Genomic DNA, 121,937 nt, shown 5'->3' with positions numbered 1-121,937 from the left:
GTAAAGGTTTATCAGCTATGTAACTTCTAAGCAAGTTTCATCTTGCTGTAATGCTTGAGCACTATGCAAATAGTGCTGAAATGCTGAGCAGGATGGTTTTGATCTTAAGAGCTACACAAAAAGCAAATAAGCTGCTGCAGGAAGGCAAGATAGGATAGTGTTGCTTTAAGCTAAAGTTGGTTGAAAACCAATTCACAGCTTATTCCTCAGTTTAGTGTTTGGAAACACTAGGGGGGGAATTTTGTCTTGCACTAGGGATGTCATATATTTAAGCAAATAAGGAGGCTCCCTCACTGACCTGAAGTGTTTCTACTCTCATTCAAAAGCTCAGCTAGATTCTCCCATGGTAGAAAAGGGTGGGAAGAAAATCATGATAGTTACACAGGGATCAAGTCTACATAGACAGTGCTCTAATAAAGCTCACCATTCATCTGTACTTTAGTAAGTTTATTAATAAAGACTAATGCATCACCAAGATGTTTTGGTTGGTTTTGCTATTACACTGAAGCTTTTCTTTCTGCAAAGTAAAGCTGCAGTAGTTATATGCTCTTCCAGGAGGCTAAGCTGCCCACCCGCATACAACTGAATGCACTAATAGGATGTTACATTGACTCAGCTTGGCCATTTAAATGCATCTGAGCCGAGAACTGATTTACTCCATTAACCAGCTCTGGCCTGTAGAAAGTTAGGATTGTTTCATAAGAGTGATTATAGGTAAGTCCAGTATAAGGCATTCAAGATGACTATATGGTATAAACCAGAACACCAGACCTTGTCAGCCAAAAGAACAGTTGTAGCAGTTCAACATTAAAATGAATACCTGGAATAACTTCAGAACAAAGAAGAAAAGTTGTCATGCCCAATTGATGTTATATCCCTAGTTTTCTTTGTGGCTTGTAAAGGATAGCTTGCAGAGGGGCAGCTGTCTCTACAGGAGAAGATACTTTCTTGACAAGGTTTCCACCTCACAATGCATTATCTAGTTATGCATTTTATTACAAGTAGAATCATTACACAACAAAGTAACGCATATTGGAAAAATACATTTTTACAATTACTCCAGACAAACATTGCAGATAAAATGCCATTGTTCTAAGACTTCCTTTTCTATTTCACAGAGGGTATTAGAAGGTTCAGAGTTATTTTTGTCACTCATAAAAGCTTTGATTTTTCTAGAGACGAGTTTGCTGCAGTACCCGACTCTGCTGGTTACAGGAAAAAAGAGGACTTGCCTATTAACATTTGATCTACAGGAAAATCCAGCCTTGGCCTTCCAGATTGTTACATGTTAATCTATAAGCACTATATGAGAAGTTGTACAAGCCATTGATCTCCAGCACAGGAAGTCATTAAGGCATCTGTCAGCTTTTAGCCAGCAACTTGCTACACTCTGTTAGTACCTTCAACACTAACATTCTCACTCCACTTAGTGGTGTGAAACAGTGACTACACCTTTTTCAGATAGACAAAACTTAAGCCATACCACATTTTGTGCTTGTATAAGAGTGCTGGATGACTGCAATCAAAAGGAATCCAGTCTAAGAACAAAAAAGCAACAGCATGAACCACCACAGACTTCCCATGCAGCCCTGAAGTGCCTGAAGCCTGGTTTGACAGCATCACTTCCCAGGGACAGAAGTTAGGTTTTTTTCCATTTACCCTTTTGTTCAATGCTTGGCAGACATGAGCCTCAAGTTAACAGATACCACTTGAAGACAGCAGGGGTAAGAGGGGTGGGGTTTTTGGTCACAACTGTAGTATGCTACAACAAGGAAGAGCAGTTGTTTATGGAGTTAGAAATGTGTTGACCACTACTACATTACCAAGTGCCTCCGTTCACGTTTGTACCTTGTGGTGGAGCATTGCCAGCAAAACTCCCCCCAAAAAAGTCTGAGGTCTGAGAGTTCAGACCGATGCTAGGCAGAGTGCATAAAGGACTGAGCCCCACCAGTTGTTTGGTAGGGTCAACCTCTTTAGTTGAAGAACTAGAAGAGAACTAACTTGGGTTTTGTTTCAAGTTGTAAGCTTTTCCTCTTTAACTCTGGCAGAAAGCTATTTAGAGTGGGCTGGAAGGAAACTACCTCAAAGGCACTTTAAAATGATCAAATTTGCTGAATTTAGTTGCACTTCAGGCTGTACATTAGTTTATCAATAATCTTAACTCACTGAAGTCTGAAAGGAAAAAGAAAGCTGGTACAGTATTGGCTGTAAAAAGCAAACTAGGAGCATTACATATGGTTTCCCAGATCTTTCCCAGGATTTCAGGCAGTTATAATTAATATTCTACTTTTTAAAAGAGCAACTAGCCAGCCTTAAACTTGCCATTCAGTTAAGCTGAATTTTCACAAGATGTACATTTTTCATCATTTAAAAGGTTGCTTATTCCATTAGAACTGAGCTCCCTGTTGCCTTGCCTCTTCCATCAGAGAAGTCACTGAAAAAGCAATGTTTAAATGCTTTAGCAATTATATGTTGTGCAGTTTTCCAGTTAAGTTGAAGTCTGTAGGCTGTGGCCTTGGAAGAACGCTCTTCTACCACTATCTTTCAGTATTCTGAGCACACACCACTCCACAGCACTGCAGCTCCAAACCAAGAAGGAAGTCAACATGTTAATGGGGTACACTATAGTCAAGACTTCTTTCACCAAATGCACTTAATCTCCATCATTGTTATCTGTCACTGCTAGAGACTTGCAACCAATGATATTCTGAAACATCAGAAAGCAATGGACTAGAAGTACAATGCTTTCCATCATCTATTTCACTCAAAAAACCAAACTGTAGCTTGCAGTTAAATGCTTCAGACACCATTATTTTACACCTCATTCACCTAGAATATTATGCCAGAGATGCACCATTTGTATTAGTAACTGTGTTACAAAGACCAGTTGTGCTACCCAGGGCATTCTGTTGGAACATGACAGCAGCAGACATTAAACAGGGAGGCAAATTCATATTATCATCCATTATTCTTCTCTAGTGTTACAAGGGTGAGATTCCAGTTATAATATATGCATATTGGAAGATCAAAGTGCAGATCAAGTGAGATTTGATGTGAAATTCATTGTGCAAATGTCAGCAATTACACCCTCTCCCATCCTTCTCTTGTACAAGTTTGAGAAAAAAACCTCGAGCAAGTCTTCCATAAAAGCAGCAGTCTGGTTTATAGTCTCATCTTACTCTTTACGACTGCCCTGTCTGGACTAGTGACTTGTCAATGTGTCACCAACTTGTCCATATGGTACACTGGAGATAACAGTCATTAAATAAATGCACACCAGTTCATGGAGTAGAGATGAGGAATGCTGAGTTGAGTCTAAAGTAGGTTCATCTCTTGGGATGAAAACAGCCTTAACATGGCATGTAGTTTTGCTTAAGTACAGATTTTTTTCCTGACTGAAGCCTTTGCCCACCAAATCATAACCTTGACTATCAGCAAAGTACTTCCTTGTTTACCTAGACAATGTGGAGTTGGATTTTTACAGATTCAGCATGTTTAATAGAGCATGACCAGCCTAGATTAAAATACTGCAGCTTAATCTAAATGCCTGGCACTGCACTACCAATTCAGAATCCCTCCTTCAAGGCCAGAGGCTTAACGTTAATAGGAAACCTCCAAATACACTCCCACTCACCAGCGATCCTGCTGAAAATGGACCCAAATTTAATGTCTAGAGGTGCAGCACTTTCTACACTGGTAGGGTTACTGACTCTCCTGCAGCAGTTAACCAGGGTCTTTAAACCAAAGGAAAGTGCTACTCTCCCTCATGGGATTCATAATGCACTTCAGCATTTATTGCTGTATTGAGAGTTAGACTACTTAACCAGTTTTAGTGTTTCTCTGTTTAGCATCTGCTTAGGCCTTTCAGCGCACATATGTTCATTTGTACAAGTTTCATGAAGTGGAAGGACTAGCAACGTAAATATGAAAGTGCAACAAAGTAGACTGACAGCTCTAGCAGGTATGAGCAAGAGTATTTACTGGCTAAAACAATCTTGCACTTCTCTTGAACATGCTAAAGCTAATGAGACATTTACCAAGGAGGTATCAAGATGTGGATCTGCAATTCTGACTGCTTTGCATCAGATGTTGTAAAGCTTTCTGTTGTAAGGCCACAATTCTTGAGCTATGCTTAGAACTACCCCATTTTTGAAGAGTTTCTTGAAATGAACAGTGGTTGCAATGCTCAGTCTAGCTTCACAAGAAGTCTTCTCTAGAGAAAGGGAACATTTAAGACAAAGCAAAGAAAGATACCTGGTTACCCTGAAACTTAATGCCATCTCTACTAAGCAGCCTGAAAGCCACAGGACTTAATAGAGTTGCTCAGTGCAAAGCACCATGTCAAGGACAGACCTGTTTTATGTCAATTCAAACATCAGCCTAACAATTTTAGCTTCCATACCCCACTGCAACTAGAAGAGGGTCTAAATTCTTTTGTCACTTGGTTTCAGCAATCCACTCGAATTCCTAGTGAAGTCTATCGCAGCCCAATACATTTACAGTCATACAAAGTCACTTATACCAGAATATATCATAACAGGGTCCTTAATTAGTTCAGTCTATTGCAGAAGACATGTATAGGCCTCCTCTTCCCTACCCAGAGGGCTTGTAAGCAGAGCTGCTGTCAGGAGCACTGACTAGGAATCCCTTTACTTCCACAGCATACTAGGAGACTCCTCCCAGAGTCAGGACATCAAAGCAGATGTTGCAAACTCGAACTGGCTTGTTCAGATCAAATTTTATGATAGGAATCTCCTTTGTTGAGCACTTATGGCAGAGCAGGCGTCCACAGTGTCGGCTGTTGGTAGAAGAGGGGTGGGAGAAAAGTTAATTCACTCATAGTGAACACCAGGGTTTTACTGTTTGATATTCTTTATCAATGATAGTATCACTAAAAAGGTACAGTAGCGATTGAAATGCTACCTTTCTTGTATCTTCTGATCTCTGTCATGTAACAGTTGAACACTAATGCCAAAACCACATGCTGCTTCTATACTAGTCAGTCACCTAGTACTACTTCACCTGATGCATGTGTAGTTTCTCTGGAACACTGGGCTAAGAGAAAAAAAAAAAATCTTAGCTTAACACCCATCTAACCCAGCATATTCTGCAGAAGTTCAGACTTGTTAAGGAAAGGCAACTCATACCTACACAAGAGCAACTCATGTCAGCGTCTTCAGTCATTTCCACATTACAAACAGCACCCCTAACCTAAGCTGGCAGTGGCTACCCAAATCTGTCACCTGTTTCAGAGCAAGTCAGCCCCCCTACTGAAAGCGGGCATCTAAATCCTTGTTTTACTACTGGAACTTTGACATGATTTCTCATTTCCAACAAATCAGAATATTAATTAAGTGCACAAACAGCTTAAGATAGGATTTTAGTCAGACCACAAGTTACTGATCTAGGACAGGGTGGAACATTTCAGCTGGATTACTGGTTCTACACCTACATTAACATAGAGGTTTCCTAAACCACCAGAAGGAACAAGCCTAGCTACATTTGGAAGAGGAATCTGTTTCCTTGTAAGCACAGCAAGATGTGTCATATTACCAGTGATGCTTTCTTGTCGTGACTCCAAATTTGGCAGTGCATTCATAGCAGTTGGAGCCATCACACCAGGGAGGTTCTTTTGTCAGCATATCTGTTAGAGGCAAAAATGTAAAGGCAAAATGGGCTCAGGCACCTCTTGAGTACACTGCAATATTAAGGAGGCTTTTTCCAGTTTTAGAAAAAAAAGTTTTTTCCAGTATAACTGATTGAACTACTCTTGCAATAGCTGCAGTCTTGTTTGTAGACCGTGTATAGCTGCTTTCATCAACATCACATTATCCACAGCAACTATACAGCACAAGTTAAAAAGCAATATCTAGGTTTTAAGATACATTAGACTACAACACCAGCCAGGAGTCTCCATGTCTATCCTTCCAGAAAAAGTAATATTTAAGTTTGACAGGTCTGCATTGTGCAGCTTTTCAGCTGATCATGAGAAAAATTAGTATTTCTACCCCCCATTTAAAGCAGTAGAATATTCAGAAGTTCCGCCCCTGTGGAATTACTGTCATCTAAGTTAGATGTCCACAGTTCTTTCCTCCACCAAAGTATCTCAGAAGCACAAGCTAAAACCACTTTCCGACTGCAGCAAGTAGTACTTACCCAGCAGTCTAAAGAGAAGCTGTTTTGTAGCAACTTGGTAGTTGAAGATATTGACTCCTTGATTATTGTTAACTCCAAGACGAGCCCCAGCTCTCACTATTGCACGACACAAGTTAGCATTTCCCTTCATGTAAGCCAACAGGAGGACTGCAAGATAAAAGCCAGACAGTTCCCTGCTAACAGAGTGGTAGGTCTTGTGTTACACTCAGAAGAACTAACAATCCTACTCTGGACTAAGTTTCCATGTAATGTTTGCACCTTACTGTATTTAACATACTACTGCCAATTATTCCAGCTTTAAAAGTGACATACCATTAATACAACTTGAGTGACTTTCAAGTTTAATACCTCTTGAATCTCACCTACCTGTGTTTCCTTCAGCATCGGGTTTGTCTAGAGGGTATTCTGGCATACACTCCAAGAAGAGGTCACAGATGGCTGCTGCATTATCTTTCCCATATTGTCCCAAAATATGCATTGGTGACTGGCCTCTGGGAAAAAAAAAAAAAGCATTTGTTATCCTGATCAAAGTCTGCTTGCTACTACAGTTACTCATCCAACTCTTTGTTTTCAAGTCTGGTTCAGACTTAAACAATGCTACACCTAAGTAACTCAGTACATCATACACAACTGCCTACTTTACCTTCCTTTTCCTGGTATGCATAATTTCCACACAATTTAGACACAGCATGCTCGGCACACTTCACTGTAAAACTAGTGTAGAAATACTATAATCCAAGCTAAATCTCTGGATATTTTTATCTAGTCATACCAGCACATATTTTAAATTACATTGTGGTTCTTTTAGTCTGTTAAGACTACACTAATTACCTAATATTAAAGGCTTCTGCATCTACATTGCACTCTGTGAGGAGGACCCGGATATTGTTTAGGCGGCCATGCATCACTGCCAGATGAAGAGCTGAAAAGTAAGAGAGAAGCTTCAAGAATCTGAAGTAGTTAATATCAGCAATAATTACAGCCTGATAAAATTAAGCACTCCCTTTCCACTTCCTCCACCTTCCCTCTCCAAAACTCCTTCCACCAGCTTTGATTTCTTGGACTTTCATTCTTTTTCACCTTTGAAGAGTGAGCCCATTCAGTGGGCTATCTCTGCAACCAGGAGATATCATTAGCAGACCTACTGAAGTGTTTACATCTACTTGTAGAACTTCAGAAGTTTACCATTATTTCCATTTTCATCTACAGCTGCAAAGTCTACTCCATTCTCCAGAAGGACTGAACAAATTGTGGGCAAATCTTGCTGGGCTGCTAAGTGAAGAGCAGTCTGACGATGCTTAGTCAGTTCATTCACCTGGGCACCTGCAAGCAGCTGTCAAGATGCAAGAAGGAATATGTTCAAAGGTGTTTTCAGGGCTATTAGCCAACAGTTTATTTCTGTGAATGAAGCACACAAGACTCCACTGTGCAGAGATACTTCTAGGCCTCTAGCATATATAAAATGCTATCATTACTGAGCTGCTGCAACTTGTCTTCACGTTTAAATCTGCAGAAAGTGCAAGGTAAGGTTCTTCCTTTAAAGTGAGCCACACTACCTAATGATTGCTGCAAATCAAACATGCTCATACAAAGGCTACTGATGCAGCTCAGCTAACAGTACAAGCTAAGGGAACTTTATGCAAGTCTGAGTTCTGTTTCAGAAAAAGTGGTGTCACCTTCAGCTGACTTCTCCAGCCTACAGGTAGTGTGCACTACAACAGAACGTGCACTTTTAAGTAGAGGAAAAAATGACTCTCCAGTACATACCAGATTACGCACAATGATCTCCGAGCCAGCTTGTACAGCCAGGTGGAGAGGCGTTAGTTTGGAGGCATCCTGGACCCGAGAGTTTACATTAGCCTGTACACTTATCAGGAACAGCACGCTCTCAATGTCTGAGTTCTGAACAGCTACATGTAGGAAATTCCGACCTTTATTATCAACCTGTGGCAGAAAGGGCATGTGAAATGAAATGCATTATTTCTGTAGAACAGCAAATTGTTATGTAGTAGGACATACTTTCACCAAGAGATACTTGCTCCCTCCACTTGAGATGAACTGTAGAGCCTTGTTCCTTTCAGTGCTTGACAGGAGACTTATTTGATAGATGTGACCATCAAATAAACTGAACTGAGAAATTATCAGCTGCAATTCCTCACTCTAGTCTGCTTCAGACTACTTTACTTCTACTTTATAACCTTGTCATTTCTTGACCACACACTGGAGAGTATTATGACAGACAAAAGGTTAACAGCTGTTGTAGTAAGTACTGAGCAGCAGTTAATGATAAACTCAGTTAAATGAAACAAACTTGAGTCAATCTGGCAGTTAACACCTGAGAAGGAAGCAGCATGCAATCCTGCCACACTGATGCAGAGTGTATTTGTCTTTTGGCTTAATACCAAGTGCATGATGTTGTTCATCTTTGCCTTGAAGCTGATGTTAAAGCATATTTAGAACTGGCTGTATTTGTAAAGACGTTTTAGATATATTACAAGAGTTCACTAAGCACTCAAATACTTTACTAGTAATTAAACTTACATAGGGTAGGAAGAAACTCCTGAACAGCTGCCTGAAGTGTCACACCAGAAGCCTGAAGATACAGTTGGAGGTTTTATAGTTCAGCAGTGCAGCATAATATCTATTATTCAGTTATTTTAGGTCAGGGTTTCTATTTTGGATAGCTTTAGGAAAGCTAGGTAATGGATTATTTTCTGTACTAGTCCAGCACAAAACAAAAGTAGAGTTAGAACTTTCTCCTTATATATACACATATGCCTGTTTCTCAATTTAGTACTGACAAAATGAGATAAGGTTTGATGAGACACTAACCCTTCATGTTCTTACTCACACATAGCACGTACACACCTACAGTTTCCTAATAAATCCTGCTACAGAAAACTGGCATCTGGCAAATGTTATTGCATATAAAGCCACAAAAGGATAAAGCAGAATTTGCTTGTGGAACACCTGTTACCATGGACTAGTGCAGGAAGACCACCAGCATGCTTAGAATACTCCCAGCTTACCTGTTCAGCAGCTCCTGGTTCCCTCTTCAAAATTGCTTCAGCTGCTTTGTTATTTTTATACGTCATAGCACATGCAAAGGGAGTCATTCCTTGCCTGTCACGTACATTTAGCTTAATATCTGGATGTGAAATCATAAGCTGAATGATAACATTATGTTGGTTGCTAATGGCAACATGGATTGGAGTTCTTCCTTCTGCATCCTAGAAGGAAACCAGGAAGTTTGTTATATGAAAATTCAGGAATACACAAATCCTTTCCTAACTCCGAAAAGTAGAGGAAGCTTACTAGTTTAGTTCTGTGACATACCCAGCTGCCTTCAGCTGGGACACCAAACAGTTGCAGTGGGAGCTCAAATCCACAGTGTAAGTGAAGCAAATTGGTATTTGTTTCTCCAAATAGGTTGACCTCAATCTTGTGCTATATAACCATTTAAGTAGCTCAGAGTAACATTTCCCATGTAGTCAGACATTTTGGGGACAGAGATGAGCATTCAAGACCATAGCCAAGCATTCCAAGAGAACGCTTTCAAACTAATATCAGTTTGGGGTATTTAATGTTAATACTTTATAGTAATAGCAATTTGTAGAATTCAATTTTTATCTGAAAGAATGATGTACAGACTACAGTATACAAACCTGAAGTATCATTTCCATAGATTCAGCACTACAGATATTTCCCTAGCTTGACTCTCAGGGACGAGTGCTAAGTTTTCTAGAAGCTAAACACTTGGAAGTTCCCTCATTGAAAATATAACAGCATCAGGCATGTCTGTTATGCAAACAGTATATTAAAGTCTAGCAAATTCAAATAAGGTGTTTAATCACTTGTCTGTATCAAGCAGCAGTTTACAGCCACGGCTGCTTTGCGACTATGTGTTCTGTCATTCATTTTGATGTCATTTCTAGGTCCTGATGCTGTTGAAGATGTTCTGCATTCATTTCTTTTGTTGCTATTTGTCAAAAGCTTCTGTTTAAGAATTACTGTGTAATCAAAAATGAAGTGTAACTCATAGTTACATCACCTCAGTTTACTCAGTAACAGAAGACACTTCCCAAACATACTAACAAAGTAGAGTATTCTGTAGTTTTACACTATAGCTGATCTAATGATCAATTGCAGCAGAATACAGCCCTGCTCCTGCCTTCAATTCACACTAGGGACAGAAGAGTTGAATTCTAATCATTACATCAGAAAACTAACACTGCAAGAAGTTTTCTGTATCATTATTTTCCTTCAGTATAGCTTCCTGAATTAACCCATCATATGGGCAGATGGGCACTAGATCTGGTAACAAGGGACAGGAGAGAAGGCAGAGCTGCAGCCACTCATCGCATTGGCTCAGCTGTAACAGAAGGATGTTCTTTTTCCTGTCAAGCAAAATACACAGTGAGAGGGAAGTTTGTTTTCACTACATTAGAGGCAAAGAATCAACTTCAAAGAAACCGTGCACAATTTCTCTACAAACCTGAGCATTGACATTGGCACCAAACTCCAAAAGGCACTGGATCACCTCTTCTAGTCCCCAGCAGGCTGCCAAGTGTAGGGGTGTCTGTCCATCATGAGCTTCCTCTTCTCCTTCTCCATTTGGGCCTGGCTTTCTGGGACTATTCACATCACAACCACTAAAACAAACACAATATAGTCAACTTATTATGTTTAATCCAGATTAAACTGTTCCAAACAAGGGTCAGAAAAAAGTTTGCAAGAGCTGATCCAGCAACTGCCGACACATTCTACGTAAGCACAAGTTCCTGGTTTTAATTTGACTCTTGTCATCAAGAAGATGATGCTAATATAGGTAACAGAATGTGTCTTTAAGATCAGTCAGAATTCCATAAGTGCCATCCACCCACCAAAAAATCTAATGAAGCACATACCTGTTACTGGCTCAAAATAGCATTCAGTTAATTTATGCCAGGAAAATATGTACATGCACATTAGAAGGTTTGTATTTTAGAAGGGGGTCTGACCTGCGAATAAGAAAGCATGCTATTTGTTCACTGTTTTCATCAATAGCTCTATGAAGAAGAGTTTGTAAGCAGCCACTTGGTCCTGACCCCCAACAGGTTGAATCACAGCCATGTCTAACCTGGAAGGAGAAGCACAATGAGGCAGTGAAGTTTTATGTCTCCAGCAGGCTCCTACTATATAGTCCTTGACTAATGCTTCTGAAACATTATCCCTTAGAGATAGAATTTGAGATGCCTTATCTATTCTTGTGACAGTCACTGAATTTCAGGAAGCTACTTTAACGTCTTCCAGACCAATATTTTATTGGTCTACTATGTAATTCTTAATTAGGTAGTGTTTACTAACAATTCAGGTGTTCACTCATATACTCTGAATAGACAGGTCTTAAGCCAGTTTGGGTCACAGTTACCTCACTTTCTGCAGTGACAAGCACCTAAAGCGAGTCAAGTAGCATCAGCAGACATTGCCTTTGAAGGTCTGGTCCATTTACTCGCTTTCCTATAAATTCAGCTATACAGAAATAGTTTTTTCCAGGAACTCTATTTCTAGTATTCGTATTCTTCTACTACAGAACTACTTACTTGAACAATGTGGCACTTCAGACTTGTTCCACCCCACTTTACAAACTATTTACAAGGTTTATACATGAGTAGTTTCAGTGCTGACTCCACAAAGATTCTTATTCAATACCAGCACAAATGGTCAAGTACAATTACAAGATGTATTTCTCAGCTCATCAGCACAGCTTTTAAATAGTTGTCTCTAGCACACAATAACTGGGTATCAGAGACAAAGCTTTCAGGTAACTTCCTTATAAAGGAGACATATGGAGGTCTACTTAAGTCTCCTAAGAAGTCTCCTGCTGGATCACCTGTGCCTGAAAGTAAATAGTCTTAGAAGTAAATATAAGCCTTCAAAGACATTCTTGATGGAACTTTAAGATCCGATAAAACCAGCACATACTCTAAAGCATACATATGGGTGTTCAGTTTCATTCAGGAAGCCTATCATTATACAAGCCTGGTATGCTACAGACTGATGTTTTTAGTAGATCCTTACTCTTTCCAGAATCAGGAATCCCAATGGCATATTCTATACTATTGCACCATTACATATATATATCACATACTGTTACAACATTACATCTATACATTGCACCATTACAGTGGCTGCAAGATATTTGGCTATGTAATGGCCACAGTGTTGATAAAGATTTCCCAAGAAAAAGGAACTTCCGTGAAGAAAAGCCTCTAGAAGTTAGATAGTGGTATAGGACTACTCTGTTCTTTTCATGCATTGAGTTTGGTTTTGCTGATGAGCCCTTTGTTGCTAGCAAGATGCACAGAAGTGAGACTAAATTAAGTCAACTGACAGTCTTACCAGAGTTGATGCAATATCTTCCAGGTTATTTTCTAAGGCAAGCCATAAAGGAGGATTTCCTTTCTCATCTGGCACAGACATGTCTGCTCCCCTGGTACAAATAGCATCAACCACAAGAGGGAGCTGGTTTTTTATAGCCAGCTGCAAAGCAGTCTCTCCATCCTGTGTTCTGCAATAGGTACAGTTTGAAGTGTGTTACTACTGCATTATAAAGTTAGGCCTCGTGTTATGGTAGTTTATTGGCAAAGCCAAGAATTATCTCCCCATGCATGTATTTTTGCTGTAGTAAGACTGTATCTCTACATCCAAACAAACACACCATATTAGTTTTTCATCACAGCTGTGCAGTTTACCTTTCTTTTCCCCCTCACTTTAGTAGCAAGTGATTGATTTCTGAAATTTGAAGAGCATGTTAAGTGTTCTTAGCTGACACACTGTCATTTCCTTAAGTGCAGCCACTATTTGAACAGAGTTCCTTCAGAGAAAGCCTACTGCCACAGAAGCGAACAGCTTTGTCTGCACTGTGGTAACACTTTGAGTAACAGTCAGAAATACCAACTGTTAAATAACTGAAGTTAGAACAGCAGTATTAGGCAGCTTGTACCCATTACATCCATTACAGTGTAGCTCAAATTTCAAAGACAGCCTGTCAGTAATTTAAGCAGATAAATGTTTTGTTCAGTCTAATAACAACTTGTCTAGGAGATGCTCAGGAGGCAAGTTCTACTGGAATCTTGTTGCTGGAGCTACCAGTTTCTACCATCTAGTTTAGATGTAGCTCCATGTTTTCTACCGTCTAATTAAGAAAACATGCAGCTCCAACAAGCTGGCAAATAGATGAGACTACAGAAGTTCAGTACCATGTCTCTAGGACTTGAGAGTCTGTTACAGAGGATTCTGTTCTACCTTGACTTAAATGGCACCTCCCTCTGCAGCCTCAAGAGGAGGCACTGACCAATGGAGCTATATGTAGGTCCAAGTTCACATACGTAATCCCTCAGCCATAACTACTGCCATAAGAAGTACTAAAATGCAGAACTATGCGCAAATCATGATTTGAAGCCAACTTCAAGCCATTCTATAAAAGCAGTCATCACTACCCGCTCTTAAATACATATTCAGTTGAGTGTTGTATCAGTTAAGATCTTACCTGACATTTATATCTGCCTGATGTTCCAGCAGGAAGAGTGCACTCTTACTGTCTTGTCTCTGTATTGCTGTATGTAGTAGAGTCTGTCCGTCTGACATTGTGTCATTGATGGACGCCCCAGATCCAAGCAGCTGAGCTGCTATTGTGTGCATCCCTAAAGAGTTAAAGCTCATTAGCATTCTACCTTCAGTTCTATAAAACAGACACACTGGAGATTAATAAATAAAGCTTCAAGCTTTCAATTTTCAGCAGCTACAGTAAGAGATGCACTGAATCAATGCTAGAGCCTATTAAAATTGATATACATGAGCTAAACCAACTCATTACTCTACCCAGCTTGAATATTCATTTACAGACTTACTGAATATTGATTACTGAGCCCTTTTGGTTTTGCTTAAAGACACAAGATATGGTCTGGTATATAGCAGAGCTTTCTCATTAATCCTGGCAACTTAAATGTAGTAGAGTCCTCCTTAACCATACCTAGCCTAATCCTTCATATCACTTCAGACTTTTGTCCAACAAACATTTTAACTTTAGTATTACATTCATAAGCGATTCCCTTGAATATTACTGTACTAGATGTTTAGCTTAATTCTTCCTCCTTTATCTCAGAAGCAGAGAAGGGCAATGGTAGGGAGAAAGCTACATTTTGGTTTCCTTTCATTGGAAAGGAAAGTGAAAAGCCTGGACAGTAAAGATGTTTGTTACATATGGATGACATCTAGCACTCCTGTACAGAGCAACATCACTAAGTGTTCTGCCTCATCTCTTAAGTCCAGAGTACGAGTAGTCATCCCCCATACAGCTGCTGTTTCCAGTGTATTAGGACCATACTTAAATTGATTCGGTAGCAACCGCACCACCTTTTTCTTTTGAAAGTGTCCTGATACTGTTGAAAAGTCACTTGGCTGCAAACAAAAATATCTAGTTTTCCCCAAACCATTCCCCTCCACATTTCAGACAAGAAAGCATCTTCTGAATCAGTATTTCAAGATCCATTCCCCTTAATAGCTACTTAAAGTAGCTCACCATCCCTTTGTAAAGGTCAGCATTACTGTATTAACCAGTGTCTAGAACAGAGTTAACCATGAACAGAAACATGTTGATCTGATACAAAAACTACCAGGGAGTTCACAGTGGAACAATTCCACCCAACTGCAAGTACAGTTGTGGGCAAGAGGCTCCAGGCTACCTGCTAGTGAACAAGGGAAGCTGTAGCGCTAGAAATCTATCAGTAAGTCAGATGTGAACATTCAGTATTAGAAGCTGAAGAATCATCTAAAGCTCTCCTTGACAGCTTCTCACTAGCAGCACAAGCCAGGACATGAACACATACGTGCCGTTTTGTCTTAAAAATCTTATCCACATCATAGCTTCCACGTCTTCGTAAATTCTCATCTTGTTTTGAAGGCACATACCTGTCCAAAGAGCCAATCCCAGCACAGTCTGGTCTCTCGAGTCCTTTAGACTAAAGTCAGGAATAATTTGCAAGTTGTTGGTAGCATGAAGAGCATTAGCTAGAAAAAAGCATAAGGAGTTAGAGCACTCTTGTACTTCACCTGCAGTTGCACATTGAAAACTGCAGGAGTAGCAACGTCACATTTTGAAGTAGGCTGTTCCTTTGGCAGTCAGTTTGAAAGATCTGAGCAAGATACCTTCAGTTTCCCAGATGCAATACTACTTAGGATTCAGGCAGTATTGCCACTACTGCCTAATCTTAATACTTATACTAAAAAAAATTTCAACTTTCTAGCTAAGAGACTTAACCTGTCGCCTTTCTACCTCCATTTCCAAATAGAGTGGTGTACACAAAGTTCTGAGAATTAAGAAGGGAGGCTGTACTGCAAGACAGCAGCAGCATCCTTCTCAGCTCCCTGGGATGGAGGATATTCTCTTCCATTCACCTACTCCCTCTAAATCCCACTTATAGTAGGAGACAAAATAGGCCTTGCTTCAGCTGTCAAACTACCTTCCTACTGCTAGAAAGAAGCTGAAGTAGTGGCATTTAATAAACTGTCATCTGCTAGTATTTCAGTACTCAAGTCTCAACTCTACTACAATACTAGCATTACTCTGTACAAAATCCTCTTACTGAACGAGCTGAAGGAGGCAGAAGTCTCACTGCAGAAAGATGCCTTTATCCATATTTGATTCCAGCATTTACCTGAACCACATGCTTTGATGGGGAGAGAAAAGGGATCTCAGTTGTACAGCTAGAATACAACCTGGGGCTACGTGTTCAAGTCCATTATCTACAGTAGAGAATTTAGAAAGATTTATGGGCAAATTAATTTTCTAGTCTTAACAAGCAGATGGTTTGAGTTTAAGACTATGTTTAGCCAGTCTTAATTGCTCTACTTAAACACCATTTACAGGAAGACATGCTTTGTCAGTAGTTTGTCAAAACACAGTTTAGATGCCATCTTGACGCACCAATCCACTACAGCATCGATACAGTCTGCACCAGACAAAACCTACCTTTTTGTTCCAGGATGACTGACACCACATCTGGGTGATTGTAAGCAATAGCCATGTGAAGGGGAGTTTGCAGATAGACATTCTCTGCTGTTGGAGAAGATGCATCCTTCTGACCAAGCATTGCTTCTGCTGTCTGGATGTTTGGATTGGCTCCTTGTTGTAGAAGTTCTGCTGTCAGGTTTGCTAGGCCGTGCCTACAGGCTGTATGCAGTGGTGTTTCTCCCTTTAATAAACCAAGTACTAGGTTAACAGCTTAAGACATGAAACCCAGAGAAGTAGCTTTCAAAACTACTATGCCCACAAGAATTGGTGTGAAGATTAGTGTGAAGTCCTAGTAGTTGAAGCTCCTTAGGACTTTCAAACTACATGAGTTAGCTTATATTAAGGACTTTATTACAACAGGCACTGAGGGAAGTGTTAAAAGCATGTTGACAACTGGTGATGCTGCAAGAACAGTGCCATAAGAATGCAACAGTTGTCTGATCACTAGTAAATATCTGAAAACATGCAAAAGGCTCAGCAGGTGTTCCAACTTGCTTTAAGCTATGGTTAGCAACAAGAGCGCTCTGCTATCTTGTTTCTAAAGAGAAATAAGAAAACTTTCAGACTATAGTCTGTAGGTTTCTGCTTTTACCCATTTGTTTTGGTGGTTAACTTTTGCTCCATGAGTTGCTAGGAAGAGAGAAGCTGCCTCATTTCCTGCACCAGCTGCCCTCTGAAGCAAGCAGTTTCCTAAAGAAAAACCATGAACACTGTTAGAGTGCTATTCCAACCACACTTTGATACCAAGAAGTGTGATAGCACCTTCACCTCTACCTTACAACGCTAAAGTTTGAAGCCAACGAGGAAAATCCTACCTACTCGTAGTCCCCTTGCAATGCTGGACTGTCATGTGCACCACCATTTCGCAATTACACATTTTGAAACTGTAAAGAGGATGTTAGGACCCAGCAAGGAGTCCAGATTTTCTGTCACTTCCTGCAAGTCAAGCTCAGCTTGGGACTTGTCAGTGTTCCAGCTCTGGTTAAAGCTACTACCATCTACCATTTATTACACAGCAAATGCTGTTGAAACCTCATTCAGCTCCTCAGAGTGCAGTTAGCATTAAGCAGTTACCTTACAAGCACAAGCTTTCCACCTGCACACAAATACAAACCTCTGTTTTACCTGTTACTGTGTCTGGAGCATCTGTATTGCTGCCTCGTTGGATCAGCCTTGCTGCAAAACTGTTCTCATCAAATGAGGTTCCATTTACAACAGGGGCATCCTCAAAAGGGTTTACAGACTGATCAGACGATACAGTGATATACTGAACTGCAAGCCACAGAGCTGTGCTTCCTTCATGATCCTTCAGCTCCAAGTCTAGTCTAAAAATAAGAGTTAATGTTCCCCAATTTATACCTTAAAAAGTGGTCCCCAATGCAGCTTAGGTTTCAAGTGTCTGAACAGCTGTACTAGCTTATCTAATACCTCACTGACAACTTTTGCTTGCCAAGAAGCCTACTATAGCTCCAGTTACTTCAGAGAATTTGTGAATGCTCTGAAACAAGCAAGACACCTTTTAGTGACTACTAGATTTAAGCTCTTTGCTCCTAGGAGAGGCATGGCCCTCCCAGATTTGGGCTCCCACTAAATGTAACAAAGAGACAAATCCTCTTGTATTTGCATAAATTGTGTACAAGAACTGCAAATTCAACTACAAGGAAACCGAGTCAAATGAAGTATTCTGCTTCATCACCCTAAAGTCACCCGTATTAGCTTTAACCAGAACCCAAGCTGAACTCAAGAACGTATTCAGACATTTTAAGAGTCTTATTACTCCGTTCAGCTCCACTACAAGTGAAGTTATTGCTACATTATTTCACCTAGTCCTCTTTGAAAAACACTGAGATACAGTTTGCTTCCTCTTTACAGTAGGGCAAAAACTTACTTGGCTTCTGGCATTATTCTGGCACCTTAAGTTATGCAAAGCCTTTACACTTTTGCATCCCAAGCCTATTGCTAGCCTTATTATAAGGCAAAAAGGCACAGAAGAGTTGTTAAACCAGGTTTTCCTATCTTCACTGTACAAGGTAACCTCAATATATTTTACATTTAAGTGAGACTTACTGTTTGCACTGAAGAAGCTGACTGAATACAGGTTCATTCCTGACCACAATTGACACATGTAATGGGGTCCTGCAATTGGAGCAAAGTACAGGTACATTAGTAATAAGTGAGACACTTAAGATTTTGTCCATGGTCACCAACATGCCCCTACAGATTTATGAGGTTAACTTTTGTCTCTGCTTCCAGCAGAAGGGCACAAGCACATCTTGAAAGAAAGAGCAATCTACCCTTTTAGTGGGCATGATTCCAATTAATTTAGTAGTAAGCAACTCTTTACACTAGTGTAAGAGCTAACCTTCAAGAAAAAAGTACAAGAGCTCGACCTATCAGAATTGAGTAGCTGATATACTCCAAGCTTCTATATCATTTTATGTACTTGTTTGCCAGCCCAACCTAACCTGTAGAGCAGTTTACAGGCCCTACACTTCAGATAAACACGCTGCAGATACTGGCTCTTTGAGATAATTTCAATTTCATTGACAGGTTCAAAGAGAAGTACCTTTCAGGAATACTATTGGTCATCTTAGTTCACTTGCTTTATTGTTCAGTGATTCAATAAAGGCAAATTAATTGTGTGCCATGTGTTCCAACACAATCAACTCATCCCAGCTTTCTATAGCTGGGCTATGCTTAGTCATGACAGGGTACCATTCAGCCTGCACAGCTTTCTCCTTTGACTGCTACCCACAGGTCTCAAACTGGATTAATGAATTCACCCTTCCTGCTTCCAGTATCACCTGTGCTTTGCTGGCAGACCTGAGCAGGTTCTCAGTGGGCTGCATCTAATCACTACAGTATTACCTGTTGAACTGGTAGCAGACTTTACATCACCCAGTATTTACCTTCCTCTGTTGTCTTGCATATTTGGATTGGCTCCCGCCTGTAAGAGGGACTCTGCTATCTGTGCCATCTCTGCCATGACATCTGGCAGATGCTTCTTGGGGCTGTACGATGCCACAAGGTGCAGAGGAGTCTCCTGGTCTCCCAGTGTAGCAGCATTCACACGGGCACCGTTTTTAATGAGAAAGTTCGCAGCAAATTTATCTCCTTTTGTGAAACAAAATAAGGTTATTTATGGATACACTGGAATCCTATACACTTTATACAAGTCCAGAAAATGGATACATGTGATTTCCCTCTATACTATATAATCATTCCAATATAAGTGTCTGCTCTTAGAATGTCTTAGCAATAGGTAACTTCAAGAACACTTCACTGCAAAGTCAGGATTAAAGTACTTTATAACAACCTCTTGGAAAAAGTGTTTTGCCCAGAGGTTACATGTGACAAGTTCACACACTAGTTTATCTGTTATGGTGATACTGAGTTTTCTAGTTCCTCTATCAAGAAAAATCCACTGCTGCTTTAATGCACAATTGGACAAATTGTGAGACTAAACATACAAGCAGTTTTTGAACAAAAGGTACTATTCCAGGGTATCAGTCAAAAGTGTGTAGCTGAAGTTAGTCACCATCTGTTCAGTACTGCTACCTAAACAAGCAATAACACAGCCTTAGCTCTTGAAAGTTTAGGCCCCATTATACATAGGGTAAAGGCTTCAACAGTTAGGACCCACCACACACAGCATTCCTAAGAACCCCCTCTTGAGAACTTCTCAGAAGTCAGAGCTTAGGCCCACTTCAGTACATGAAACCTTGGACTTGAAACACCCAAGATGCAGAGGATGACTTGAGGATAGTACTAATTCCCCTTACTCCAAAGACTACTTTGAATAGACATATTCACAAGTTGCTTGTCCTAAATGCAAGGCTGGAGAACAAAGACGACTGTTTGCCTGTATAAGCAATATAGATTGCTGTATTATCTCTGCCAGCAAAAACCAAAATCCCATTTTCTGATTTCCCTATCTGACACTCCCCCCCTTTCCAGTGATCATAAGAAATAAGAATCATGTGGCAAGTTCAGACAATTTGCTTTAGCTTCATTTCCAAAACATGTGATTGTTAACAGTGATTAATTCACTGAAGCTTTGGTTACTGAAAAGCAAGCATTCATTTTCAGGGCTCTAGCTCAGACTGAAAGCAGACATTAGAACTGGAGGACAAATGCTAGTATTAAGAGCAGCCTGCTGCAATCTTTCTAGTGCTTTATAGGGCTGCAGCCATCACAACACTGACCTATGCCTAGAAGGTCTCCTACTCCTGCTGCTGAAGTTTAATTCACAGGATCAGACACCAGCATTACCCTGTTTAGATATGTAGGAGATTAAAGGAAGAAGTTGGGAGCTGTATTTTGAGCTCACAAAACTGAAACTACTTATAAGAGTCCAAAAGAACTTGCTGTTAAAAATAAACTTACACTTTTAATTTGTAGCACTACAATACCCATGAGGTCCAGTCACAGGTAAGGTTCCTGTTGTGCTTGGCCTTCTGGAACAGAGCTGCCAAAGGTCTCATTGCAGGCAACTAGTAGCACAAGGCATTCACTACAGACTTTTACCAGACTTTGGCCATAGGCCAAGATGCTGCTGCTGCTCCAAAGCCTTCAGAGTACTGTGGCCATGGTGACCAGGTCCTACCATGCTCCAGTTCTCATAAGATACATTTTCCACTCTAAGGTGGAGAACAGCTCAAGATAATAATGTAGTTGTACTCAGACTCCACTCTGATAACTATGCTACTATTCACTGGAACTTTGAAGATATTCAGGCTGTCATAGAAGCACCTCCACCTGCTCTTCATCATCTTCCAGACAGTTTTGACTCCCCTAAAACTGCTGTCCAGTAGCAAGGACCCTTGCTGTTAACCACAATCACAAAGAAGCATATGCTGCATTCAACCCAGATCTAGAAAAAGGCTTCATCTTTATTTGTGATTAGACTGTCATGCTTGATTCAACCATTTGTCAGAAAGACATCATGTTGTCAAATTAGACTATTCTCAGTATCTCCCTACATTTCTTCCTTTAGCAGACAATATTCTACTAGATTGCTTCTGGATGTTACGTAGTATAAGTTTACTTCGCCAGCCAGCAGGCTAGCTTTCAGGTCCCAAATAAGAGTGAGTTTGTTTTTAAGTTTAAAAAAAAAGAAATAGGACAAAGTTCATCGTTGATTACAATTTTCTAACTGAAGTGTCAACTACAAAGTGACACAGGAATAGACTTCGGAATATATATTCCCCACCAGGAACAGCTCCAAGTTAACAAGGCTTCATATCCTATTTACTCACCTCTTTGGATGGCTTTATGTAATAGACTCCAGCCTCTCTTGTCTGCTCTATCGACATCAGCCTTGTAGTTGACCAGTGTAGTTGCGATACTCTCCAGTCTTTGGGCAAGGGCTAGATCCAAAGCAAGGTCTCCATTGTGATCCAATTCATTGAGCTTCCCAGGAAGCTACAACACAAATTCAGTTAATTGACATTAGTCAGGGGTGCGCTCACCAGCCCAATGTTTTAACAGCCTGTTCCAAATACCACAATGTTAGACCTTCAGCTCTAATGGAAAAATGCTAGTGTTGCATTAGGTAAGTGCATCTTACACAGGAAAACAATCACAAGACTAGCATCACCGCATGCAAGTCTACCCAGAGGGCTATTCAATAAGAAAAACAAGGCTTGCAAACAGAACTCCTGTTAACTCACACGAAGCAAGACTAGTACTCTCTTAAAAGATGCTGCCTTTTATGTACAGGCACATTCAACATAGTACTAGGAAGAATTATTCAATTATTCCTTTAAGATACCTCAAATCCCAATTGGATTAGCACCTAAGGGTGCTAAGTACTGCTACTACAGTCCCAGCTTCCAATTAGGATTTGAGGCATCTTAAAGGACTAATTGAATAATTCTTGATAATTAATACTGGAATAATTCTTCCTTCCCCTTGTTGAGGGACAACTTATTTGCTAGTTGTTTAGAGTGTTCATCCAAACAGTACAAATACCTGTTACTTCAAATATTCAATGGAAGAGGGAAAGTTTTTGTTCAAAGAAACGATGCTTACTGACCTGCCATGAAGCAGCAAAGTTGGCTATTATACCATTCAATTTTAAATGTGCATAGCAATATCAAGTACTGGATTTTATTAGATACAATCTGTTGCATGCAAGATTTTCAGAATTTGACTCATAACACTTAATTATGTCTTTATGGAGCCTTTACTGCTAGACCTCCATTACATATACAGTAGCAGCTATGGCAGTGATAAACATGCAAATAAGAACTAGTAACAAAAAAATCAATAACCAGTTTCTAACTACTAGTCTGAACCTTGTTATTTGAAACACCAAATTCTAGAAGACAGATCAAGTCAGTCTCACTATACCTGTGAATCCATTTCAATAAGATACAAAAAGACTACATCTTCTCTCTCAACTTTAATAGCCTTATGCAACGGATATTCTGTCTTTGACTTGAACATTTTATACAATAACTGAGCACTCATGCTACTGAAGTCTTCTTTACGCAAGTCATCCTAGAAGCAATAAAAAAAAAAGAAAAGCATAAGCAACACTCCTATTTTATTTATAAACAAGGCATTGCACAATGTAATTATGAAGTCCACAAAACAAGTTCAGTTAAAAGCTCATTTTGATAACATCACAACAAGCAGGCACAATTCAAGATAGCCTTTTAAGATTAGGAAGAAACACTCAGGAAGTTTTACATCTTACGTCTTAGTTTCAAGATCAGTTAGTGAAATTTCTTTCCTTTTGTCTACAGACATGGAAAACTAGCGTTTTACCAGACATTACAGTAGATTAACATCTAGTCTCTAAACTAATTCTCTATCTGGACTTAAATCACAGATTAGAGTTTTCTGACAAAGATACCCATAACTATTGAAGACTGACAACTCCACAGAACTTTGAAAAATACTCTGAATAAAAGTAAACAGAAACTTAGAAGTATAAAGACCTTATGTTTGAGTTAGCGCTCATTTGACTAAACACAAACAACCTCATTTCCAGATAGAATACAACATCAAAAGTTAGGAGCCAGAAGCAGGAAAAAGGTTAAAATGGCTGACCTGCAGGTTCAGATACAATAATGGTTTTTTATATATTCACATATCAAAGCACTCCCCTCTGCTTTGGCATTAGCCAAACAGAGAAACATCCACATCTGGATGATGCACTTTAGATTTAGAATAACCCAAATCCTCACACACTAGCCTGCTGTTGACAAGTCTTATTTTAAAGGCTAATCCATTGCACAGTTAATCAAACTTTCCTCAGAATAACAGATCAGAGCAAATGAAACTTCCAAGTCAGTTGCAAGACTCCTTGCCACTCCCTCCATTACAGAAGATAATGTCTTCCCTGGCTTCCCTGGATTATTTTTAGAAGTAAAAGCAGGCCTGAGATCTGTATAGACAGGGACCAACTACGGATGAACTTCTAAACAGTTCAGAGTCCAGATTTGATAAACAATCCTCTTGCTAATTAGAATACAGTCCCTTTGGTTTGGCTCATGTTTAGGAAGGTAAGATGCTTTTTACAGTGAAGTATTTCCAATGAACAGAACAACTCCTCAGGCTATAAGCTAATTCCCGCCAGACAAAGCATTCACACCAAGATAGGCAACAAACATAACCTCTGAAGACAACAACAACAAAAAATCTTAGAGAACTAGCCATTTAATGTGCTTTGGTTCAAATGTAACTATGAATTAGCATTGTAGAGAATACCAAATCACACACAGCATCAAAAGCACATATTATAAAGATAACCAAGACAGATGGGAAGGGAAGAGTCACTCCTGCCTCAGAAGAAGCCTCTTCACTCACACCAGGGAGCAGGGCAGGCAGATTCGACAGCTTTTTATCAACACTGTTGCTCCTTACAAACATATAAGGCTTAGCATAATAGGTCACCTCAGTCACTGAAAGTCATCAGGAATCCATGTAATCCCCATCCCAACTGGAATGCTTGAATGCTAGCATACCAAGAGATACTACTGAGGTTAGACAGTACAGTAAGTTAAGCAAAATTCTACTGATTAAGTTCCTATACTCTGCAAACATTTTTCCTCTTGCTTCCTTCTGACAATACTTACCCAGTGACTAGCAATTATCTCAGCACAATAGTTCAGAAGAGTGCCAGCATTCAGCTCCTCAGCAGTCTGATAGAAACGAATGCAGTTCCTGACATTAACTAGTGACATAACTCCTTTTTCACATCTGTCAAAATAGGAAAGCCAGTGTTCAGTAGTCAGGAAAGAGCTTTACTGTAATCACTCTCCCATGCTGTAGCAGGGTCCTGTATACTCCTTTTCCTAGATGCCAGTAGAAAATGGCTTGGCCTTACTTTACTATACAGCTAAGCAGCATAAACATACTTTAATGAAAAGCCCTGTAAGACAGTTTCCATAAGAGCAGACTCTTAGAGTCCCTCTAAGCTAAGGTCCCGTGATAACCCCACACACTGCAGGAGCCTGCAAGTAGAGACAGACATGCTAGTTCTCCCAAGGGAACAAACTGCAGTTCATTCACAGTTATGAAGTGGGGAAGATGTCTATCTTTAAAAAGTACTACAGTGATCACAAGCAGCTTTTGTGTCAAAGCTAGAAAAAGGCACGCCAAATACAGCTATTTGTTTAATAAAGAGAAGGGATAAGCTTTAACAGCAGATCCACCTAATCTTTATGGGTGTGAAACTATTAGTTTGAGTTTATGGGAAGAAAATCCAAGTACCTCAAAATGAAGAAGTTAAACATGCCAGTGATCGCCAAGAAGATATTAAGACCAAAAAATGGAAATACTTGTCTCCAGGTGCAGACACCTACCAAGACATCTAATAATTACTAGTAGCTTACTGTACATGGACTTGTCACTAGACTACCATGACCAGACAACAGCTGAGGAATGTTTAGGCAGTACAACATGAAGACAGTTTCAGGCTGGTACAAAGCTTGAAGGCAGTTTTCGCATTAGCCTTACAGATGTCAACTTTTGGTCAGAAGAACTGACAGCAATTTAGTTTGCTTCACATTGAGTCACACTTAAATCATAGATTATGAGTGCCATATACCACTACAGTCCCAGACACCCCTTGGGCAAAAGATTATTATATCAAAGGGTATTTTATCTTTGACTAAATTCAAGGCTTCGAAGTTCTACAAAACTTTAAGAGGTTTCAATTTGTACATTCAGGCTTCTCACTAACTCTGCATGGTTATTTAGAGCACTCTATACATTCAAGGTAACAACCTGGCCCCTACTACAATGGTGTAATCAATCTCAAAATGACAAAGTATTGTACTGTTACATTAGCCTTCATTATGAAGAAAAGTTGCTACCAAGATGCACAGAAAAACAGCTACTTAAGTTAAAAATTTTTCACCTGTAGTATACTGCAAACTACTTGCCATTGACTCTTCCTAGCATTCTCTTTAACAATTCCTTTCTTGCAACTCTCCAGACCTTGTTACTAATATACTGATCTCTACTTCCTCTTAATGCCAAATTAAGGTTATTAGTTTGACTGGGAGAGGAACTGGAAAGTAAACATAAAAGCTATGAGAAAAACTGCTACAGTTAAACTGTAGTGCAAGGCTTCATTTCCTGTGATCAACTGAATGTCATGCTGTATTACTGAAAACCTCAAGACTTTGAAAAAGCAAAATTTTATACAATTGCCAGCAGCTATCATCTTATTTCTATTCAAACAAGGTTGAAGAGTTCAAGAAGATTCACTGTATTTACCAAGACTCACCTTTCCCTAAGCAGCTGGAGCTGAAATTTATTAGCTAGTTTCATGAGCTCTGTCAAGAAGATATCATCTTCTCTTAGCTCAAGTTCATCTGTGTAGATCCACCGCAGCATTGCCATGGTTACCTCTGGGTCAGCATCTGGTACAGGGAGCAACAGGGATTAATAAAATACCCAAAGAACAATCGCCTATTCAAGTAGTTGCTATTCCTCTGACTGTTAAAGTCACAGCTACCATGAAAAAAGATAGCCTCATTGAAACTGTACTGCTTTAGTTCAATCAAAGTGTCAAAACAGAGGCAAAACTGGTAACAATGTTGGCACCAAGCAGGAAAACCTTTTTTCCACTGGAACACTGCAGAATGCAGGGAGTCCTGTAACATCTCCTGCCTGCTACACAAGTATTGCACATTCAGAGGCCAATGATGCCCCTTTAAAGTCTTTGGTCCCTCACGTATTGCTAAATCCACATCTACATTTGACAAGCACAAACACCCTTTTCGATTTAAGAATACTTGCTCTTTTATATCATGGCCATATGTTATGAATTGTTGCATTCCAATAAAGGTACTTAAACCTTAGTAATGACTACAAAGTACTTAAACTGACTCTTTTGCACCTTTCCTAGAAATGGTTCCCACCAGTTTTAAGAAGCTGGTTAGATTTCAGGTGTTTACAACACTGATCACAAGCCTCATGTTTTTACACAGCAAGAAGACTAGAAGCCTACACCACAGGACTCGAAATACAGAAACCCAGTGGCCAGGGACCTTTGTCACCTAGTCAGAAGTATAGTGACAATCCTACTTACAAGGATGTAGATGAGAATTACTCCACAACGTATGATCAGACCAATTACAACAAAAAATACCATTCATTTAGAAAAGTAACATTAGTCCCTTAAGCTGTTTTGTCTTTAAAACAAAAACACACGTTTAAGACACTGAAATATCCATCCTAAAACTTCTCCTGTACATGGAGGGTTGCCCTAGATTATCTGCAGAGTAACAGACAGTACTTGGCATAGGAGGCAGTCTGCCTCCTAAGAAACAGCAGGTTTCAGTAAGGCAGGTATCTTTTGCCAAACTTGAAGTAATCAGAAAACCTACTTGAGCTGTAATATCAGCTCTGCCTTGGTAGAGATCAGAGTTCATTTTCCCCCTCCCAACAAGAGAGCCTGTGTTAGTCTGTCTACTCTTTTTAAAGAGCAGAAAATTCTGCAGATTACATGAACTCTAAAAACACTCAATTTTAAATGCTGCCTGTATTTTGAAGTTAGGATTCAGGCAATCTTAGCTTACAAGTTCTTAAGAGAACCTCTTAAGAAAACCCTGACAGTTTTTAGGGAACAGCTTGTTGCTTGGTACAACTATTCCATAACCTAATCCTTGTGCCATTTATCAAATTTTATAAAAAATTCAATTTTACACAGCGGAAAGTATCATTTACTAGCACTTACTTTAAGCATCATTCTATAATAGGAAGTGTTTGCATTGTTAAACATGCAAGACTACAGTAACATTTTTTATTCTCAGACTACCTTAAATGTGGAGCTAGAAACGCTATGGACTGCCACTTGCAACAAAACTACAATTAATATAAGAGCTTTTTGGTAATAATCTTCTGTTAGCATAGCACTCAATTTAAAAAATCCTTGGCATCCATTTTCTTGTGGTGGCAGAAAGATCCATAAATCTTTTTGCAAGAAAGCCTATGCTGTCTCATAAAACTAGCTTGCTGTGACTTGCTTCTTTCCAGTTTGTCTGCACTTAGGATTCATGATAAGATTAAGTGCAGAAAGTGAAGCCAATGCTTAATATTCAACATGCCAGCCAGCAAACCTGCTTAACTTCATGCCTGTTTTTATTGCTCACAAATTATTTGTGTAAGACTCTTCTACTATATGTTAAGTACAGAAGAAAAGCCTGTCAAGAGGTTCAATCTGCAGAAACACTGCCCAGTGTAAGTACATGCAAGAAACAGCTACAGCAGAACAAAATACTGTCTTGTAGAAGACTGTCTTTTAGAAAACTTCTCTTCCTCACCTATTTTTGCAAAGGTATCGAAGTGCCAAAGCAAATAACTTTTTAATAACACATCAGTATTTGTATTCATTTCCCACACACACTATGTTAACAAGAAGCAAGGTATTTCCATGACACACTTCAGAGAAATTATGCACACTACCTCAAAAAGCCCTGTCCTTAGAAAGGAAGAAGTCAAGCTCCTCCATATAGATTTGTTTTTCATTATGTTTAGTTGACTTTAGAAAAGACAAACAGGCCATCATTCTCAACCCCTGTTCATTAAAGAGAAAGAAGGTAGGTTATTGATTTAACTAGCACTAGCACCAAGTTCACAAGCGTACTACCATGTTTCAGAGACAGAGCTCCATAACTAATGGACTAAGCACCACTTTTTGCAGACAGTAGCAGTCTGAAAGGCACATAAGGAACTTTTTCCCAACAGGCTCTTTCATGAGTCATCCTAAAGACAATCTAAGCATCATACTACTAAGCAATGACTGACCTGACAGATCCAGCTCCTCTGTTGAGGCAAGGTTGGCAAGACTCCAAGTATCACTGCGTGCCGCCAAGACAAATTTGTGAGCACTGATGTGCTTGTCCCCAACCTTTATTTTCAGATCACTGATAAGAGAAAAAAAGCATATACATGTATAATGCAGGCTTCCCCTCTGCTTAGATACATATGGATTCAGCATCTCCATAGTATCTATGTCCTGGTATCCACATTTAGACTCGAGTTGTTTGAGACAAAATACATTTAATTGGTTAAGTAGAACATGTTGCCAAATGACAGAATTCTTATTTTTCTAGGGAGAAATGCAGTGAGGTATTAATATTTAAAGTGTTTGGGGTTTTTTTGTTAACCATTTTGGAATAAACTGCAAGGGAACTATTGTAGAAGATAGGAAAATCCAGCAATCTCGAGGTTAAATATTCACATTGCAGTGTCCATATTAATACTGTCAGCTAAGCACCAATGGTTTCAGGCAAGACCAGCAAGAGAACAAACAATGTTTGACAATAGTCTGAGTACAAGGCAGACTCCAAGAATCCTCTCGTTCCCAGGCGACCAGCTGTCAAGAACATTTTGATTCCATTCTGACCCCTTTAACACCAGGTTATCCTTTGTCGTTAGAAAGTACCTGCCTTGTTATTTTAAAATCCCATAGCTTGTAAATGTTCTGACTGCGTAGGTGTATTTTCCAGATCCTTTTCTAAATCAAAGCACTGCTATAAACTAAAGTGCAAAACACAGATGTTACTTAACAAAACTTGCATTAGGACTTGATTCTTTTTTCCTTTTATAACTAGACAACTACTCTACGCCTTTAAAACTCAAAAGCTGAACAGAATTGCAGTGATCCAGCTCTTCTGACATATGCTACCTAACAAATCTTTTACCCAGCATGCTATAAGTTGCCAGGCACAGAGCCTTTTCTCAGGGAGGCTCATGAAGAGTTGTTAGGGGAAGGAAATCTTAGTGAAAACTATACATTTTCCCCTTACACGACTGAACTCCTTTACTCTATTGGCATTGCTTTCAGTAATAGCAAAGAAATTGATAAGTGTCATTGCACTTTTGGAACTAAATCAGTTAAGGGATCTAGAGTTTTGAAGGTGATCCTTAATGTGCCTATGGAAAAGAAACCATTAAACCTAATTTTGTGTTGAGATTCAAAGATACAATATCATTTATATCATTAAGGCACATATATCACTGTCTAAGACCTCTTACATCATACAACCAGACAAGCCAATTTAATCAGGTTTCATTACAGACAACAGGAGTACAGAACTGGTTTCAAGGACATACCCTTTCAAGAAAGGAGAGCTTTCCAGTTGGTAGAAGACACATCGTGTAATTAATCCATCAACTAGGTATAGATCAAAATACAGTTTAAAGTTACTTCTGTTCAAAGGGAGCTTTGCTGTTGACAGTGAAGATGGTCAGTCTTCTTTAAACTTGTCTTAAATGTCAGTCTCAGAGATGAACTTCTACTTAGAGCTCTTGATTCAAGAACTGGATTCAGTACGCTACCTGATCTTAGTGTGCTCTTCCAACTGCAATTGCAACTGAGGACTCTATTCATACGAGGCAGTAGAGAAAGAATTTTCCTTGTCTAAGACTAGCACCTACTGCAGTCAATAAAGTCAAAGGTTCCTGTAATGACCCTTTCCCCAAAAGGGGATTTCTTACCTGTACTGCTCCTGCTGATAGAGTTCAGCTACAATGGCAAGAAGTCGACTGATGAAGGTGTCACTGGCATTGTCTTGGTTAGCCTGGGCAGCCAGAAGATTGCATCTCCTTTCTGTATCAGCTAGTTTCTTCTGCAGCTTTACATACTCCTGGCGAAGAAGCATCAGGTGCTTTTCCAGCTTGGCCACCTCCTCTGCAGAGGCACACAGTGTTGCTACAAGGTTGAAACACGCGCACCTTTGCACATGTGAGGGTAACTTAACCCTACAAGCACATTACACATCTAGTTTAACTATGGAACACTCCAGTAAGAGTGTCTCCTCTTCCACACTACTTGAGCATCTCACCCCCAATCCTAAACCTTTTATTTTATATCATTGCTAGCCATAAACACATCAAAAATCATCAGAACACAGTGCTAGAAGTCACAAAGAAAGTTCCCAAATCCTGTCCAGTCAGGAATACCATAAGCTTTCTAAAATCATGGGAGTCCATGACTGTGGGAATTATATGGTGGGGTAGAGGACTAACTCTTTGGTTCTTACCCATTTTTTCAGTTTAGTTAAGATGCTGTGACTTTACAGCTGAGACACCAACCACAAGTGAGCATTAGAACAGTTGCTGATGTACCATATCTACCTCAGAGTACTTAAAAGACCTGTTTAGAACTCCTCACACTCTCAGCTAAGAAACTCCTTAAGAAATGGCCAGAGTAGAAAACAGATTCTCCCCAGAATCTATGTTTTAAAGGCCAGTCAAAAATATATAAAACTCTACTTACTACTGGCACACACACATTCCTCCACTGGAGGCACTGCACTGACAAGGCATCACAACGCAGTCGGGTCCATGGTGGCTATTTCGATTCAGGAGTAGCACAGGAACAGCACCTGGGAATCTGATCCCTGACCAAGTATTTCCATCCCATTGCAGAAGCCACTTTTCCACCACACTTAAATGGTCACTCCACAACATGTTGCGGTAAGTTAGTTCACTGAACTCAACCCAGGCCACCCGTATTAAAAACCTCTACTTCACTGCTGGAAGGAAACATCTGTACAGGTGCTTAAAAACAGTCCATCTTATGAATACTTTTTTATGGATTAGTTGCACAAACTACATGTACCTATCGATCGTTGTGCTTAATTGATTATCTCCCCCCATCATTAAGTTGATTTTCCAAATACGGTACAAATCCAAAACCAGTCCTAAAATGAGAGGGGGCAGGGAGGAGAAATTTGGAAGCTAGTCAATGATTTCAAGTGGGAAAGTTCCTACAAGATTACTCCCTACCAGCCAGGAATTCATTGTTCAACAATTTTTCTCAAATATTTACTAAATGTAAGTCACTATTACAAACAATGAGAAACTGAGCTCTATTGACCAGTGTTTTTGTCTTGCTTCTGTAGAAAAGTTCAACAGCACCACTGACCTTGGCCTTGCTCCAGCACAGGTCCCCAGGGCAGAGCATCCTTCTCTAGCTGAGCTGCAGACAGAATGCCTTATTTAGTCTTTCCTCTATGGACTGCTGCAGCAAATGCTCCCTCATAAGTCTTTTAACTTAACAACTACTGTAACGGATAAACAGAAGGTAATTTACCCTATTTTACTCTTCAGTTAATACTACTTAAGCAGGTTTGGCAGCATACTTCCTTCAACAGCCTTTTATTTAGCTTCATCCTTTAAAAGTTAATAGATAGCATCTCCTTTGGGATACTTCCCTTATTCTATTGAAATATACTCTGATTTCAGAACTGTGCTCGAATACCACACCAAGCCTCAAAGAGGGTTTGAAATTCTGCTCTGGTCTGTCTTTCTATCTAAAGATAAATGCAGTTTCGGTGTTCCCAGAACGAGAAGGATAGGTTTCTTGAGTAACAGCTCCTTCCCTACTGATTCATAAGGAAGGCGTCAAGGGTGGCACAAAGCAAGCCCTACTGTTACAGCAGGGAGAGCAAAAGTCTGATAGGAGCCAAGAGTAATCACTGAAAGACACTTCGAGAACTGCGCCAAACATTAGTGTATGAACACCACCACTGTTCATACAGTGAGATTTTTAGGTGCCATACAAATTCAAATACTAGCAATAAGAAGTTGCCTGCTGAACCTCATAGCGTGTATCATCTTAAAGAAATACTGCATCCTCCAGTCAAGCAATGAGTGCGTGAAGGTGGAAATAAAGAATCAGTACCAGAAGGTAACATCTCAAATACTGTTATTTTACCAAAGTCAGCTCACTGGCTCCAAATTACTCTGAAGTCAGCAGGACACAATGCAGAACTACCTTAAACCCTCAAACAGCAGTAGCTTAAGCTTTATGCATGACCAACAGTCAAGCTTGTTACTGTTGCTTCCAGGGCAATCCAAGACAATCACTACTGGCAGTGAAAGTACCTCAAAGAACTGAAGCTTTGAGAAATCTTGTTTTCAGATTGACAACATACACTTCCTGTAACCTCAGTGAGAGGGACTGATAGGTATTTGCTTACTGTAAGAATTACAGGAGTTGTAAAATAAGCGTTTCTCTTATTCTATACAACAACATGCACCCCAGTTGTGTACTAGCTACTACTGCACACTTGCAGACAATATTTGATCTTACAGCACATTTCAGGTGCACATTCAAGACAGTCCTCAATGCCCAGTTAATCAACATTCACTGCAAGAGAGCAAAGCCTCAAGTTTTCCCTGTACACTGTTCATTTAAAGAGCTCATATTGCGCTGTTGCTTCAAAAGCAAAACCCACTCAAACTCAGGTAGAAGCATCACCTCTGTTTAAACAAGTAACCCTGGAGTTGTGGTGCTACTATTTACTGTCCTCAAATTTGGAAGGGGCTGGGGGGGTGTCATTGTACGACCACTGTATCTCTACACTGACAATCATTTTGACAGAACATGTATTATTGCCAGCCCACATTACATATGACCATTCATCTCTCTCCCAAGCATAACGTACAATTACTGCATGCATACACACATCTAATGAAGATCCTTGCATGAAGACACCAAAGAGACAGCCTTCCTGGATGATACCACTAAGTCTCTGGCTAAACTAATTCACATGCATCAGTGAACAGGATGCTTGGGTTCAGCAGAGAGGCGTACACAAAGTGACTCCCTTTCTGAGCTCATAGCCCAGGTATAGAGTTAACAGATGGCTAGACAAGAAAATAAAGGCAGTGTTTGTTAACAGATTTCTGGCAGCTAGACTAGTATCTCGTGAACTGGCAGAAGTTTATGTTCCACATCAAAGACTTTCAAGAGGACTTCAGAAAAGGCTACTATCATTTTCTCATAGGAGAAGGCACAAAAGTACTCGAGAGCAACTAGATAGCTGAATCCAAAGAGATAAGTAGGGAGGCAACAAGCAATGGGGTGACAGATAGCATGTACCAAAAACTAGAGGGAGGGCCTAGTGGAACCCATTACACTGCCCATCCCACCCATCAAGAGCAGTCACAGAAGCAATATGGATAAGCTTGTTTACTTATGAAGTGGACCTGTGTGAAGCATTTCAGAAAAATATATTATCTCCCTGACCCCTCAAGTCAGGTCCTTCATCCACTGCTCCACAGTCTAATCCCCAAGGCTGTGCCAGTTACTGCTTTCTTGTTCCTCCTCATTTTTGCACACTTATGATCTTTACCCTGACAACCATCCCAAAGTACTACAGCATACTTCCTGCTGCTCTAGACTCAAACATTAATCCAACAATTTTCACCCATGCCTGCATGTAACCTAGTATCCCAGAGGATACTCTGAGATATCTGGTATTGGTGGTACAGAACTCTTACAGAAGTTACAAAAGCAAGCTCAACTCTTGTCTTTATAAACTGTTCAATCAATTTGTAGCTAGTAATTGCAATAAACCTAATTCAGGACTTCTGCACACAGAAGCAACACTTCTGTAAGAAAAAGCACTAAGTTTCTGAGCAGATGATGAGTTTGACAAGCTCCCTTCCTTAATAAGCCTTCACTTTTCAGCTGACTCTCCAATACCATCAGTTCTTAACTAGAAAAGTGTTGGTGCAGATAGGTACTTTGTTTGAAGGGACAAAGTGAGCCCCTCCACCTAGATATCATAAGGAATTGAGTGAGGAGAGCTACAGCTCCAGCTTATTACTCCTGTTCTTGCAGGATCACTCATTGGTCATGCACTTTCTTTAGCCAAAAGATCAGAGAATTACTTGTATTAGGGAAGAATCTTTGAGAAGTACAGATGTCTGAAACAGGACTTGCATCAACTGCAGGTTCATTCTGCAGAGCAGGACCCTGAACCAGAGCCTCAGACCCTTGAGGATCTCCATGGGGAAAGTTTTACCACCTGAACACATCTCTGACATCGAATGCCCACCAGAACTGGGTCACCAAGGCTTAAAAGCAAGCCTAAGAGGCTGGACAGCTGAATATGAAACAGTGGTATTTCAGCACACAAAGTCAGGAATTGCTCTAAGGATTTATTAAACCAGCTTGACTGCAGCATCCTCTCAGCTGATGCATGCCAGGAGATCAGCATCTGCTACATCTAGTTAATCTTCCACAAGTGGTTTTAAAATTCCACCACTGTCTGAGAGTTGCACTTCAAGAGTTGAAGGCTGTGCTTTTAAGACTGGGAGTTAGAGCCTTCATTTCCTTTGTAACTTGGGGCATTTTAGCTCAGTTTGCCGACTCAGTTTCCTCCAGGGAGGAAAAGAGGAAGCTTTTGTCTTGCAGAAAGGAGTAGGACTGTAAAGAGCCAAGTGTTTTTTCAAATCCCATTACCTCAGTTAAATTAATTTTGAAAGGGTATAATTGATAGCCTCCAAGCAAAACAAAAGCAGTCTAGGAGTTCTGCAGAGCTCATCAGAGCCCAAACTGACAAAAGGACTCCCAGCAGCAAGTGACCAGGAAGGCTGCAGCACAGCCTCTCCACCTTACTCCAAGAAAAGCCGCCGCCCGCAGCGACTCCGACAGACCACGCCGGCCCTCCTCACCCCGGCAGCCTCGGGACAGGCGGCATCACCCACCGCAGCTCCCGCCTGACCGGCGAAGTGCGGGCAGGGGGTCGGCGGGATGTCCCAACGAGCTCCGCACCACCCACAGCAGCCCGGAGCCCCAGCTACCCCAAAAATGTCCCTCCTGAGGGGCAAAGGCGCCCGTGCCAGGCCCGCCCTACCCCCGGGTGTCTTAGCCCGCGGCCCCGGGCAGGGCAGAGCCCCCCCCCCCCCGCCATTTCACATACACCTCGGGGGCGGCCTGCCCCACCCGCCGCGGGCAGGGCCGACCCCGTCCCACACAGGGAAGCGGCAGGAGCCGCATGCCGGGGCTGCCGCGGCCCCCCGCGAGCGGAGAGGCCACCCCGGCCGGCAGCGCTCCCCGTGCGCCCGCGGCCCCGCCCGGCCCCTCACCCGGGCTCCCCCCCTTACCTTCCGCCATCTTGGGTCCGGCACCGCAGCTCTCGCGAGAGCCGTCGCCCGCCCCACCGCCCGAGCCCGGCGCTCTCGCGAGACCAGCGCAGCACCACCCCCCCGCTCCGGCCGCCGCCTGCTCTCAGCGGGAGCCCCGGGCACGCCGGGGCGGGGTTGGCACCGCGCCGCTTTATACCGGCGGCTCCTCCCCGCCTCAGGCAGGAACGGCCCCCTGGGAGCCGGCCGGCGGGCCCGTCCCCTCAGGAGGCGGGGGGACCCAGCGGCCCGCGGTTCTGCGCCTGAGGCGTTTCGCCCGGGAGCGGCAGGAGGCAGCCGGCGGCTGGTGTTACCCGCTCGGGGGTTTCTGTTTCCTTCTTAGCTAAGGCGTCCTGCCCGGATCATCCCGGCTGCTGCCTCGCTGTTGAACAGCGCGATGGCCGTGTTTGCAGCCAAACGCCGACGGTCAGAGGTGGAGGGCTGGGAAAGGCTGGAGAAAACCACCCGGCACCGGCGGAAAACGCACCCGGGGCCAGGGCGTGACGGCGGCCCTCGCTCCCCCTGCGGTTCGACCTGCATCGAAAGCCGCCATCCTGCACTGGCTTTAGCACACCCCACGAGCAACACATGCCTTGTTCCAGTTCCAGTACAGCTCATGGCAGTGCCAACACGGGTTTTCAATCTGATGGGGTCTCTTTAGCGCACAGCCATTACTCGTATCATCGTTACTTTGGTTCCCCACGCATACGGCTCTTGTTCCAGAGTCGACAGTCCCGGCAACTGGATCTGTGCCCGGTGGGTAAAAAGTGTGGTTGAGAGTCCAGACAGGCAATGACCAAGTAACAGTAACAGATCGTTTTCTCAAGCCATGTGTACAACACAGCTGACTCCCGACTGTTTTCATTGCTCATGATCTTTCCTGCCTAGATGCAACAGAAATACCAAAATATTCTACACTGCTCCAACAGCAATTTGTTTGCTTTAAAGAGCGAATTTCAAATAAATGTTTGAACACATTATGCACAGTATTGTTTTACAGACATAATTTTCTCCTGACTTCCCCATTAAGTGATCTTTGAAAAGTTGCTTTGCCTCATACCTTTTCTGTGCCTGTTGGATAAAACAGGGAAACCAGAACTGGGCCTAGACCTAGGAGAGCCACAGACGGCAGTTTCTAGACATATCATGAAACATGACCCGTCTCATTTTTCACAGCTCAATGACAAACGTGTACGACTTTGGTACTTAGCTAACTTACACCGTGGCTTTATGGGTGCTATTGATCATCTTGAGTAACTGTGAGGAAACAGTTATTACTGCCTGATCAGATTTAGTCTTAGTTGAATTTCTGAGCAACAACTGAGATCAGATTTCAAACTGCTGCTATGTTTTGCATCTGGGGAATCGGCAATCTCATCTTCTGTTGAGGATTTGCCTGGGCAGGAAGCCATCTTATTACAGCCTCTCTGTAAAACACAAGCACCTTCTGGTTTGGTTTGAAATCACTCGTACATGCTTCTGAAGATACGCAGAAATTGTAAGACTTGTGGTGCTCCACTGTTAGCATTGTGATGGCACTGTGCCAAGAGCAGTGCACCAGATGGTACGGACGCAATAAAAAGTCCACCCCCCATCGGCCTACCAAAAAAACCAAAATACACTTATAATCACTTCAGAATTAACGTTCTCCATTTATTGATTGTCTAGTTTCAGTAAGCATTTTCTAGGCATCACAGCAGGAAAGAATTTTACCATGACAGCTGAACAGCCCTTCAGATCTTTACAGAGATCTTCTCTGATGTGTAAGGGGCAGCATGGAGAAATATAAAAAAGGAATCAGGATGGCCATACTACTTTGATATTTATTAGAATTCCAGGCTTTGCTTTTCCTTTTCCCTCAGTGATGCAGTGTTATCTGGAAAGCAGGCCACCACGTGTTGGGGGAGAAAACAGCACAAAAACACAACCATCATTGCAAGCCTCCAGAGAACTAGAAAAAGTGTAACTGATCATCCAGTACACTGACAGCCTACATAAACCAAACTAGATACAAGATTGTGGTACAAGTGAAACTGAGTAAGAATGCTGGTTTACTTGATTCTTCAACAAGTATTCTAGTACTACTCGTATGTACTGCATCTCTTCAACAGTGTTCCTATCTTGAGGCTAAGCAGAAACTTCTAGTCATATTAGTAACTGTCATAGCCAGATCCCTTTCACATGTGGGGCAAGAACAAACAAAAAGCCAACTGCGATCACAGAGAAGTTAAATAGGCCATTTCTCTGCCTGCCAGGGGCTTTCTACAACCTGGACATTTGGCACCAGACCCTCAGCTGCCTCTCATTAATCACTGGGCATTAGCCATACCTGCAGCTTGTACATCTTAACAGTACCTCACAGTAACGCTCCTTCCTTTGGAGCATCTGGATCACATGGAATCACAAACCACCTGGGTAAGCCAAACAGAAGTGGGTTTATATTTGAGTGATTTAGAAAGAGGGGAACCAATACTGCTGTGGAATTAACAGTTCTTCCATACCACTGATGCAAGACTAACGTATCCAGGTCTACCCCTTAAAGAACAAACAAGCAGCTCTTCTGGAGAACAAATGAGAAAAATAAAGCTTTAAACTATTTTTTCAAGTTTACAGATGAGTCAGTTGTGAACGGTATGTGTTACTTAGGTAGACAAAACAGAGAACACTGTTGAACTTGCTGAAAGCAGCATGTACCAATTACCTTGAATTGCTGCCAGCTCTTTAGATACACTGCAGAAAGGGAAAAGGAAGGGCAGCCCATGGGGGAAGAAGTCCACTGCTAGGTTTAGGAAGAGTAGCTTCTTCCCAATGTTTTGTTTATGGAAAGAATGGCACTGTGCCACTGAGATCCTGCACAGTCCCAACTCTTAGGTAAGTGAAAAAGGGTAGCCAACTGGTGAGCAAGAAACCTCCTCTCAAGCAATTTTAGACAACCACTCAAACAAGAACTAAAATCAGTATTGTGTCTGGGCACTGACAGCTCTGAAGTACTGCACTCATCTGCCTGCCTACATGAGCAGGCTATCCAATTAAAAGCAAACTTAACTAATGATTTCTCAAAATAATTTGTTACCAAATATGTAAATGTGGACATTAAACACATCTATGCTTACCTAAGACACCTGTAGGAGGAAGCAATACCTTTACTTGTAAGTCACCTTATACTCACTAAATGGCTCTTTTGTACCATATGGCTGTATTGCCACTAATAAATGGCATCTCCTTCCACCCCAGCTCACCCCTCAAGAAACCTGTAATATATGCCTTTTAGTATATGCATGTTGCACAGCAACCTGAAACAAATTGCAGCCAGCTAGCAAATTAGTACTGAAGGCTTCTTATGAGGTGACTCTTTAACCCTGGAACCCTTGATTTATTAGTGGGTTACTCTCTGCTGGTAAAAGCTGTGGTAAATCTGTGACAGAGCAGAGAACAGTCAAGTAGCTGCAAGTTCCTTTATGAAGTTTCTTTGGTAGAAAGGTATTTCAGGGAGGCTTCGGAAACTCTTGTTACCAGATACTCCGAGATTAGTATTTGCTCACTGGAGGGCCAAAGATGGTTACAATAGGAAGAAAGGTGTGTGTTTTGTTTGCCTTTTAATTACTTCAAGGTTAAATACAGTATGTCAAATTCAACAAATGTTTGCTGATGTTATGTTGTTGAAGATGTTCAGGGAAGTTGTGCTCCAGCTGCAGTTATTCTTCCTATTTAGATACTCAAGACAGCCAGTTTGACACATTATTATTGGAAAAAATTATATTTTGGAAGAACTCACTACAGAAGGTGACAGAATTCCAAAAATCAAATTACATGAAAATATACATCGCAATTTTCTTTGTACATTAGGTGAGGAAAACTCTGAAGTAGAAGGCAAAGAATATGAAGGGCCACAGAAGAGAGAAAAGGGAAAAGGAGGGAAACTATTTTTTATACCAAACCCAGAAGTTAGTCATTTGAAAGCCTACAGATGTGCATGCTTGAACTCAACCTTGAGAAAAAACAAGCCTCCCCACACGCACCCCGCCCCACAAACAGGCAATGAAAAAGGCAAAAAAAAAGTCACCCATAAAAAGCAGCTCATTCCTATCTTGGACTAACTTAGTCAACTGAACTTCCCAGTGAAAGCACTCAAGTCCCTTGGAAGTTAAAAATCCAGCAGACTGCTCAAGGGTGCTCCATGGCCAGTTTTATTGCTATACCCAATTCAAGAAGTATGTGCAATTGGGTTTAAAAAGGGGGTGGGGAAAAAAAAGCACCTTTGAGACTACAAAGGTCATCATAAAAGAAGACACAAGTAATTGATAGCAAATTGTTTCAGGGTTTAATTAGGAAAATTTTAAGTTCTGATGGGGGAAATAAAAGGGAGCACATTTCCAAAAACAAAACAAAAAAAAGAGATACTAAACTTTAATAAGCAAGAGATTTTAATTAAGCCTTAGGGGGTCAAAGGAAAATTAAAGTGGGGAAAAAAAAACCCACAACTTTATCCTAATTGGTTTTAGTTTGACATGCTTCACAAGTTGTTGTTTGTTGTTTTTTTTTTTTAAACTGATAGGAAACAATGAATAGGGAGAGAAAAACCTGCTAAAATCTTTAGAATTTACACGATTCTATTCCTAACTACAGACAGCATTATTTGGTACAATGTGTATTTGTGGATGTACATGAACAGTATATATATTATCCGGATCATGTTGTGCTATGTACACATCTTTACAATTCTTCCTGAAGGTTAAAGCAGTTCATTAGATTTCAAAATGCGTAATCATCTTGTGTTGGCACTTGTTAGGCTCTTGTCAGCATTGATAACTGGCATGTTTTATTGCAGCCCAGTTCCAGCCAGTGTCTGCCAACTTGTAACAACAGAAGTCCAGCAATAGGTGGGTAGAGTGCAGGAAAAAAACAAACAGTGCCATGTTTCTCAATTGAAGACCTACAAAGAAATTACAGTTATTAAAATAAAACCCCTCATCATCCTCAATTATTTTAAAGATGTTAAACAGTGTTTCAAGCTCAAGGAATATAATAATTACTTGTTCAAGAACTTTACATACCTCTAAACAGAAGATGCATAAATCCAAAATCATCACCTGAGAAAGACTTGAGTTAGTTCAGCATACTGTGTATCCAAGCTCAACTATCAGACTTTCAGGTTCCTGTTACTCACGTTGCTTGTCAAGTGCATAGCGTGTAAAAGTTTGATTATTCACACACAGGGCTAAACACTTGTAGATTTACCATTGAAACTTCCATGCATCACTTACTGTGAATGATGGATGCTGCTTCAACAGCCAAGTGCAGTACAAAATGGCACAGCAGTACTTCATTAAGCAATAACACCACAGCTACCAAGTCAGGCTGTACTTGTTTGAAACCAGCTCTGTGGCCCCTTCTCATCCAATTCATTGCCCATCACTTACTTAGGAGGAGTCACCAGGACTCAGAAAAGCTTTTGCCTTCCAAAAAGCAACACAGCCAATTACTTAAATATTTGTCATGAGCATTGTTTCACTATGGCCAAGTTTAACATGGCAACAGAGCTGAGGTTAGTTAAGGATACTCTGGAGCATTACTCAGTTACTCCCTTTCTCCAAGACAGAAAAAACTGTCAGCTGCATTAACAATTCTTACACTCTAGTTATAGGCAGTTGTACAAGACATTCAGTTCCTTTGCTTAGTCTTTTGATCAATGTTAAGCAACTTCATACTTTCTCTATACTGGAGAAAGTTCTGTTCAATCAAAGCATTTCTGCAGAGAAGAAATACTGCAGTACTAGTTTGTCACAGATGGAGCTCTCCCCCACCCCCAACCCCCCCAATTCTTACAAAAGTGTAAGAAAGGAAGTATCTCCTGTACAATCTTGGTGAATAAAAACTAACTAGCAGGAGCATTTAGTAAGCTGTTCTAGTTGTTCAGACAGTACAACCCCTTTAAACTACATACAGTGCCATATTCTTCCCCCCACAAGTTTTGTACACTGAAGCTAACTAGTACATACAGTTTTGGGCTTCTCCAGCCAAACGGGTCAGAGTAGTTTATTTGCCAAACCAACCATTAAGAAAGGGCAGCTTCAACACGAAGCTCTGTTTTGCTTTGAAAAGCAAGAGTGGGAAATTATTAGCTAGTGGAGGAAGTTTTTCCTTGGCATACCAAGCTTAAAGTGACCAAAGGCCAGGTATTTAATGGCCACATTTTAATACAGAGCTTTCTACAAGAGCTTATTGTGTAAAAAGAAAAAAGTCCCATTAAAACTAGGATGGGGTTGTTCAAATTAGAGTAAGTATCTTGAGTCAGAAACTCATTTTTAACAGGGTGGCATAAAGTGTAAATATCACGTCAGCTACTCTCAGGTCAAAACTTGTCCAGGCTCTCAGATATGCTACAGTTCAGTTTCCAAGCAGAATATAGCTGTTTTTCTGAAGCTATTCCTAAGCCTTCCCCAGTAAAAAAGTTTTTTGGGCTGCTGAAAAGAACACCACCTTTCTTGATATTATTGATGGGTAATATCTCAACTTGATCCCTTCTGATAGGCTACTAGACTTTCTATTAAAATTCCCATAAATATCTGAAGCAATCCTTTCCAAATGGTCTGTAACAACCTCACTGAAGTCTTATTTAAAACCTACATGCAACATGCCACCAAGATCTGCAAGATAAACTCCATATATATATATGAACTTGAGATAGCAAGACAGGATGCTTTTAAGATTCAAACAAGTGTTCTTCACAACAATGAAAGAATGATTATTCCCTTCTATTATAGCTCTAGTAACCCCTAAGCACTATTAATAAAGCAGGATGAATACTGATAAAGAGAATTTCAACTTCTGAACAGCATAAATACAAGAGTACTAGAGAAGTTCCCTGATCTTGGCAGAAGGGGCTGTTTCAAGGGGCACTTGAAAATTCTTTTAGTCTTTAGTATCATACAGCCAAAGAACACCACTGAGATCATGCAGCTGAGAAGAAAGGTTGTTTGGCTGGGGGTTTTTTTGCACTTTTGAGGAATAAAAAAAATTAGTTCAGCAACACTTAGGCAGGAAATCCTCAACTCAGGTAACTGACTTGACTTTAGAAGGATACTTACCCTGAAAAAAGTGAAGCTACTAGCTGCTGAATAAGTGTCACTCAAAAGCAGTTTCTTGGCTTTTTCTTACACAGCGGGCAACTTTTCTTTTAAATTCTCCATTTCTGTCTTCTCTCCATTCTTTCTGTAATTGAATAGACAGCTTTCAGATGTCAGTCCTATAACAATGTACAAGTTCTAGGAAGACTCTTGGTGTTTTTAGACATTAGCCATCTAGTCAACACCTAAATTTGCTTACCACCATTGAGCTAGTCACTGAAAACCTGTGACATTCAGGACTTTTGAAAGCTTGCTCTGGGTTTCTATGCAAGCTGTTCACAAGACAGTGAGGATGCAGCCTTTCCCCCTTGGATTTTAGGCGTTCTCCAAGACTAACGTGGTGGCTACAAATATTTCACTATGTCTAGGTCAAAATCTATTCACTTCAGCCTGCAAAGTAGCAGCAAACTCAATCTGTAGACCACAAGCTATCGTTATGGGTTAGAGAAAATGTCTTTAACTGCAGTGATGAAAAAAGGTACATAGCTACTGTGGAGCCAGTAGTTATTCTGTGATTTTTGGGACAGTTTCAACTCCCTCTCAATCTAGCCAGGACACTCCAGGATAGAAATACAGAAGTCACAGTATTCAGAAGAGGCACAGCAACATCCTTAAAGAAAACACCTCCTAGTTAGATATGGCTGCAAGATATTGGCTCCAGGAAGAAGACCACAACAGAATACTCAGCACACCTATGGGGATGGTCTCTGTGACAGGTATCTGATTTCAGAACTGCATAGATGAAGAACAAATATGAACAGGAAGATAGGCAAGAGGTAAATCTGAACCCAAAGATGTACACACCATGGTATCACCAAAAACCACAGGAAAAAGCACAGTCAGTTTTAAGTTTTTTGTGCCAGCCTCACCGCAAGCTCAGATGAAAGCACAGGAGCATCATACACTCTGACTAAGGTTGACATGTTGGGTACTGGCAAGGAAGTGGTGGGAAAATATGAAGAACCCCTTATTTAATGAAATAAGTTCTACAGTTCTTAGTTTTTGAGATAAGCAATATATTCTTACTGCAGGAGTGGGGGAAGGGGTTAAAAAACCCACACTGTTTTACCTGAAGCAACCTAGCACACAACACCTTTTCACCCCCTACTTGGAGGGAAGATTGTAGCACACCTGAGTGAGAGAAGATTAGGCTAACTGGTATATCCTAACATTCACCACCTCCAAGCTCACCTAGCCAGTCACCATGTTGGAAAGCCCAGCATGTCTTACCTTTCCAGTGAAAGCACAAATAAGGCTACTAATTAATTTGTTTTTTCAGCAATTAATACAGCAAGCATTTGGTTTCTTGGATTGGGACATAGGACAGCTTACAAAACATGGCTTAAGGGCAAGAAAAGCATTGAATTTGTGCCCTCCTAGCTTCAGATTCCTAGTTTTGTTTCTACCTTTTATATTTGTAGTTCTATGAAACAAGTGTTCAGAATTGAATAGCAAGTAAAGTTTCCAATTTGACAGCACCCTCTCCAAAACTCTTATTTTAGGTCATGAACCGTTCTATTTGCTTCTCACAATACCTATTCAGGCTCCTGTCCCTCATTTTTCTCCCACTCCAAGAGACAGTACTCCAACATGCATAGTTCATTTTTCCAGGAAGCGGGTATATCCCCTGCTCCTATAATGCTGTGACCTGCCTGTAACACCTTATCCTCTAGACTCATTTAAAACTAGAAATTAATGAAAACAGACAAAGTATCTTTTAGTAACTGCCAAATACTGTTGCTGCAGTAAACTTGTACTTTGTAAACCAAATAAAAGAGGTTTTGATAGCAGCTCAGAATAAAGCACATCAGCTGCTGATTCTTCATTACCCTGATGAGTATGTTCTGGTTAATATGAAGAGGATGCAATCTACAAGCCAGCAGGAGATGCTAAGCTGCTCAAGCACCACATTAAGTTTAAAAGTTACTTGGAACACCTAATACCACAGTCAGAAAAATAGTTACTAGCATCCAAAGGTTACATCAGTGATGCCTCAGTCCTGTTTTCACAGTTGGATTCAGATTTAAGTTTTTGTTCTTTCAAGCTGGGCTAGAAAATGCTGTGTTTCATTAAAACATTTTCAACCTTTACCCTAAGGTTTCAGTAAACAAATTCATAGTTTTCTATCTAAAAATCTCCCTCTGAGGAAAAAAAAAATTCACTCCTGAAGTGGCTGGCAGAGAGTAGAGCACACTACAGCAAGATTAAAAAGCTTGTGAGATGCCAGGAAGGTGACAAGCATAGCTGGAAGTATAAGCTTTCTCTAGTGTTAGGTCGACTACATTCAACATACATGAGTCTGTAAACTGAGGAATTCTAATTGTACTTTTAGCATTTCATTAACACCTTGCTCCTTCCAGTGCTCTCAGGTTTGCCAGCAGAAAACGTCCATGTGTCCTGGGTATTTGTTTCCACTAGTAATGCAACACAAGATGGGGAGGTCCAACACTCAAAATAATGCTAAATGAGGGAATTCTTCACTACAACTTTGTGGGGTTTTTTTTGTTTTGTTTTCTTCCCATTAAGTTTGTTCCACATGGGACTATTCCCATCATGATTTCCCAGCAGACCTCAACCACCTTTGGAAATACTAACAGTACAGTAGATCAGGAAACTGCGTCAGGAAGTTTCAGTACAGCGTCAGGAAACTAAACTCCCACCTACTTTGGGAAGGTATAGCTAGCTTGACAGAGCAGGTTAACATGCTTCTAAGAAAGCTTCGCATCTTCTGATTACTATCTCCCTTTTTCTCACTATCCCAGTTAAAAGACCTAGAACTTCTCTTTTGTGAGAGGATATCACGTATTAGTCACTGCTGATCTACAATTCTAGAGTAATTCAAAGGAAAGTACGTTGGCGTATCTCAGATGAATGGGACCCGAGTCTGTTGCCCTACTCCCCTCAGAACTGAGAATTTTTTCCCTCCCCACCACAAATAGTTATTAGTCTAATTGCTATTCTGCTATAAACGCAGCTCTTCTAGAGAGCTGATAGCTGTGTTTATACACCCACACAGAAGAGGCCATGCTCCAGAAACACTATGCTGTGTGAAACACTTGCATCTCACTTATGACAGAATCCTTACTGCAGATTCACCCTGGTCTTCGACTATAAACCAGGCCATTCTTCCTCACTCCTTAGCCAGTCACTCTAGTCTGGGACAACACTTCCTCCAGAGTCGAAGGCCAGATGCCCGGTGAAGCTTTCAAGTACCTTCTATGAGCACAGGCCTACACAGTCAAACCTACTTCTTTCATCCATGACCCAGGAAGACTGCTGTAGAGAGGTGGATGCAAAAAGTCACAACATAATTTTCCTGAGGGACCCCACCACATTTTCTCCTTCCATTCAAATCAATAAATTTGTTAACAGCTTATTAATTTCCAAGACAAAAAATTTTGCTGCGTTATACTAATAACATACTAGAAACCAAAAAAGGTTCTAGAATATATGTTAACTTCTGCAGCTAAACTTAATGGCAGCTGTAACTGCTACATGTATATAGCCACATGGGATTTTACAGCCAGCTTCCTTGAATTTTTTTAAAACTAAAGGACATGAAGTTTACCCATTAAGCACCTCTGTGCACAAGTTTCTTACTATAATAAATGCATTATTGCATAGAAGAAATTAAACCACTGCCTATGAAATCTGTCCCTTGCAATCCGTAAGAAATTTCCCAGGGCTAACTACTAATTCTGTTTCACAACATGACTGCTTTTCCCAACAAAAAGGCAGCCTTAGCCTGTGATATAAAAGGTTCTTCCAAAAGTTATTGTACTGTTTGTCAAACTAGAAGGAAAACTCCATTGCAAGTTTAGGTTTCTACACTGAAGACAATTGGCAGATCAAGAAAAAAATCTTACCGCTGCATCAACATTAGCAGGAGAATCACCATTGGGATCTGCCAGCATAGAAATAACACTAATCATTATAGTTTCCACTGTGTGAATGGGAAGCCAGCGTTCCTCAGGTTTTTCATAGCCATATTTGTCTTCTCCAGGCTCATGAAGAATTGAAATGCAGACATCGCCATTCTTGTCAACTACAAAATAGAACAAGGCATATTTCAGTAGTGAACAACACGCTGGCGTTTCTTCAGGGTAGTTATGGAACTGTTAATCTTCACTCCAGCTAGTCTGAAAACACATCGGTGAAGATGTTTTACAAAAAAGGAAAGTAATTAACTATTACAGAACTCAATCTGTAATAAATAGGGCTTGGTGGAGGTCTGCTATTATGCCTGGACCTCTGGCAGAGAGGAGGCACAGGGAGGAAGAACTTAATTCTAACATCATGTTGCAACTTTCAAGACTATTTACATAGGCTTCCACTAAAGCTTTTGCTGTTAAGTTCAGCAAATGAGACAGTGACTTTTTTCCCTACAGCAACAGCTGGATATTACTGCAATATATTGGAATACGATTTAAGCTGCTGGAATTAGAAACTGCCTGACAAGTACTCTGGTATTTCCAGAGCAGAAACTGACACAGCATCAAAACAGTCTCTCTGTCCCTTATGATGGGAGCACTGTGCTGGTCTCCTCCCAGCTTTCAACATCTACAACTTCAATAATGACTTCAGAAACTGAAGAGCATTCCTCCTTCCCAGTAAAAACCTTCTTCCATTTTATTGTACCTTCCCATCTATGTCCAGCAGTCCATAAGTAAATCAAATATTAGGAGGAGTCTTCTTTGGAGGGACTAAAAGATGCTGTTATTTCCTTTCATGCTTCACAGGAGGAGGACAACCTTGAGTCTTCTATATTGAACTGCCAAGTTAGTAATACTAAGATGAAATATTTGAAGGTATAACAAAAGGCAGCTATAGAAGAAGTGAAGTTTCTCCTCACACCAGATTTTCGCACTTAGAAAGAAAAAGATCCCTAAACAGTTAGCAAGAATTCAAGAAGCTACTTTCAGTAGCTTCTGAAAATACTTCAGGAGCAGCCTTTCAGAGCAGCACTATTGAAAACTCTGCCATGGTTATTACTTCTTTATGGAGTGAAGATGGCAAAGTAAACACAGAGTTTCATATTTCTAACACAAACAGAAATGTATCCATTTGTCTTCACTGCATTTTAGTTCTTAAATGCAAAAAGAAATTGAAACTTTGACATTTCTTACCATTTGGATGCCAGATTTCTGTGATGAATTTCATTTTTGGCGGCCTCAGTGGATAGTCTTTTGGAAAAGTAAGATGAGCCTTGAAAACACCACCTTCACTGGGGAATCAAAAATATCTTAGAGTTTCTTGTAAGCTTAAGCTGAAGATTGGAACTTACTGATGTATCAAAAGCTCTAAGTTTACCCCTCACACAGCTTAACATCATGTTAGTAATTAACAGTACCATCATTTCCATATGCAATGCAAAGAGTTTCTACATTGAAAAGATCCTTTCACAAGATACTGCAAGTTCCCCAACACTGTATCTTTTTTTAGAATTAGGATGATGTTCCAGAGGGGAAAAGCTACACACACAAAAAAAAAATCAAAAAACTGCCAAGGAATTCACCATCTGGAATTACAACTCACATTTTTCCTCCCAGTACATTTATTAACAGTAAAAAAAGATATTGCCAGTAACTCCCCTTCTCAAGTACAGCCCAGCAGATACCTGTTTATTTCCCTCCATTAGACACCTCAGTCCTAATTTCTTGGTATCAGTCTGCAGCAGTGAGCCTCAGTGAAAAGTTACAAAAAGCTTTATAGTTATATCTACAGCATTCCTTTGTAAAAAGGCTTCCAATGCTACCTTTTCAACACTAAGCTAAAGGGACTCAGACACGACAGTGAGGTATTCTGCATTACAGTTACTCACTAAACTGAGAAACAATAATAGACAAGAGACATCCAGTTTTCATGTGAAGTTACAGGCCCATATTTAACTAAGGTAACCATTTGTTATTGGTTGTTTTGTTTTTTTTTAAAATAACTAGGTTTCAATACCCAGGAATAGTCCCTTTTGAAAAATATGAAGGCTACATTAAATGGAAAGCCTTATAGATGGAACACTTAGCTAATGTAAGTACTATAACATTTGCCCTGTAACTGTCATTCCTTGTAATTGAAGTTTGTAACAAATTCAAAATTGCAAAGGCAGAGATTACAAAAACTGGAACATAACCTCCAAAGAAGGTGGCACGAGATGTGCAGTATGACAAGCTACTCCTCAGTAGCCATGCAGACAAAAGAATTGGTGTAGAAAAGACAAAGCTGTTCAGTACAATTTTTTCCCCCTCTATTTGTAAAGGAGGAGGAGCCAGTATCCCAAGCCCACAGGCTACTGAGAAAACAACAAGTTTTACCACCACTAACCAGAGATGTGCAATTCTAGCAAGTGTCTCAAAAAACCCAAACCCAAAAAGCACTAGATCCAAGTGGCTTGGCTCTTAAAATAAAGCAGCTGAGAGGATCTGAACCCACAGCATTCATTTTCCACAAGTTTTAGAAAAGGCAGGCAGTTTCCAAAGAATCCTTGATTCTGGTAAGGGTAAGAATGCCAGAAACACTGGCTATTTTAACATCCATACTAGTCAAGACAAAGGAGAGTTAGATTACATTTGTTGATAGCCCCAAACCAGTTAAGTCCCTTCTTTCAAAGTGAGAAAGTTCTTCTTTCCCTTTTTAAAGAAACAGATCCTAAAGCTACTAGGCTGTATGGCATCCCTGGTTGCCCCTCATCAACTACATATAAATACAGCTCTTTAACTGGATACACATTAGAAATCAGATAATGAGATACAGCTGCCAATTAAGGGAGATCAGTGCCATTTTAAGCAATATTCCTGATAAAGGGGTCTCTGTCAGTTGAGTCCTGCACTGACTCTGAAGTCTTTTTAGGTAAACTTGGAATAAGTAAAAGTAGGACCAGGAATGAGACTAAAGTTTGAAAATTTTGAACCACCTGCTTAAGTTAAACTATTAAGTTCTACTGTCATCATAAAACAGACCAGGGAGGAAGGATTCAGGATAATGCTACCTTGAACAGCAGCAACTAGAGACTGGAACAGAAGAGAGCTTCTCATCTAAAAAGCCTCAAAACAAGCTCAGCACCTTATTGAAGTGGGGAAAAAAATGCTACTGCCATTTTTAACATGTAAGAAGAGGTTCAGTTAGAAGCAGTATTTCTTTACTGACAGTATTTACAAAATGGCCATGAAAATATAATGGAGCCACTACAAGACTGTTCAAAAGAGGTCAACAGAAGTTGGAGAATTCATCTCATGCAAGACTTGAGAATCACAATGTAGTGAGCCTGAGGAGAAGCACAGCAATTCAATTACTGTGCTTAAGTATTTATTCAGAAGTCTGCAGACAGAAGTATACAACAACTTCATGTTGGAACTAAAATTGACCTCAAGTAAATGTCACTAGGCTTTCTGTATCAGTAATTTACCACTGGAACAGCTTAATGAAGAAGAACAGAGTTCATCTTCACTTTAAACTGACCTCTTCTGAGCATAAAACCTTTTCCTAGGAGCTAGAGTAGATGATCATATATAAACTCTTTGAGAAAGAGAAATTGTTCTCTCAATTAGCTAGAGCCCTTTTTAAAAACAAAAAAACACCTCCAAAAAAACCCAAAAAACCCACCCCAACACACCAAAAAAATCCACACTGCATGTGCCAGAGTGCTTCAGGTATACAGCAATGCAAAAAAACAGCAAACTTAAAGTCCAGTAAAAGGAGTTATTGTATGAACTGCATAGTTGTGTGTTCAAATGTCAATTAAAGAACCAAGTCCTTAGGATAAACATATAAGCTTTTTGAAGCCCTCTGTGCAAGGTTTGCCAGCAATTCAAATTTGATCAACACTTGAGGTACTCTAGGTCACACTAGGAAGCTCCCCCATCTCAAACTGACAGGACTTGAAGCTAATTCTATGGTCTGCTGCAGTTTCCTCAACTACATCCCTCTTGAATATTTTCCTACAATCACCAGCATGAAGTTGTAATGGTTTAAAATTGTACTATCAGCTAAACCAGAGCCTCACAGCAACAACAGCAAAGAGTAGATTATACCTGCCTTACCTAGATGTGTAAGAAAACAGAAGCTGCCTCTAAGTATAGCCTATTTCTCATTTCTACACAAGTACAAAGGGATCAGTGTTGCATTTTCCCAAGGGAGCAAAGCAGTTTAGAACTTCTATATAGCAAATCCAGCTATTTACAGGTATTTTACTAGCAGCAGAACAGTATTACCTAACTTAGTCAGCATGAAGATTTAGGTAACTTCTACTCACTTAGACCAAACTACAACTAGTAAATCCAAGTTCACTTAAGTTTCTGTATAAGTATCAGTACTTACTATAGTGTATCTGGAGGACCAATAATAAGGACTTCCCATCGATAAAGATCATTGTCATCTATTAAGCCCGCTGAAAAGCCTTCCACTGGATTTTTGTTGAGCTCTGTGTAGGAAAAAGAATTTAAGAGTGACTTTAGGTGTCTGCGATATGCATTCGCTGTTTTTGCTCATGCCTCTATACGTGATCAAAACACCCCATGACTTTCAGTGATTTGGCGCCTACTGATGGACTTATGGCCTGGGTGAGTATCCTCAACTCCCTACCACACACAACAGCATGCTGCCAGAGCTGAAACCCATAGTCTGATTCTAAAACTGAAGTACATCATGAGCAGAAGGGCCAAAATAACTCAGAACTGTGGGACATGGTCTCCTAAATAAGGTACCAATGGGGGGGGGGTGGGGGGGTGTACAAGTCAGAAAACAGATTTTCTACTAATAAAAAAGCCATACTGCTTTATAAGAACCCTGAGGAGCCAGATTAAACCGAACTCTACCTTTAACTCTAGAAAATGTTAACAGAAGAACAAAGTCACACTATGCTTTGTTTAAAACTAACATCCTACTTCCCTTAAATGATTTTTTTCAGAATCCGAAAGCATTTGAGACCTGTGCCCAGTGCATTCTGGAGATAATGATTTACTACATTCTGAACTACTAGAAGAGAACATAGAAGACAAGCTGTTATGCTGTTTAGGTTTTTGGGGTTTTTTTTGTTTTGTTTGTTTCTTTTGTTTCACAGTTTTATCCACTAGTGATAAGCAATACAGGATTCTAAGTTTATAGGCTACTTCATATAGCTACTGCCAGATAAAAGGCTTATCTGGAAATAGCGATGCAGAAGTCAGACCTAGATGTAGACTCCACTGAGTTTCCATTTTCAGCCTGCTCCAGGAAAAAGTGTAAGATTTGGAAATAAACACCTCAAATGAGTTCTGCCTAAAATTCAGCTTGGGTGGGGGTGGGGTGGGAGGGAGAGAACATGTCTTAACCAATGGCTTTGTGTCAAAAACTAATTTAAATGCCCTACTGATGCCAAATTGAAATACTTGATCCAGCATTTCCAACAGTACGTAAAGTCCTGATGGATCTTGGATATTTAAGATAGAGGAAGGGAAGGAAAAGTTATCCCTTCAACTGGTCAGTAATTTCCAGATTAAATTAGGGATTTTGTTTTACAATTACTACTGCACTTATTTTAAATCTTGTCAGACATTATACAGTCCTCATTATTATACTCCACAGTACAGTTAGTCTACATATTCCCTCTTTGTAAACCCAATAGCTGTATTTTCTGTTGATTTCTAAGCATTACAGACTTCAGTTCAGAGGTCCTTATAATGCCCTCATATACACGCAGAAAAACTTCAAGTGAGAACCTCATACCTTTATGGAGAAAAGGCTACCATTAAGTCCAAACTGATTTGCCCATAAGCTTGCAGTCATTGTTTGCCAGTTAAGTTCTCAGCTATTTAAAGCTTGGTTAAAAAAATGCAAGAAAAATTAATTTAAGCCCTACACAGAAGAGTCTAAGTCCACATGGGGAAAAGAAAGTGCTCAGCTCACATGAAGGACTGAGGTCCTGAAGAGGTAGATAGCAGGAATACCAACTTTGGCCCCTGGTAATTCAGAGTCAAATTTATCCACAGAGATGACTCAATGCTAAAATCCCAAGAAATGGATTGGAAGGGCTTTTCTTAGAACCTACTCAGCAGGGGTTTAGTCAACAGATGAGGTCAACCATTCACTCTCCAAGTTGCAGGACAAAGACTTAGGTATTGAACCAAATCATGTTTTCTCAAGACAATGCCTGAAACAAAAGGTAATGTCACAGGCTATTTAACCAAGATGCAAGCTTCAAAACCAAAAACTATAGCATGGCCACACCTCCACTAAGCAGACCGGGTTTTCACCCTCTGACATCTATGAAACTTTGTGGAAACAGCTGCATGAGCTTGAGTAACAGTTCTATTTAATTTTAGGTGAAAGGGGCAGAGAGACTAGGTAAGTGTCTCACATGAAGTGAAGACTTCACCAGTCCCTTACTACCTCCCTACTACAGACATTCCTCCAGCATCAGATATTAAGAGTTCCACCACATTAGTAGCTGAATATAACCTGCTTTTTCATGCAGGATTTTATAAAAAGAAATTTGTCTATTGCTTGTGCAAAAAAGCCACCTCTGTTCAGGACACTTACATCATCTTTTTGGCTATTATATTAGTATTGTAATACAGAATAGCCAGCATAACAGCTACAGAAGTCAACAGAAAGAGTGCAAATATTAGACTTGAGCATCTCACCTTAAGACTTTCAAACTTGAATTTAAGCCTCCAAAACACAAGTTCCCTCATTTCTGCATTTCCACAGGGAGAAAAGGGTTTGTGCTGAGTTCTGTGTAAACTGCTGTAACTCAAGCTACTCACATTTAGATTCCTTATTGTTTGCTAGTTATCACTCCTCAGTGATAAGACTGTAAACAAGCCTGCCAGAAGTTAAAACTCTGGAAAATTCAGCATGCTTCTCTACCTAAGTATGCCACACTATCTGAGTCCAACATATACTTTTTTCCTCTATTTCGTGATTTGTGCTATTTCAATTTCTTTTTACATCTGTCTCAGCCTCAAATAACTTTTTTCATCCTCAAGCCCTTTGAAACATTTTTCATGTACTTGTTCCCAATGAAAGCCAGCTCTTACATTCTGACTCATACTTGAGACCTTGCAGCACTATATTGCAAGAGATCTTGTGAGAAGGAATAAGATTGCTGGATGCCAACTCTTGTAATGCAGAAAATCTGTAAACTATGAAAGGGACAGCCATTGACAAAAACCTTCAGTTACAGCAGTTATGGAAATTTGCTTAATGGAGGTTGCCTATAAAACAAATCATGATGTTACTTCTTTTACAGGAGGTGGCATTGGTCTCTGCTTGTAAGAGGTTCTCATTTTCCTTCCACAGTAGCAATACTGTAGCTTAGTTCAAATAGCTACTGCTTGCACAAATACTTTCACTTGAGGTAAAACAATGGATATAAGCTCAGGCACCTTCTGCACTAGAGGTATGTAGAATTACCATAGGCAAGTTAAAATGAGTTTTCCATCCAGATTATTTATGCTAAACTGAACATCAACTAATGGCTAGTTGGCAGACAGAAAAGGAAATCTCAGGAAAGTTTTGCACTGGGACATGAAAAACATCATCCTTGGCTGCTTTGCCATGGGTAGCGAAGAGTTGCTACTCGTTAAAACTTGCAAACACTGAAGCCTAGTGTTTGTTTGGTTTTTTCCCCTGGATATACCAATGCTGCATATCAAAAGAGTTAACTAGTAGTACCACCTATCTCTTAATGAGTTGAGACTCACACAGTAGTGAAATCCACGCACCAAAATCCCAGATGAATAGTGATGCCACCATGGCAAGAAAGGAGCACACACACACTGTGCTCAGAGCCACAGGAGTCAGCTGCTAGGCAGAGGGACTTCTGCCCACCAACCAGAGCCTCTGGTGACACTGACACTGCACTCCAGAAAGTGAGACACCTGTTCTCTGTGTCTGTCATTTCCTACCAACTACAGTAGTTAACTACTTGCAGCCTGAACAAGAGTTTTCCTAGACAAACACATGGATGGTCAGTATGCTTCATAAAACAAAGGATTCAATTCCCTCCCCCAGGCAGGGAGAGGGAACAAGCCCTTGGTGCAGGTGCTCTACCAGGCCCTGCTGAAGAGCTAGCCTACAAGTCACGGAAAAGCAGAGAAGTCAGACACCTATGAAGAACTGAATCCCTCCACATTATTTTTTCAACACTTAGTTTTCCTTTGAGATTTCTTGTTTAAAGATATTCTGTACTTTTTAAAAAGTAAATGAGTATATTAACACATTTCCATCATGTCCATGCCTGAGTAAGTGCAATTTACTTCCTACTATATATTACACACTATGGTCTAGTATTTCTGCCAATATTTTCTGCATTTCTGATAGTTTAATGTAATAGAAATTTTTCTTCCCAGGAAAAAATTCTTACATTCACTCTAGAAGCAGTTTCAGGTAGAGTCCTTCGCAGCTCCAGCAGCGGCTGACAGCCAAGGCAGCACAAACCTGGACAGCTGCCGAGCAGCAACATACTGGGGAAAGAATCCTGTGGCTGCTTATAAATTAGACATTCAGTCCCTTTAATCCCAGTCCTGAATCAATACTCGATTTGGGAGATGAGGAAGACTACAGGCCCATAATCCAACAGAGCTGTTTAAGTTCAGAACAGACTTTAATGTCCAATGGCTAGTCTCCCACATGATCTGCCAACACAACACAGTGCTCCTTTAGCAGTTTAGCTCTTACTAAAGCAGAACTAAGTTACCGTTGCCTTAAACTTGAGCCAACTCAGTACCATAAGCTGTGCTTCCAGTTTCAGTGTTTAGTTGACACCAAGCTACTGATGTTCCCACACTCACTAAAACTGCCTTTATAAGCGCCAAGAGACTTCCACCAATCCAAAAGCAAAACGGCGTCAACAAAAATGACTAAGCAGAAACAGCCCCATGGCTACATGTAGCAGCTATGTACGGCATCTAAACTTTTCAGCTTGACGTTTCACACAGCCAGCCACTGCATATGAACACTTCAGAGTATTTTAAGCTACATTACAGAACAAAGCTTTCAAAAATATAAGCTTCTACATTATTTTTAATAGCAGCCTCTTTAGTAAGTTACACAGTGGTTGAGTTTTATGCAGCCAGTGGACTGAGTCCAGCATAAAAACAGAGACCGGACAGCCCAAGTTCTAGCTAAGGCTTGTTGCAGAAATCATCTAGCTGACTTACAGTTCCCAGAACAAGCAGGCCATACCACTGGTTTACATTTGCTATACCTTAGGCTTGTGTTGTCTTGGTTGCTTTTTGAGGGTCTCGGCACTAGTCCAGGAGCTTCTAACAACTGTACAGACTGAAAATCCTTGTTCTAGACTCTTCTCCATACTCCAAGCCGTGACTTCCATACAGTTCCATTACTTAACTGAGGTCAGTTATGATTTCTAAGACTTTCCTTTCTGCCTGCATACCCAGCTGTAAGTCTCCGATTCTAGAAGATTAGGGCTGAGATAATGATAAAGTAACATGATCTCCTTGCAAAGATGTATTCCCAGAGCTCTCCATATTATCTACTTTCATCATGTTCTGTCTTGCTCCACAAGCTCATCCAAAGTTTCAGACAAAACATAGCACAAGATATGCACACACTCTGGGTAGCCATTTTGGCAGTGACAAATAAGATAACAGTTAAGACAGAATAGTTTTAGTCTCAGAAGGACATTGTAATTATTTTGGAGTCAGACTGAAGCAGTAAAGACAAACCTGTCTTAGAGAGATCTCTACCAATCAGTTCAGTAGCAGCTCTAGATTTGACTCTCAACTTTAGCCTGGCAACTGATTTCCAGTGCTCTACACATCACCCCCTGTTGATAAGGGCAGCATTACAGACTTCTACAAATCTAATTCTCCTATCAGTTCAGAGAATTTGTAGGGAGGGTTGTATAGTTAGCATTAACAGGCAAGTTGCTCACAGAAATCATCTCAGTGCAGTGCTACAGAGCTTCCTGCACTGCTGCATCAACATGCTTTGCTTGCCATCTCCTCAGCTACACCTGTCGTACCTTCCAAGCATTTGCCCAGTGAAGCAGGTTTTGGAAGGATGGAGGACAAGGTTGGGGGGTTCTTGTTTGATTTTTGTTTTTACGCCTGATCAACTTCCTAGCCAGGGCCACAGCTCAGCTCTGCAAACAAGAGGACAGCAGCACTAGCCCAAAGTGAGGAGGCAGAAGCTCCTATAACTGCCACTATGGGTCTGTGGATTAAGGTTATAGTACCAGAGGAACTTGACTAGATAGCGACTGGAATTCTTTTACTAGTAAGGTGTTCTGTTATTCTAGGCATAAGCTAAGAATCAAGTTTCTTTGTTGTGTATGTTCTGTAGCTCCATGTTTGCACGAGTTGTGACATACCTGAAGACCGACAAATGAAAGTTCAGGTTAGCTATTTAGTTGAAAACTGACTCTTAACACACTAATCAGAAGCTTGCAGGTCTTTGGTACTGTCTTGGTTCTTAAGGAGTTTCCCATACTCCCTTAACTCCATTGCGGTGGCCACTGATAGACTTTGTCAATGTTCCTTTAGACATCGATCTCAGCTTAAAGGTCTCAAAGCCAGCTCTCTCACACAGTCTCAATTAGACCACAGATATCCAGCTACCAATCTGACCTGGCAACCCAGTTTTTACTCAGCCCATGATCTGTTCCCATGCACCATTTTACCTGAGAGTAAAGACAGGCAAGAATAGAGATGACCTATTTTGAGACATTTTCTTTCTGTAGCACTCTTCATACATAGAAGCCTTCTGTGTACACACACTCAAGCCAGTCCTTTTCCAACATCCCACACTTACCATGCACAGAAAGGTCTCTTTCCCCCTCCCCCGATGTGTTTGCCATTAAACAAATATCTGCAACTCAGTAACTTAAGTAACTGCAGAGCTCAGTGTGCCTACTATGCCCACAAGTCTTTTCTCTCAAGATGAAGGTGGTGTTCAAGTTACTTTTCTGTCCAAATCAGCCTCCACAGAACACTGGAAATAAAAAAAGATACTGATGAAATCCTTTGAATTCTATAGTATTGTTTAAAGTTTTGAAATAGTTATGCTTCCAGAATTAAGATTCTCAGCAGTAAGCTTAGAACATATGTTCAAATTAATATCAATCACGTATTTTTGCTAGAAATTGAGATAAACTGTTTCCTCTTTGGCTAGACTGCTTGAAGCATCCTATCACATCAGAATCTAGCACAGTTACATCACCCAGGTTAAAATGGAGGTTGAACAGGTCTGTTAAAACAAAATTCCTAGTAAGGTCTGAATTTTGGGGCAGAAGCGGTATGAGGAAGGGAAGAACAAGGATAGTCAAAAGGACTGGAATAACCCCAATTCTGAAGTCCACACCTGAAAGGAAGCAAGTATCTCACCAGGAAACATTCAGTGGTTTGCCTGTAAAGAGTCAACTGCAGCACAGGGCCACATTCATCTATCACATGCAGTATCCTAGAAACGCCACCTTCATTTTGTCCTCAGTGTCCAACGCATGTTTCCACTCTTAAGAGTCAGGGGTACATACATACCCACTTAAGTATTAGGTGGGTACATGCATCTGCCTGTATTTGAGACTGTCACTCTCAGAAGTGTTCAAAAGAGACCTTATCAGGTTAAGTAGTTCCCAAGACTCCATGATTATCTCATCCCAAAGCAGATGTCAAAAACAGGTCAGATAAATCACACTCTACATGTACTTACTTCTCTCCCCTACAAAGGGGCCTACAGAGCTTCAGATGTCTACTGCATACAACTGCTAGAATTTGGCAAGACAAGTGTCATCCTAGGTGCCAGTCATATTAATGTAGTTGGGTTTAGAATGGACATCAGGAAAAGTTAATTAACTTTGTAACAGCTGTTTGCAAATTACCAACAGACTAAAGCTACAAAAAGATTCCATCCAAGTATCTTCTGAGCAGTCATGTATATATCAGTCATGAAATGGCACTGTTGAACAGAGCTAAGAGCTCTAGGGTGCATGTGGTTTACATACAAGAATAGACTATGATTCTAGGAAATCCACTAGAAAGTCTGTGTCACAAGACTATGCCATAGGGAGATGTTAACATCTGAAGAGTTCATCAGAAGCTTTCTTCATATGCGTAAGTTGTTGTGCAAGTCAAGGACGCTTTTCCAGCTTGTTTTCCCTCTTGCTTATAATATGAATAACAGGTTTGCATGTCCTAATTTGAGCTACATTGTTATTCAGAATTGTTTTAAGACGTTTCTCTTAAGTGACTCCTGACAGCATCATCTTTTAGATTAGCACCAAGTGCAAGCCAACTAAAAAAAACCAGCCAGTCTGGCATACTAGGTATTGTGAGGGCTACATGGAAATAGGTTTCCCTTAATTAACAATTCACATACTGAAAGACTGTATGTGAAAGCCTTTACAAAGGGTTTCTATCAAAAAGTCTTCACTGTTATTTTAAGCCTGTACAATCACTGCTAACACTCATGCCCAAGAGAGCAGTTATTTTTATGGAATCCTATTTCATTTAGATTGCTATACTTAGTGTTCTTACAAGGTCTGGATATCTGATCTCTGTTCCACCTGATATGCCTTGGACCTGAGAGTAGGAAGGAGAGCAAATATGAACATTTACGCTTGCAGGGTGGCCTAAAACTCAGACCTACTAGATTCCGTAAGTGAAAGATCTTGCCAAGACCAGTCTACTGACATATCCACACACCACTGAAAACTGAAGTACAAGGCAGGTGCAACATGGTGATAGCACAGGCCTGCATGTGAAGTGTTACTCAGAGTCTGTTCCCATACGTTGGGACAAAAAGCAGACAGTGCGAGTTTCGAGAGTTACATGCCCTCTTCCTCACCCAAGCCACCTGCTTCTTTCTCCAGGCACCTAACGTGGCACACTCATTTTTAGTATCTGGTTAGTTTATACTTTCAGAACAGCAGCCACCTTTCAGTTCAGTTCCACTTCATTAGAACCCAATCTTTATGCTGGAAAAAAACACTGTTTTGGGGTTTGGGTTTTTTTGTTTATTTTTGTTTTGTTTGTTGTTTTTTTTTTTTAATGCTTCCACCCTATTCTATACCAATACTTGAAGCTTACTTTTGCAGAATATGCCACATGCTTAAAGACTTTCAAAAACCCCAGCCTTACAGGTGGCAAACAACAACATCTAGATCAAAACAGAGGTTGCATTAATCACATTAGAAGAAGAAAATTTAGCAGAATGCCTATTTGAGGCAAACAAGTTTTACCTGCAAAGTTCACTTATTTTCAAACTGTTTAGAATAGGAGTTTGAGGGAAGAAAAAAAACCTTATACCAATACCAACCACAAAAGGGACCAAGTAATCCTATCTCAGTTGAATACGCATGTACTGTTCCAAGTCTTCCATGTATTAAAAAAAAAAGTCAGAGATATAGAAGAGTCAAGGCAGAATCAGTTATAGTTCTAATATGTGGTTTTATTTGAGGACTATTCACTCGATTTATCCCAGATCAGTTTCTCTTAAACCAAAAAAAGACATTTATAGCAAATCAAATCCTTACAGTTTACATTTCTGCAGCAGACAGCTCTTTAATACTAAAGTTGGAATCACTATCAATCACACAAGGCAAGACATTTTAGTGGGATCTGGATTATTTAATATCTCCAAATAAAGATCTTGTCAATAAAGCAGAAATTCTTCAAATGAAAGTATTTTCTCAATAGGTTTTAATTTGTCCCTTATTTTACAGGATCTCCAGCAGCACACTCCCATTCCACCATTCTCTAACAGAACAAAGTCACTTTACTGCCAGATATGTCCACACTTTGGTGTAACTTGCAATGCCTTGTTTGGGGGGAGCAGAAACGGAAAGAAGCCATCATTTATGGTAAGCTTGGTTCTTTCCCTGAAAGATTAGTAAGCTGACCTAGCCAGAGCCAACTGGCTGTGACTATGGGTGCCCCATCAAGGGGTAAGCTTATGAAGCAGGTTGTTGTTGCTTCACCCCGTTCAAGCAAGTGGTTGACTTCATCAAGCCCCTCCATTCTGAGGTTTAGCTAAACCTCACTTTCCAGAACTGCCAGCATCCCTGAATTTTTGCTCGTGACTGCTTTCATAAATACTCTTTTCTTTGAAGAGGCAGAGTTCAGCTTATTTCTGCAAGAGGAACATTTGAAAAACTAACATGCAGCTAGTAAAGTTTGCTACAAGTCACATCCATTATGTTATTTGCAGTGCAACAGAAATTCAGGCCACTTGTACTGCCCAGACTCTAGTCACTGTAACAAGGCATGTGTTTTAGCAATGATACTATCTATTAAGTCAGCATGAGCAAGGTAGCTTTGATGCTTCTGTCAACACATTCTCACAAGAAACAGGATTATCTTATCTGCTATAATGGGGCCCTACATTGCAAAAGTGTTAAGGTGAGTGGCACACACATGCTGTATCTAGGCATCCCAAAAAGCATCAGAGCAATGAAGATTGATGGTTATTTAAAAATATGAAAGAGTCCTTTTAAAAAAAGGCAAGGGGGGTTATTGCATTAAGTGATACTGAAGTTAAGTTTGACGTGCAGGACCTTGGAGCCTTAACTATTCAGGATAATACAGAATGTTATTGATCATAGAAATAAACCTCTCCAAGGAAGCTAATAGGCAGACTATTATCAACTTAATACTTCAGACCAGTGCCACTCAAATTATTATCTTGTAGACAAACATACTGTAAGCCAGTACTAAACTGTAAACAAAGGGGGTTTGCACCACCAGCCACCCAGGAGATATGCCATCTCAGCTTCGATCTATAAAGCAATCTTAATTCCATAATCCCCTCAGAATTCACTACTCGAATATTTTAGAAGTAATTCCTATGTAATTGCCAGAAATGTAACTAGCTCAACATTACACTACAAGATCTTTCCACACAAAGCAGTAAAATCATTGAACTGTCACATTAAGTATTTAATACAGTTTCACAACTTGTTAATTTTTAATTAGACATTTTTACTTTGAACTAGGAACTGTATACACTTTAAATTGACATAATGCCATGTTTCTCATGTTTGAGAAAAATGTTAGTATGGCTTTTTTGTATCCTAAGTTGGAGAATATTTACAACACAATACAACTTTAGCCAATGAGGGCATGGTTATTCCCCTGTTTTCAGTGATCCATGTTTATGTTAGAGGACTCACACTTCTGGTTCCACTGTGTACTACTGATTTAACTGCATCCTCCCTACATGATTCTGCTGCATGAACTAGACAAGTCTGCCTACTCTAACAAGTCTCTGTTAGCAAGGATTTGGCAGAAAGGTGAAATAATAGCATTCAGAGAAACGGCTCAGTCTGCAAAACCCTTGGGCTTGACAGCTCCGGAGACCAGAAGAGTAGCTTTACACTCTCAGTTGTCTCCTGCCTCCTTTTAAAGAGCACAAAGTTTTGGGGCTGTACAGAGAACACAGCTTACCCTCCCCCCATCTCCCTTGGCAGGTGAACTCTGCTAATCTAGTGCTATACCAATCTACATACTTGCTGTTGGCTTTTTTTGGAAGTTCAGAGGCACTTCATTCTTTTAGTTTTTCCTGCACCTTACCCATAAGAGGAAATGGACAGGTCATGGCTTCTATTTCACATTATTACCAATCCACAACAAACTGCCTTTCTCCTTCAAAAAAAGAACAAACATCTGTAAGAACAAATACATTTATTGAATTTTAAGATATTTCCAGAAGCTGCTAGACCTTACAGCTAAGTTGATTTGCAAAGAAACAGCCATTTAGCTTCACAGATATCCATAGAGGAGAACATCCCTTTAGCTCAAGCTAGTTAGACTAGTGCTCTAACTGGCTTTAGTAGTCAAGAGAGCCACACTCAGCAGTTCCTTTAAACACTTAAGAAAAAAACAAATAAAAACTACCCAAAGTCCTGACTATCTTTATTTGAACTGTTCTTGTGCCTAAATGGGGGCAACCACACATCAATATAAAAACAGCTACTATACTAATTCCCTGGTAATGTAGCTCAATATTTTATTAGCAAAGGCACTGTAAAGCTACTTGGGGGGGGTGGGGAAACAACAAAACCAAACCAACCCACATCTAACCTGAAGTTATATTTTGTGACTGTCATTAAATATCCCTCCTCTTAGAGCACCATCAGCATCCAGAACATGCCTCTTAAGTTGACAAGCATGTTGCATATATGGTGCTGTGGTACTGGCTACCTGCTCAAGTTACAATACAAGGCAGCTTGCTCCAGAAAAAAATACAAGTCTGTCTTCATACACTTACTGGAGCAACCTGGAATTATGTTGACAAGTTTCATTCTGTGTTTTGATAAGACCCTTGATTTTAAGTCTCATTGGCAACCAAGAAGACTTACCAGCTGACCTTCACTTTAACGAAGTCTTCAAGAATCAAAACAACTCACTGAAGTGCTACATGCCATAGACACCTATTTTCCCCATAATGCCTTTATTAAGAACCAAAGCATATGGGAGACCATCCACGTTACCGCACAGGTAACCATTCTGAGAACTACTGTTCTACATTCCTTTTTCTTCCCATCATTGTTTTTTCCTCTTGGCATTGAAAAGAGCTAGCCAGGGTCTCACCCATTAACGAATTTCTGTATTCCTCAACTGCTCCACCATTATATGGGTGTCAGATTCCCCCTTCAACCTCCCTCCACTTCTGGATGTCTTGCTCCAAGTCTAACAGTTCCGACTTGAGGTCTCTTGTGCTTGAATAATGCTAATTTGAAAATTGAGTGATCTAGAGCAATTTAAACTAGTTTAGATCACATAACTCATATCCACTGACTGTTCGCTGTCCTCCAAAACCCAACCACTAGGTACAACCCAATGACTCACCACACTTGATATAATGCAAAAGCTGCATGTAGCAGAAGGACTGAAGTATCAGCCCCACCAGGGGAAAGAATACCACAATGTTGATTTTTGTTTTGAGGTAGAACAAGTAGTGTGGGTGTAAACAAAGGGACACATTGGAGCAGCTCAGACTTGGAAGAAGACAGTCAGCAGTAGGGAAGGAAGGAAGATCAGACATCATGAAGCTCAGTCTCTGCATTGCGACTTCAATTAGCCTGCCATCAGAAAAAGCAGTGTCAGAGTCTAGTTTCAGCTCAGTTCAGATGTTACTTAGGTTATCACATATGGAAGAAACCGTTTTCTTTCTCAGGTTAGTTACTCCAAATAAGACTTTTGAAGAGTTCAAGACTCGTCTTCAGTACTCACCACACACTTAAGTATGCACACACACAATCACTTTTAATATGGTTTCAATTTTTTTTTAATAAATGTAAAAGGATACCAAAGGCACTAATATTACTTCAAACACAAAAACCCCACAAAAGAGTTACATGTAAATGGTTGCAGTACTTGAGTCAACACAGTTGAATCAGTACAGTTATAGGGGCAACTGGCAAAGCTTATCAGTTCTTACCATTACACATGAAGCTTTCAGAAAAGAGTGAGCAGAACGGTAATAAGAAGTTAACCCCCAAATCTAACAATCTACAGGTCTACTTACATATCCAACCAGCCTGCGCTCACAGAAGGTCTTAAGGCCTCACAAGACAAAAAAAAAAACCCACTACACAACAGAAGCTGACAGCTAATACTTATCATCAAGAAACTTCAGCTAAATGTCAAACTCTCTTTCATGAAGCACAATTAATTGGTTAAAAGAGAAATTCCAGACAGCCAGAGAACTATATTAGGTTACCAAATGCTCATTTTTATCAAGTTAGAGAGCAACTACTCTACGCTATTGCTTCCCTAGAGGGATCGTTTATAGGAAAGGGAAGCCTCGCATCAAATCCAGTCTGGAGCTCCTGTAGTAAGCCCATACCTAGTGTTATTAGCATATCCAAACATGCAGACACCTCATTGAACCTCAGCAACAACTTCAGTAGTTACTAAGGCATTAAGAGGTGCATGCTTATGTTCAGGAGTGCAGCCACAGTACGTATGAAGTTGTTGGTTTTTTTTTTTAAATAATGTCACCTTAAAGAAGTAAAAAAAATCCTGTGCTAATAGTTAACTACATTGAAGTTTCTCAAACTTATCATCAGCTAAAACCAGAAGATAGTGCTGGAGGTACAACAAACACATCATCTAGCTTGCTATACCTGGTTATACAACTTCACCTCCTTACTGCTAACAGTGTTGTTTTCCACCCTTATGCTTTCAAAGACATTACTGAAGTCTCAGGCCAAAATCCTCCTCCAGGAATTCCTGTGCCACTCAGTGACCCCGTCCCTTTGTACGGCTACTGAGCAAACTTCAGCCAGCGCCGTATTTGCCCGAGCTTAGGTACACCTAGCACACATTTCCTTATCTGGGTATGAAGCAATTTTTACGTAAGGGACGAAAAAGGCAATCAGATTCGCCCGAGGTGCCGGGCAGACCTGCGCGTTTTCTCGAGGGGATTACTTTATCCCGGCCGCAGGAACGCAGAAGGCAGAGGATGCGGGGGAACACGTGCGAGCGGGGGAGGGAGTGGCGGCAGGCTCCTCGCCGCACCCGGCTGCCGGCTCGTTTCTCTTTAAATCTGGCAGCGAGCGACACATGGAGCCGCATTGTGCGCCCCGCCGCCCGGGCGGCCCCGCGCATGCGCGCCGCCGCCGGGCCGGGCCGAGCCAGGTCCCCTCCGCGGCGGCGGCCCAGGCAGGGCCAGCGCGCACGGCCGCCCGCCCGGGGACAAAGGCAGGGGGCGGGGGCGCGGCGACGACTCGCGACGCGAAGCCGAGCTGCCAGCCCGCTCCCCTCCGCCGCACTGCCGCCTCGGCGGCGCGGCCGGGCCCGGCGCTCCGGCCCTTCCTGCCCCCGAGCCCAGTCTCCAACTCCTCCTTCCCCGCACCCGTCCCGCCCTCTCGCCCCCGGCGGACCCCCTCGCCCCTCCCTGCGGGCTCCCTCCCGCAGCACGCGGCAGGCAGTCCCGCTCACCCTCCCCAGGGCCGGGTTCGTTCCCCGCCCCCGCCCGGGTCGCGCTGCCGCCCGGTCCGCCGTCAGTGCCTGCAGAGCCCCCGACTCTTCTCCTGACAACAAAGGGGGAAGCGGCCTCCCCCTCCCGATCCGCCCTCCCCGGCGCAGGGCACGGGAGGTGAGGGTGGGAGCCGGGGAGGGGAGGCGGGACGGGGGCACCTCAGGTCCCCACAGGAAGGTGTGCGTAGTGGGGCGATTCACCCCGGGCCCGAAGTAGCGTTTCCAGGGGGGGAGCCCTCCCTCTCCACTTCTTGTCGGTGCCTGACAAACATCCCCTCACACCACGGAGACTTCCCCGCACACACCCCCCACGCTGCGGGGAGGAAAGCTCTGGCTCCCTTCTTCCCCCACCCCCGCCCCGGGGAGACGGGGCCGCAAGAGAGATCGGGGAGGCTGCCGGGCACGGGGCGAGGGGACAGGCGAGCAGGGCCGTTGCCAACCCCCACTTCCCCGACGGGACGGGGGCAGCGAAGGAAGCGCTCCCCCCCGCCATGACGGCCCTCCGCACCCCTCCCCCCGGCTCCCCTGGCAGCGATCGCCAGGCAGGCTCCCCCTCCCCCCCTCGGCCTAGTTCCCTCAGCTCCCGGCTGGGCATGAGAGCGGCGAGGGGGGGCCGTAATCTCCCCTTCCCCCTCACACACACACCCCCCGCCGGCCGCCCGCCTCCTTCCCCGAGCCGGCGCCCCTTCCCCACCGCAGGCCCCGGCCCCTGTCCCCTCAGAGGCCGGCCTCCACTCCCCTCCCCGCCGCTCCCCCACCCCCCCCGCGGCGGATCGCCTCCCTCCCCCCCGCCGGCCCCCAGCCCGGGTACCTGCTAGTTGTCTCCGCAGTAGCAAGGCGGACTGGAGCTCCGTCATTCTCCCCCTCTCTGTCCGGGGAGGGAGTCCCAGCGGCGGCGGGGACGGCGCGGCTCCTGGTGCTGCGAGCGCCCGAGGCGGCGGCGAGTGGCCCTCAGCCCGCCCGCACCGCGCCCCCCGGGGGTCTGGCTCCGCGCCGGCCGCCGCCACAGCACGCAGGGTCCCTGGCAGGGGCGCGCGGCCGTGGCTCCGTGCCGCCCTCCTCCTCCTCCTCCTCCTCACCGCCGCCACCTCCTCTCCCCCCGCCCGCCAGGAATTTCACTGCACTCCGGGCCGCGGCGCGCAGGCGCACTCCGGCCGGCCGCCGGCCCTTCCGCGCCGCCATCTTGAGAGGGTATGTGGGGGGCTGGAAGGCGGGGCGAGCCGTCTTTCGGCCGCCATATTGAGAAGGTCCGCCCCCCCCTCATTTTAAAGCCCTAGCCTTCAGGGAAGGAGGGAGAGAGCTACTGCTAAGGAGGACTTCCCTCAGCACGGTGCTTGTGCTGCTGACTGCTTTCCTGGCTGCCTCTGCTTCGCACCTCACTGAGGGCAGAGGGGCTTCTGAGGGACAGCTGGCTGCTCCCTGTGAGAGGCACGTCTTCCCTCAGTTACCACACTGCACAAGACTATTCTCAGATACAGGGCAGTAAGTAACAAAAGCTATCTGGGCATTTTGTCCCTCCTCAAAGCCCTGCTTGCCCTTAGACTGCAGCCATCTCCCCAACCCAGTAAAATACGTGAGTTTTTGAGGAGGGGCTAAAAAGAGCAGCTAAAAAGAACAGGCTAAAAAGAGCAGCTGCTGGGTGAAAGTTGCTCATGCAGGATTGCTGCAAAATGTAGGAGATTTTTGTCTGTGGGTGTGATGGGGATGCTTGTGTGAGGGGGAGCGAGCTGCTGCGCTGAAGATGTGCCCAGGAAAGAGAAAGAGGTATAAAAGGCCTAAGTCAAACCCCTTGTTGTGCTTGTGAGGTAAAGGGGCTCTCCTGCATTAGTTTATCCCTGAAGGACGTAGGCTTGATTTTGGATCTCTGGCACAAGCTTTCAGAAAAGGAGCTTTTGGAAGATGACTGCAAGTCTGAGGACAGGCACTGCTGAGAGGAAGAGCTAAAAATTAGGATAGCTTATCCCAAAGAATTAAGTAGATGGCCAGGGAAGGACTGACAAAAATACAAACTGTATATTCTTGTATTGACTGTGAAAAATATACTGTGATAAACAGGTGTATAAGACTCTAAAATAAAAGGTATGGGCTGCTCTGCTCCTCTGCCATAGGCTTTGAGCATCCTATTGGATTCTCTGAGTTTACATTTTCATTCTCAAGGAAATGCAGTTTCTGGCTAATTGGATGAACCATTATTACCAGTGACAGAAAGCAGGAAACTCACTGCTCTATTGCAGAAAGAAGTTACTACAAAGGGATTTATCCTGTTATGGTTTGCCAAAATGTTCAAATCCCTTTGAAAAAGAGCTCTCTTTATTTTTTATACTACAGGGGGTTTATTTTGTTTGTGAACACCAAACTTGGCTTGCAATGAAGGAAAGAGAACTAGCCTATAAGAGAGATGTTTTCAGTTGGCAATGCTAAAGTCATTTCCTGTGCTGCAGTTTGGAAGGCCTAGTATAGTCTGAGAGTTTCATTACTGTGCTAGTACAATTAATCAGAATACTATTCCCAGATATTCTTGCAGTTCTGATTAAATCTGTGTCCTCTTCAATGATTAAACAAGGGTGATACAAGACATCCCACAGTGTATGCTACTATTACTGAAATTCATCTCATAAATGGTGTTCTTAGTCAAATAAAGTCTTTGTGAAAGTCTTTCTCATTTGTAGGTTGACTCTAATTCCTAAATGTATTTTGTATTTGTATTTTGTATTGCTTCAGTCAGGTTCATTCAATCTTAAAAAATAATCTATCCATTTAAACATAGAAGGCTATCATATGCAAGTGCGTTTTATAAATTTATTATGCTGAGAGACAGTCACCCAGATTGGAATTCAGGTGTGTTGATGGGAAGTGACACTATTGTGGATGGTATTTCTCTTTCAGGAATAAAAGGTAGGCTTTGTTCACAATGTCAGTTAAGTCAGCACTAAATTCACTCACTCAACTTTCTGTACCTGATGTCAATTCAGGCATGAGCACACATTTCTGACAGTTCTATTAATAGAGGAGCTAACTACAGCATTGAAGACTGAAAGGTTATATGAAACAACTCTATTTCTATTACATTCTATTAATCAAAATCATCCTGAATTGTTCACCATTAGGTCACTCGCTGACAGTCATCTTACTCAAGAAGGGAAGTTTTCTACAGTCTCCTATGGCTTGTGTATGATTTTCCTTATAAGGAACATAGGAGGCTGTGAGTTGGGAGAGAAAGGATATGGTTTAAGTTGGCACAGATGACCTGGATTCCTTTATTTTGGCAGTGGATTCAACCCTAGTTTATAAAAGTAGTATGTGTTTCATTATAGGAAGCATTGGCAACTTAAAGTACTCTAACCTTGCTCCGTCAAATCACCTTGCGTGCAGCTGCAAAATGTAGAACATGGCTACTGCTGGTGAGGGCAGGTGTGTGACTGAGACATAAACTAGTTTAGTGTTTCCTTACAGCAATAAAGACTCCATGGAATCTCATCATCAAAATGAAGCCGTCATGCCACAGCAGAGTGGGAACTCTGTCGGCTCACAGTTCATGTTGCCTGTCCTTAAACACAACAGGCTATCTGAAAAGAGATAAAGGCCTTTCCGTGGCTAGATGAAGTGATCTTCTGTTAATATCTACTCTCTGTACTCCCTATGCACAAACACCTTATCCTATTGTTTGCTGAGGCAACATGCAGTACGTTTTAGGAAAAGATCTTGAGATAGGAGAGATTGTTTTCTTAAATTTGTTTTACTGTCTCTGGCATGCAGCCTCTCTGCAACTGTCTCTCCCATCTCTGCATTAAATGGAATGGCAATAAGAATTTAGATTACTTTCTCTTTCCTGAGACCATTTCTTGTATAATGACCATTCAGATCTTACAGCCATTTGCTGTGGTCCGTACTGCATTAATCTTTCTCCCTTGGCAAGGGTATATTATCATAATCATTCATCTTGTGGTTAGAATAGGAAATCCTGGAAGTTTTTCTGTCACCTTAAAAAGCACCAAGGTTTCCCATTCAGCATCTTACTTTGCTTGACTATGATGTCTTTCGTTTGACTTTCTCCTCCAATTCCTCATTCACGACACAAATCACAGGTTACACTAGGAGATAGTTTCTGCTCAGTAGAGAGTCTTCCAGCTGGATTCACAGTTAGCAACATCTGCTCCCCTACTTCAGCTTCTTGGCAAAAACAAAAAGCTGATGGTAAGACAGACATAGCTCCCTGTAACATGTTCTGCAATGTTCATCTAATTTTACATGCTGGAGTCAGTGAAGAGACATTTTAAATGGTAGCAATGTGAGGTATCAGTTTTTAGGCTTTAAAAAAGTTCCTGTTAGGCAAACAGGAACCATTTATATGTCCATTATAACATTTTCAGGCTTGAGTTTCTTGCAGTTTGTATCTAGCAAACAAGTTTTTTTCTTAACAATAAATGCTAAGTATTTTTAAGGCTTATATTCTGGATCCAAATTGTCACCAGGAAAAAGTATGTTTGCTGAGCTGTGGTGTACCGGTCTACCCTCTTACACTTTTTTTTGCTGTGCATTCGCTGATAGGTAAGTAGTTTGCTCTAAGGAGTCTCTCTTTGAATGAGCCTTGACTGAGTTTGCTTGTGAGTAGTAAAATCCAAATTACTTCTTCATATATTGTATGCAGAGGTAATATTTGGCTGCTACCATGTGTATGTATCATGAAGGCAAAAGCTCTGAAAATTCCGTGTTACAAGAGAATTTGGGAAAAAGGAGACAGCAATTCACAGTATTTTGTCTTCAATTCATAGCTCCCTGCTGGCTTGAATAAGAGCGTAACAAGGACTAAAAGCTGTTTTGTTTCCAATTCGGTATGACCTATAAATAAAGTAGGGGACTAAACCTGGGCTGAACACATCAGTCTGGCCAGAAGTATTTTGCATAAGTTCAAGGCTAGTCCTACATAACAAGTTCAAAAGTTTAACTGTTACTCAAATGTTGTTGGGCTCATGTTTCACTGGGAAGTGGGGATGTGTGTGAAGAAGGGGGGTTTCCTGGAAAAAAATGGACCAGTGAATCAGTAGCACGGCAAACAGAGAGAAACCTGGTACAGGAATCGCTGCAGCTGCTACAACACATCTCTTCAGAACATACCTCCGTGCAGAGTATGATGAAAATGTTTATATTTACTTGTATTGTAGCAATGTTTAGATTCTCCAACTAAGATCAGAGTCCCGCTGGGTTAACACTAATCCTTGATGATCTCCTGTAGAGGTAAGAATCTCCATTCTTCTGTAAGAGTCCAAATAGTTAGGATGGACATGTGTGGCAGTCCATGGTGCTAAAATGTCTTGCCCAAGATGCCAGAGCAAGCCTGTACTGGAGCCAGAAATAGGAGATGGTCCTGACTTCCATTCCCTGATACATGAAACCACAGTGGCTTTCATGTTCAAACCTCACCATGTGTCTGTCTGTCATTCCTTAATAAATCCAGCAGTATTCCACCTAGGTCACTGACCATAGATAAAGGTTTTGGTTGTGGGATGAAGCGTGGAGAATGCTTGCTTGAGCCAGGCTGAAGGTATGTAGATGTAGACTAAGTTGTTCACTGAAGGGTGGCACCTAACCAAAGTGTTCTGACGTGGCTTTTGTATATGATTTCTGGTATGAATCAACAGGAATGGTCATGGTAAAACAGTGTCTGGAACTGCAGGAAATCCTTATGGATTCTTATGGTGGTGTTGACTCAGACTTTTGGCAGGAAGGCGCTGTTTAAGACCTAGGTAAATCAGAATGACCTTGTTCTAAACTTTATTTGTATAAGCTTAAACTATTACTTAAACAGATAGCATTCTCAGCTGGGAAACCGCGACTTTGCCTAGTCATTAACGTTAGGATCAGGGTAAAATGCCCACCTGAGAGGTGTTCACTTTACACAACATGGACATAATTTCTTCAGAATACATTGGATTTCTTCCCTCATTATTAGTGAGAAATAGTTGACTTCAAAATAAGACAGCAAATGAAAGCAGCAGAAATTAAAGTAATGATGAAAGACTGGCCTGAATGCCAAAATAGTTATGGGAAGGGTTAAACTAAAATGAAAATTGCAATTTTCTAGCTCATATTTCTAAAGAACTGAGTGTGAGAAATTTTTGCTTCACTACCTGCAAAGCCTGACCTAATTGACAATCAGTTTAATATACCTGATGGAAAGCAGTCATGAGATCCACCACTGTGTCAGTTTTCAATCCCTGGAACAAATACAAGGGTGTGAAATATGAGGCAGGTAGTAATTGATTTGCCTTTTCTGAAATGCTGGCATGTTACTGGAAGAAAATAAACATCAGTATTCTTACTTGAAGAAAACAAGGACATATTTGAGAACGGTTATTTGTATATAAATTTGATGCCAGAAGTTAAAATACTGTTTTCAGTATTGATAAAAGTATGTATTACTTTTTCTATTGTTGGCTTAAACCAGAGATTTAAATAATTGCTTCATGATTTAAAATGGCATGCAGGAAATCTTAATTTACATAATTTATTTTAATCTTATTTTACATTTCTAATTCTCAATTCTTTTCTTAAATAAAAGCAGATTCCTTGTGCTTGGCAGGACGTTACTTTTTGTTAGTCAGAAGGACAGGAGTAGTCATTGATTTAAGATATGTCAACATATATCTATTTGAACTTCTGATTTTGTTTTTTTAAGTCGTTAAGTACTATTTGAGATCTTTTGTTTACTAGATGCTGTAAGCTTTTAACTGATTATTTCTGTTAAGTTACATTTAGATGGGATTCAGTTAAAATGCACAAAGGAATCATTAATGAGAGATGAAAATTTGTTTTTAGCTTCCCCTACTTCCAAGATATTAATACTACCAGATCTTATCCTCCCACAAGTTAGAGCTACTCATCCTGCATCTTGATTTTGCTCATAGTCTGGAAAAGGGAAAAACAAGCTGGCTTCCTTTTTCAAATCCCAGTTTAGTTCTCATCTCTGAATGAACCAGTAATCAAAATGAACTTGTTGAATAAACTGAAAGGAAGAATTAACTTTCTTTCTGCACCTGCAGATGAAGCTAGTGTTGTAAAAAGCTGGTTCAGCACTCAACATGCTATTTCTAGCCACTTACTCAGTAACACCCACCAGTTTGGTGTTTTGACTTTCTCTGAAATTTTTGCAGCAAGCCTGGACTGCTTGTATGTTTTGCACTTAGTGATTCTAGACTTCACTGTACTGTGGGTTGCCCTTATTTCACATTTTATTTTAAATAGGGCTGTTTTTAAATGGACAGACATACTTGGTTTAAAATAAAGAATGACACTTTAAAAATTGTTTTGCCTTTTAAACTGGTAAATTCTTTGCTTTTGCTCACATTTTGCAAAATGTATCATAGTTGATACCACTTACCTCAAATTGTGGCTGATAATTGTTGGTCAGGAGGTATATAAAGTACTCTGCAACAAAGTTAATTTTTTCCTGGAATCGTCTGGAACAGTAAACTTGCAGTTCTTTGAGATACACTCATATTTGTACGTGACGCATTCTAGCACCTTTGCTAGTACAAAATTAGTACAGTGTACAAAAAGGAAGAAAATATGTATGCATGACGGGTAGGTATTTTGTAGCAAATTGCCATAGAGATTAATGGAGCAATGGATATAACTGTAACTTGCACAAGGGCTGTACATGAACGTAAGCAACACGACCTATACTGGTATGGTTCAAGTGGCAAATCCCTTAATGTGAACACAGTTATACAATATATGAGGATTAGTCCCATATGGGAAGAAAAATAGGTTAAGACAGTGTAACTACAGACATCTGTGGGCTGTAGTGTTATCATGTAATACAGTATTTGCCTCTACTAGAAAATTATACTACCATCATTCTTATAATATACACAGGTACTCTAGCATTTAATTGAATTTCTACAGAAGCCCAAGGAAAAACTGGGCTTTGAAGCAGACAAGGACATACCAAGCCAGCCTGTTGCTGGAAACAGGTGAGCGGACGAAAGGGATGAATGCCTCTGACCTGTGGAGTCTGGTAACTTCTTGCTGAGATCTTGCTACAGTGCTGGATTTTTCTGATCTTAATTTCTTGCTGTGTATGACTGGTTTGTTTTTCTGTTAGGACTACACTATGAACTTCTGAGAGGAGGAGAAAAGGGGGGAGGGGGAATGGAGGCAGTGAAAACGCGGGTGGCTTGAGTTATATTTGGCTTTTTTGAACAGATTAATCACTTTGCTGATTCACACCGTCCTTATTCTGCACTTTTGAATTCTTTCTTAAGGAAGCATCTTAATGAACTAATTCAGAAAACATTCTATTGACATAAGCCTTGTTGTGAGGTAAAGAAAATCTTTTTTTTTTACAGTTTAGAAAATGGAGTGACTGCAGTTCTTCCATTACTTTGATGAAGCTAGTTAAACTCCTGCAACTGTTCTAGACTTTGAAACAAAGCTTCTTCTTAGCTTCATTTAATTTAGGGATTTACAATTATAAATTCTCCTAACACTTTTTTTCAAGTAAATATACCAGCTGAAGTTGATATTAATGCTCTTATTGATTAGAGTCGTAGCATCATGTGAGTATTACTTTCTGACGTTATTTTTAGCTCAATACAACAGTGTTACATAAGAAGGGAACATGATTAAAAACTAAATATCAACTATTAATGAAAAGCATCTGAAAAGCTGCTTTGAAGTACAGACTTTGCTGGTTGCTGGCTCATAAGAACACAGCGGTAATAGTTCTTTCACTGGTGCTGAACTTGTCTTAAGCAAAAGTAGCTACTAAAGCCATGAGAATAAAATTCTTTTATTAGCAGCCTGAGATTCTGTATTATTATGCTGTATCGAAAATGTGTAAAGCGTGCAAATGCCAGCATGATTCCAGGCAAGAAAGAAAGGCCGGGTTTTGTTCATACACCTTTTAGTTTTATATGGAAAACCTTTTGAGATTGTCTTCAGACCAGGTAAAATTACTGGTAGTATAAAGAGTGGATGGAAGGAGATTATGTTTGGAATGAATAGATAGAATAGAAGTGTAAGATATGAATATGTCTACTTTTTAGTTTAGTATTGCTAAGTAATTAATAAATATAAATTATTCATATCATGGTTTTATTACTGTGGTTGCAAATTTTGTAAAGACTATTGTATGCAAAACAGAGCCTGAAGAACCAAGTGCTGGAGCCTGAAAACATCTTGTGCGTTAATTAACAAAAATCAGATGGTAAGTAGAACTCCATGAGTGTTTCAAAGTTTTAATGTTTATTGATTTCTTTCTCCCTTTTAAGGATCAATGGTACCATTTGCTTTAGAGCTAGGGACTTGAGGTCCCTTTGCTTTAGCAAAGGAAATTGGTAGCAGAGCAGGGAATTCTTCCCAACTCTTTGTCTCGCAGATTACCGATATAACTGATAGACTATCCTTCCCACACTTTACATTTTTTTGCTCCATGTTTATGGATTTTTTTGGTTTATTTTTTATTAAAAGCAGATGTTTCACTGGCCAAGTTGTTTTACAGACTTCTTTATCACTAGCTGATGAAAATCAAACAGAAGATGCCCAGGAAAAGAGTGACTGTGGCCACTTTCTGCATTTGTTCTCTTGTTGTTGGATTGGAAGCTACCCTCTGCCTAAGGTGGGTACCTATCAGGGATAGTATAGATATATTTTAATCCCAATTTTGTATTTAAATTGCTTCATAACTTTAAGTACTTCCAAATATCTGCACAATAACTGTCATAAACATCAGCATCCTGGGGTTAGTAAAACGAAGAGCTTTGAAATGACAAAGTTTTCTCTTATTGCTGGCAGAATGTGTTTCCCAGTGCTCCCATGCATGGCTATAGGGAGTTCATGTACTTACCCTTACCAAAAGGGTGAATACAGCTTGCACTTTGCCATATTGGAAGCATTGAGAGTGACAGTAAATTTTGTTTGTGCAGGATGCTCTTCTGGGAAATAAAGACATTTTCAATACTAAATTAGGTTATTCTTAATTTAAATCTATGTTTATTCAAGGTTTTAGTTAACCCTAACCTTAACGTTCTCTGTAGTGATTAAAATACTGTGTTCACCTGCAGAATAGGCTTCTCTTTCAGTCTGGAGGTTGTGAGGCTAGGAAGAAAAAGGCCTCCTAGGGAAAGGCCCCCATTTTTGTTCTGTCAGTGCTTGTCTGTTTGTCATTACTCGTAATAAATGGCTCCTTATCTGTTATGCTGTCTTCTTAATTAAGAGGGCACTGGTGTATAAAAGTGAAGACTGCAGTGGTCAACTAATGGTTCTTCTGGGGATGAATGTTTCACTGTGGTAGAAAGGTCAAAACATAGGTTAAACAGACATTTAATTCCATAGTTTTCTTCCCAGATCCATGCAGATTTCACAGCCCTTTTCTGCTACAATCATGGCAGAAGCATCCAGAATCCTAAAATGCAAGAAATCCAGTTATCAGGTACACCACTAAAAGTGAGCTTGAGCTAAAAAAATGGTAAAGACAAAAGCAGTTAAATTGGTTAGCAAAATGGTATCTTTGGTGCATAGTAACTATAATGACTCGCTTCTCTTGACCTCCACGAGCTGTTCTGTGCTTGAATAAATCTCAGCTAGAAGAGGAAGCTCTGTTCCAGTGATGTGCAGCTTCCTCCTTTGTCTGATGTTAATGCAAAATGTTCTCAGTTGCAAAGAAGGTTTTTTCTTTTCTTTCTTTTCCTTCTTTTAAAATTTTTTTTCCAGACAAGAAGGAGGGAACAGTTAATAGAATTGGAGTGTGTTCATCTTTTACTGCTTTGTGATTATGGGCTGGAACTGTAATTTCTTCTGCTATACCTTTTGAGGCAGAATTATATGGATACAACCGAGGAGATTGTTACCTGTGAAATTAGTTATTTAGGTAAGCACCCTAAGAAATTTTTCATAAAGTTGCAGTTTGTGTCCTAATTAAAAAGGTGTAGGAGAAGAGTCTGAACTAGCCTCCCTGCCAAACCAAAAGCATGATCTGCATTCCAGGAAGTTTAAAGTTATATATAGCTTATTTGTCAATAATAATGAAAAAAGTGGATTTTACAGTATAGAGTCTGTAAATTTTATTTGCTGCTATCACAAGGCTAAAGTATGCTTACGCTGGATCCACACTCATTTTGTGCTATTACCCAGCAATGTGAAAGAAAGCATTTTAAAAGGAAATTCAGGCAGAGGAGGTAAAAAGGATGAGGTAACTAAAAATGTAGCATTTATTGAAACTCACAGAATGAGAATCTTCCAAGCAGATATTTTTCAATTAAGTGTATAGTGAAACAGGTGGTCCAGCTGGTTTTCTTGAAGTTTTTTGGTAACAGAAGACTGCTCATGAAGTGTACTGGACTCATAGAGATTGTTAGTCTGGATGGTTCTGTCCCTCGCTACATATTTGTTCCACAAGATCCATGCAAAGGCAAAAGACACACAAATTTGAGTAATGGCTCATACTGTTAGTTCTGCCTGCAAAGGTCTGAAGAAAAACTGTTGGCAATCTAGTCTTGATTATGCAGCTACTAAATTTTATTCTAAAGTACTAAGTATTTCATAACAGTTTTTTAACTCATTAACAGTTGCTACCTGAATGTTAATCATGACTAAATGTGGCCACAAGCAATACACTGAGATACAGCAGATTCAACAAACTACAGGTGCAGAATTTCTCAAACTTCCATCGAAGAAGAGCACTCAGGTTCTGTCCCTTCCAGCTAGTACAGGGTGTATATTCCAAGGGAATAACAATTTGGCAAATGTGCATCAGCCCGGAGGACTGAAATGCAGGAAAAATATACACGTTAGTAGATGAGTCATCCCTGGAGTTTTGCAATATGGTCTTTTACAAGAACAGGATACACTATTGATTCTATAATATATCTGAAACTGAAAATCATGTTGAATTTTACGCATGATTACATTGAGCAGCTTGCTCTTGTGTCAGTTTGGTCACTGTTTGGTTTAAACTGCAGGTCAAACTGCCGTCTGTCCAGACATGCAACCCAGATATTAATGTCTAGGTCTAAGTTTGTCTTTACATTTTATCATTGCAGACTGGGTTCAAAACCAAAAGTGATTTATTGTGCAGCCTTGGTTCAAATAGAGACTACAGTGAGAAACCTTAAAAAAAACACAGCCTCTTACCTAAGTCTCTGTCACTCTGCAGCTCTTTTGTAGTCATTACCGTTGTCTTTGAATATCCTTGGAGTGGAATATTTCAGGTAGGTCCAGGCATGCATTTATTAAGCTGTCTGCCTACCAGAATTATGTTGAATTTCATTTTTCTGATCTTGTCAGACACTAAAATTACTGTCTTGCAGAAATCCATATTTCAATTATTTCCAGAATCTCATGATTTATGAATTTGCTTCCATCACAATAGGTTTAAAGTATGTACATCTCAAAATGCAGACCATTCCCATATATGCTTGCAAATACAAATAAGCATGTATTTTCTTTTGGCTACTTTATGTTCTCTGTCTGGGCAATGCATGAGAGAAGTAAGATACCAAAAGCAGCTTATTTTTTTCTTCCTAAAATCAGTATTGGTAGATCTAGTCAACAATTAACATTATTTCTGTATTCAGTTCTTTCATAGACTTTGTTGCTGTTTGCTATTCAGTGGGTTAATAAGCTTCTTTTTGTTTCATGTGTAGAAATTGTTTTGAGTTAATCAGGATAATAAAATATTTTTCAATTTATATCTTTCTGACATCTTGGTTCACTATTAATGCCCCTTCTGATGTAGCTTTCTGGGAAAGCTCTGGCAAAACCTCCAAAGCTGTTCATCGATGCGGCAGCAGCCGCCATTAAAGGCTATTTGGATAAATAAATACATTCAAAGGCATTTTGTAGTAAATACTTGGACATCTTTTCAGGGAAAACTGGAGGCTCTCACATCAGATGTCTGTAAACAGTCCTGTCTAGATTGCAGGCATCGCACGTTTGCTGGCAGCATCTCACCTGGATTTAGTTAAACTGACAGGAATACACCAGCGGCTGTTACGCGTGCTGCTTCCACGAGTCTTAGTGGGTTAACGTAGCCCTGCCTTTGAGCGCACAAGGCATCTCTTCATTAGCTGCCTCCTAGCCACATCACTGGCTTGTTTATTGCTAATAAGAGTGGCAGCACAGGGTAGGGTTGTGGCCAAGAGAGGGTAGTTCCTCAGTCTCACAGGTGGAGCACATCGCACAGAGTGAAGACCCAACAGGACTGCTGCCCAGATACTGAGTGGGTGCCTAGACAGACAGGACACTTGAGATGAGTAATAGCCAAGGAGAACTTACTTGAATGGTCTAGCTGAAACAAACCAGCTTCCCAAGTGCATAAAAATCCCATGGCTTGGCCTGCTGAGTATCAGCCAACCAGTTCTAGCTATCACCAAATGTGCCTGTTCATCTGGGGAGTCTCAGTTGCATTTGTCAGGTTCAGCCGTCAAAACAACTTTCGGTACCATAGCCAGGTTCAGAATGGTGTAAGAAAACACGTTGCTGTGTGTGTGGACTCATGCCAAATGCCTGGAATAAACAGGTTCTGACTTGCTGCTACCATAGAAGGATTTAACTGCTGGTGACTTCTTGCATGACACAGCTATGAGATCCCATGCTTAAACAAGCCATCAAGAGAACAGAGCTGGTGAAGGGAGTATGATAGGGATAAAAAGCTACTTTTTACATTGCATTGGCACCTGGCACTCCTAGTGTAAGCTATGTAGACAAACACTGCACTTCGTTCCAAGTCAGTCAGTCCATATCCTGACTGACAGAAATGAACAAATAAGGAAAAAAAGAAATATTTGGCTAAAAAGAAATGAGCTGTAATCTTGCCTAACAAAAGTGGACTTGTATTGTAGAGTGGCATTCTGTAGCCCACACGGCAAAAGTGGATCGTGACAAAGTTTTGCAGGAATTTTTTGGCATGGCGTTGTCTGCATGAACATGAAAAATGTAATCGGAGGAAAGGACAAGTAGGCAGTTAAAGGCAGGATAGCTATCAAGGAATGATGTCTATAAAAGCTGACAGAGTAAGGCTCAATCACAGCAGGCCTTTTAGAACCGACTGCAGACTTGTGCCCAGCAATGAAAACCGGAGTGGATGGAAGGGTATGGCTTGTGACCCGGAGGTAAGGGAGAGAGGGGGGACAGTGCAAAGGGAGGGTGATGTTGGGTACCGGTAACGGTGGCAGAGCTGTGGTATATTCGGCACTGAGGTCCCACGTGACAACCTGGCTCACAGGTTTGGTGCTGCAGATAGAAAAATGGCCAGCTAGTATAGCATCAAAAAGCATAAAGTGGAAGTGATGTCTGGAAGCTTTGATGAAGGGCAAAAGGGCAATCAAGAGTTTAAGAAGAGTTTAGAACTGGTGGTTTGGTGTTTGTGAGGAACATTTTTTGTTTAAACTGATTCTATCTTCGGAAAATGTGGAATTTGGAAATTCCATTTTAGGAAAGCAGAACTGAGTTCTTGCCATAACAGTATTAGTTAAAAATCTGCTTTTAACTGTCTATAAACATCAAGTCTAGCAGTAGATGTCAGGATTTGAGAGCAATATAGGATGTGCCCCAGAAACTCAAAGGACATTTGGACCAAGAGACATTTAAGTTATCCAGAGTGAGAGTTAAATCCTGATGAGCTGCCCTGTGGGGCCTTCCTTACAAGGTTTGAGATGTGGCTGGGCATCAAATATGGAAAATATTCGTACTAAAGGATAGAGAGCCCAGATCCACTGCTGCCTTGCTTTTGAAGAGAACAAAGATGAAAAAAATAGCACAACTTGGGACTGTTCCACTTCTATTGCTAATGAACCTCTCTGCTGCAAGCAGCTAAGATCCATCAGTTTGAGTCTCCAACAGCCTGTCTAAGCTCTACTTCTGCCTGTTGCTGTTGGGTTTTCTTTTTTATTTTACTTGGTTTTAAAGTGAATAAATAGTTGCAGGAGGCAGCGTTTGGTGTTACACTGCTCAGCGCAGCAGTTGTGTGCGGGGGGCGGGGCCGGCCCCCGAGGCTCTGCCCGGTGCCGGTGTTTGGGCGCCACCCAGCGGCGCGGCGCGGCGCTGCGGCGGCTGCCGGGAGCCGCAGGGGAGCAGCCTCTGCCGCCGCTTCCTCCTCACACTTGCTTTTGGGCTGAAGTAAAGCGGAGCTGACGTTCACCTTGCCCACCTTTAAAGCCAACTGTAATTCTTCAAAGTAATTTTAATGGGGTGGGGGGTTTTTTGCATTTTTTTTTTTAATCCACGGTTGTGGATGTAGGTAAAATTTTTAATCTCTACAAAATTGTGCTGATTCTTTATTGCTCCCAAGTATAGTCAGCTCTTGACTTCATTGGTTTAATAAAGCAGTGGGATGCATAGATAATGTGACATTTGCTCAGTGAAGGTTCAATAGTCTATAGTAGAGAAAAAGGTAGTAATGATAATATTGAATAGAGAGCAAAAATTGCTTCCTGATAGTAAGTTGACACACTCTGAAATGTTTTCAGACACAAGCTGACTTACGTGGAGCTCCCTTGAGCAGGAGTGGGCAGAGATGCCTGTAATCTATATCTAAATCCTCCCTTAGAAAGCGGAGAGCTAAGACGTTACCAAAAAAAAGACCCCTCTTGAAATAAAATTAATATAGACTTACCTATGATTAAATCAAACATGCCTTCTGGTTCATGAAGAACTAGAACTTCATGAAATGAAGATAGAATGAAATCCTACAGTGTTGAGCACACGAAAGTAAAGGAGTCTGCATTTTACAAAATGGCCAAGAATACTAGGTGCTATTTTGTTTTTCAGTTTAGTATGAAGTGAGAAACACACAGTTCTTAAAAAAAACCCATAGACTCTTGTCCTCATGCATGAGTCATAACCTGTAATTGGTACTCATTCCAATTAGCTGCCTCACTCTCAAACTCTTACAGTTTACTGTTAATTTTCACTTTAAACTTCCTTAACAGGATGCAAAAAATAAATTACCTTCTGAAGTTGGTAATCCACAAAATGGCTCAAAAGGCATGTGACTAGTTATGTGTCTAAAAAATAATTAATATAATAGGAAAACTGATGCTGGAAGAATTAAGTAAGAATACTTCTGCAAATCTGAGTGGCCAGAAGAAAGACAGGGAAGAAAGGTATCTACACACCCTGAAAGAACAAGAATGCCTTCCTGTGCCCTCCTTTCTTCCCCTTTCAGACCCCTTTTTGGGGGAGAAAGGGGAAGAAATCCCACTGCACAATTCAGAACTGTGGAATGTGCACACTTCCAGCAGGGGTGAAGAAGAGTGGTTTTGTTTCCATCTCCCTTTCTCTGCTTACTGTAGCATTCTGGGTTGTTTTTTTTCCTTTTTTTTTTCTTCTTTTCTTTTTGTTTGGTATTCCCCCCTAAAAAAACCCCAAATCAGCAAGTAGTCTGGAGTATGAGTCTTCTGCTGATTTGACCTAAAAACTCAGGACCTTATTGGAAAGGATTTTGTTCTGGGGGTAGGTCTGGCCAGTGCAAAGCAGATGGGTGGTAACAGGGAGAAGTGACTGGTCAGGTGGCAGGGACAAGGCTAGGCAGCCCTATTTTAAAGGCCAGAGAGGGTTGTGTGTGTGGCAGGAATACAGATCTGAGGTGCAGAGGAAGCAAATTACTTGTCCAGAGTTGCACAAGAAGTCTGTGGTAAAGGAGGGCTCAAGTCAAAGATAGGTACCTGGTCTAGAAAACAAGCGTCTCTTTTTTTCTTTCCCTCTCTTCTCTAGAAAGGCTATTTTTAGCTCTGGCAACTCACTGAGACCTTAGCAAAGATTATTATTAATTTTGCATATGCAATTTCTTTGCATCATTGCAAAGTTGTGCACTTTTATTTCTTGGATGCACAATGGCTTATTTTGCTTTTGTTTCTGTTTACTTTTCCTTGTCTTCAAGGTATAGCACTTCAGCACTTTTGCTTTTGCAAAAACAGAGGACTGCAACTTCTTTCTTTGCAAAGTTCTTCCTACGGCAAGGAACATTTAATTTCAGTTTTTAGTGGCTGGCTTCATTGCCGGAAATGACTGTAGTGATTGAAGTTCCTCATAGTCTGTACACAAAATAGACTTGTAGCTTGGTGCACTAAGGAAACACTTCATAATCTATGGTGACTTTCTGCACTGGGAAATATGCAAAACTCCAGTGCACATGAAAACATAGGCTTGCAGTCCCAGCCGCCTCCTAAGGAGCAGAATTATGGAGCTACCGCAGCACATGTGAGACAAGGTCCATTTGTGTCTGTGTCAAGGAACAGTCCAGCAAAGAGAGATTACCTGACAGTTGCTCTGCTGTGCTATGGGAATTTAATAAATTTCATGGATTGGTTCATTGTACCAGGTGAGAGCCTATTTTCTCCCTCTAAGGAAAAAGAAATTTAAGTTCTCAACAGCTCTACTTACTCTGTAGTTACAAATGTTTTCTAAAGTAAGGATATGCTTTATGTCTTTTTAATCTTTCTCACTTATCTGCTTTAGCCTGCTGGTCATACTCAAAATGAAACTTCCAATTATAAATCTTGAAAGGCCAATAAATGATGTATTAGTTATTGATGCTTATAAAAATCACATCTGTTAAATGCTTAAGATTCATATTTTTAAATCTAAGTATCTTATAAACAGACTTTAGCATACAGAGCAACCGGTCTATTTTTGTGTCTGGATTCTACAGAGATTTGACTAAGAAGCTTCCCTTTATTGTATACAGCAGCTTACCAGGCCTTCTTTGGATCTAGTAGATTAGATATAACATTCCTTTATCTGAAATACAGTGATGCCATTCCCCCCATTAAAAGTACAAAAATTATGTTATCTTTGTGCAGGTTTGTTTAGGGGAGGCTTAACTTCCTCATGATCTGCTAGAAATTGTGTGATTTCTGCAACGAAGAGTGTAACATGATTGTGTAAAGAGAACACAGAACAGAGACCCACTTCCTTAAGCATCACCTACCAAATTTACAACTTGTTTTCTAATAAATAACATCCTTCTTCCAAAATGTGATTTTTTAAAATTTTTTTTTTACCTAGCCATGAATAGCAAAGCATTGCTTCTAGTAAACTGGTGGGAAATTCATGTTTTTTCCTCCCATGTAAACTGTGGTCTGTGTAAATTTGTCTGTTTAGCATCACTCCTAAGCATCTACCATGGTTCCAGGGATCTGATTTATAAATTAGGAGGAAACACTTGTTTTGAGCTTCTGAGTGGCCAGGAAATCATAAATGTTCTAAAAGCTTGAAATAACCCAAAGGATGGATTGTTAAATTTGGAATTAATATCTAATGACAGTACACAAACTAATTATTTTTACTACTTAGACCATTCAGAAATTTAAGATATTTGGTCAGTATCTTTAAAAATTGAGAGGCCAGTGGGTTTAGGAGTTTAAGCTTTTTTCTTTTGAATACTTCTTAACCACACATATAAGAGGGAAGGAAACAAGTAGTAGTGCATGCTGAATGATACTGCAAGACTGTTAGTGAAAAACTTCAATGTACGAGTTCTATTGTCAGGTAACTTTCCCTGGAGAAGGGCAGGGGACAGGAGAGGATGAAAATATCTTTGAGCAAGAACTGGCATGCTAGGAGGATATGCACTTGGAAGTTTTAAGTGCAAGCAGTCATTTGGCTCATTCCAGGCTTTGAACTATTCTTTGGCTCCTGTACCTGCTAAGAGCTTAAAATTTTCAAGAAGGCCTGTGAAGTCAAGCTTGCCTACTTGTTAACATGCTCAGTTTCTTGTGAATGAGGTACCTTCAGGGACCTGTAAGAATTCAAGAGTAGAGGTGGGGATAGTGTCCAGGCCTCTGAAATATCAAACATCTACTTTAATTACAATATATGACTAAAACACTTTTTAGTTAACTCTATGACCTCTTGGGCCATGGGGGAAATCTGTAAATTGCAGTTTATACCACAGCAATACACTGTTCATCTGCTAGAATTCAGCTGCATTGCAGAATTCTTGGATCAGTACTTTTGAGTTTGGCTGTCCATATGTATGAACATATTGTTAAATGTAAGTTAGCATGAAAGTGAAGATGGAGAGGCATGAGTATTTCTTTAAAAGTAAGCTGGTGGCAGTTATGAAGTTGTGGTTTCCGGGCAGTTTTGGTCACAGGCTTTGACAGAGTTTGCATCAATCTTCACGCACAAAACAAGCTCTTCCACTTAATTGTCTGCTGGAATTGAGTCTTCAGTTTGTTAAAAATGGTGATCATGCAGACTTTTTCCCCTCTGATCTGTTACCCTGTTCCAAGCTGTTCAGATCAATGCTTTGTAATTTGCCAATAACTGGTCAGGCCAATTATTTCAGTTATGTGGAGGGGAAAACATTTTAATGGTGCTCAGTCAGAAAGTTAGTTTGAGATGAAGCTGTGGTTCAGTTCAAGTCTTGTGTTAGCTGTGATTTGTTCTAAGTACTCTATTAGTCCAAAACTGAAGTTCCTGTAATACAGTATTTCTGTGTGTTGATAATCAGCTACCAGAAAGAATAGATACAATTGATTGTCCTGTTTTACTGATGCAAAATGTTTGAATGAAGTCACTGACTTAAACTTCTGAGACCATTAAGAAAAGCCTAAATGCAGGATATGTTCAAGAGTCATTGAGAAACAGCTGTAAAACCTCTGGTGCTGCTGTTAGGCTAGACCTTGATCTACACTGACTTCAAGTCACATCAGTAAACTTCAAGTCACATCAGGAGACTGATCACGTTGCAGCCATGGGGACTGTGGGAGAGCATGCATTTAGCTTTAAACTAGCTGGCTCAAGAATGTTTTTAAGCGGCTGCAGCAGCATCATATACGGCATAACATGTAAAATACACTGTAGGAGCAGAATAGGTACCTCTTGCTAACCTCACCCTGAGCTCCATTCTGCTGCAGATCAGCTTCCGTGAACATAGCAGACAATTTACACAGAACTTGTTTTCTTACATGGTGGCTTCATCCTCTTGATAATGTTTTGATTTTGACTGTTTTGGCAAAACTAAAGCTGCATGAGAAGAAATTTCTTTTTTAATTGATATCTTTCAATATCAGAGTAAAGGTATGCTTATTCAAAGCAGTATCTTCTGCTATTTTTAATTTTTTTTCAGGAACATAAGGCAGAAATGCAAGATAGGTGAGACGGTAGATTTGCAGTCTTGGCATGATGGAGAGATGAAAATGACCCTTTTGTCTCAAAAGCATTCATGCGTCCACGAGGTGCCAGATCCACGGATCCTCCCTCAGTTTGTTGCTTGTGTGACTTTCTTCCACACTTTTTGACAACTCTTCTAACTTTTTTCCACAGCTATTGAATGGTTAGAAATCAAGATGGAATTTCTGTCAGCCGTTTATCACAAATAGAAATGATCACTTTTGGTGGTTTGTCTATCATTGTCACCACTAAAAATGTTAATTTGTAAATCCACAGTTATCTGTATCTCATCTGATCTCTGCAAAATTGCCATAGAAATATGAACAGAATTACACGATCAGAACCATGATCTGAATTACAGTAGTACATCCCTGGCTATGGGCTGATTTAGCCACCATTGGCTAATGAAGACTGTCGCCATTTGCATCCTGAAAAATCTAACATGCACTAATTTGAATACTGTATATACTGAAAATATTAATTCTGTTATTCTTAACAGAAGGCATTTGAACTCATCTTAACATTTTAAGGTCATCAAGAAAATTTTAGGATTAGCTGTATGAAGATAGCAATCTCCAGGCTGCAAAACTTTGCCACTGTTTTTTTCCACGTTGTGTCCATTAAACTTTGAACTGTAAACTGTTTATGTGCTTAGGTACTAACGGTGCAAAAGAAACAGAACAGTTGTGATTGAAATAGCGGGTAAACTGACTCTCATAAGACCTATCTAGTGGAAGATAATGAATTTTATCTATAGTGATAAGAATTTTTAATCCTCTGTGTATCTCTGCTTGTGGTAGAGTAATGGTTTACATGCAAACTAGCAAGCTAAATGTGCTGCAGTTCTTGCAAGCCCTGTTCTTGAAATAAATCTTTTGAGTTGGCAAATGAATAGAATTACAAGGAATGAGCCGGGTACTTTGCTGTCATTCAGTGTTTGACTCTGTTGCAGGGATCCTGTTAGATATACAGAGATACTTCAAGCTTAGCGATGGGGATACAGGTCTACTGCAAACAGGTAATAAAACCTCTTAAGTTCAGATAGTTTACTTTGCTTTGCATCTATGTGGTCTGTTCCTAAAACACAGTCTAGTTACTTATTTCTTCTAGTTCCTACTCGTGTCTGGTATTGCTCACTTCCACTTGTGGGCAGGCTGACTATAATGCAAAACTGAAAGTCTTTGGTTCAGGGCAGACTGGAGCTGAGTCCTTCAAAAATCCCACCGTATGTATGTGAATCACAAAAGATGAAGGAATTTCTCAAGAAATACAGAACTTAAGCAATTCACACGTTTTATTTTTGTACAGTTTTTTTTGAATCTGCATTTATCTTTTTCTAAATATCAGTCTACTTACTGGTTCTACAAACTCAGACTGCCTTTAACCTCTGCCCTAAAAAATAACCTGAGTTTGTCTGAGGGGTGAGGAGTACATACGATAAAACTAATTTTACCAATATTGTCTTTGTTTCTTCTTGGATTTCCAGTCTTCATCTTGTGTTACATGCTGGCTGCCCCCATCTTTGGATACCTTGGTGACCGGTACAATAGGAAAGTCATCCTTGGAGCTGGTATTTTCTTCTGGTCTGGTGTAACATTAGGCAGTTCATTCATCAGCGAATTGGTATGTTGCTTTTTTAGAGGGTACTATGAAAATAATCTGCATACATCTTGCAGGAGTTGATAGAGTCCTTCTCTGATCACATTTGGAAAAGCTATCAGTGAGCACTCACTCCCCAAGCCTGGACTAAATGGACTTTGTGCAGGAATGATTTATAGGATGGTGGAGTCCAGCCTAGGCAATGGAGAACCCGCACATTACTGTTGCAGTTGATGGGATCTTATTTTTGTCCCGAATGTTTGTTGATTATGACCTTACAGTGTAGCAGCTTGCTGGACAAGCTTGTGGTCTGTCGACCCTATCCCGTAATTCCCTCTGGGAGTCACTCTGAGAAGTCACTACTGTGCAGAAAGTAGAAAGCACATCAGTGGGATGCAAGGGAAGCAGGTGTGAGTGGAGGGAATACAGACATATGCAAAAGGCAGCTGAATTCTTATTTCCTCTGCTGCATTTGATCCACTAAAATGCACCTCTTTAATAGTAAGCTTTCTTTCTTGCATGGGCTTTTTTGGACTATAATATGTCTTTTGCCTGCAGTATTACTGGATATTCTTTCTTTCACGAGGACTAGTTGGCATTGGCACGGCCAGTTATTCCACAATAGCACCTACCATCATTGCAGACCTGTTTGAGGAAGGAAAAAGGACCGCAATGTTATCTATCTTCTATATCTTCATCCCAGTGGGAAGGTTGGTTTTCTTGCTAGTAACTGATCCGCCTTTTGAAATTCTGTCTGACCATGCCTGCAATTCAATATACTCTGAGCCTTGAATAGACATATTTTGATGTATATCTGCATTGGCTCTTGCAAAATGATTTGTCACTTGCTTAGCATGTTTAAATAGAGCTCGTTAGGCTTATTTCTGTATCTACCTTGAAGAAAAATTTGCTTTTTTCCCCCAACATATTTAGGGAGAATCTAAACTCTGAAAACCAGTAGGCTTTGAATAAAATATTGAATCAATTCTAAAATAAATATGTGCATGGGAGTAGGTAATTTATTTCTGGGTTTTGGAAGACAAAAGCTTTCAGATATTTATTTACTTGACAAATTTTTCAAGAACCCTCCATTAAATGTCTCCCAGGGAAGACTTGGCACTTCCCTCTCCTCTTTTAGTTAAATTGACATTGTGTCTGAAGAAGAGGAGAGTAAGAAGAGGAGAGGAGAGTAAGAAGAGGAGAGCCTTCTTGTGGAGAAGGGCTTTTCAAGTGGTTTGGAGGCATAGTCTTTATTAGAGCAGGCAGGCAAGGCTGAGCCCAGAAGGCAGATTAAAACTAAAGGAATTCCTTCAGGGCTTAATTCATGTGGCTAGCACAGAAAAGATTAAATAATAAACTGCTTTATGGGCTGTCTGATCTGGGTTTGCAGTGTCATTCTACAGAATATGTATTCCAAGGGGAATCTGGGACATTACTGCCATCATCTCAAGTCTGCTCTGAGGAGGTTAGAATCTCTTTTTAATATGGGCTGGCAAATAGACTAGCATAGACCATGAGAGTTGTTTCTGTTTATTTGTTTTGAAAACTATGACAGAATACTTCTCTATGCTCTCCTTAGCTGGCAAGACATGTCATTTCAGCCAGCAAGAATTCATTGGTGCCTACTGATTATTCCTTTCTGTTGCTTGCAGTGGTCTTGGTTATGTCCTAGCAGCTGGCATGGCAGATGTCACTGGTGACTGGCACTGGGCATTCAGGGTGAGTTACTCACTTTCACTCATGGGGCTGAGCCATTCACTGTAAAATCAGAATCATCACTGGGGTTTGGATTATTTATATTCGTTGTGTTAAAAGAGCTGAGCAGTGGAAGGACTTTCTACTGTCTGACTGGTCATGAACTTGGTGTTTAAGAGAACTCTTCCTGCAGGACAAGTGGAAGATTTATGCCTAGCTCTTGCAGAATGAAAGCAGGCATAGGTGAAATTGTACAGCAGCCAGGGCAGGTGCTGACATTCCTCTCACCTGAGGACACACTTGGAATGGTTGTCAGTGCACCAAGATCTCCTCAAACAGAGGAAACTGAAGGTAAAATGATCATTATACTGGTAGCACCAGTAGAATTCTTCAGGAAAGTACAGAGAGGTTGTTTTCTGAAATGCTGTTGGGAACAACTTCTATTATTTGAGGGTTTCAAGAAAAAAAACCTCTTCTGTTCTGGTCATGTCATCACGATGTCTTTCCATACTGAACACCTAGTGCTTTGGAAGTACTTTGTCAGATCCCCCTAATTTATCTATAAAATTCACTAGCAAGTACAGGATAAGCGGGGAAGAATGTTTACTGGAATAACAGTCTGATGTTATTCAGATAACACTGATGACTGCATCAGTGATTCTTGCATTTGTGACCAGAGTACTACGGTACAGTTTTCTTTCTTCACGTGTTTTTCTCCAAAATCAGAGGGAGTGATCATGTATCTGTATGATGGAGAGGGAGGATCTATTATCTTTCCTCCAAAGTCACCATAAATCACCAAAGTCACTCTTCTTCTTTACAAATATGACTTACAACAGCAAGTCACATCTATTTCTGAACATATCTGCGATTCTCCGATATCTAATTCTAATGCTGAATTTGAATTGCTGTGGAGTTTTCACTATAAGAAAAAAGGTATACTTGATCTAACCAGCCTTCTGTCTACAGATAACTCCTTGCATGGGAGGTCTAGCACTGGTTCTTCTGATTCTACTGGTCCCTCACAGGACCCAGAGAAGGACAGCAGCACACAGAGCACTGAGCATCTCCGGCACACTACGAGTAGCGGCTGAGAAACCAGGTGTACAGAGAACTGCCAAGACTACTTGGTGTCAAGACGTCACATCACTTGCCAAGAAGTAAGTGATTTTAGCGACAAAGGTTCCCTCCATTGAAGAATGGCCATTCCATTATTAGAAATATGGCCATCAAATCCCCCTCAGCTCCTTTGTATCGCATGCTGTATACAAGATGATTGACACACCATTAATAAAAATCTTTCTTCCACTCTTTTACAGGAGTGCTCCATAAGAGATTAAAAATTTATTTGCTTCTGCTATCCTCCCGTTTTGAGGAGGGGGAAGGAGGCAAAGTTATGATGGCAGCGTGCTCCTATTTAAATCCAACTCTACTTTCTACTAAGTTTCCCCATCCCTCTTGCTTTAACACGTAGGGTAAGCTAGATCGGTAAAAGTGCACATTTTGCAGGTGCAACTTTATCTGTAATTCTTAGTGCCTGCGGAAGGTTGGATCAGCATGTCTCAGGCAGTCTTTATATGGTATTTGTGAGCCTGCTGCGCCTCTGAGAGAAGAGGTCAGAGCCTGCAGGACCCCAATATGGTTTATAAAGTAACCGTCACTACACACTGTAACCTGTGGCTGGCAGATGACCTCTTCCTTTTGACCACACAAAAATTAAAGCCAACACCAGCTGACCTGCGGGGCGAAGGACGATACCGCCGGCAGCAGGGCGCCCGCTCCCGGCAGCCTGCAGCAGGCCCTCGCCGCGGCAGGCAGGAAGCGCTGCGTCCGGCGGGGGAACGGCAGGTGCCGCTGTGCGCCTGCGCCAGTCCCGGCTCCGCGCCGCCCGCGCGGCGGGCTGCTGCCCCGCGTGCCGGGCAAGTGCTTTTAGTTCAAAGGCTTCCTTTCCTGGGGCCTCGTCTGTCTTTGGCGTGTTCTTCTTCTAGCGGATGCAGCGTTTTCTAATTGACAATTAGATTCGCATCCTGTTTGCATCCAGAACAGCAAGTACATTAGAGATGCAGTTTGTTGGAGCACCATTTGTAGGCAGTACAGTCTGAAGTGAATAAAAAAGGAACCTTCCTGCCATTTCAACAACTAGACTGTCGTCAAAGTTGCTTTCCTACAAAGATGTTCCTTACAGCAAGGTTGTAAAAACAGATTTTAGTTTTCTTTAGCAATTGATTTCCGGAGCATAAGGACATACTGCCAAAAAACAGGTGGTTCTACTTTTAATCAAGTCCAAGAGCCCTTTTTCTTTAGAAGATGAAGAATTAGGTTCATATCTTAACAAATCGTCTAGTCTGGTGGTCACCTGGTCATTTGCAGCATTCTTATTTAGTCTTAAGATTTCATGCCTCCCTATTGACCTCGAAGGGGACTTTCTCCTAAACTATTGACTAGAAAGAGACCAGTAAAAAGTTAATTTTCTCCTAGAAAAGGGCAGGAAGGAGACAAGATTTGGACAGTTTTAAAAAATGCTTCTCCTTTTGTCTGAAAACTCACTGTGCAGACTAAGAGTCTTATTTTTACTTACTCAGGTGGAGTTACAGAGGGCTTCAGCTGCTGCATTAACAGTTTGGAAGACCCAGATGTTACTCTCATTTATACTGGTTACCCAAACAACTTAAAACCATCCTGAGGCATTTAGACTTGCACATAGAACATTTTCATTTAGCTACTAAACCATTAAATTCTTGCCCACTCTCTGTTGTTGTAGTTCTGCTATCAAAAATTTCACAGCAATTGTTTTAGGAAAAGTTGGCAATGAAATCTGCAAGAGACCAGGACTGGGATTTAACATGCAATAGGTCATACTCTTCGCTCTAATTAGTACTTTCCTGTTGAAGTTCATAGATAAGGCCTCATCAAATTTCATCTCTTCAAGGGAGCACATTTTGATTCTAAGATGGCTGAAAGAATTGTTTTGTTACTGCTTGAAATCCTGGGTATTGCAGGTAGGCTTTCCCTTTTTCCTCACACCCCATTCTTTCTAATATCTCTCATTTCTTTCTTTTGACTTTCAGTTCGAGTTTTGTCTGGTCCTCACTGGGTCTGACTGCCATGGCCTTCGTTACTGGAGCCCTGGGGATGTGGGTACCGCTGTTTCTTTACAGGGCTCAGGTTGTCCAGGGCATTGTATCACCATGCTTCCAAGAATCATGCAATTCATCTAACAGGTGAGGTGCACACAACTGTGGAAATGCACTTGGAAACACTGCGCAGTGCTAAATCAGTTTGTTTCCAAAGGCAGAAGATAGGATGTGACTGTGAACACTTCTTGTGAAGGCAATTGAGTGTGAATGTTAGACTAAATTGCTTCCAGGTATGGTAAGACACTCCTATTTGTTTGTTTATAATCACTTGGTTAACTGGAAAGATGCTGCCAGCCCTATTTAAGTAAAGTGGAAAGAAGCAGTAACAGGAACGCTTGTGGGAAAAAAGGAGCAGCTTTAGCCAGGAGACTTCAGTTGACAATCGACTGTGCACCCCAAACTACTTAAATACCCATTTAAGTATGTTTAGATCCTTAAGTATGTTAGATCCTGGTAACTTTCCTACTATCTTCTTGTTAGTCAGGTTTTAAAACTCCTGCCGTGTTGGCCAGGTCATTGTGACTCCCAGCATAAAGCAAGCTTGATGAATTTGATCTAGTATCATATCATTACATCAAAACAGGATAATTTGTTCTTGTGAGTAACTGCCAGCAGAGCTCCGCTTACAGAGGCTGTCCAGACCAATAAAGATTAATGAATAAGTATCAAATGTTGGCAAGGGGAATTTACAACAGGAGAGGACTCTGAAGTAATCATAATACAACTTTTTGGAGATCACTTTTCCCCAGGTAGGAAGAGGATTTTTTTCCTTACAATGTGTTATCCAGAATAGAAAAATGTATTCGGTGTTGCTCTTGAGTCTTCATGGCTACCCTCAAGAACAGTGAGCACTGGGACACTTCTCTATGTACTGACTCCCTACCAGTGGGCTCCATACAAGTGTCCCTACCTTTCTTCTGGAGGTATCCCAAATCTGTTTTCAGTCTCTGCCTTCGTGATGGATTTCCAGGAGCTAACTGCTTACTACATTGTCTTTCCAGGTAAAGACAATTAAAGGGAAAAGCAGTAATCATACCTTGAGCTTGTCCTCTGGTAATGGGGTTCTTTTGCTTTTCTGCAATGGAAGAACTGAGTCAACTCAAAAGTGGTTTCTGAGTTGTAGTGTAACCAGATGGATTGAATAGTCATCCACAAGTACTTCAATGGGCGATGCAATTGTCCTTCCATGGATGCCACCATTGGCGCATTACTTAATAGCAAATAATGCTGAGGAGGGGAGTGAACGCAGGAGTCTGGCTCGGGGTAAGCAGAGAAGGGAAGACGAACAGTTTAAACTGTTCGGCTGTATCTGTTAACAGATACAGTTTAAATACTTCCTTTATTAAGCTGAAGGTGTTAGCCTATGTTTTGTTTTCTAATCCACCTTCTGAATTATTATTCCACAGTAATGTTGCTAGAGCAGACAATGTCTTCAGGGAAGTGAAATGGAGCACCTGATAGTTTAACCTCATGTACTGCTTCTTACAGGATGCTTTAAAAATAACCTTGGCGTAAGCTAGTGCCAGAAGCAGCATAAGGCTGGTTTTAGACTGTTATTCCAGGGGGATGTAAAGAAACATAATATAAACAACTATGTCAGACCTGTAGCTGACAGTGCTGGAAGAACTGAGCTGCACATTCCCAGACCTGCCCAGGGATACTTTAAGGACATTTTCCCCTCTGGCTGTTCAGTAGTTGCAGGCTTTGTTTAAGGATCAGGGCTGTGTCACTTGGACTCCCTGGAAACACAAATTCAAACGGCACCACAGCTGACTCAGGTCTCAGTCCTTTCAAGGTAGATAAATAGGCAGCATGAAGTTTTTATTCAGGTCTTTGTGCAGACACTTTCGAACAGATCAGACAGATAAGTGAGCATTCTCAGACCCTAAAAGATCCCATAGGAGCCTTTCCCCAGGACTAGACTTCTGTACTTTCCTACTCCCTGACAATTGAACTGTGCTTGGATTTAGTTTTGGCTGTTGCCTTTTCTTCCAGCTGTAGGTTTATTTCAACTGCAGTTTACAACACATGAATCTTCTAAAATCTTCTAAGCACAATTCCATGAATACTTCCATCAACTAATGTCACCTTCGAACTTGCCTCTCCTGCACAAATCTCTAAGATAGTTATTCTGCCTAGTGACAATCTATATTGTCACTATCAAGCTATAGTGAGTGATGGATCAGAATCCTGAAGAACTTACAGGGAGAGTACAAATACGCTTCAAGTTTGTTATCTTGTATAGCAATAGGTTTGGGTTTTTTTCTTGTAGAATTATTGAGTTCTTCCTAGTCAGCCAGAAAGAAACTAAAAAGTAGATGCACTGTAGTTTAAAGGAATAGATCATATCCTAGCTGGTTACTTTACTTTGCAGTCAGAGAAAGCTTAGGAAAATGTACAGAACTAACCATGTAGCACTCTGAAATATTTAGAAGCACTTGTGCTCAGAACACAATGCTCCTGTCCCTGTTTGCCTCAGGAGAATTATGATGCATTAAACAATCAGTGGCACCACTGGTCTTGTTGCAAGAGACTTGCTTTGTCATTAGGATCTCATTTGGCACAGAGAGAAAAGCATACATGGAAGTCCCTTTGGAAGCTGAATCTTCTAAGCTATTCAAACATATACTTTTAAAACATGAACTTGTCATTCCTGGAGAACACAATTGCATTTGCAGGCACACAAAGCTGAGTGTCATTTGAAATTCTGCGTTCAGAAAATGCTACATGGACCTCCCACTAGTTAACTATTCAGTATTCTTTGACCTCTTTTGGAAGTGGTAGATGTTTCCCATAGTGAGAGAAGTGACTCATCTCAGCTGTGCTAACTAGAGGGTTATAATTTAGATGTATATAATTCCATGTGATAGGATCTCTTCCAAGACAGCAGATTGTGATACAGAGTTATTCCATCTGTATTTTAGGGATGACTGAGTAGATTGGTTCACAGGGTAACCGAGATGACTGTGTCTCCTCTAAATCACTGGATGTCCAAGCCAGGTCATACTGAGAAGGGTCCTCTTTGAGCCTGGGTGCATAACACCTGCTCTGTAAATGGGTAAATATCTGCTCCACAGGGTAGAGCCTCAGTTGCAGAGGCATAGCTTCAATTGAGGCTTGGGATTAAATCCATTTAGAAGGAGTAGGAGGGCTAGATCTAGTGGAATAAAATTCAAGTTCTCCATTAAAGATTCCTCTGAAACTAAATGTATAGCCAACACCATTTTTCTTCCTCTGTATCATCTTACTGTGCTCAGTTGAATCCTTTGCTTTGTCACCAGCCTGATATTTGGAGGCATCACCATTGGGACGGGAATCTTGGGTGTCATTGCTGGGGCAGAAGCTGCAAGAAGATTAAGGAAGATAAACAATAAAGCTGATCCTCTGATCTGTGCCACAAGCATGTTCATTTCTGCTCTGTGCCTCTACATAGCTCTGATGGTGGCCCAGACGAACATCCTTTCCGCTTTTGTAAGTGCCGATCTGTCTGTCATTAGCAAAATGTCTTCTGGGATCCTGGGGAGAAAGGGAAGGGGGAGGAGGAGGCGAGGGGTGGCGTTTGCAGAATTCTCTGCAATCTTCTAGACCATTAAGAGGTTTCAGTGACTTGTGACAAGGTGGCCTGCCAGCTAAGCACTGTGCATGTTGCTCTAATGCTGCCCGCAGCTGCGGTCTGTCTTGTGAGAGCCACGTTGTGGATTACTTTGCCCAGTGAAAAGGGCAGGCAGTCAGAGCATTATACATTGGGCATTAGGACCTACAGAGTCTGCCCACACTAAAGAAGAGAATAGTAAGCCTATGTAGTTAGCTGCATGAAGCTAGAGTGTCCCTTATCCAAATATGTAGTTAAAGGAAGTCTCAATCTTATGTTAATTTTTAATGCTATGTGACTAATTTAGTATTCTTATTTATTTTTGCTCTCTGAATACTGAAAGATTGGTGTACTTGTGACTGTACAATACACACAGTTCTTGCTAAGAATAATTTAGCCATCACCTTCAAAGCCCCAAATCACTAGCTGATCTTCAAAGTCAAGCTTTTGGCAATGCAAACTGAAGTATAAATCACTTGAATTCTGTTCTCAGTAAAGGGAAAACCAGAAACTTACTAGGAATGATGAATAGTTCCAAAAAATCCCTGTGAGAACGAACTGAATGTAAACCTTATTTTAACTATAATCTGGTAACAGCTAGGGAAAGACTCCAAGCTTTTTTCCTGTGACTCCATAGCCACAATTACCATGATTAACATAAATAAGAGGATCCAAGTAAAGCTAATTACAGTAATCAACAGTTCTCTGCAAAAGGGTACTTTTGCAGGTTTTTTGCTTCTAAGAATAACACTTATTCAAAGAGGTTTTCCTTTTGACTCCTCAGGAATGTGTATTCCTGTGGAAAAACGCCTTTACACCAAGGGAAAAAACCAAATGTATTTGCATGTCTGAGTGTGTGTACACAAAACAAAATGTGAAATTGAAGATTATTTTTAGATTCAAAAGTGGAGATCTGAGTGTCAAAAGAATTAGCCATTTTCTTTTTCTGCTTCTCAGGTTCCCACCTAGTCCTGCTCTGAGTATGTTCTTCAGTTCTTTTTTTGTCATTAAGGGTGGAGAACAACAGTTTCATTTGCCACTCTGTGTGAGATGAGTGAATCAATATATTGGTTTTGAATTACCAAAATATACCTTTTATTAGGACTGATAAAAAGAAATTTGTTTAAAATGTTTATCTCCTTGCAAACAGCATTCTGTTTTCAAGCAGTGTGTTACCTGCGATGAAATTCTGAACTGGGATATGGATAGCTGTTTTCCTTAAGCTTTTTCCCATGGGCAGACCCATTGGTCTTTTAACCAGAGACTTTGCTGTTTTGTCTTCTGTTTGATGTGCTTGATTCAGGTGTTCCAACATGTAATGTCAACAGTGTGCACTGGTAATAAATTGCACGTAATCTAAGCACCTGATTCTTCTTGTACTTTTACCACTACAGCTGCTTAACTATTGCCTTCTCTGGCACCAGGCGTGCCTCTCCTTGCTTTCTAAACGAGACCTGACACTAGTCATACTGGTGTGAGAATTGGAGTGGCGTGCCAGCTGGTGCATCTAATTTGAAGGTCCCACTGAAATAAATCTTCGATTTGTGTGGGACACTAGCAGGAAACTGGCTTTCCAGTCACTGTCTACTCAGGCACACTGACGTTAGCAAACCTGTCTCCATCACTTCACAGTGCAGAAGCTACTGAAGCAAAAAAGCATACGTGCATCAGCGTGCAATTACAGTAGTTTCTGTATGGTGCTTTCCACTGTCTTGAGTGGACAATGAGAGGGAACGAGTCAGGTTTAATCAGCTGTGACCAAAGCTGGAAGAAATATTTCAAAGCACAAGAATTCTCAAGTTAACGTGGAAATATGGCAGGACTTCTAGGGTTTCTGTTGGGGTAGGTGAACTGAAATGCCATGAGATTTCTCTTCTCTTTCTGGACACCCAGTTCTTGATTTCAAAGACTGCCTTTGAAAAGACAGCGGAAAATTGCCTGGCTTTGTTATCTCAGAGGAGGCTCTGTCTAAATCTGTTCCTGTCTCCAAAAGAAGATGTAAGACGTGTGCTCTGCAGGTGCTTTGGAAAGTCATGGCTGAACCCTGTGACTGGGAACCTTGGACAATATTTGGTGTTGCAGTAACTTAAACAGACTTGTCTTTGATGGTAATGCTGTATCAGGATGCAGTCTTGACCTGCAACTTGCCTTTGAAGGAGGCATTCTACGGCTCTAGTCTCTGACACACCTGCCTGGTGTGGTTCTTTTTGAAAAGACAGAAATCGTTGATCACATATGGTCCAGCCATGCTGATTCCCTACTTTCTTGTTGAGGCATGTGACTGTTTAAAAGCAGAATGTGTGTTTGGCACTGACATTGATTACAATCTAATTCTCGCCATATTAGCTTTAGGTGTGAATGTAAACAGTCATCTACAAAGCAAAATCACCTTAAAATTTGGGACGTTATTCTGGTTGTATCCTTTGAAGACCAACTTTAAGTGTTGTCTGTTAAAACAGTTGGGGATCCTGGAGAAGGTGACAGCAATAAAGTATGATGTTTCACTCTTTTCTAGGTACACTTAGCAGATTAGAATGGGCATGCCACAAACATGATTGCACAAATTTAATGGAAACCTTTTCTATATTAATTTAAAATAAGAACTTGAGACAGTATGAGGAATATTGAGAGATGATAGGAACAGAAGGATACACTTTAAATAGAGCATTGCTCTATTGTTTTCCTGCCATCCTCAGCCCTTCTCCCTAAGTACAGTACTTCCAGGATGTCTCCACCTGTTTTGGAGAAAAGAACATACAAGTCTCTTGTCTTTATTGATTGCAGTTGTTTTGCAGTTGGATGGCTTAGTATGCCAGCTATTCAACCATATTACATTTATTCTGCATGGGAGAGTACAAAATTGATATTGGTTTTAGGCAGAATACCTTGATACAATCTGTAGAACAATTTATTACCTTCCAAAGCTGTCTGGGTTAAATTTTTCTGGTGACCCTACAGCTGCAATCCACACAAGACCTTAGGAAAGAAAAGAAAAGCTAACAAAGTTGTGTCTCTAATGTTAACACAAGTCCGGATGAAATAATTACTCTCCGGAATATGAGGCCTTAGCCACCAAGTATCACATTTTCTTATCATGGATAATTTTTCATTAATTCCTATTCCTTCGAACTCTAGGTTGAGAACATGAATTTTACTTTCTTTTCTTGCACTAGGCATGACATGCTCTTGTTCTTAGGGGCTCGTAGAGACTAAATAACTTGGAAAAAGCATGAAGAGAAAGGAAAAGTGGAAACAACACTTCATAAGTGCTAAACATCACAAGATTCCTATAAGGGAGATAGACGAAGCTCTCATTTGATGTATAAAGGCAGTCATGTATTCCATTGATGGTATCTAGGAACAGTTTGGAAGTCTTCAGAACCTTCTGCTCTAACTGTTGTATTTGCATCTTGTTATATCTAAAGTATCAGCCAGGATTTAAATAAATTTCTTTGTTCTTTGTCTCCTTCCTGTTTCACTTTAACCTGCACTATCTCTTGCTAGCTATGGCAGAACTGACGGAATTTATGTAAGTTCATGCCATTATCGCTGCATAGCAGGATTCAACTCCTGCATTTGCCTGTAATTCCTCTGTGAGTACTGCTTTGACCACTTCACAGGCTGCAATTCTAGGTTAAGCAATAGCACATTTAAAGTTTATTTGTATGGAATCAGGGGGAAAAAAAGAAAGGAAGGTCCTTGATGAATTTGGGTCTTCCAAGAGAGTTCAGAGAGTATTAGCTTGAAATAAGACGATGAAGGGCTAATATTTTCTGGTGGCTGCAAGATTTGACATTGTTCGTCCTTATTTTTCGTCCATTGTTCGTCCTTTGCCAGGTGGCTTGGCAAAAAGCTGAACTCTGTGATATTGCTACCCATGTTAACAAACACATTTCATTTTGTGTTTGGCCCAAAGTTCTCTAATAAAAGGTGTGTCACTTGCTTTCCAGCTAAGAGTGGCATGCAGCATCGATTCTGTAGTCTATAAACTTACTGCAATAGTCATGGAATTGGAGAAGAATTACTGCATTCTGTCTTTTGCAAGGGCAAGGTCTGCCAAGGTTGTGTCAGTGAAAGGACTTTGATAGTGGGATACATAAATCCAATAGCTAAGACATAGTCAAGGAGTATGTGAAATGAGTGATATTTGTTATAAAACTTAAAGAAAAGTAATTATGTATGGAGGAATAGATTCAACTGCAAATTAGAAAACCTATATAAAGCACTTTGAAGGAAAAAATGTCTGGATAAAGGTCTATACTAAATATCTCTGTACTTCAAGGAACTTTTTCTCCAGACTGGTTTGGAGAAGAAAACACGTGAACAGTACAGGCAAGAAACACAGAGGAGGTAGGGGTATCACAGGAAGATGTATAATAGATCTGGTTCTTCTTAGGAGAATGTAAGGTACCCCTCTGAAAACATCTGTTAGTTTGCCACTGTGCCTTTCTTGGGACCGCATTTTCATCAACCAGAAACAACATCTTGACCAAGACCTTACAGAATAAGATTCTGGCACCTGTTATAGTGGATTTTATTTCCTAGGTGCCATCTGACTTTGTGGCCTGTGTCACTAAATAGATTCTGCCTTCTAGAACTGCTCCAGCTTAATAGCATAGCTTTAATGCTTTCCTCAAGTATTGATTAGTCTGTACAGCCTGCTCAAATCTATGTCCAGGGCTGGCTGAAAGGTTTAATCTTTTCTAAGACCACAGCTGTAAGAACTGTTGGGGGCCCTACCCCTTTTCCTGATGGCTGGGTCTCCATCTGTGATGAATTAGGGAATTCCCACAGGGCACCAAGGCTTTGAGGCTGCCTATCTCTTGGAGTCCATTTCATTTTGGAAGTTCTCTCTCTGAAGGAGCCTTTAGGAGTACTTGTACTGGCACAGAGGTGTTCTGTTGGTTTCATTTGGAAACCTGAGCAAAGGGAGATCTTTGAGCACTTTCTAAAACTGTGCCAAATGTTCCTCTTCACAGGCTCTTGCTTTCCTCTTCTTGGGTTCAGCAGTTCATTACAGTTTATTTGGGAGGGTGGTATATGTTTCCTATTTTGGCTCTTCTCCTGAGGATTTGTGACACAAAGCAACCCACATACTTTCTCTGGTTCCTTTCCCCCCTTTTAAGATGAAGTTAGTGTTTGTAAGCATAGACAGAGATGTTTAATTTATAAGCACAACAACTCTTCAATAGATAAGCATAGTCACTGAGCCTGCCTTCATCTTCACAATAAAGAATGTCAATGCAGTGTGTATAGTCACTGTTTTCTTCTTTTTTGCAGATTTTTATTGCATTTGGAGAACTGTTTTTATCTGTAAACTGGGCTGTTGTGACGGACATACTGTTGGTAAGTGCTTGTGGAACTATTTCCTTATTTTGAGTTTTTCAGCTTTTCTCATATTGTTCGTAAGCCTGCATCTTGGTGGCCAGAAGGACCTCCGTCTTCTAGGAAGAGATGAATGAACTCTTACTAAGAATACCCTTATTGGTACCCTGCTAACGTTAGGGATGTAATCACATGCCACAACGCACTGCTGTGCAAAGATGCCAGTAACAACATAGGTGTGGTGGTGCAGTAGTCCAAGTGCATTGTAAGCCCAGAAAGGAGATGTACTGATCTGGATGAAACTCATGCAAGTGGAACTATCTAGTGCTCCTGGTACCCACACTAGTTTGGCTTTTCTGTACAGCTCTGTATTGTTGGATATCTGCCAGAAAATGGTCTGCACCAGAAAGAGGGTCACTTTCTGTCTATAATCAGAGATTTTCTATTTGTGCTCCAAAGGTTTGAAAAGATGATCCAAATGAGGGAAAGTCAATATTCTGTAAACTAAAGTTAGTGAATCCATTACAGTTCATCATTCTGTGAACTACTGGCAAGTTCCCTTATTCCAGAATACAGTGCAGATAAATTCCAGCACTTGCAAGTCCAGTTCATAAGTGGTGCTATACTGCCAAAGCGTTAGGCAAGCAGCAATGCTTATGAGACTCTTGGGGATTCCAGGACTGACGACACAAGCCCAAAGAATAGCAGTGCATTATTTCATTTGAATTCTGTCATCAGTAACTTTCTTTAGAAAGGAGTGATGTGAAAAGCACGCGTCTTGTGGCACAGTTAGTCTAGGTATCAATAAGCAGCTAGTTCTTTTTATCTTTGCAAAGGCTTTTAGGGTTAGTAATTTTTTAATGCACTTGAATTTTTACTCAAAGGAAAAATTTGGCAACCTTTGGTTTATGCTGTAGCTCCACAGTCACTAATCAGTGTCTGTGTAAAACATGGGATCGATATTGTTGTTACTATCACTGAACTACGCAGATCATCACAGTCTTATGAAGTAGTTTATATGACTTTTTAAAAAAAAATCCATAGTATGAACAAGCTGAATATAGTTTATCAGTCAAATAAGCAAAGAAGTGGTCTACCTTGTTCATATCTAGTAATCAGACTGCAGAAAGCTGATTTAAGTACCAAAGCCAGAGCTATTAAAATGATTGACAATCCTTTTGTTGCTACCCATGGGCATAAGACAAAGCATTTAAATTGGCACTATCCTTTTCTACAAAGAGTACTGCACCACAAATGAGACCCAGACTCTCTACTTTGAAGAATCTTCTTCTGTGGGATCACTGTGTTGCAGAACGGTGAGTGTGACTGTAACCCAAACACTTTAAGCACAATGCTACCTGAGAGACAGAGAGTCTTGAGATAAGTGTGGCACGGGCAAAATGCTGATGCAGTTGGTACTGATAGAAGGCAAAGTAGGGAAATTGTGTAAAGCCATCAGGACAAGTGAGAGAAGACACAAAAGTAAGGGCAAAGCAGAACAGAAATCTCTGACTGTTTCCCACCCTCGGGCTAATGATGGAAAACCAGTAGCTGAAGAGAGCCTAAGCAAGAGTCACGTGAGCATCTTCCATTTTATGTAATAGTTTTCCTTCTACGGGAGCTCAAGTCTATTTGCAGATTGCTACTGCAAACTCCACTGTCATAATAAATCTTTCATATAAGAACCTCAGTGAATGCATTAGTATGTAGCACAACATGCAGTGATGCACAATAACATGTCACAAGAGTTTAGGACAGTAAAGAAAACTTGCAGCCTGTGGCTCATGTGGAACACCGTTGCCTACAAGGCTATCATCATTGCTTGCTACCACAGGAATTGAAAATTTACAACTGAGGTTGCTGTCACTATGGTCTTAGTTGCTCAGATATACAACTTGCTTAGTATTCCTAACAGCTAACTAAAAATGAGTAGTAGAAAAGCTCAGCAGAGATAAAAGTCTCTCTATTACAGTCTTCCATGTAAAAGGATGTGAAAGAATATAGCCAAACGCTGAGCACTGTCTAGTGACAAAATGAACTAGCTGTGAAGCACTATAGAACTCTCCTTCCACTGACTTGACCTTGCCTTGTTGACATGAGCCTGTTTATCCTCACACTTCATAGCTTGAAGAATCTTTCTTTACATTCTGATTGAGATGAAGGAATGAAACAACTGATATTTCATGGTTCTTCAACAAAGCACTGCTGATACTGGCTATTGCATTATGTTCTCAAGTTACTGTTTCATGGTACTGCTCTCTACATGTCAGTTTTCTGCACTCTGGAATTTTAGTTTTAAAAAAAACAATTGCAGTCAGCATTAGTGAATTGGTTGCCTGCTTAAAACCTCAGCCAGCAGCAAGAGGGCTTTGTTTCTTCTTTGACTCTCAAAGAATGGCCAGAAACCATTATCCTATGGGACAAGAGCTGTAGCCTTGAAGCAGTGAACAGGTGCAGAGAAACTATCACTGGTCCAAATTGAAACTTTTTATTAGCTTCTATTTCAGTTTATTTTGAAATCACTGGGTTTTTGCAACAGAATCAAGTACTATTACAATTAGCATTCTTTTTACATCAGTTGAGGCACCATTGAAGGATTTTTAAAATGTTTCTCAATTTACTTTTCTTTGAACTCCTACATCTGCATTTTAATTCTCTCCTCTGTCATTGTTAAAGAGGAAGGTGACAACACTGAGTTAGATACTGTTGATATATGATGGGGAAAGTAAGGCAGGTGATTACTGTCAGCTCTTTCCTTCAATTCCTTTCTGAACCCAAACTGCAAAGTCTGCAAGGAGCTGTGCTTTCATTCAGTTCAATCACTCAGGTCTCAGCCTGCTTAGGGAATGATGCATCATATTGCAGCCTGCAGGAAGTCTAGTGGGAGCGTCATTGCCATATCCTGGATCCATGTAAATCCAGAAAAGGAGGAAGTTCTTGTCTCCCAAGTGACTGCCACCCCTCATTTGTATTTATTTTAGAAAATGTTGGGTTTAGGTACAAGCAATATTGCATCGATTGGCAACAAGTGGGAAGGTGAAAAGTTTGGTGGAGCAGAGCTCTGTAGTGGCGTGTTCCCCCTGAGAGCAGACAGTGGATTACCATGAATGTGCTTCAGATTGGATCTGTTGAATTCTAAATGTTACTAATTGTTTTATCAGAAAAATGATGGAATTCAGCTGAATCTGTGGATGTCTGCTCATTCAGTGGCAATCTTATTTGGGAGTTGTGTTTCATCCCGCTGAAAACACATGGGTTCAGTGTATTAGTGCTATTACGTTGACTGAAGGGTGCCATAGATAACGACAGTAATTTCTCTTTTTTTATTGTTTCCCATGTGAACTGGTAGGATTTCTGATAATGTGGATGGATTTGCTAGCGCATGTTCTTATTTTGCCATGAAAATGACTTTTCTTTCTTCTCACATGGCACTACTAGCCAGACAATGTAGCTAGGAATTCATTTATCCTGCGACCTGTGGAGCTGAAGACAAAGGAAGATGCTGACTGAATGATAAGGACTTTCTTCCTTTGTGGCTAATACATCAAGATGCATTGCCTGTAGCAACCTTTGTGCCCCTTGTTCAGCTGTAAACATGAAGGTATCTACTGTACAACTAGTCATAATGTGCAAGTGGAGAAGTGCTGTAGCTGCCTTGCTTACAATACGCTGGCTTACTGGGAGGCTGTACGTGGAGTGTCCCTTATGAAATACGTTTGCCATCTGTGAGGTAATGGGACTCTGTCTTTTAGGGTTTTGGCAGCTAATAGCATAGGAGATGCGGGAACTGGAAGCTAATATGGGGATTGGGAAGGCCACCAACATGTCCCCATCTTTGTTTGGAAGTGCCCTGGGAGGTATAGGAGCGTTTACCAGCCTGTCTGTTCCATCTGCTTTTTTAGCAGACAACTCTGTCACATAGTCTGCAGAAGGATGTCTAAAACCTCCAGGGACACCACGACAGGGTTTGCAAACTATATCTATTTGGGGCACCCTGCTTATCTGTCAAGGCATCTGGACTGGGATCTCCTAGGAGATGACAGTGTGTAGGATGTCATCTGCATCACTGACATGGCGTGGGTAACTGGGCAGTCACTGTGGACAGGCAGGATGCTATGGCTATTTCAAAGTCCCTGTGTGTGGGAGTGTTTGGTTTCTTCTTTTCCTAGTGAATCCTGCAGTGCCTTGAGCTCTTGCATATGGTTTCCATTGTGCAGAAGAACCTGAATAATAGCACAGGCAGAGTTTGTATGAGCCTCGTAACTATAGGAAATGTCCTGTTCTTCTCTTCCATTTTTCTTGTTACAGCTTTGTTCCATGTGTCTCTTGTAGTTACAGATACAAGAGAATATGGTAAGGAAGCGGTGCAGGGCACTGAGAGAGCGGAAGTGCACTTACCTTTTCTCATGCCTGCAGTGCCCACAATATATTAAGTGCATAACAATATTTGATTTGTATTTCTCAAACACAGCCTGTCATTATCAATAAAAGAAGAGAAATCTGAGTCTAGGACAGATAACATGATATCCTTGGATAGCCAAGAACTGACAGTCTCCAGTCTAGTGCAGTCTGTCATAGCAAGGTCTACTTCCCAAGCTCAGAGTTTTCTACTGTAGTTTCTTTATCTCTCTTTCTGTACAAGAGCCTGTTCCCAAAGTGCAGATGCTCAGCTGGTACTCCAAGCAGGTTCTGAGAGAAAACAAAACTTGGGTAGACTGCATGCCCTCAGGCCAAAGTGTGCCATGACCAAAGTCTAGGCCAAAGTGTGCCATGACCACAGTGAGGAGGAGCTGTTGGACTGTTCCTTCATCCCATGGATGACAAAGATTTCAGCTTCCAGATCAGCCAATCTCACATGACTCTCTTCTTACACTGGCAGGGGACTGGATGCAGTGCAATGGCAACATGACATTAAAGTGGTTTTCTGTAACTCTGAAGAGATTTCCAAGACATCCCTGTTTTAATATTTAGTATTGTTGAAGCACTCTGTCTAAATATGCCTAATGAAAAGTAAATGTTCCATCCATGGTTAGAAAGATCTACTTTGGAGAGACTAGGAATGGAAAGGGATACAAGCTAGCTGTATGTGTACAAAATAAGGAAGGAGGTTGTGTCTTTTAACAAAACTGCATTGTATAGAGTACTCCTACTGGGTGCAAAGATGCTGTTTTAAGATATTGAATGATTTGTGTATCCAAGTTTGTGGCCATTTCCGGCTAAAAGAGGCACTGCCAATGTGGACTGGTTCTTTACTGAAACTGGTTGCAATATGGGGTAAGCAGGATCAAAAGGCTCCCACTGAGTGGAATGGGTTATATGAGCTTTTGAGAAACTCCCTCTCTGAACAGAGGAAATCTGGCTGTAGAAAAAAGGACATCACTGCTCATTGCTGTGTTTCTGGCATTCCAGCAGGGTGTAAGGCATGTTGCTGCTTAGAAAACCCTGCCTACAAGAAGGGTTTACTAGGCAGAGATAAGAGGACAGATAGCCAAGTTGGCTATAATTTTTGCTAATTGTATTGGGGAAATCTGTCTGTTTTCTTTCTCATTTTAGATCAAATGCTCTGTTAAATCTCAATGGGATTCATAGCCTCACTTCCTAAGGAAACAAGACTTACTACAGTCTGTGTCTGCTTTCTCTTTAAATTTTGAAACCATGGATTTCAACCAAGTTTGATAAAGAGTTAGGCCCCTCAGGAAGACCCGAGTTCATGCAGGCCTTGTGAAAATAGGTCACCTTGCTGAGAAAAATTATCCAAATTGGCACCCCCCAGAAGAGCCGTGTTTTAGGGAAAGACTCTGCAGCACAAACATCTTGTCAAACATGAGAGAAAATGGTAGAAATAGGTTTGTGAGAGAGAGACGTATAGCATGAAAACCATAGCAATGGAAAAAGCTTGGCATGATACTTAAACTACAAGATGTAAATCGTGCATTATTCTATGAATGGGTTTTTATTAAAATAATGGTTTTGAGGTGTTTTGATTCATATAGAATCAATCTTTGTACCAAGAATGTATGTCCTGCTAGCTCCTGCAGATGGGGGGCTGCAAGAGGGAAAGGAATGCAGTGCTACAGAACCCTCTGTCAATCCACCCCTGAATGCAAACCATTACCTTAATATAGCTTATTGTCCTTCCTCTTTCTGCATCTGTGCTATGGATTTGTAGTTTCAGTATAGTTAAAATGCTGTAACTTACTGGTATGTATAGGTCCTGACTGCATGTGGCACTGAAGTATTTTTTGCTCTTATTCTCACAAGAGTAATTAACCTTGGTGTCTTGGACAATGTTGCTTCCTTACCCGCCTGTTTTAATGTCTATTAATGGAGTTCCACCCACCCTAAAGATGTGGCATTGATGTTGCTATTGTGATATAGCTACATCTTAGTGGTAGGTAAATATTTTTTGATCTCGTGTTCTGAGGCCTCTTTAAACACAAAGAATGTTAATAAAACTCTAAGTTAAATGTGAGAGCAGGATCTTTTTTGTCCTTCTAAACCCAACTTGTCATGCATATTAGTGTTTCTTTGAAGACAGCTATAGAGCCACAATAGCTTATATACCTTGAGTTTGTCTCTTGGTAAAACACCAGTCACCCTGTTAATTAGTGTTTGAGATACCCTAAGTGATGTTCAGATCAGTTTCCAAAAAAATCAAGTTGGGGTATAGAGGAGCAGGAGGATATTAAGCATTTTGTCTCTGATATAAGCAAGTGGTTGGAAAACAAAGGTATGAAGGTTTAAAATTGCTTCTGTCTCATTCTAACTGTGAATGCTTTTTTGTGTAAATGTATTATTGAAAGAGAGAGACACAAATTATATAGAATCCTACTGTACTTCTTCAAGCACAGTTGATCTTCAGCAACATAGACATAAAGCCCTTATTACCCCAAAATGACTATATTTCATTTTAAAAAATAGTTTTAATCTATGTGATGCTTTGCCATGTTCTGGATGTGCACCACATCTTCTTCTTCAGCTTGTTATTTAAACTGTGTGCATGCAAAAGCATATTCATTTTGAGATATTGTTACTAGATTAGCTGTATCTCAGGTGCTATCCAGTTACAAGCAGCAAACTTCTACCATCAGAGCTATCATCAAAGCACCATCAGCCACTTCTGGTCTGCCAGGTTGGGTCCCCTCCCTCTGTCTTCACCTGGTCTGCAAGGTCTCAGCTGACATCCTTTATATCCATGGCAGCTACTTCAGGTTCCAGGTACCCCAGTTGCCCCCAGCAGTCTAGACCATGCCTGCTGACACAGTGTCATAAGAGATTTTTCTCAGAGGCTGTCAGTGCTGAATCTCCTTATTAGTAAATCAGCACAACTGGACGGGTTACTGGTTGGAGGTTTCTCTTAGTTGCATGGCCAAGTGAATCTGTACTAGCTGCTGTGAAGCTATGAATGGACGCAGGAGAGTCATGTTTTTCTGACTTTATTGTCATTCCCCCTTGTGTGTTGCTTTCTTGAATGTTTTTTTCCTCAACAAAACACCCAGTGTACCCTTTTGCTCAGAATAACTTATCTGTCTCCAAACTTGTAAACAGTGTTTGAATATGAAATATATAATGAATATATTAATCTCTCTAGGATGTTATATAAGTAGTTGGCCATTCATGAGCTTCACTCTGTTAATATTCATTCTCTTGTGGGTTGTGTTTTGTTTCAGTATGTTGTGACACCAAGACGGCAGTCTACAGCTATTGCCCTGCAGATTTTGGTGAGCCATTTGCTGGGAGATGCAGGCAGCCCATATCTCATTGGGACTGTAAGTGAATTCTCTGCTTATTGAGCTTTCCTTAGGGTAAAACTTTTAGAAACTGAAAGACAGACACTCACAGATTGTAGGCACTTCCTGGTCCAAAATTAGAAGTTACTTGAATTGGTGACCTTGATACTAGAATACAGAAAGACATTTTTCTAAACATTTTTACATGCATGCAGCTTCTGGTCCTGTGACACTGCAGGTATGCAGAATATCATCCTATACCTGTAGGTGTGAGTAGTTCCATGCAGTGTGTAGAAATTTATTTTTATTTTAAATTTGCAAACTGATAAATTTTTGAAGGTGTACATTTTTGCAAAGACAGTGTCATGGGTATTGTACTTGGATTTAACCACTTTCTGCTAAGTTTGTGAGGAGTTTCATGGAAATCAATCAAATACCATCTTATATCTTGAAACCTAAAACTCTTAGTTCAAATCTTAAGGTTTGAAATCTTGCAACTAGTCAATGCTCTCTTGAAAATCAGAACAAGAGTGACTGCAATGGTTGCCTTTTGATACTACTTAGCATTCAAAGCTCTGGTCTCAAATTACCTTAACGTTGGATTCCCATATTGCTTGAGCCCTAATTTCTTTGCCCTTCCTACATTTATTTGATCTTAGGTGCTTCTGGACCAAGCAGCCTAGTACTGTTCTCCTTGCAGTTCATTTGTTTTAGTTCCAGTGGACGATATCTGTCAGTGTTGTTTCCTTCCTTCATTATTTTTGATTTAAGACACAGTAATTCTGCACACAGTAGCTAACCGATCACTCACTTTGATTTTTCTGCTTTACTGGACATGGGAGAGAGAGTGAGTCGTCGTTGTTGTTGTTTTAAAGTTTTGTTTAGATGGAAGTTTATTTTAAGAAGTTCAGCTGGGGAATATCTGTTCTTTCTTTGTCACATGTTAACAGTGTTAGGGTTAGACAAGGCCAGACAGAAATGCCCGAGTGGAGCTGGGCCTGCAGGCACAGCTGCTGCTGGTCCAGCCAGCCAGGAGATCCCCCTTGTCCTCAACTGGGTGAAAACCAGAGTCTCAACTGTGTAATCTGTCTGGCAGAGAAGACAGCCGTCTCTCCCCGAGATTCCTCCTGCTGGCTCTCTTTTTTTTGGCAAACGAAGAGATCGCTTTGCTCATTGGTGTGTATTATGAAACTATTGCCCTCGCACTGATTTGGCTGTATGCCTGGGGGCACATGATAACCAACATCCCTGTGTCATGAAAAATGGCTGAAATGATATGCAAAAATGGGAGGTATCTTAAAAGCGGAAATATCTCTTGTGCATTCTCCCTTCTCTGACTATTCTATTGATTTATGCTTCCTGCCTGAAAGATGAAAATGTTTGTATCTCTTACCCACTGTTCTTTGCCATCTTTGAGGCACAGGCAGAATTGAGGCTTCTTGCTGGATGTGCTGCTGCATCCTGCTAGTGACTGTGTGCAGACTACTTCTTATGCAGTACCTTCCATGCAGTTGCCTTAAATAGCAGCTAATCGAAAAGTGCAAAGACAAAAAAAGCTTATCCAGATGAGATTAACCTCAGGTAACCTTGCAACTTTGCCAAGAACAGAGACAATAAATCCATGAATAATACTGCTGTATGTCCAAGTGGGGTCCTATGCAATAAGCAAAACATTGTCTCCTGGAATGCTTCTGTGAACCAATATACCAACACTGCCCATGCCCGCTATTGATTAACCACCAAATCTTCTGCATTTATGTCTTGCTATTGTTTACTAACCTGCTTCAGCTAACCCTTTAGCTTAAAAGCTGGCTGGAGAGTCAGGGAATAGTCTTTTTCAGAGTCTGTTTTTCTTCCCTTGGCAGTCCAGAGATTTTCTTACTAAGCATTTTAAAATTAAATAAATGCATTAGGTTTGTATTTTGGCCATTATGCTTGCTGTAGTCCCTAGGTGCCCATTTAGAGTTGATCTTGCTCTTCTTTGCTTAAACTGTCATAAATAATCATACTGAACCCAGCAAAGGTTGAAGAGTCTCGTATTTGTGTATTTCAAGTCACGTAGCGCTTTCTAACCATCAAGAACAAATGTGAGAATAAAAATGACTGCATTCAACATTCATCTTTTTGTTTATGCTAACAAGAGATTTTAAGTTCCTGGGTTAAATATTGAATCTTACTGAGTTTCTTGAAATCAGCTCTTCCTTCTGTCTACAAAAACAATGTGTATCATTTATAGTTTTTACAACCTCATCCTCCAGTCAGTGCAGAAAGCAGCTGCCTGGTATCTTCTACTTCCCAGTTCCTCATAATGTCACTCCATGACTCCTCGAATGCCTTTTGGCTCAAAAGCAGACTCCACTCTTGTCTCAAACTAATTTCCAGCTCTTCCCTTTTTAATGAGCTTTGCTGCTTGTGCCTGTATTGATGCTAACCCCCTGTTTCTATCCATTGGATGCTGATTAGGGTATAAAGTTATTGAATAACATCAAGAAATTATAAAGGTCATTTATATTGACCAAATGTCTATTCTGTGCTAGCTATCTGGAGATGGGCTAGAAAATGGTAAAATGAGTTAATGTTTACCAAACATCATAAACATTGGTTGCAGTATTTCCTACTCTTGTGACTGGAGGCACTGAAGGTATAAAAGAACATGAGATTCCTTGACCAGGTGGAAGCTGGACAGCAGTGAAGTATAGGCATATTGGGTACTGGGTTTGACAAACTTTGGTACCAGGCTTTTTGTCCCTATCTGCCTAGTTTTATTCTTTTCAAGGACGACATGGTAAACAGTCTGCTTAAACCAAGAGAGGATGATGATATTATCCCAGATTAATGACAGCCTTGTTCACTCCCTAGATCTCCAATGCTATCCAGGCCAAGAATGCTCACTCATTCCAGTGGAGTTTCTGGAGCATGCAGTACAGCTTCATTGTGTGTGCTTTTGTTGGTGTCTTTGGAGGAGGTTTTTTCCTCCTGACATCTTTCTACATTGAGGAAGATCGTAAGGAAGCGGAGCGGCATTGAGGTTTCTATATATCTTTATAACTTTTAAACCTGTATCTGATTGCTTTCCTGTTTGTACACTAGCTATCATATCGGCTCTGTAAAGTTAAAACACAAATGTCTGCATTATGTTAATACCACGTTAGTTTATATAAAAAAATAAAGGCAAAATCCCAGCAGCGTCTCAGATTAAACAAACCTCCCATATTGAGCAAAACAGACTGCAGAACACACAAGGATCAGCGAAGTGCTATTAGTGACACCTTCAAAATGCTGCAGTCTAGGGAGGTAATAAAATAGCTTCACTGTAGGAAATGCACCATTACAGACTTCATGGAAGGTGCAGTTCTTTTTCTACTCTGGTCTTTCTGAGTCCGGTAGAACCAGTCCTAGCTCTCTGTAATACTCCTCCCTCTTCCCTGAAAGAAGTCATATTCAAAGTGTAAAAGACTTAAAGAAAACCTCTTGAATTGGACAGAATATTGTCCTCAGTCACCTAGATTCTTACAAATTCCTTCTGCTCTGACTTGGTTTTCTAGGTACCAGAAATGAACTCTGTCTTTCAAATGAGCTCTGGGGCAAGATTTCCAAAGAAGAAAAGAATGTCCTCCCCTTTTTGTTTCCTTTTTGCTTAATGAGATACAGCTAGAGAAAAGGCCAAATAACAATTCCTCCATATGGCAGAAAATCCTGCATACTGACTTTTTTGGATGCTTTTGACTGCGAGTCAAAAATTGCTACTGCATTGGCATATGGCAGCCCTCCCCCATCTGCAAAACAGGCACGAGTATTCTGTGGTGCTGGGGAGCTCCAGAAGGTAGTGTATAGAGCTGTCACAGGCACGACTGCTAACCTAAACAAGACAGTAGCATTTAAGGCAGAACATCTCATGGAGATTAGGAAGCCAGGACTATGAATTCTCAGCAGGATAAGACTTTCCTGTAGAATTTGGAAAATGTAGATAGTACAAGAAGTGTTTTCAGTCGTCTGAAATGACCAAGAGAAGCAGAAACTATCAAAGTCAGTGTCAGATTCAGGAGTGGAGGGTTGTGATCATTTTATATGTAATATGCTAATGGCTTCTTTCTAATCCTTTGAGGCTCTTCAGCGTATCCTCAGGCCTTGGGTAAGTATTTCCTCTCATGAGTGAACAGCAGTAGCTGTAAAACCACTTAAATGTAACGATTCATTTGAGCTCTTATCTCTAAAGTGCATAAGACTTCGGATATGGTATCTGTTGTCATAATATCATGCCAGGTGCCAAACAGGACACGATTAGTGGAGCCAGCTTTCATTGTTTGATGTAATGTAGTTCCCAGCAGCACCTGAAAGCCAAAGCCTGAGGAAGATATTAGCAAGTGAATTGTGAAGTATTCTGAATCTTGCCTGATTCTCCCAGTAAATCATAAGGATCATAAAGCGCAATATCTCTGTAATGACTGTGAATATCTAATGTCATTATAAATAGCATAATTCAGCAACTGCAGGTTTTTGTTTCTCCCTCTCTCTCCCTCATTTTTAAAAATTCTGTTCAGAAACTTGACTTAAACCCAGGTACTGAAATTTGGCCAGAGCTTATGCCATTATGGGAAATAATAGACAAACTTTTTTGTGATACTCAGTAAGAGTACTACATAATTATATCACATTATATATATATCACATAATTATATCACATTATTATGAATTATATCACATTATTATATCACATAATTATGTCACATATCATAATTGTCTTTAAAATAAAAATTGCCATTCTGAAAAACTGAGCAACTTTTTCTGGTTGTAAAAACTAGCCAAAGCCATTATACCGATGACTTTTTGGAAATTCATGTGGTGCCAGAGAACCCATGTCCAACAAGGGATTTTTACTATTGGATATGGACACATCAGCTTGTAGAGGTCCTAAGTGCTTGTCTTAACATTTTTCAGGCTATTTTTTAAGTACCTGGTAGGAATGTTTGGACTGAAACCTCTTGCTTATATTTGGCAGACCTGGTGAAATTTGTAGCATTTTGTCTTCCAGCTAGAAGGAGAACAATTCACTTTGCACCAATGCCTCATTGTAGGATGAATTTGGGAGGTCTAAAAACATTCTTTAAGGACTTAACTCACTGCACACTTGAGGTTGGACTTGCAAGAGTCTGAGATTCGTCTGGTACACTGTTACTGTTCTATGTGTGCTGTTTGATGATATCCACATGGCTCTGGCAAACTGCTGCTTTGTCGAAAAGTTAAATTCTGAGATGAGGTGAAATTCACCAATGCAATATCTTGTACAGCGGTACCTTCACTGGATACCATTTACTGTTACATCACTTTATGCCCAGAAACTGGTGGAAGAGTTCTGTGACAAGTGCACATCAGTATTTGAGGCCATAAACTTATTTTGATTTTGTTTAATTCTGTGATATTTGTTGGTGGCAACAGTGCCAGATCCTTCCTTAGGGTTTTATCAAAATTTCTCAGAAGCTGCATATAAGCGTACCGCCATAAAGCTTTGCATTGTGCTTCGAGTCTCTTGTACACAATATATAGACATGTATATTATGTACAGCCTAATTCTGAAATTATCTGGGAATATTGGTATTAGGTAATGGTTTGTTTTTGGTAAAGAATTCATTTTGTAAGGTAACCTGATACTATGAAAGGTGTTGAGCTTGGATTTACAGAGCTCTGAGGATCAGTAACAGAATCACAAGATTCTACCTCAGTTGCCAAACTCCTGAGATAAAGTTTGCAATTGCTAAAATCATTGACAGCTGCAAACCAGATGTCCCCAACACCACAGCTGATTCCTTGAAACTCAGGCAGACAGGCCAAGATCTTGAGAATAATTTTTCCCATTATTCAGCTATGGTAGGATTTAAGCAGCTTGATAGTACGTATCTATTGGTATGTTCATGATTTGCCCTGTAAACAGATGATCTCTTTATCACTTTTGTTAAGTCAGCATTAATTCTTCTTAAAAAAAAAATTCAGAAACTCTATCTGGAATACTGCAGAGGCACGCATTTGACATATGAGCAAGAGATCCCAAATGCTGTTCTGTAGATGGTACATGAAGTCCGTGACAAATTCATTCCTACTCCTACTCTCTGTGAATGTCAGCGCCTAGAAATTAGCAGGATCACACTGACTAGTTGAATTCCATCTTTTCAAATGCTTCTCTCTTTTCTTTGTAATGTAAGAGGAGAGGACTTTTATTTTTGTTAAATTTTTTTCTGCATTTTAGTAAGACTAACATCCAAGCCAAGAGGCAGGATGCTCTGAGCTGTGCCTGGGCCTCCCTGGAGCTGCACTGTCCTCTGCCTTGCTGAGAGCTGCTGACTTAGAGGTCATGCAAAGGTGCAGTGCCTGTGTGAAACAGCCCTGGGAGGCTCTGCCTCCAAAGCAGGGAAACTGTTTCCATCATCTCTTTGGCTCTGTGTCTTACATAAAGATAAAACTTTCTCACTAGGATATGTAAAAGGAGTAGAATTTCTTAAAATTTTCTGCATGTCTTGAATTTGCTTCTTAGCAGGGGGCACCAAATTCTGCACTGAGGGATTAACACAACAGTTTCTTAGTGCTGGAGGGGGCTGTTGTACATTGTAGCTGTTTAAGACATTGCACTTCTTGCATGTCATCAAAAACCTGTATTAGAGAAACTCACGGAGTCTGGTCACACGGCCAGCAAAGAAACAAAAGTTCTCTTTAGGCATCAATTGAAATACCAGTTATTTTCTATGGTTCCAACTGAGTAGAAGTAAGAAAAAAGTGGAAGAAAAAAGAAGTTATTGAATGTGCTGCTCTGTCTAGATGGGAAAGAGCTGCTGCTGGAAGCTGCTGGTTATTGAGATAGTTTGTTCTGCAGCATTCAAGTTGCTTGGAATCTCTGTCCCTTGCATCAAACAAATGACAATCGGACAAGTTGACAAACTTGTATTTTCTGCAACTGTTCATGTATTCTCCTCCTACCCTTAACATTTCTTCTTTGCTCTTTCCAACCAAAATAGTGGGTAAGAGGCACTTTGGAACAGCTCCAAAAGGTGAGATTTTATAAGTCCATTCAGGTAATGATTTTGATCTTTTCCTCCCCTTCCCTTATTCCCCAAAGCAGGGACAGGTGATTGGTACTGACCTTTAGTGCTGTTTATGTGACTGTTTTTTTGAAGAAGTTTTAGAATTCTGCTTGGCATAAAAATTGCCTTCAGAGTCATGATTATTTCTAGCTTCTGCTAAATGCCTGTAAAGGCATCAAGAGGGCAGGACATGTCTAAGATACAACAGTACTATGGCATATAACTCCTTCTCCAGAGTGATTCCTTCCACCAGTGGTGTTGTGTGAGATTGCTATCAGCAGAATTTTAATTGTCAAAGACGTTTTATGTAACTTTTTCTCTCTGTCTCCCTCTCCTTCCCAAGGACGTACCCCTGTGCACTGCTCCTGAAAGGGGTTTTGGAGCACCTAAGAAATCTTTCTGTACTGTGGCTGAAGGTGGGCAGATGGCACACCACAGCTTTCCAGGCTACAGAGTTATATATTCTGTCTAGGCTGCTCCCTCCTAAGAAGAGCTGGTGTTTTATTCCTCTTTGGCCTAATCACTTGTGCAGCTGAATTGTCTGTTGCAAAATATTTTGCAGAACAGCTGTGATCCTTTATAATGCTACTGATGTAGCCATGGGTGTCAAAAGCATCATTTAGCTTCAGAAAAAGGCCCAGGGTTGCTGCTGTCGTTCTGAGGGACCTGTGTTGAACCTGGATCAGTTATGACAGTACCAACCCTGACGGCTGTTTTATTAACTCATTCCTAACTTCCACTGAAGAAGATTTTATCACCTTCATAGCTGGCCTGTGTCAGTACTCCATCAATGAAAAACTGGTATTTTCTCTCCTACTATTCTGTTGCAGAATAATTGGCTGAATTCTGTCTTGCCCGTCTCCCCTCACTTGTCTTCCCTTGTACTCCCTCCATTGTCTAGTGACTAGAGATTTACCTGATGCCTTTATCATTAGGTATATATGTCCTCTTAGTTTAGAATCTGTAGAATAATTAACTGATTACTGTTTAGAAAGTAAGCTGAAAGAAGTAGACACTGTCCACCTGCCAATAGCATAATGTGAGTACAGAAAGGCCCGATCAGCCCAATTTATGCTGTAGGTGACATCATTAGTTTTTTCTTAGCAGTAGATCCATCATCTCTGCTTTTTTACCTTCCCCTCCTCACATTAAAATGCAGATGCAGTGTCTGTTGAAATAAATTCTGAAATAACTAAGAAACCTAAAAATCTCCATCATCCCAAAACCTTTATGGCAAAAGTTCTCTTCAGAGATAGCCTTCTGCTGTTTTGCAAACGCTGTTCACTCTTCAGGCCTCCTTCGAGTTCTGGGTTCTCCTACCCTGCCTGCAATACTGCTAGTTACTGCTGCCTGTGAGGGTACCTGGGACCTGGAGAGAAGTCACCTCCTCCCTTGAGATGATAGGCAAAAAAAAGCAATGAAAGAACAATGTCTGTGGGTCCCTGCCAAGTTATGCTGGCATTCAAGTAGCTGGAACTGGCTGTATTCCATTACAAGAAAGCCACTGGGTTCATCTCAGTTCTATAATTACCTTCATTGTAATCCAATAAAGCCTTGGAAAGGTTCTTAGAAAGCTTTTTGTTTATAACTGAAACAAAGGTTGATATGAAAAGACTCTTGATCCTAATGCTGTATAGCTGACCAAAATTGTGTTGATCTCACTTTGTGTAATTTAATGTTTTCATAACGGTTTTGTTATTAGTATGTAAATTGACTATGTATCCTGCAGTAATAAAATGGCGGTAATTTTGAGAGATTAATGTAAGTGCTGTCAAATCCCATTGTAGAAAGGTCTTTTGTAAATGCACTGTTAAATGTATACAGATTTGGAATGTGACTGAATCCCAGCAGGCCAAACCCTGCCAATGGAGCTAGAGCAGGGCTCGAGAAATGTACACTCTCTCTGTAACATCGGGATTCTATACAATGAACAAATCTGACCTGTACAGGACTTGGCTCATATTGTGGTACTAAGATCTGACTTCATCTGCTCATATACTCTGGTGAGTTTTTTCCTACAGTTAATATTTTTCCATATTATTATGAAAAATGCTTTTAAATGGAATTGAAATGTAAATTCACGCATTCATGTATACAGGTATGATTTTCTTTTCAGTATTTAATGTGTTGGGCAGTAGGCTTGAAACGGATGTAAAAAAGATGAAGGTAACCATTTTTGAAAGTACTGACTCCAAGCTAGCTTTTTAATTCCACCATAATGTACCCTAGTAAGTGGCCTGACTTTTGTCTTTCTTCATTCCTTTTTTTCAAAGAGCCTTGCATCCCTCTGTTCCTAATGAAGGTGGTCTGAGCAGCTGTGTCTTCAACACTCAAGAAAATAATGCCATTTACTTAAAGACTTACTTAATTATGGGTTTAGGAGCCTAATCTTGGACGTCTCATTTTTGAAATATGGGTTGTAGGCATTTTTTTCAGGAATATCTCTATCCTGCTAAATGAAAACATCACTTAAAGAAATGCAGGTCTGTGAGTACTTCTTAATCTGCAGTCTGGTAGATAGCGCAACTGTTAACTTCTTCATAGCTTTTTGCCTTTATAGTTTACATTTTCAGTGAATGAACTTGCTCTTTGTGTGTATTGACAACCCACTGCAGAGGAGATGTCACTGGAACTGGTATGTCAGAGCTGGGAGCAGACAGAGCTGTCATAAAAGAGGACATGAAGTGAAAAAGGACACCTGAGTTCTTGCGGAGAATATTTCCTCAGTAAAACCAGGTGAAAAGATGTTTCTTCAACCCATTTGGATAACTCTGTGGATTCGTCCGGTAGTGGAATAAAACACGGATCACAGTATAAAGGAACAGACTCCCCATCTCTGATTTTTAAGAGCTTTGCAGGAAGGCAGCCTTGTGGTATGATGTAAGAGAGGTACGCGGGTACGAGCATGGTATGATGGAAGAGAGGTATGTGGGTACGAGCATGGAGGTGAAGAGGAGAGGCGATAGAGGAAAAATGCTGGTTAAGCAATCCAGTTCTTTTTATAGTTGACATATTAGTCTGGGTTTTGTGTTAGGAGTCAGTAGAGATGGTGAACACCTACAGGATGGTTAATGGCAGCTAGACAGTGTTTAAGCAATATCTTATCCTAGAAAATTATGTTCATGATCTGATTTTTACCACAAAAGCCTCTGCAAGCCAGCAATCTCTCTTAGTCGTCCCTCCAATTAATCTGGGTAACCTAGGATAATTCATTGGGAATTGCATGGTAGGCTCCTGAGCAAGTGAATTATTTTTCTTTGGCCCTTTGTTTGCCTGGAAGTCATGGAAGACAGAGCTGCTTGCCTGATCTGTAAAGTGAGGAGGCATAGCTCCTAAAGAAAACTGCAGTTCTATTTTTAGAATTGTTTTAATTGGGCATCGGATATGCGTATCTCCGGCCTATTAACCTGGCCACACTGTGTGGTCTGATCCTCCTCTAATAGCATGTGATTAAATGTGATTCATCATCATCTCCACTAAGCGCATGCAAGTGGGAGAACGTTGGTAGTGAAGCAGATGCAGTTATTTTCATACCAGCTGCTTTCTCCTGTAAATTTAGTTTGTATTGTTAAACACTGTCATGTTGTCTGAAGGGGTCTGTGTCTCCTGATTTAGTGCAATGACTAATGTTCTCTGCTGCGCTTTACCAGAGGCTCAAAGTGCTACTGGAAAGGGTGAGGCTGACAGAAACAACAGGACTGAAGCATGGACACTGGTGGCTTTGAAGGAAGCCAGTTACCTGTGTCTGGGAGAGAAGGACATTTTCATGCTTACTGGGGTTACCTGGACTTGCCAACTTTATTAAGGAACTTTTATCTTTCTTTAAAGGCAAGGTATGAGAGGAAAGGGGAAAGATTTACATTTGCTGATATTCCATAAAAAGCAAATGTTTAACCCAAAAAGAAGAGCTTGTTTAAGTGAACAGAGAGATCTAGTAGGGAGCTTGTAACTGCCTAGAGAAGAGGTGTGGCCACGGGATGGGTCTGCTTCGACAAGTGATTGGCTTTTTTGTGATCCCAACAATTCCAGAGCAGACTTCTTTAACTACAAGTAAGTACATTTAGCTTCTTGAGCATTGCAAACTTGCCTTAAAACCAAGCTGAGCTGCCTACTTTAAGGTGCCTGTTTTTCTTGCTGATGTGAGAAATGTCTGCCTGCCAATGGTGCTGCAGAGGTGCAAGAAAAGGATCCAAATGCCTCCTCCTCCTCCTAGCCTTTAGACTTTATTTCTAATGGCCTTGGAAAGCCAGTGTTAAAACTTGTTTGTTCTGAGGCAGCGTTCAACAGAGGGGCTGTAACAACTGATTTCCAACGAGTACCTGCATATGTCAAACATGTTGTACATGCTGAAGGCAATGGAGATTGCCAGAGAGACAGTTAGTTTGAGCTGTTTGTATTTTCTTTCCAGTCAGGCTTTGCTCCGTCCTGTCCTCCGCTAGCCAAAGGCTGTGGCAAGGGATAATGAGGGATAATGTTATTCTTCATCTTCAGGCTTCTTTCCAGCCTGAGATGCCTCACTCTTCTGATGTCAGCTGAGGAAAGGTAAAGGTGCTGGACAAAGAACACACAGGAGACAGGTATCTCAGCCTACTGTAAGCATGTATCTTTGCCTTTTCTCTCTCTTAAGCCTCGGAGTCATGGCTATAGGAAATGTATTATGGTGGCCAGGGAGTGCTGAGAGGCTGAAATGAAGCTGTCACCCGTGTGAAGTTGAGACCTACCACCAGACAAGGCTGGACAAGAACTGGCACTTGGCAAGGACGTGAGTCGGATGGAGAGAGGGCTGGCAGGCGTGCAGAGAAAGCAGTGGAGTAGGAAGGCAGGAAGCAGCTGGCAGTGTAGGAAGAAGTGAGCAGTAATGGGAACGAAGAGGAGGAGGAGTAGGGAATGAGAAATGTCCTCGTTCGTGCACTGATATCCAGCATCCCATTCAGCAACAATGACATTAGGATTTCAAAGAAATGTCCAAATAAATTTGTTCCTTATTTTAATTCTTTATTAAAATAGGAGATATATGTGCATTTTCCCCTCTGGCCCACTGTTTTATTAGCATTACCTTTAGCATCACCCCATGGGCTCTTTAATTCTTCATTCCAAATCTTCTATGTGAAGTCGTCTCAGCAGATCCAATCAGGTATATTTCATTGCTCAACAGTAGAGAGGAAATGAATTTTTCTGATGAGGGGAAAGCATAGTGAATAGCTTGATTCTCCTCCCCAATACCATCTGCATCAGTTTTGTGCTGCAAATGAAGTCAATGTTTTCGTGGGTCAGAGGTGGCTAATTATTCATAGCACTTTCATTTCCAGCAGTAGAGTCATCATATCTCTGCCAATCATCATTCTATTTGGTGTTTGGTTTACTTTGCATTGCTCTTAGGTTTGCAAGTCTAGCTGCTATCCAAACTTGTACTGTTCTTTGTTGCTTTTCCTGGGCTACTGCCAGTAGTTCTCTCAGCTTCTGAAGAGACCGACAAGAGGACTTTGGCACCAGTATTGTAGTTTTCTCCCATCTTATGAGATCATGTCTGTTTAAAAAAGAAAGAAATTGGAAGGAGGGAAGGGTATAACACTCAGTTCACTTGTAACTAGCCAAAAAAACCCCAACTGAGTAGTATTTCACTAAGATGGATCAGTGTCATCCGTGGGTTTTTTAATGGCAATAGAACCCTAAAGCCCAGAGAAGTGTATTAGTCAAGGCAGAGCTGGGATTTGAACTTGACTGTCTTAACTCTTAGGCTGGTATGTTCCCTGCTAGCGCTTAGTGCTTCCCTCTGATGAGTGTCCAGAGCTCACATTGTTGCAGCAACCACAGATGGGTTTACAAGTCCTTTAGGCTTGTCCCTTGCAGTTTTGCCCTTGGATTTTACAGCACTGTTCCTAATGTAGATTAGAAGAGTAACTGAGCGATACAGCCCATTCGCTGCAGCAAATTGACTGATGGATGGGTAGGGATGGAAACCCAAAGAAACTATGATCCAGCCTTGCATTTTCATGTAGTAGTAAGGTGCTCTTTGCACAGACCTGTTT

At 40.8% G+C, this 121,937-nt stretch overlaps 3 protein-coding genes across 9 annotated transcripts; 1 reads left to right on the top strand and 2 right to left on the bottom strand.

Moving 5' to 3' along the window:
* Positions 1–1,159: 1,159 nt before the first annotated feature.
* On the bottom strand, positions 1,160–35,735 carry ANKFY1 (ankyrin repeat and FYVE domain containing 1). Of its 2 annotated transcripts, none has more exons than XM_072882646.1 (25): positions 35,582–35,735; positions 30,176–30,368; positions 28,481–28,599; positions 25,956–26,091; positions 24,298–24,421; positions 22,565–22,714; positions 21,469–21,634; positions 19,120–19,324; positions 18,278–18,346; positions 17,336–17,535; positions 16,803–16,900; positions 16,169–16,391; positions 15,109–15,207; positions 13,688–13,841; positions 12,538–12,706; positions 11,157–11,275; positions 10,652–10,808; positions 9,186–9,386; positions 7,924–8,100; positions 7,342–7,489; positions 6,988–7,078; positions 6,523–6,647; positions 6,157–6,303; positions 5,554–5,644; positions 1,160–4,798 (listed from the first exon to the last, which is right to left on the bottom strand). In XM_072882646.1, exons 1-25 carry the CDS (start codon positions 35,589–35,591, stop codon positions 4,666–4,668), a joined length of 3,504 nt encoding a protein of 1,167 aa, XP_072738747.1. In that variant the 5' UTR covers positions 35,592–35,735; the 3' UTR covers positions 1,160–4,665. The 2 variants fall into 2 exon arrangements, with proteins under 2 accessions (XP_072738747.1, XP_072738746.1); XM_072882645.1 differs by having other exon boundaries at positions 30,176–30,389; positions 35,582–35,693.
* Positions 35,736–39,337: 3,602 nt separating this feature from the next.
* On the bottom strand, positions 39,338–66,724 carry UBE2G1 (ubiquitin conjugating enzyme E2 G1). 6 transcript variants are annotated; one of them, XR_012045465.1, is made up of 8 exons: positions 66,454–66,724; positions 63,507–63,739; positions 51,037–51,139; positions 47,853–47,950; positions 46,593–46,771; positions 42,688–42,811; positions 40,654–40,689; positions 39,338–40,532 (listed from the first exon to the last, which is right to left on the bottom strand). XR_012045465.1 is itself a non-coding variant. In XM_072881824.1 (7 exons), the coding sequence occupies exons 2-6, from the start codon at positions 63,721–63,723 to the stop codon at positions 42,725–42,727; spliced, it is 684 nt and encodes a 227-aa protein (XP_072737925.1). In that variant the 5' UTR covers positions 63,724–63,739; positions 66,454–66,721; the 3' UTR covers positions 39,338–40,532; positions 42,688–42,724. The 6 variants fall into 6 exon arrangements, 5 of the variants coding, with proteins under 5 accessions (XP_072737925.1, XP_072737927.1, XP_072737926.1 ...); XM_072881824.1 differs by lacking the exon at positions 40,654–40,689 and having other exon boundaries at positions 66,454–66,721; XM_072881826.1 differs by lacking the exons at positions 40,654–40,689; positions 63,507–63,739 and adding an exon at positions 57,475–57,654 and having other exon boundaries at positions 66,454–66,720.
* A 16,030-nt stretch (positions 66,725–82,754) lies between these two features.
* SPNS3 (SPNS lysolipid transporter 3, sphingosine-1-phosphate (putative)) lies at positions 82,755–111,865 on the top strand. Its single transcript, XM_072882017.1, has 11 exons — positions 82,755–82,962; positions 86,713–86,778; positions 87,247–87,383; positions 87,918–88,069; positions 89,012–89,078; positions 90,024–90,214; positions 92,123–92,275; positions 95,473–95,662; positions 101,064–101,129; positions 108,779–108,877; positions 111,698–111,865. The coding sequence occupies exons 1-11, from the start codon at positions 82,755–82,757 to the stop codon at positions 111,863–111,865; spliced, it is 1,497 nt and encodes a 498-aa protein (XP_072738118.1).
* The last annotated feature ends 10,072 nt before the right edge of the window (positions 111,866–121,937 follow it).

The sequence above is a fragment of the Ciconia boyciana genome, chromosome 17 (assembly GCF_034638445.1).
Source record: "Ciconia boyciana chromosome 17, ASM3463844v1, whole genome shotgun sequence".
NCBI classification, from domain to species: domain Eukaryota; kingdom Metazoa; phylum Chordata; class Aves; order Ciconiiformes; family Ciconiidae; genus Ciconia; species Ciconia boyciana.
Note: the sequence above shows the minus strand (reverse complement) of the source record. Positions and strands in the feature narration are given on the sequence as shown.

What these genes read in the sequence shown, in the direction of transcription:
- UBE2G1 (XM_072881824.1), bottom strand. Translation starts at nt 63,723, where the DNA reads ATGCAGAGACTGAGCTTCATGATGTCTGATCTTCCTTCCTTCCCTACT. An exon ending in TTTGCATTATATCAAGTGTG is followed by an intron (nt 51,140 to 63,506) that starts GTGAGTCATTGG and finishes TTTCCTACACAG; the next exon opens with AGCTCAACAAAAATCCAGTG. An exon ending in GGTCCTCCAGATACACTATA is followed by an intron (nt 47,951 to 51,036) that starts GTAAGTACTGAT and finishes TTGATTCCCCAG; the next exon opens with TGAAGGTGGTGTTTTCAAGG.
- SPNS3 (XM_072882017.1), top strand. Translation starts at nt 82,755, where the DNA reads ATGCAAAACTCCAGTGCACATGAAAACATAGGCTTGCAGTCCCAGCCG. An exon ending in TCATGCAATTCATCTAACAG is followed by an intron (nt 92,276 to 95,472) that starts GTGAGGTGCACA and finishes CTTTGTCACCAG; the next exon opens with CCTGATATTTGGAGGCATCA. An exon ending in GCCCATATCTCATTGGGACT is followed by an intron (nt 108,878 to 111,697) that starts GTAAGTGAATTC and finishes TTCACTCCCTAG; the next exon opens with ATCTCCAATGCTATCCAGGC.
- ANKFY1 (XM_072882645.1), bottom strand. An exon ending in CTCCAGCTGCTTAGGGAAAG is followed by an intron (nt 24,422 to 25,955) that starts GTGAGTCTTGGT and finishes CTATTTTGACAG; the next exon opens with ATGTGAAAAAGGAGTTATGT. An exon ending in AACCAGGAGCTGCTGAACAG is followed by an intron (nt 8,101 to 9,185) that starts GTAAGCTGGGAG and finishes TTTCTGCCACAG; the next exon opens with GTTGATAATAAAGGTCGGAA.